Consider the following 104,858-nt stretch of genomic DNA (forward strand, 5'->3'; position numbering starts at 1 on the left):
AAGTCGACGTTTGATACTAACATACTTCCTTTGCCCAGGAATTCACTCTTTTTTTGCGCTAGTCTTCTTTCTATATTCTCCTTGCTCCGTCTGTCAAGCGATATGCTTCGTGTGTCGTGCGTTATTTTGCTTCCAAGGTAGCAGAATCCCTTCACTTGATCTATTTCATGGTGCACCCCACCCTCCTCACGATGTGGATCTCGGAATGTTGAATTCTCTGATGATTTACGAAATGGAATGTCCTATCTGTCTGGCTCGACTACCATCCGCATTCAAAGTGTGTTAATTGCCGTCGTGCGGCCATAATCATATCGGAAACCTTGTCAGGTGAACCACCTGAGTGCAATTGACAGCTCCTCCAATGCTCTACACTTTTATGCTTTGTATATACGGTTCTTCCACCATCTGCACATGGGCATATCACTATCCTAGCTGCTGTGTGGATTACTTACTCGTCCGAAGCCTTGCCGGACACAGCTGAATATCCGCGGAAAAAGATCATAGCAGCTGTGGCAACCTTCTTCTCTTTGTTCCTTTTACTATAAATTTTTCTTTCTATCCGTTCTCGCTTTTGTCATCACGCAATCTGCTGTTTCTCTTTGGCGAACTCATGTTTTGGATAGTTTTCGCATTTGAGGTCTACAGGTCAACACAGTGAGTCTGAGCTGCAACATCATGACTCAAATAACGCTCACTGTCCCAGGAAAGCAGCTCGGTATAGGCTGTCGACGTCACTCTATCGTATGGTTATAGATCTCATTTTGTTCTCTGTTATGACGGATATCCTTGAGGTTAATAAACTACTCTTTTGAAATCACCATTAAAACTAAATTGCACTTCAGCTCAAGCCGAAACTTCCAGAGGAAAATCATAACATGATAGGCAAGGCATTATTTCTGTGTTTTATTTCTCAAAGCTGACAAAGGGAGTGTTCACAAGAAATCTGCTAAAGGAACATAGCACTTTGTGGCAGTGATGATTGGAAGTCTCCGAGGGGTAAGGTCAGCCATCTCCATAGGCATCGATTTTCTTCTCTTTCCTTGTGGTACGTGAGAGCTGCATGTGTAGAAACTACAAGTTTACTGCTACCAATCACAGTTTTTTTTTCACTATGTGATTCAAAGGGATTATAATCCAGAATCAGGTGAATCTACGTTATTTGACGAGACATGAACGTGTTTTATGTACGAACTTGGAGTAACCTGTGGCACTGTCTAGTGTTAGAATGCAAAAACGGAATACTATTTTAGTATAAGACTCAAAGATGAAAGAAATACAAATGTAAATAAATCCAGTCACGGTATAGCTCAGTGGTCGTCAAATTGAATCGCTCTAGAGCCTCGACATCTCGGGTCACATATGTACCAATCTTATTATTAATTGGCAACCTATGTAAATTAGTCTCTTGCGAGCGCCCACTAGACAAGCTATAGTAAGGGCAGGATAAATTTACCACCGATTCCAAGTACCGATCACTAATATTCGGCAAAATTCGGCACTCTAACTTTCTTAAGAAATGTTGTTTTATCTGTGTGAACAGATGATTAACGTTTTGACCACCAGTCACGAAACATTTGCTGTTTTCTACAATACTCGCCAGTTTTATCATTTTCAGTATTTTTTATTAAGAACATTAGCCAACATTTAACTGTGATACTAACTTTTTATGACAGTCTGAAACTACTTCTTCGGGATTATATACATACATCGTTAAACATTTCTTTCACGTAGGATTTTTTTTTTTTTTTTTTTTTTTTTTTGAAACGAGGCTTCTTGCACTTGGCTATTTTCCAATTGGTGTACTGGTATGTGGTGCCTTTTCTTACAGCCTTTGTGTTCCCCTATAGCAAATAAAAAAAGTGTTTCATAGTGCAGAAAATGAAGAAACATCTTAAAAGAATGGAATGTTTCAACGAACGTATTACGAAATAAAACGAGAAATACTCACTTGAAGTTTGACACAGTTCTGTTCCTGTACAAAGTCAAGATCATCATCTGAATCGTCGATCTCGTCATCCCCACTGTCACTGCCAGCAAAATCTTGCTTCAGTTCGCGCAAACTTCTGTCGTTCGCAAAATCACGTAAACGCTTGCCTTTAGTTTGAACGGACTGGACTTCAAACAACAAACGGCTGTTTTAGAAACTACATGTCCTTTGCAATACCGTGGAGACGGATCTAGCACATCAATACACGCGGTTTCGTATTTAAAAACTGGAGAAATTGCGCCCGGTCACTTGTCGGGATCGGCAGTGTACCGAAATTCCCGAGTCCCGTCAGTTGGGAATTGTAAATTTGTGGTATGGTCTTTTGGGACCAAACTGCTGAGGTCATCGATCCGTAAGCTTACACACTACTTAATCTAACTGAAACTAACTTACCCTTGGGACAACACACACACCCATGACTGAGGACTCGAACCTCCGACGGGGGCAGCCGCGCGGACCGTGACAAGAAGCATGAAACCACGCGGCTAGCCTGCGCGGCCCCGTCAGTTGACAGGATTGGCAGTCAGAGTGTTAATAACAGGAATATGTAATATGAGACACCATCACAAAGATTTACTAAGTGTCAGGTCTGTTATTTTTGTTCTGCTGAATGCGATGTATTACAATAGTCTTAATTTAATTTCATATTCTTCGCTGTAAATATGTATCCCACAGTATTTGAAGATGACCGTCTCTATAACGCGCACTCACGAGTTCAAGTTACATTCGTTTGAAATTTATTCCGTAGCAGCAAATCGGTACGAGACACATACGCCAATGAGTTGTCTGCGCTGGAAGACAAACGCATCCCCTAACCCCCTAGTGGCCGCACTACTGACCTTTCTGTCCCTGAGGTAAGCAGTCAACCGACGAATCCACCAACGTCAATTAAAATAAAGCAAATCCTTAAATATTACTCTCTCTGTGAGCATTTCTGTTTGATAGTGAACGGAAAAAGTACTCTTAAGGAGTTCTTAACGTCAGTTGACATTTTTGGTGGCCTGTTTCTTGTTACCCTAAAGCAAGATAGTCCTCTGCTGAGCGGTAGGGCCGGGCCAGAAGGCAAGAAAGCGGCGTTCGCAGTTGAAAACAAGCATAATCTTTTATTTAAATAAAAGTCACCAACTTTATGACGTCGATAAAATAGCTTTTAAAAATATCTAAGAAATTAAACAACTTCTGGAATATTAACAGGAAAGGAGATTAGCTATTTGACGATAGCAAAAGATCTTTCAAATCGTTAAGAAGTTAAGCAGTTTGTCTTAATAATTAAAAACTTTAACATTTACAAATTTTTTCAATTGGCTGTTAAATATAATATCTTAAATGATTGCAGTAAATTTGGCAACCATTAACAGTTGCATCACAAGAAATGCATCACATCCGTTGGGGACATAAGTTCAGAACCAGTTGAAGTTATACAAAAACAATTCAGCTACGCGACAGGCGAGATAATTCGACTGGGAGGACAGTGTGAACTCGCCACCCACGGGTGTGCTGGTGGATGGGGCGTACAACGTAAGCTACAATATACTAAGGACTAACACTACCAAACTAGTAACAGTGCACTGCTTTACAAAGGCCGGCATATATTTCATTATATTACCACTTAAGAGGCAAACATAAATAAATAAAAAAGACTTCTTCCCAGTCAGCGAATACGGTGATAAGCAACAAAGGACTTAACTGGGTAACACTCTGATTACAGGAATGAGAAAACCAATAAGGTTTACGTGCCCCCAGAATTTATTGGCAAACAGTTACTTTTGCAGCAGGAACAGCCATTAAATATTATTCTGAAATGGAAGAAAATTGAAGCTCGCGGACTTCTGACATGTTTCGCAGTAAGACACCAGCCGTAAGTAACGTATCGGTCAGCTCTTACTATCGTAAACTTCACTATTTCAAATAGCTAAACAACCAAATCTCGGTTTTCAAATCTGGTTTACCAGGCTGCCCGTAACAACCACAGCGGAAAAGCACATTTTTATTTTAGCAGGGTTTACCATAGAAAATCTCAGGTGGGTCAACTTCAGCCCCACCAAAATGTTTTACAAATACTTAAATAAAATGATTACCGTGAAAAGGCACTCTGGTTAAATTAGACTTCACTGTATTTAAAAGTAAGAACAACATACAGTTCAAATGGCTCTGAGCACTATGGGACTTAACTGCTACGGTCATCAGTCCCCTAGAACTTAGAACTACTTAAACTTAACTAACCTAAGGACAGCACACATCACCCAGCCATCACGAGGCAGAGAAAATCCCTGACCCCGCCGGAATCGAACCCGGGAACCCGGGCGTGGGAAGCCAGAACGCTACCGCACGACCACGAGATGCGGGCAACATACAGTTCAGCCTTCAACATTGTCCACTGTAAGCCACTCGATATATGAACAATTTAAACAGGTAGTTCTGGTTAACATAACTCTACTAGCTCTGTAACAGAGCCACGAAACTTTAACACATTTCACAAACAGTTGCGACTAATGTCTGTAATGAAACGGAGTTGATTCCGTTGAGGTATACTTCAGTTCTTTCGGAGCAAACCCCCATAAACAGCGAAACATAGCAGACCTTCCGGGAAGAAAGAAAACTAGTCGCAGCACTACGACTTTAACAAAACAAGGCGCAGAAGCCACAGAAAGAGTCTCCCCAAAGATATTTGATGAATCGGTAGAGAAGTGGCACTCAGAATCTCCACGCCCTCGGCACAGCCAACCCAAAACATCGTCTTCGTGTGATGAGGCCTGTGCTCCGCTAAAGCCGTTGGAATATCACCTCCAGACAGCAGAAGTAAACGGGCTTTGCGCCCCGCAAGTGCTTATACCTACTCGGCTCACAAATTCCTGACACCCTCGTGCCAGTCAAAGCTCCTCGTGCGGAGAACCACCAAAGATCGCGCCCCGTAACCGCCATCTAGAGATCGATTGATCGATCGAGCCGGCACGGCTATTTGGATTCGGCTGTTAGATGCTATATGAATGTTATAAAATACGGCTGAGAACTGCGAACTGCACGAATACTTGATTGACGACCTCTGTTGCCAAAGCAAAAATATTTGTGTCTAAAGTTTATCTGTTGAGTGTAGGTAACTGCAGTCAATGCGTTTATAGGATGCTATTATGTTTGTGTTGCATAATGATTGTAGAAGGAAGAGTGCGAAACCCAGTGCTGGCATATAGCTCACTCGTCTAGAATAGCACGAAGGAGAACGCGGAGCTTAACGTCTCCACCCGAGGGATGGATCGCCATCAACAATGTCACATGCCCACATTCCATGAGACACTGCGAGAGTCTTTGGAATTTAATCCACGGTGTGGACGAAATATCTGGTGATCAGGAACTTTCTGCCACCCTCTCTCAACCCCTTTCTGGCCAGATAATGGCGATGAGAATTTCTTCTATCTCCTCGTCGAGAATTAACCACAAAGGCGCGTTAGCGACCTAGTCTCTGGAGACAGGGAATACGTGCGCTAGGTACATGATTTAGCAGGTACTTGCGTCTCGTGGACATTAATAGGTCGTATTGGTTGGGCGCAATATCTGATAGAGGGACATTTAGCTCCTGGAGGTTGGCGTGTGCGCTGCAGATGCAACAGGGAACATCAGAAGAGAAGACCAGATGGCTTTCGCTGCGTTCCTCGTCGTCTCTTACGCCTTATGCTTTAACTCTGTCCTGATCGCTTTCGCAGACAACGGTGAGTTAATAGATATAAATTCTTTATTACTGATTGGAAATACAATTTTCGCTGGACGTAATTAAAAACAAAGCAGTTGGGGGAAAAGAGTCCGAAAAGAGTCCGAAAAGTTACCACTAGGCTTTTTCTGTAATTTTATTTGGATTTAACAATGAACGCTCACGTGACGTCAGCCCTGTCACGCATAGCACCATTTTAGCGGATAATGGACTTCACGAAACATACAAAACGTTGATGAGGATGGCTGAGTCCAAGGTGGGCACAAATCTCTCGAAGGCGTCCCAGATGTGTTCAAGAGTGCAGAAATCAGATAACCTTGGACACCACGCGAGAACCCTTATGTTTGTAGAGTGTTCCTCAAACAATACTGACACAGTGCTATAGGAACGGTGTGGTATATTGTCCTCCTGATGGTAAAGGTCGCTTGCGGGTTGCTTTTTCATACGAAGTAAACAACCGACACTCAAGAATACCCTTACCTCACATTTGACTGTGTTCTGATGCTAAGCGGGATGTATACTCTCCCGAAGTTTTCGATGTAGCTACTAATATCTTGCCGGTCCGCCTCGGTAGCTGCGCTGTCAGCGCGACGGATTGCTAACCGAAGGGGGCCGGGTTCGATTCTCCCCTAGGGAACGGGGTGTTGTGCTGTCCTTACTTTCGTATCGTCATAAATGACATTACACTATGGAGATGGGTGTATGCGCACGCCCCGAAAATCAATAAATTTAAAAATATTGTGACGTATCTGTTTGAGAATCAGTCATGTCTGAACTTGGCGTTAAATTGTCGAAGACGGTGATGTGAATCTTGTAGTTATTAGGCAACCTTGACGTAATAAATTATTGTATAAACAGTTACTCAACAGCAGGAACAGCAGCATCTTGCAAGTCCTGTAACATTCGGTTGGGGTACGCTTGAACTCATTTCCGTGTCCGTTTAGAATCTACATCTACATCTACGTGATTACTCTGCTATTCACAATAAAGTGCCTCGCAGAGGGTTCAATGAACCACCTTCAAGCTGTCTCTCTACCGTTCCACTCTCGAACGGCACTCGGGAAAAACGAGCACTTAAATTTTTCTGTGCGACCCCTGATTTCCCTTATTTTATCGTGATGATCATTTCTCCCTATGTAGGTGGGTGCCAACAGAATGTTTTCGCAATCGGAGGAGAAAACTGAAATTTCATGAGAAGATCCCTTCGCAGCGAAATGATATACTGTGTTGGGTTTACTACGAACTTCTCAACACAATCACAAAGCTAGTCTGATAGTTCGTATGATCGTACTTTGCTCATTAGGCAATAGATCGTACTTTGCTCATTTGGCATTAGTGCGGAACCGTATCGACGTTTTTCGGAAGTCAAGAAACATGGCAGCAACCCTGGCACTGCTATCTACAGCCTTCTGAGTCCTGTGGATGAACAGAGCGAGCTGTATTTCACACGATGCCTGTTTGCGGAATCCATGTTGAACCCTAGAGAGAACATTTTTCGGTTACCGGAACGATTACAACACACGAGCATAAAATAATGTTACAAAATCTGACGACAACCTGACGTCAGCGATATAGGATCAGAGTTGCCTCCAACAGTCAAACGACTTTTTGAAAACGCGAATGACCTACGCATTTTTACAATCACTTGTAATGTTTCGATGCTCCAGCAACTTATGGTAGACTGCTGCTAGAAGAGGAAGAAGCTCTTTCTCATTCTATGCAGAATGGATCATTTAGGTCCAATTGCTTTTCCTCTGTTGAATGATTTTAATTGATTTATTATATTTCATTCACCTATTTCGATATCTGACATCTTCGCATTGTGAGGCGGTTCAAAGGAAGAACTGTAGTATAATCTTCATCAGCTAAATAATTTTTGAAAAGGGAATCCAGTGTTTCGGCTGTCTCTGACATACGTTTCGGTGCCATTGTGGTCACTGATTGTTAGGACAGATACCTTTATCGTTACATATGATTTAAAATAAGACCAAAAAACATTTTTATCCCTTAATGAATGAGTCATGATTGCACTCAAAATAGAAAATGAAATTAAGGTTCAGCTGCACACACTGCAGAAGCATCATCAGAAATAACTACATACAAGAATCTTCATTTCACGGAAACGTTCATCCACTACTATATTCTGGGTGGCAAATGTTTCTAAATTTATCTATAGAACAAAGATTATTGTGTGTAGATAATTCAAATGACGGAGACTCGTTCCTTCTAAACCTGTTAAATTAGTGCTTTTGCATTGCTTCCGGCAGACTTTTATTTTTCAAGATCAAAGTTTTGTTATGCCTATAGCGTCCATTGAACATAAAAACTACAATATCTAAAGACGATCGCGTGTGATTTAAACTAGACATACGGTAAAAAAACATGCTACTGAGATAGATACACCGAGCGAGGTGGCGCAGTGGTTAGACACTGGACTCGCATTTGGGAGGACGACGGTTCAATCCCGCGTCCGGCCATCCTGATTTAGGTTTCCCGTGATTTCCCTAAATCGCTCCAGGCAAATGCCGGGATGGTTCCTTTCAAAGGGCACGGCCGACTTCCTTCCCCGTCCTTCCCTAATCCGACGAGACCGATGACCTCGCTGTCTGGTCTCCTTCCCCGAAACAACCAACCAACCAACTGAGATAGAAAAATAGACGATATACTGTATAAAAATTTTTAATATCAGTACAGTCTTTGAATTGTCTCGCAACGAATATGTCGGCTATTAGTATAATATAATTTTGCAAAGCAATGTTGCCTCTTGCAAGTGCTTACAGTACCGTTGGCGACAAGAGACAAGGAACATGTTTTTCTTGTTATGTGCAAGCGCAATGTTCTCCGTCAACACACATCAAAAAATCAAAATAGTACTTTTGTTTTGGTAGCTGTTTATGGTAGTTTTAACTTCTCTACAGAAAGAACTTAAAAAAAAAAACACAATACGTCTTCTTCTGCTGCGTGTATGAAAGCGGCGACGAAAGGAAGTGTAGGATATATTCACGCATAGATGCTGAATGGCCAGATTTACTACATACTTGAAGGTCGTTGCATATACAGAAAACACTATGTTTATATGTCACTTGGTGGACCGCAAAAATATTGATCACCGACCAACGAGATGCTCTGATTTGTTGAGTGAAGTTGCTAATACAACAGAATTAGTAAGACGCGATCTGTGTCGATTGGTGTGTACATTAACTGCTAACAATCTGCGTTTCCTAAGATTATTGACTGGGTGTAATAGGTGCGAGCGATGCGGGTACTGAAGTCGAAATGGCAGTGGAAAATGAGTGTTTTAGCTGGTATGTCTCGAGAAGAATATAAGAAAGTTAGTGACGGAGTGGGTGCTGGGAACTGTTGGAAAATCGAGCGAGAAACGGTGGTTATTTTTTTGAATGCTAACCGCAGTGTAGAGTTTGTTGAAAATAAAATGCGCCTGGGTCTCGGAATAGCTGCTGCAAATAGATTGTGGGAGACATTAGAAGAACTATGTCCCAATGGACTGTTGTGGTGAAGCGAGTAATGCCTTCAACCATTGATGATGAGTGGAGGAAACACAGTGGGAGTATTGGTTAATTATACGTGTTTCTTTCAATGTTTGCGCCAATTTACTGTTTACGTAAGGCTACTGATATCCCCTGGCACCTGCCACTTAGTGCAGTGGCGGAAGTGTAATTCGCACAGGTAACGAAACTCATGGTTCCTGCACAAACTTTCGCACTGAGGCGACAGCAGCAACTGTTACACAGCTACTTTTTGGTGGTAATTCACTCACTTAGCCTGCTTATTTCATACTTTGGAGAACAACACTTGGGAGGAAGCAGTCTTAAACGACGTCCGTGACAAAGAACATTTACACTTTCGCGGGTTTCCGCGGACTTCGTTTAAGTACATGTGACAAAGTGCACTCTGCGAGAAACACAGAGGGGGCACAATTGCAACCAGAGGCGACTAACTAAACTTAAATGAAGGACCGGCCCGGCTAACTGCCGGCACCTGTGTGCGTTAATTAGGACGGAACACACAGCGAACGCACGGAACGGGCAGGTTGCACGAACGCGCCGCGTCAGGGAAGAAGCGGCGAATAAATCAGGCCCGCTGCGAGGCGCTTCGAATTATACGGCACCGGCAGGGGCCACAGATAAGCGGGCCAGAGCCCGATTAGCCGCATCAATAACGCGTGGATAATGACACATCCGTGGGGGGGGGGGGGGGGGGGAGGAGGGGCGGAGCGATAATACAGACGAGACTCTTCTCCCACAATTTACCAACTTGATGCGAAGCTCGAGAAAATTTTATTAATGAATCTATAGTCTCCGCAAGCCATTTTGTAAGTGAATGGTATCGGGTAATTTATCTCGTTATATGAAGCGTATGTGTGTGTCAAGTTTCGGTTTTTATATGTTTGACATTATTCTGCTCGGGGAGCGATCTAGACTGTGATGAAAATAAAAGTAAGAAAATGCAAAACGCTATGCGTCAAAATAAATGCTCTTCTAAAGCGTTCAAGTCGTTTTAAAGTTTATTACTTACATTTTTTGTTGGAATTACTTTTACCGGGAGACATAAGAATCTCACTTTTATCTTCGATAAAGATAGTAGGTGAAGTAATGAATTAAAATATGTGCAAAGGCTGGGAATTTAACCTGGGTCTCCTGAGTCCAATGCCCTCCATAACACAAACCTCATTTCACACCTTCCGTTCATTTTCCCTTTCTTAAATCGTCAGTATTGCCGAAGCTCTCCAATACTGGAATAGCAGCCCAGCTTTTTACGTACTGGGGAAATACTGCCTGTACCTCAGGAGTATGTGATGTAGTGATATGATGGCATTACATTTTTATGTAGACATATGAGTCTCAATTTCAACTTCTACCCTTATTGAAGAAAAAGTTGAGACTCATAAATTATGTCTCCGGGAAAATGTAGTTCCATCAGATCAACAGATCACCACCTACCACTGAGGCACAGACAGGGTTGCTATTCCAACATCGGAGTGCCTTAGCAATACCGACGATTTAAGAAAGAGAAAATCGGCTGAAAGGTTGAATTGAAGTTTGTGTCAGGAAGGGCATTATAGGCCGTGTAGTTGCGTGCCTGTGTGTGTGTGTGTGTGTGTGTGTGTGTGTGTGTGTGTGTGTATGCGCGTACACAATTGCTTCGTAAGTAGGAGTCCCACGTTCAAGTTCTGGCCTTGGGATGAATTTTAATTCATTACTTAAAGTCCTATTTTCATTTTTAGCAATGGGTTTAGAGAGGTGGCCTGCTCGTATAGTGCAACGCAGGGTGCGCTGACTTGCGGGAGAGGAAGGACAGCCAGACCCCGATCGAATTCGTACGGTAAGATTGACAACCGTGGCTGGTAACACGAATAAGTGTCGTTTTAGGCGGTTTGCCGCGCTTGTTTAGGCTAATGCTGGGCAGCTCCCCGATTTCCACCTCAAAAAATAGGATGAGCCAACACCATATAGACGAAAAGGCCGAGCAACTGAATTCGAAGTTGTGACGCCAGCGAGAAGCGGCGAAAAGTCAACAGCTGTCTTGTATCAACAACGTGTTGGGTACGGAAATTCGTTGTGCTGTGTGTGATTGTTACTAGACTGTTATTCCAGTACACAGAAATCATATTGTGTACTACTAAATTGTGTTTGTGTTACTTACTTATAAGAGGGGAGCGGGGGTTGTTCGGGGGGAAGAGACCAAACAGCGAGTTCATCGGTCTCATCGGATTAGGGAAGGACGGGAAAGGCAGTCGGCCGTGCCCTTTCAAAGAAACCACCCCGGCATTTGCCTGGAACGATTTAGGGAAATCGCGGAAAACGAAAATCAGGATATCCGGACGCGGGATTGAACCGTCGTCCTCCCGAATGCAAATCCAGTGTGCTAACCGCTGCGTCACCTCGCTCGGTTGTGTTCGTGTGAGTTTAACGCAACAAAATATACGTTTATGGAGTTTCATCTCCATTACGATTATTAAGTGTTGCGCGCCACAAGCTAATGGAAATTATACAGCAGGAAGAATTTCATGTGTTCAAGATTCCTAAAGACGACGTAACGAGACAAAAATGGGTCTACTCAACCTCAAAGCAGACTCTCGCAGTTACTAATTAATCAGTGGTAAGTTTTAATTTGAACGTAATTTAGTAATGCAAGTTTTAGATTATGGTATACTATTATTTGCTGGATCACTTGACTTTTACGATTTTCAGGTACGTCAAAGTTAGCTACATTATCAGTCACAAACGGAAAAACCATTACGTCTCCACTTTCTAAACCACGGCTGGGGTCAAACGCCGTGCCAGGTACTTTTCGGAACTGTACGGCCTACCTGTCTCCAGCTGCAGGGCCACGCAGAGACGGACGAGAAAAAAAAAAGCACGTTAGAGGCAGCAGCATCGCAGGAAAGCATCAAGATTAGTGTAGCCAGCCATCAACAGAATTTCATATAACAGCGTTCAGAAACTGAAACATAAAGTTTATGTAATGTCTTTACAGACGAACTGGGTGAAAGTAGTGTAAGAGGAGTCTGTTATTTTTATGTGTAGCCACCTGTCTGTGCAGTTCCATTACTTAATGAATACATGCATCTACATGATTACTCTGCAATTCACAATTAAGTGTCTGGCAGAGGGTTCATAGAAACCATCTTCAAGTTATTTCTGTACCGTTCCACTCTCGAACAGCGCGCGGGAAAAACGGATACTTAAATCTTTCTGTGAGAGCTCTAATCTCTCTGATTTTATTATGATGATCATTCCGCTCTAGCACATGCCCCTCCATATCCGCATCTAGTGACGCTTGTGGTCTGAGAATGACACGGCGGTCGGTCGATACCGTTGGGCATTCAAGGCCTGTTGGACGGAGTTCAGTTTCATTCCTCCCTGTGTAGATGGACACCAACAAAATATTTTCACCGTCTGAGGAGAAAGTTGGAGACTGAAATTTCTTGAGAAGATCCTCCGCAACAAAAACGCCTTTGTTTTGATGAGTGCCACCCCAGTTCACTTATCATACCCATGGCGCTCTCTCCAGTATTTCGCGACAGTACAAAACGAGCTGCTCTTCTTTGAACTTTTTCGATGTTCTCCATCGATCCTATATGGTACGGTTACGAGACCGTACAGCAGTACTCCGGAATAGGACTACAAGCGTAGTGTATGCAATCTTTTTACCAGATTTGTTGCATTTTCTCAGTGTTCTACCAATAAATCGAAGTCTTTGGTTTGCTTTACCCATAACGTTATCTATATGATCGTTTCTGCATAAGTTATTCGTAATCGCTAAGTATTTAGCTGAATTTACAGCCTATAAATTTGCGTGATTTATCGTGAAACAGAAATTTAGTGTATCCCTTTTTTTACTCATGTGGATGACTTCACACATTTCATTATTTAGACTCAATTGCCACTTTTCGCACCATACAGATTTGCCTAAATCGTTTTGCAATTACTTTTGTTTCTTGGCCGAGCGGTTCTAGGCGCTACAGTCTGGAACCGCGCGACCGCTACGGTCGCAGGTTCGAATCCTGCCTCGGGCATGGATGTGTGTGATGTCCTTAGGTTAGTTAGGTTTAAGTAGTTCTAAGTTCTAGAGGACTGATGACCTCAGCAGTTAAGTCCCGTAGTGCTCAGAGCCATTTGAACGATTTTTGAACCAATTTGTTTTGATCATCTGATGATTTTGTACGACAGTAAATGACAGCATTATCTGCAAACAATCTAAGAGTGCTACTCAGATTATTTTCTAAATCGTTTATGTACATCAGGAAGCAGAAGGCCTGTAACACTTATTCACATGAGTACTAAAAGAAATTAGCTAAATTTCGATTACGCGGTAAGACACACAAATCTGAGAGCTGTAAAATCAACTAAATACTTAAGGATTACAATTACAAATAACCTAAATTGGAACGATTATATAGATAATATTGTGGGTAGAGCAAACCAAAGATTGCGATTCATTGGCAGAACACTTAGAAGGTGCAACAGGTCTACCAAAGAGACTGCTTACACTAGGCTTGTCCGCCGTATTCTGGAGTATTGCTGTGCGGTGTGGGATCCGCATCAGGTGGGACTGACGGATGACATCGAAAAAGTACAAAGAAGGGCAGCTCGTTTTGTATTATCGCGAAATAGGGGGGAGAGTGCCACAGACATGATACGTGAATTGGAGTGGCAACCATTAAATCAAAGGCGTTTTTCGTTGCGACGGGAACTTCTCATGAAATTTCAATCACCTGTTTTCTCCTCCGATTGCGAAAACATTCTGTTGGCACCCACCTACATAGGGAGAAATGATCATCACGATAAAATAAGAGAAATCAGGGCTCGCACAGAAAAATTTAAGAGCTCGTTTTTCCCGCGTGCCGTTCGAGAGTGGAACGGTAGAGAGGCAGCATGAAGGTTGAAGCCCCTGCCAGGCACTTTATTGTGAATAGCGGAGTAATCACGTAGATGTACAGTTCCTTGGGGAAACAGGATATTACTTCCATTTTACTGGATGACTTTCCGTCAGTTACTAAGAACTGTGACCTTTCTGACAGGAAATCATAAATCCAGTCGCACAACTGAGATGATAGTCCATAACCATGCAATTTGATTAGAAGTCGTATGTGAGGTACGGTGTCAAAAGCCTTCTGGAAATCTAAAACTATGGAACCAGTTTGACATCCCATGTCAATAGCACTCATTCGTGAGAGTAAAGATCTAATTGTGTTTCACAAGAACGATATTTTCTGAATCCGTGTTGGCTGTTTGTCGATGAATCGCTTCTTTTGAGATAGCTCCAATGTTCGAACACAGTATATGTTCCACAATCCTACTGCAAATCGACGTTAGCACTATGGGTCTGTAATTTAACGGACTACTCGTACTTGCTTTTGCCGTACTTCCAAATAGGCAATTATATGTCTTTTCTCCGTTAACTAACCTCATTCAAGTATCAAGTCAAAAATCGCTAATTGTACGACCCATACAATTCTTTTGGTACTGGCTGCCTTATATTACGATCGCCACTTAGCAGTGACGTCACGATAGAGTAGTCTGGCCTTGTCTGTAGGTGATGTTGGACACGAAAATAGTTCAAATAAAATCAGACACAGAACAAAGGTTACACAGTTCATGGACAGGCGGCGCAACTAATGAGTGCCGCTACAGGAATAGCATCTAGCCGCAATGTTAAGAGTATATGTGGACTTTGTAAACACAAACAGCTACCCATTGGATAAAAAGTTCTTTGTAAACTTGCCGCGCCAAATTCGAATAAAATCCCAAACTCCGAACTTGGCGCGGCTAGCTTACCGAGAATTTTTTATTCGAGGTTTCCATCGCGAAGAACTTCTTATCAGGCCATTGCTCTGTCATGTTACCCAGATTTTTTTCTCTTCTGTGACTTCACTGTCCTGATGAGATATACAGCGAGGTGGCAAAAGTCATGGTACAGTGATATACACATACGTAGATGGCGGTAGTATCGCGCACACAAGGTATAAAAGGGCAGTACATTGGCGGGGGGTGTCTTTCTAGTCAGGTGATCCACATGAAAAGCTTACCGAAGTGATAATGGCCACACGACGCGCATTAACAGACTTTGAACGCGGAATAGTAGTTGGAGCTAGACGCATGGGACATTCCATTTCGTAAATCGTAAGAGAATTCAATACTCTGCGATCCACAGTGTTAAGAGTCTGCCGAAAACATCAAATTTCAGGCATTACCTTTCACCACGCACAAGGCAGTGCCCGAAGGCCTTCATTTAACGATCGAGAGCAGCGGCGTTTGCGAAGACTTATCAGTGTTAGCAGACAAGGAACACTGCGTGAAATAACCGTAGAGGTCAGTGAGAGAAGTATGGCGAACGCATCCATTACGACAGTACGGCGGAATCTGGCGTTAATGGGCTGTGGCAGCAGACGACCGACGCCAGTGCTTTTGCTACAGCACGACATTGTCTGCAGCGTTTCTCTTGGGTTCGTGACCGCATCGGTTGGACGCCAGACTACTGAAAAACCTTGTCTTGGCCAGATGGGTCCCGATTTCTGTTGGTAAGAGCTGATGGTCGTGTTCGAGTGTGGTCTGATCCCTCAAGCCAAGGACCCAGGTTTTCAGCAAGGTGCTGAGTAAGCTGGTGGTGGGTCCCTAATGCTGTGGGCTGTGTTTACATGTAATGGACTGGGTTCTCTAGTCCAACTGAACCGATCATTGACTGGAAATGGTTATGTTCGGCTAATTGGAGACCATTTGCAGCCATTCGTGGACTTCATGTTCCCAAACAAGATGGAATTTTCATGGACGACTCTGTGCCTTGTCACCTGGCCACAATTTTTCGCGATTGGTTTGAAAAACATTCTGCGCAATTGAAGACAATGATTTGGCCACCCAGGTCACCCGACATGAATCCGAGCGAAGATTTGTGGGACATAATGGAGAGATCAGTTCGTACACAATATCCTATTCCGGCAACTCTTTCCAAATTCGGGACGGCTGTAGAGGCAGCATGGCGCAGTATTTCTGCAGGGGACTTCCAACTTCGATGCCACATTGGTTTGTTCCACTACACCGGGCGAAGGGAGATCGAACACTATGTTAGGAGGTATCTCAGCCGGCTGCTATAGCCAAGTGGTTCTAGGCGCTTCAGTCTGGAACCGCGCTGCTGCTACGGTCGCAGGTTCGAATCCTGCCTCGGGCATGGATGTGTGTGATGTCCTTAGGTTAGTTAGGTTTACGTAGTTCTAAGTCTAGGGGACTGATGATCTCAGATGTTAAGTCTCATAGTCCTTAGAGCCATTTGAACCCTTTTTTTGAGGTATCCCATGACATCTGTCACCTCAGTGTAATTTTACCTGCTACCGAAAAATTTGGGGAGAGGGCTTTTTTATAGTCTGAAGTTGATATGTCGGTAATCTTTTTGTAATCCGTCTAAATTGCCTTCTGGGCTCATTTAAGTGACAGTGACTTTCTACGACGGAAGGTCTTTCCGCAACGCCTCTCGGAAAACAATTTTTGAAAAAGCTCGGCAGGAAACAGGATTTTGCCTTGGATTATTGCTAGCGAGAGCGGGAGGTGGCCAATGAAACTGCCTGCATGCTGCACCTGAGTCTGATTAGCTGAAAGACATGAACACCAACACATTTTTACGGAGCGGCCTTTGAGCTACCGAAATCAAGTGTCGGTCCCACGTGGTGTATAGGAGAAGAGTTGTGCCTGCCGGGCGCAGACTGGATTTCTAAGAGCATTTCTTTCAGAGATTTGGGGGTCCACCGCGATCCGTGAAGTATGTCTTACGATACGGAAAGCTGAAAGAGTTGATAAAGTGCGTTGTCCATGCTCATAGGTTTTCCAGTTTTTATGGGCAAGAGAGCGATTTAGTGAGCACGTGCTTGGTGGATCTATGTCACATATCATATCGTGGAGACATCAGTTAGCTGAAAGCGGTGCTTGATAAAAACGAGGCAGACTTGGCGACGTCTTATATTCCGTTTGGTCCCGTGGAAGCTTGAAGCGCAGGGTGTTTTGTGTGCGTATTTCTCCTTTTGACTTTAAACAGTTGCCGCGATTTGTTTATGGATGAGATTATCGGCGGAGGCTACGAGAAATCAGTCAGAGACGGCGTCAAGACACTTTGAGATGCTCGTTTGCCTAAGTAACGGTCAGAACTGAGAGGTTTCTTGAGAGTAGTTGGGTAGCTACGGACATTTTACGTATACATGCGGTGTGGAGAGCTTATACTACGGACCATTTTGAAGCGTAAATAAGATTTTTCTGTTCTCAAAGGTTTCCCACATACACTTATTTCAGATTGCCCGGAATGGGAATTATACAAATGATAATAAACTAAAAGAAATCTATGACTTCAAGCACTGCATTGATATCAGGATCAGAAACTCCATTTATATGTAATTTATTAAGTAATGTTTCCGTCGCATTTGCTTATAATATTCGTTATTCGCAAATCATTACCTGCATTTGTAATGTTTGACTATCCATAATTTCTATGGAATTTATACCAATTTGTTCTTAGATCAGATGAAGGTAACCAATTGTAATATAATTCCATTCGTAAATTCAAAATTCGATAGGCGCCTTCAGTCGTTAGGTGCCTGTTAAATTTAGAGTATAAACAACTGAAGACGTCTGTCATATTCCGAATGTACCTTCGGAATTATATCACAAGCAAATAACTAATAAAAGTGTTATATGCAACTGCGACAGAAACACTAATTAATAAATTATAAAAGAAATCTTATTCGTTGTGTTTTGTTGAAATGTTTGTTTTGGGACTCGTGTCAGTTAGCATTGTGACTTGTTTGGTCGTATACTCTGTTACTAATAGGTAGCTGGGGTCTATACCGTTTTTTCTGATATGCGAACTACCATTAAGGAGGCTCAGTCTGATGACGCATGGCTACTTGCCCTGGCGGGAGGACCCATTAAAGTGTGGTACTTGCGGTCAACAAATTCCAGTACGCCACATTTTAACCTAACATATTTATATTCAGACTAGAGTGCGGAGGACAGATACCAGTTGATCTGCCCTTTATTTTAGCGGCCGATAAAAACTTCTAATTTTTCTGACATTTCATAATTTTCTCTCTAAAGCACTAAGGGTAACGTTTTTAATGTATCAGAGTGCCCTTTTCCTGAGTTATTAATTTAGCCTTTATTAAATAAATTATTTATGATTTAAAAGTTTGATTTAACATGGACATATTTCACAATTTTACATTATTTCAGAGTGGATATACCGGGGCAGATAAAATATTTGTGCGAATAAGAGATACAGTTTGTGAGTTGCACTTTTTATGCATTTTTAGTTTTAGATCTGTTTCAACTACATTTGTCTCAGATTATTTTAGCAAAGTATCGAAGAACCTCTCTGTTGAGTGCCTTCAATCCTCAAACACACATCGTGATTGACAGTAGGTTTCAAAATGGCTGTTCAAACGAACTTATTTGTTGGTTATCTTGTGTACGTCTCAAATATTAAATCACAGTAAAACTGCAACTGATCATTCAATCCAAACAGGAAATTGCACCCATATTTGATCGTGCAAATGTAACAGAATGTAAACAGGTGTTGTATCCAACTCTCACAGAACCTGCGTACTGATTTATCTTCCTAACAATAAGCGTAAGATTTTGTATTCAACTTATTTAAGGCAATAACAACTTCGTAACATAATTTACATCACGAAAGATGAAATATATAAAATCTACAAAGAGGTAAATAGTATTTTTGCATGAGGATGCATAATTTAACACTATCACTTTTAGCACCATAACTATTAAAAAATAACTAATGTAACTGGTCTAATACACTAATTTAGGAACTTTTATTAACTGTGAAGTTTCAATAGATTTGAGCAATAATTACATATGTAGTTCAATTCGCGATAGCTTTACATTAATCTACAATACTAGCTTTATTGCAAATTTAATTTAATGTAGGCTGCTATCGCGATGTGACGGAAAAATTTTAAAAAAATCACTAACCAACATTCGGCACACTTTAGTTATTGAGAGAGAACATAAAACTGCATTTCTCTTTGCTCTAGTTATACGACTATCGCGGTTGTGTATACTTCTCTGCTTATCCGACGTATTCCTTTTATTCTGGTATGAAATTACAGCAAGGAAGCAATAAGTATGATCTCCAAAACAGAAAATTTTTAAATATTAAATACTGTAATTTCTTCATAGCTACTTATCGTTCTTCGGATAGTGGAATTCAGTTGAATACGCCTGTTTTAGATATACTATACTAGCAGCAGAAATTAGTTATGTTACCTTTGAAAATACAAACCTGACACCGAAATGTCAGTAATTCAATTTTCTACGAAAAAGGACAACACGTCCTTTAATGAGGAGTTTAACGAGCTTGTAACAGGTAAGTAGAGTCCATGTGAAAGTCTAAGAGAGATGCTGTAGGGACTCATCACTGGAAGAAAGGTGATAAACCTTTCTAGAAATACTATTGGATAAATTTAGACAACCAAAGCCAGCCTCCGTATCACAAGTTTCCAACCCACATCTGTGCGGTGACGCTCGACTCTGAGATAGTCAGTTCGAACCCTGATGGCGGAAGAACTTTTCACCAGCATTGTTTAGCCGCCTAGGGGAAGACAGGTGGCGGTATAAGTTTCCGGGATCTCAGGAATATTCTAGATTAAAAACAGGCCCTTCCGCGGTGTTTTATGGAATGAGGTCCTCCGGCCGTGATCCGTCCGTCGGATGGAGACGTTAACATTGACGGTTCCTTGCTGCTATTCGGCCGAAGTAGATTGGTACGGGGATCCCCCTTCTCCCTCCTCTCATCTTGGTACAATACAAACATGACACCACACTATATACGTACCCATTACAACCATCTTCACTCAACGGATACATGTGAGACGCACATCTTATACACCGAATGGAAATGGACAATACACGCGTTGGAACAAAACCTCTTCCGGTTAAACGGCTGAACCTACCATTCGGCCTTCTGGACCTCAAAGAAAACAGTGCCATACAACAACACTTCCTTTTGTTTAGAGAACCTGTTTTCGAGAAAGGCTGCAGCTACCATCTTATGCCTCTTGTAGTGGTCATGAGAAAATGATAAAAGAGATTAGGGCGCATACAGAGACACGTAGTCATTTTCCTTCGTTCAGCAGGCGAAAGAAAATAAGACAGAAAATAGCTAATACTGGTATGAAGTACCCTCCATCATATACTTTACAGTGTCTTGTGGAGTATAAACGTTGGCGTTGAATCCATCTCGGTAAGAACTGGATTAAACTGCCTGATGAAAAGTATCTGGACTCCTATTAGTGGACATCAATATGTGATGTGACCACCCTTCATTTTATGGCTCCTTGAAATCAGATGGGGACACTTGTAATGGGTTATCGGATGTCTCGGAGAAATGTATCCCACTTTTCCACGAGAGCCGAAACCTGAGAAGGCAGCGATGTTGGACGCACGGATATGGAGAGAAGAAGACGTTCTAACTCATTCCAAAGGTGTCCCAATGGGGTCACATCGGGACTGCGGGCAGGCCAGTCCATTTCAGGAATGTTACTGTCCAGAAATCATTGCCTCAAAGATGCTGCTTTACGACAGGGTTCATTATCAAGCTGGTACGAAGCGCTGTAAAATGTGTTCATATAATTCACATTTAGCGTTCTCTTAAACGCATAAGAAGACCGCACCCTAACCACGAAGGAGACGCCCATAAAATAACAACACGTCCTCCGCACTCCACTGTTTGGGACTTGTCAAGACGGTAGGTAACGTTCTCAAGGCATCTGACAAACCCAAACCATTCCACCATTCAGCACTGCAAGTCACTCATTTCCAATTATCCACTGTGCAGTTGCGTCCTTCTTTACATCACCTCAAACGTCCGTCAGGATTGATTACGGAAATGTGCGGCTTATGAGGGGTTGCTCGACTCTGGTACCCACATTCTTTTTAACTCCCCATGGGCAATCATTGTTTTAATTGGACTACTGGTTTTTCTACGATCGAAGTCACTGGGCTCTCCTAACACACTGTGCTGTTACTGTTTCTCCACTGACAACACAGTTCTTCCTGCCTCATTTTATACTGGTGGGTCCGCCTCTTGATATCTAGGGTCAATTCCGCATTACACAGGGGGTTTCGTATACTTTCGGTCTCATAGTGCGTTGTTACGTAAAAAGCTCTGTTGTATCCTTTCGAAGAACCCAGTTATCGAGGTGTTGTTCAAACGCTCACAGGTAGCTAGAATTTTAGACAGACTTGTCAGTCTCGCGTGTCTAGAGTTCTAGCTGCCTCTCAGTCTCTATTGGCGTCTCAAGCAAAAAATTTTCGGATGGACCCGTAAAGGAAAACAGCTGAGGTCAGATAAGTTAAAGGAACTGGTCGTGAAATAGTTACTTATCTTCCTATACACCTTTCAGTGAACGTACGATGCATGTATTTATGAACAATATGGACACAATGAGCTGGAATCCGCCTGATTAGAGCAACATATACGCCGCAGGATCAAGCAGGGTATTTTCCCACAGGTATATAGTGTTCACAAATGCAGTTAGCGGGATGGAATCAGTAGGCCTAAACTATCATATTAACAGGTACATAATGACATTGTTAATCAGCGATTCGTATTCCACAAGCAGAGTATCCCAAAAAATATTTGGCTTCGACATTTTCGACGTAGTAGTTTTCGGACCACGGTTCATTAACTCACGCTGATAATTTGCCCTTTTCCCGCTGTCACCCAAAAGATTTGCGTCATCGTTACGGAAACATACTATATACGGGGTGATAGCAAACACCACCGACAAAACTTCAGAGGCAGTTCAGGGATATCTTCTCAGTACTTTGACATAACACACCAGTGACATCCGGTGGCTAGTCACAGAGTAATTTCACCACGTTGAGGATTGTTTAGCACCTTATTCTGTTAACTAGTACCGCCTGTGATCGAAATTCGACCAACTGCCTCATCTGTGATACCAAATGCCATGTATCTTAAAATATCTGAAATTTTAGCCGCATAACTGATCCGTGCCAAATGCTGCATTGTAGTAGCTCGTCTTTTCTAGAAGTAGTTCTTTGATTTCTCTTTAATTGTTCGATCTTTTGAAAGGAGTCTCTGATACACTGCGTTGAAAAATAAATTTTTTGCTAACCTTTTCCCTATCAAATCACAATGTGAATGCCGTTGTATAATTAGGAACATTCTAAATTTTATGGTGCCATTGGCAAACAAACACAGAGTTAGTTACTTTTACTCTTAGACCAAAGTAAGTGAGAAAACGATGCTAATTAACAACGTTTGCTGTCCCCGACGCCTTCGTCCTACGTTTCGTTTTCCACTGTTGACAAGATCAACGACGTAGCAGCTGCGGCATTATAGCCGTCCAGTATAGGTGTGTTACTGCAAATGAACTATCAGCAACATATAAACATAAATGTCCATAGGTTGAAGCTTCACCAAACGTCGTTACTTTCTTGCATCGTTTGTATCATAGCACTTGATCGTTACACGTAGCAGAAGCTGGTAATGGCTGTGTATAGACATGACTTTTTTTTTTCTTTTGTGCACCTCCAGGGCAAACAAAGTTCCTTTCAAATTATATAGGTTTCATTGGCCTTGACATTTAATTAATTTTAAAAATCGGTATTTCAATTTTCGGTGTTCATGTATTAATACAGTATTATGATCGCTAAATAAAACAGATCGATTATCGTTATGAATGTCCACATTACTATTACTTTTTCTACGCAAAAATTGTGTCTGCCTAGCTGTGCGTCTTTCACTCTGACCCGTTAGCGTTCGCCTCCTAGGCATATCCTAAAATAAATACCGTTTCCGCATAATAAGGGAAGTCAGAAGTTGTAGTTATTCAAAATGAAGAAATTAAAAATTAGGAACTTACTTCAAATTTTCTGTTAATGGTAGCAAATGACCGCACAGTTACTCTTACAGAAAAGTTTGCGAAATAACGACGCCAATATACAACGTTATTTACAGACGTCGTTGCTTCGACATGTTGATTTTCATTGCTGACATCATCGACCTGGCCAGTGTTGTATTGTAGCTGCCTGGTATGCATGTTTGACAGCAAATGAACCACAATTTCACGAAATGTGCCATAGCACCTGATCGGTGCGAAGGGCAGCGGTTGGTGGCTGTTCAGTTTTCGATGTTTAGGTATTCGAGATTATAATGCGTCACAGAGAATGTAACAACAGTGTTATGAACGTGAAAGCTTCTACTTCCTTGTACCACGGCTTAACGGCTACAGACACACGTTATTTTTCCTTTTAGCAGATGTATGGCAAAGTACCTTTCGGATTATGTAAGGATCACTGGCCTCCTTTTACAATTAATATTAAAAATCGGTACTTCAATTTTCGTGTTCACGCATTAATACTATGAACTGTTCTGCACTGAAAATATCTGCACGGCAGTGCAAATGTCGATGGTATACGTTATGTGTCTCGTTTGGAAACAAATTTGTCCCTTAGACACTCGATGTTTCCTACTGCAAATAGCAATTGTCCCATGATTGAAATTTAAGAACACAATGCGTCACCAAAGAACACACGGAAATTTACCGAGGCAGTTAACATTTACTTTATAAGGGCAGGCGTTTACAGTGGGATAACACAAAGATAATGACACGAAGTAAGCATAAGCAATCACATCAGATCTCTCGCAAAGCATAAAAGTGTTTAAGCAACGCGGGGTATAACCATTTGCAATGCAAGCCCAGTTTGTTGCAAAGTACTCAACACATAAGCATCCTCAGAAATGAAAAGAATACCATTTGTAGTGATTACTACTATTGGTAAGTCAATTTCAGTGAGAAAATTATGGAGTTGTACCATGGGGAAGCAGTCAAGTAACACGTTTTCAGATCTAGTGATAGTGTACCAACTGTTGAATACAAAGAGGCCTAATTTATTTAAATAGCAAAATACGTGACAAAGTGAATGATTGTAAAGAATGTTCAAATGTAACTTCATATAACTGAGGTACTGTAAACCATAAGGGCACAAAGCACCTACACGTAGTTTTGAGAAAAATACATGTTTCTGAAAGTCGAATTTGTAGACCAACCACCAGTCTCAGTGGTCCGAATTTTTTTTCAGCCATGTCACAACGTCCCATATTTCCTACTAAACAATAATTTATCCACTGTACGTGATGAAGCATTAATTAATATTTAGGTTATTATTTATTATTAATGTTAATTCATAAAATTTCTATACAAAGGCTAGTGACAACAGCGTCTATGGTCAGTTAAGTTTGTAATTAATGTGGAATTAGAATCAGAATATGAAGAACAAATACCAATTCACAACACACACACACACACACATGCACAATGACGACATACTCCAACATTTATCACAATTCTCATTAAGAATTTTCTGCGGCTTGAGGATCAGGTAAAACTGCCCATGTAAGTCCGATTATGAAGTACTACTACTATGTACATGACGTAGACATTAAAGTATGCTGGCACCGCTAGATAACAAAGGGAGCAGTGCAGACCAACACATTTATGCTACTCTAGAAACCGGCGGGGCAGCTTTTCACGTATGTTCATGTAAACAAATTGGGCTTGCAGATATACATAAAACTGATACAGCATAAAATCATAAGATGTCAGGGGCACGCATACATGCTACTGCCTCCAAACAGATAAAAGTGTGGTTTAGGCCCTTACGGTTCTGATACTCCACCCCTTTTCTCTTCTGTCAGACATCAGCAGAAACGCATGTGAGTGCGTCTTATTCTAAGGCAGAGCCCATCACTGTTTAAGCTGTACACAAATTGGTTTTAATGCAGAGTTATTGTCAAGGAAATACACGAATTTACATAGGTTGTAATGTGTCAATGTTAGGACAGTTGTTAAGATAACGCATTTCGTCCTGAGTAATTGAAATAACTCTAAACACAACAATATCAAATGTCTTACCAGAAGTTTCTTTACAAAATTATTCTTACTACCACATCGTGAAGTTCGCCAATATTACGACAAATCACCCTATTCCGGTTCCAAGTTCGGTATTATTTAGGATGACAATTAAGTCTACGGAGGACGGTTCGTTTTTTGTGGCAAGCTGAGCAAAAGATTACTCAAGGTTGCTCGAGTTCACAGTGGATGCAAGCTTGTGAACCAACAAGTTTACACTTCTGCTCGCAATATTTACCTCAACTCCGATGAGCTGTCAGCTGCATGTCTGCTCTCGTCCTCTAAAATTCCTACGAAAGCTAATCTAAACCTTTGCTGATTTTATCAGCAGAAACTCTCCTATGTTTCTCGTTAGGCGAGAAAACATGCACACATCCCTAATCTTGAAATGCGGCGATATGCACGCACATGGCTGGAGCAGTGTGCATAGAACAATGCCCTCTCAGTTCTCGAAAGAACAATTAACTATGTGGCTGGTTCGTTTCTCTATGTTGGATCTCAACGATGCTACAGCTAATATCTAGCTGAATGTCAGCTGCACTGAATGCAGTGTTCACACAAAATTCCTCCTCAGTATCGTACAGAGCGTTATGCGTCCCATTTTGCACTTGACCAGCTCCGAAGATTGTCTGATACACATACGGTAGAAGCTTTGTTTACATGCAGTTGCGACTAGGCCTAATTTTTGTAAACGTCTTTTTCTTCTTTTTTTCGGTAATCTAACCTATTGTCACTAAAGTAAGTTTGTTTACGTACGATTGAGACTAGACCTAATCTTTCGTAAACGTGTTTTCTTGTTTTTCATAATTTAATTTGACTTATTCTCGCTGAAGTAAGATTTTTACCATGAGTGAAAAGTGCCTGACGTGCCTTAGAATTGTTAGCTCCGGGGTTTGGTGTGATGGCTGCAGTAGTTTTTTTTCCATTGGGGTGACTGTATCGGCGTGGGAAATGGGGAAGTGGCTCAGACTCATCAGTGGTACTGTAGGATATGCAGCAGGGATAGGAAAATAGTGGGTCAGGAGGGGAAAATTGTTCCCTTTCAGACCCAGTTACAGCAGGATAGGGAAGGTCTGAACAGGTTAAGGAGGGAGAAGGGTAGATAGAGGTGGGAAGTGGCACCAGGTAACAAGAGGAACAGACCTAGAACTTTGCCAGACAGCTTTGTGGTGAATGTGAAGATAGTTTGACCTGTTGCTTCAGTTAGAAACTGATGAGCCTCAGGGAGAGGTAGGTTTAGAGAAGGCACAACAAACTTTCATTAGAAAATTGAATAAGAATGTAGAGAAGTCAGCAAAGATAAGGTAAGTTTTGTTGTTAGGTAGTTCACATGCCAGAGGTGTAGGCCAACTTTTGCAGGACCAGTTACGATCAGAATACCAGGTCACAAATTTTTTAAATCTAGTGCTGGTCTGGGTCAGGTGACAGAGGATTTAGGTTCAGTCTGTAAAGACTTTGCCAAGGAAGACACCTTGGTTATTGTGGGTGGATCAGGCAGTAGTATTGACAGAGATCCTGGGAACAATATAGAGTGTGACCTGGCAAAGATTGCATCAGCAACGAGACATACCAGTGTTGAGCTTGTGTCTGTTCTGAGACACCATGACCGACCTCACTTAAACTCTTCTGTCAGGAGAGTTAATTTGGAGTTGGCTACTTGGGTTGGGTGCGGGGTCACAAATTGGTTTGGTTCCTGTTGATTCTCTCAGTAGGTGTGATTATACCAGACATGACCTACACCTCAACAGGAAAGGGAAGGGTAAACTGACTGGGCTAATAGCAGGAAATGTAAGGGAGGAGGCACTGCCATGAGTGGTAATACGTTAGTGGTCATAGGTGTTGGTGCAGCACCTTTTTTAGGATAGGTAGGACAGAACGAAGTCAAGTTCTGAGAGAAGTAAAGATTGAAACAAACCATCAGTTTGAGAAAGAAATCAAACAGCATAATCCTGGCACATTGGATCAGCGAACACAGCTCTTGGTTAAAAATTTACAACAATCAGCAGAAATTTTATTTCCGCCCGATTTCATCTCGTAAATGTTAAATGCCGACTTTCTTTAGTGCATCAAAATATTAGAAGGTTTTGAAGTAAAATTAATGAACTACATATGTGCATTGATGAATTAGAGTCATCGAACCCAGTTGATATTATCTGCCTCTCTGAAAATCATGTGACCATTGGTATAGCTATGTTAAACCTTAAGAATTTAAGTTAGACTCTTACTTCTGCAGACAAAATATGGAGAAAGGAGGAGCTGTCACATTTGTTAAAAACAGTCTTAAATTTAAGAATATTGACATTAATAAATTTTGCTTAGAGTAGCACTTAGAAGCATGAGCAACAGAGACAGAATTTCATAATAGGTCCTTTATAATAGTAGCCATATATAGAGCACATTCAGGAAATTTCAACCTGTTTATAAATGGTCTTGAAGATTTATTATCTCGTCTAAAATTAAAAGACAAAGAACTAGTAGTTGCTGGTGATTTTAATATAGATGTCATGAAAAACACTGTCAGTGAACAGTTACTGAAATCAGTTACATTGTCATTCAATTTAATTTCTACTGTAAATTTACAAAATAGGGTATACATGTGTTCGAAGACTGCCTGTGATAATATCATTATAGACAAATCTAGGAAACTCAAATTCTCTCTAGGTAACTCAAATTAGGCAGAAGTCTAATAAGAAACCATGGATCACAGAAGGGATAGAGATATCATGTATGACAAAAACGATACTCTATCTAATATGTAGGGACACCTTTGATACTAGCATTATAGCTTATTACAAAAATTACTGCAAAATATCGAAGAAGGTTATCCAGAAATCTAAACAACTGCATTATGAGGAGAAGATAAATACATCCAGCAATAAAATAAAAACAATATGGGATATAGTTAAGTCAGAGACAGGTAGGACCAGAAATGAGGAGGAACAAATAGCTCTAAAAATAAATGAAACCCTGGTAACAAACGGATGTTGTGTTGCAAACCATTTAAACAAGGATTTGTCTCTGTTACTGCTAGCATGGGGTTGTCAGGGTCAGTAAATAATGCAGTGGAATACCTGAGACCAGTTCACACAAGCAATCTCAGTAAAATGGAATTGACACATACTTCATCCAAAGAAATAGAATCCATCATAAAGTCCTTGAAATCAAAGTATTCTAGAGGTTATGATAACATATCATCAAAGTTAATAACAGAGTGTTAATGTGAGCTTAGTCATATCTTAAGTTATTTGTGTAATCAATCACTTATCACAGGAACATTCCCAGACTGGATTAAATATGCTGAAGTTATATCTCTCCACACGAAATGGGACAAATAAATGCCATAAAATTACCAACTGATCTCACTTTTTCCAGCTTTTTCAAAAATCTTTGAAAAGGTTATGTTCAAGCATCTACTTAAGCACCGCAGTGAAAATAACATACTGTCAAAGTCACAGTTTGGGTTTCTTAAGGGTTCTGATATTGAGAAGGCTATTTACACTTACAGTGAAAATGTTCTTAATTAATTAGACAACAAATCAGAGGCAGCTGGCATATTCTGTGACCTGTCAAAGGCTTTTGACTGTGTGCATTCTTTTAAGTAAGTAAAAATATTATGGCATCACTGGTAGTGCTGCAAAGTGGTTTCAGTCATATCTTACTAATAGAAAACAAAGGGTGTCATCATTTAACACTTCAGCAGTAGGCAATCAGACATCATCTGACAGTGAAGAAATCACATTTCGTGTTCCTAAGGCTCCATACTAGGTCCACTACTTTTTCTTGTGTACATTAATGGCCTGTCATCTGTTACATTACCAGATGCCAAGTATGTCTTATTTGCAGATGATACAAATATTGAAATAAATAGTAAATCAAGTATAAATTTAGAAAAGGCAGCTAATCAAATTTTTACTGACATTAACAAGTGTTTCATAGCCAATTCACTGTCATTAAACTTTGAAAAGACCTACTATATGCAGTTCAGAACTTCCAAGAGATTTCCTTCTAGTGTGTGTATAAAATATGATGACATGGAAATAGGAGAAGTTGAGAGTGTAAAACTCTTATGATTACAACTTGATAATAAATTCAGCTGGGAGCGACATACTAACGAACTGCTAAAGCATCTAAACAAGGCTGTGTTTGCAATGCGAGTGATGTCAGACATAGCAGATATAAATATTAAAAAAACTGGCATATTTTGCTTATTTTCATTCTATTATGTCATATGGTATCATATTTTGGGGTAACTCCACAAACCAAGAACAAATTTTTAGAGTACAGAAGCGTATGATAAGAGTAACGTGTAGTGTAAATCCAAGAACATCATGTCAAAACTTATTCAAAAAATTGGGCATACTAAGCACAGCTTCTCAGTATGTTTATTCATTAATGAAGTCCGTTGTAAATAATACATCTCTTTTGCCAACTAACTTCTTAGTACATGGTATCAATACTAGGAACAAGGACAATATACAAAAAGATTTAAAATCACTTACTCTTGCCCAGAAGGGAGTCCAGTATTTGCCAACACATATTTTCAATAAGTTACCAGGAACATTGAGAATTTGGTTTCAGACAAGGCACAATTTAAACATAATTTAAAAGAATTTTTGGTGGCCAACTCCTATTCCATCCACGAATTTCTCAACAAGTGCAGTAGACCATTTTAATGAAAATTTATTGTACTTTAATTTTTGACAATACTTGATTGTAACAGCCAAGTAACTACCTACTTTGTGAATGATGGATGTATAGAAAGCAGATGTAACTCTTAAGCCTGTAAATAGTGGAAGTTTGATTTTAAATCTTGTACATAATTTGACTGTTCTTAACTGAGGATCATTGAAATGAATAATTTACTTTAATTTTTGACAATACTTGATTGTAATAGCCAAGTAACTGGCTACTGTGTGAATGATGGATTTCATGAAAGCAGATGTGAGTATTAAACCTGTAAGTATTGTAAGTTTAATTTTAATTCATGTATGTAATGTTACTATTTATTTATTAAAATTAATGAGACTCAGTTTTTCTAATTACATTTTTGTAATGTGTTTATCTGACATGTTCCACACCCAGGAGGATCCCCTCTTTCGTGGGTCTATGGAAAGAATAATTAATCTAATCTAATCTAATCTAATACTTTCTCAACGACTGTTAGTTGTCACTTGATGATGCCTTAGTAAAAGTAAGAGTTTTTGTAATAAATATAAATATAAGTACAACATTACTGTCATATTCTTTTGTCACTCTTAAGCATAGAAAAAGAAGATTGAAAAATACATCCATGGAGGAAAAACTGAAGAAATAAAGCCCATTAATGTACTGAATGTGCCTGTTCCTTGGAAAGTTTCGCTTATTATTCTGGCTAGTACCATATTTTAGCAGCAGAGTCAACCTGATTGTATGTGTTTTGAGCAGCTCTGAAATTTTCGCTAAGGCTGCACATTGTAATATCCTGTAAATGTCACCAAATCTGTTTAGGCTTGAAAGCAGGCTAATGGACAAACAAAAATTTCTAGAGTAACTGCCACAACTACAGTCACAGCATTTGAAATGTCCACAGTGTACAGCTAAATTTAATTCAGTGATTGATGATGGAAAAATGTACAACTTGCATCATAAAATACAAAGTCATTTAATGAAATCACGTACTGCATTGGTTTAGAATTCTTTTATAATATACTAAATAATCTTTGTATTACAATTGGGTATCAACTTGTGAGCTGAACAAGGAAGTGCAACAACGATGTTTCACTACATGTCTCTAAACTAGTACGTATTTTATTTCCAATAACAAAGAACATGTTTGTTATTTGGGCAGGATATATTGTGAGCTGTCAGTTGAGCTGTTTAGCTTGCCCTTAAGATGCCGTAAGTCTGATCCCCCACGACTTACATGGAAGGGAAGCTCCACATAAGATCATGGAAATTTAAGGAAAACAATGCCATGCAATGGAAGTTTCTTATTGACGGAAAACTACTGGGGTGGCCCAATTAAGCATGAAAGTATGGGTGACACACCGCAGCACACATACATATGTCAATGAAGGGGGTTAGATAACTGCAAAAGAAAGGAACAATCACTATAACAATTGGTTGATTACCACAAAATACTGAACAAATGATTTACTCTCTGAATTAAGTATGTAAACATTTAGTAAGTGAACAAAAGTATTGTAGTTATGATATAAAGCCTTAGCACAGGTGGGTGGACACATGAAAGTGCAACTTGAAACTCTGTCATTGATGTGGCCATTGACTGTGAAAACAGTTAGTGCTTTAAAGAAAGGGCCCAGAAAAGTAAGTACAAACGCCAATGAGATCGCCAAAATGCATGATGAAAGCAGATAGCTGGCTGCAATCCGAAAACTGTGCAATTAAACCCTGATGTAAGTTAACTAGCCTCGCATGCCCTCGATTTTGTGATTGCGTCACTGGCTCATTCTTACCAGTCCTAAACTGTGTAAGTACAAAAGACAGTGGCAGTAGCGGCTGGAAGTTCTGATTTCAGCTTGTCCTCTGTACTGCTATTCAAGATGGAGACATCCTTCTGGGTGACGCCTTAGCAGTGAGTATCCAATTTTCGACGCCCCAGAAGCAAGTGTCCTGCCTTCAGTGTCTATGCAGCAAGTGTACTCTGACTTAACTCTCTGAAACTTTTCTGATTCTGCCATCTTAGGAATCTCGCCGACCAATTGCACCAGAACTTGCGATTTCTGACCAATAATAATTTTATAAATAAATTTAGCAAAGTCCTAGCTTTGCTATTTTTGTCATGGTTAACCAACGATGGTCCTATGCAGGGAGGAAGGCAGAAAATGGCAGAAAATCTCTCTCATTCGATGTCAAGTTTCTAACCCCTACCAATCAAAAAGCTTACATATAGACATGCATGGGATAGCATACCTTCCACAGAAATGATTATTATGAGTCAATCAGAGTCCCTGTTGCTGGGATTTTAAATGAACATTCTTTCGTAGCATGGCCACAGATAATTGGCCTGTCCCACACTCGCAGATTCTGAGAGTTACATCTGGTTAGATTTTATCTTTCCAAAAAGGATTTTTCCCAGTGTATCCCAAAATGCTGTTTTTATGGATCATAGGCCACCTATGAGGTCTCCTGCAGTGTGGAGACAGGACATGGTGAATTCTCCTCCTCTACCTACCTGGTGCTAGAAAGAGGTCCAAAGGCTTCAGAAAATAACGGGTCCCTCACCATAATAAAAGTGAAGAAAGGGAAGAAGTAATTAGTTGTGTATTTTTTGGGGTAGTGAATATTGTCTGCAGTTATCATGTAGCATTGCAGGATCAACCATATTAACTACTGTGAAGTGCCTATTACATTATAAAATATGCTGTGTGACATTTTGGGGAGAAACTATCATGTAATAGTACATTCACTAGACTCATTTCCCTTCATTTTGCCAGTTTTCCTTATTTACGTTTCATTTTCGATTCCACAGCAGGAGCAGTTAAAAATCTTTCTGAGGGTATTGAAACGTAATTGACATTCAGAAACAAATGTGGATTAGCCATTTGATGCATGCATTTAATTACTTCACTTGACAGAAATTTGCCCGATAAATGACCGATCCACTGTCGATGGAGATCTATTATAAAGGTCTAGATAACATTTGGGAGTATAATACATACTTTTTGGATGGTTCCGCTTTTAGCAAAACAGAATTTTGTTTTTTTTTCCCAAACATGTTTCATTGCGGTTGCAGCATCATCAGCGGGCTTTTATTTTATGGCTGTCAAATACTAAGAATTTTCTGTACTGTTTGTATACATGTAAATATTAGTTTTTGAATCGTAATTACAGATTTTTGAAGAACACATAAAATTATGTATTCATACCTTGTTACTATATTACGTCGTATGTGGTTGCAGATGACAAACTGTGAAAGAAAACAGACACTGTAAAAACATAATACAGCATGAAAACAGCACCATTAGGTAAAATGATATGAATACATAATTTTATGTGTTCTTCAAAAATCTCAAAGTACGATTTAAAAAATAATATTTATTTGTATACAAACTGTAAGGAACATCGTTTATCTTTAATAGCCATAAAATAAAAGCCCACTGATGATGCTGCAACTGCAGTGAAACATGTTTGGGATAAAAAACAAAACTGTGTTTTGCTAAGGGCAGACCCCAGCCAAAAACATATGTATTGTTAATGCAAACACGGACAAAAGAGTTTCAACCTCAAGATGATTATTTTGGAGTATTATTTCCTTAGAAGGTGTGTGATGTATTTCTTCTTGTTATACCGAATTAATGTGGAGCATTGGGAAGAAGCATAGTATACTTCAGAAACCAAGTGAACTTCAAGATGAATGAAAGAACCGCATCGAGTCGTGAAGTATAAAACTTAAAGACATTTCACGTGAAAGTTAAAGTACATTACGGCATGTTATCAGTGTCTAAGTTCAGTGTATTCGGTGTGATAGCGCAAAAAACTACGTCATATCACCCGAAGCATGCGTAAACTTCAGGAGAAGCAGTTGTTTTCATAAATTGTAGCCTCATAGCTTTTGAGTGCTGTTTGCCCTTTGCGCGGCTGGCGGAACTTAGTGACCGGAATGTTGTATGCTGGAATGAATGGAAACCATGAGGCTAGTGAAAAAAGAAAGGAAATTTAAGGTTTAACGTCCCATCATCGTCAAGGTCATTAGGGACGAGCACAAGATCGAAACTGACAAGGATAGAGCAAGAAACTTGCCACTGTCTTTTCAAAGGAGCAGTCTTGAGATCTCACCCAACCGGTTTTCAGAACCCACCGATAGCATAAACCTAGATGGCCGGAAATGTATTTGAATCTCGCTCCCCCGAATGTGAGTTTATTGGTTTAACCACTCTGCCACCTTGTTTGCTAGCAGGCAAAAAGCCTTTTCGTCCACTAGTGCAGGATAAGGACTAAGAATACTCTGGAAACGGGCTGTTTAGCTTTGGTAGTCGATATAGCCACAATAACCACAATCTCATCCATCAATAGAGTAAATCTGTGTGTTGGAACAAATAGCAGAACAAACTGGCCTTCAGATATCTTTGAAAAGCATCGAAATAACTGGAACCAGCAGCAAGTTAGATAATTAGTCCTTGGAAGCAAGGGCGGAGAAAACAGCACTTGTTTTACAAACCAGAGCCAACACTGTTTTTCCATAGAAACCAAGAAATAAAGACCACCTGGAAAAGAGAATTTCCCCTCGGAACAAATTCGCCAAATATTACAATTTAAAAATATTTATAGTTTTTACTACAAAAAACAATGAAAGAACCCAATAATTAATACAAAGAAACCAAGAAATAAAGACCACCTGGAAAAGAGAATTTCCCCTCGGAACAAATTCGCCAAATATTACAATTTTAAAATATTTATAGTTTTTACTACAAAAAACAATGAAAGAACCCAATAATTAATACAAAGATTTATTCGATTTTTAACTGTTTAAACTATGATGTAACTTGCAAATACTTCAACCTCCTGGGGCATGAGCTTACGGTCTGGGACAAAATAAGATTAAAATACTAAGTTTTTAAAAAAAATTGTTGATCACAAAAACTTTAGCGCATGTTCAAGATGAATACCATTTATGTTAGAAAGTAATTTAAAATATGTGCAGTTCTCAACAAACTCAATATTAAACAACTAAAAATTATGGAAACAATGCCACTGAAAGGTGAAATTATAAGCTGTTGCCCGAATATAATTCTAGTGCTACATTGGAAAAAATCGCTCTATTATTGTGATGAAATAAATAATCACTTATTCGATGGTTAAGTGTATTACACATTCTAGTTCAAAATTACTAAAATAAAATAAAAATTATCTTAATTTCTCGAAGACACGTTGACGCTGCGATGAACTACTTTGTTTAAGCAGATGCTACCATTTACGGGGAACATGCAAAAACGAAAACGCATGGCTTGAAGCAGGGGGTGAAATCATGTAGGAACTTCTGGTAAGACTATGTTGGTTCGCTGCCAGGACGCCTGGAGCGCTCCAAGTTCATCAGTCCATCATATCGGTGTCATTGGGTGATTTAAAGTCTTCCATATTTGTTCTCGTATTGCATATCTTCATATTGTGATCCTAGCTTCGACTTCTTGTCTCTATTGCACTCTTTGAAATGCATTGTGAATGCGTTGCTCTTTTTTTTTTTTTTTTGGTTTCGTTACATAGTGTTCTGTGATCATTGTTCCTGCCTAGTATTCCGTGTGTGAAATACTCGATTTAAATGCATTGTAAGTATATTGTTCGTATTACACTGCACTTTATTTTTCTTCTCATCTATTTTTCGTACATTCTCGCATTATTAATGGAGAACTCCGTGTAAGCAGCTTTTGAAAGAATTGATATTCAACTTTGCTACATTTTGTCGCGGAATGAGTATGTATTTGTGTTTTGAACGGTGTTACTTCTTGCTGTTGAATATGCTTTGTATTATTAGTGAGAGAGTATGAAGATAATGTGCCAGGTACTATTAAGCAGCAAAAATATTCTGCATCAAAGTGCATATTGTACACAGGATTGTGTGGTATTGTGTGACTGTACTTCCACTGGACTGAATGATATTGCTTTTAGTAAACGCTAGTTATGCAAAATTTACTAGTAGACCCAAAGATGAAAGCATGAGAGTGTGTATTATTTATTTTTTAGCTTTAATTGGAGTTGGAGGATGATTTCTTTTACAATGTATTTTTTGTAGTATCTGTTAATAAAGAGTGAATATATTTGTGTAATTACTGTTGCCTTTTTAGTATTTGCAGCGAAAAATACCTTATTGACTAATAGTAAGGGTGCGAAGCATATTCAGTGGTAAGAAGCAGTATCATTCAAAGCAGAAATACATACTCATTCCATGACGAGGTGTAATAAAGTTGAATACCAATTCTGTAAAAAGGTACACGGAGTTCTCCATCAAATGCGAGAAAGTAAGGAAAACAGGTGCGAACTAAAATAAACTAGAATACTAACAATATACTTACAACGCATTTAAATCCAGCAGGCCACACGCGCATTCGTAAGGAGGAAGAAATGCATATGAGTCCACAGAACACTATGTGGCAAGAACTGCTTCTGTTTTATATGAAACAAAAGCAAATATGGAATCATTTACTCCACGCAATATCACGAATGCATGCTAAAATAAAGAAGAATACGTGTGACATATTCACAATGCAAATTTAACAGTACAACACACAAACCTGCCGTAATCAGCAAACAATACGATGAGCCCTGCTTCTTTGTCATGTTAGGTGATTTGTGGGTTTTCAAATGTGCTGAAACGTAATTGTTTCCACTTGATAATGGCCACACAGTCGAAATCGCAGACTCGACATCGCAAATAAATAAATTTACAGTCAAACTACGACAATGGTGTCATTTACAAGACTTCAAATGACTGTGAACTCCAGCTATGAGAAGTTAATCTTCGTTTTTAAGTGAGATTTCTCTAATATGTTACTTTGCCAGGTTACAATAACCGTTTGGTTTGCAGACACGCACTTTACTACTAGACTACGACGCCATCTCTAAAGTACGAATGAAAAAATTGTCATCTAAATCTATTATTTGAAATTAAAAATACGGGCTTTCGCGCCGTATTTTCTCGTATTCGAAGTTCTCTGCCAAGCCTCGAGGAGTTCTTCCGTATCGTAATGTGAGCCTTGCTCTACTTACATTTTAGTGTTCTGTGGTGTGTTATGTATTCTACGATCAGGTACAACGAGTTTAACTTAATACCCAAGCTAGCAAAAAATAAAATTTGAATCTAGCGTAAACGGTACATAAACGCTGAGGAAGTTAATGACAAGACAAATATTTGTCAGAAGCTCGCAATAAATCGGGAACATAAACACATAGAAAGAAACAAAGCATATTATTGAAGTGCTCTGTTTGGCATAGAGTATATTGAAATGTGTCAATATCATAGATGGGTTCTCTGTCAGAGAGACAAAAGAGAATAGAGTACACTGTGCTGTTTCAGAAGTTCAAGCATTCAAGCCGTGAATTTCGTTGTAGTCGCAAGGGTCGAGATTCACTTTTGAGGACCTTATTACGAAGTGGAAAAGTCGGGGAAGCCTAACTCCAGTCATCACACTCTAGACCACCATCTTCAACCACTACTGGATCAAATTTTCATCTAATGTTTTCCATCCATTAAAGACTTCAGTTATACGCATCCGTTTTTTCTTATATGTGCTGCTAAACTTCCATTGCGTTTCCGTTTCGATTTCTTTCATCTTGGAATCCAGCAAAGAAGGTCATTGGCCATCCAGCAAAGGAGGTCATTGGTCCACCCACTATCCCTTCACCTGGCTTCACGTACGGGCTGCCTCCATTTCACTTTTATTACAGTCGTAGTTGCGTCTTTCAGTCTTCTCGTTTCTTTTCCTATCTCGTCTAGTAATTCGCACCATGCACATCTCCATTGCTCGTCGAGGAACCTTCAGTATTTGTATGGTTCTTGTGTTAAATGTCAATGTCTCTATGAAACAGGCCTAGTTAAGAACCGGTAGTAACTTTACTGCCAACTTTCCTGTTTAGACACGTTTTAGTTTAACAAACCAACTTCATGTCATATTTACTCTTCTGTTAATTTCGTTTGTTGTCCATCTATTCTTTGTTCTTCGACTGCACTTTGTATAAAAACTCATGAAATGGATTTGTGTCTCTCTTATTAATTTGTACAATTTTCTTTTTTGTGTTTTAATATTATTATAACTGATATTCAAGCCTGATTTACAAGTTGCTCTAAAACGTTCTTCCAATCGTTGCGATAGTTTATCTGCACTAGAGACAAGCAGTACAACGTCACCAGCAAAACTAAGGTACATTCGTCTTTACTTTCCCATCTGAAACGTCCCTCTGGTGAGAATAGTCATGAAACACACATGAAATCTCGTTACCTGACCATTTTTCGAATTTTGAATTTCTCTTTGTCCTGACAGAGTCAAAAGGAAACTGCAGTGTTCTAGCATTGGTGTATATATTCTGCAGTACACTTTAATACGTTCAATCAGGGCCTTGTTTCTCAAGGACTGTCGTTACCAGTGCGGTTTCTGAAGGGGATAGGGATGTCTAGATAGACCCCAGACAAGGGCACAGATGCGGAATGAGGAGCATGCAAGAGCTAACAAAGGAGAAGACTTCTCTTACACATCGTGTTCCCATCTTCTAGCTACGAGAACAAACCTTTCCCTCGACCCGCGACTGTAAAAGCTCACAGTTGTCACAGTATCATTTCGTCCAAGTAACATCTCAGACGACTACTACACAACAGACGCCTATCGCAACATGATTTGCGTGGTAACAGTGAGCTCTGTTCACATGGCTCCAGCCCACACAGCTCGCTCGTGTTCCACAGTAGTTTTCTTGCTGTTACTTCAGTACGGTAGTGTAGCACCTCAAAAGTCGCCGAGCAGGTTGCTGAATAATTATGTTATTTAACGAAACCTTCCTATTTTTGTCGATTTCTGCCGTCTGAGTACTGGAGCGTAAGGCCACGGTGGAGGAAGGAAGGAAAAATGTGTGGACTGGATATGTAATATACTTGCTCCTCCAGCAAGTATTTCTGCTGCTCCCACGTTTCGGTTGGTAGGATCTATTGGATAAATAAAAAAGAATTAAAGACAAAGTCTCCTGTCGCTGCTTAGTTAATGGTTAGTCGTTGCGCCTATGGACAACTATTCTCTGTTGATCTAAGTTGAAATCTCGGGTAAATAAAAGTTTCCTCTTTCATTGGGCATTGGCTGCATTGTTCAAGGATCTGGTATAAGATCATTCAATTGCAATTTACTTATGTGTTACGTATTTTGTTGTTATTCTATCGCGAATGAAAGAAGTCTTACGATTGTTTCTTAATCACAGTGTTATGCGTTTGACCCATGTACATATTTTTCATATAAAATTTCTCCATATAGTCTGTCTCGTTGGTCCCACCAGTCCTGCCCACATTGATTGGTCGTCGGTATACACGTGGCCGACACAATCGCGGGGAGGCGGTAATGCTTTTGTTTAGACATTAGCCTTCTGACTGGTTTGATGTCACCCGCCACCCAGTCCTCTCCTGTGTCAACCTCTTCATCTTACAGTAGCACTTGCAATCTACGTCCTTAATTATTTGCTGGATGTATTCCAATCTGTCTCTTCCACGCCGGCCGCGGTGGTCTAGCGGTTCTAGGCGCGCAGTCCGGAACCGCGCGGCTGCTACGGTCGCAGCTTCGAATCCTGCCTCGGGCATGGATGTGTGTGATGTCCTTAGGTTAGTTAGGTTTAAGTAGTTCTAAGTTCTAGGGGACTGATGACCACAGATGTTAAGTCCCATAGTGCTCAGAGCCATTTGAACCATTTGATCTCTCTTCCACTGCAGTTTCTACCCCCCCCCCCCCCCCCCCCCCCACACACACAGCTCTCTACTATATCACGATGTCGTAACCTATGTCCTATGAACCTGTCCCTTCTTCTTGACAGTGTTTTGCAAATATTTCTTTCCTCGCTGATTCTACGGATAACCTCCTCATAACCTTCCGTATCAATCCACTTAATTTTCAACATTCTTCTATAGCACCACATCTCAAATTCTTATATTCTCTTCTGTTCCTGCTTTTGCACAGCCCATGTCTCGTACATTCTCAGAAATTTCTGCCGCCAGTTAAGACCTATGTTTGATACTAGTAGACTTCTCTTGACCAGGAATGTCCTAATTGCCAGTGTTAGTGAGATTTTTATGTCATCCTTGCTCCGTCTCGTGTTATTATGCTACGTAGGTAGCAGAATTCCTTAATTTCATCTACCTCGTGATCTCCGATTCTGATGTAACGTTTATCGCTGTTCCCATTTATGCTACTTCTTATTACTTTCGTGTTTCTTCGATTTACTCTCAATCATTATTCTGTACTCATTAGACCATTCATTCCATTCATCCTGTAATTTGTCTTCACTTTCACTGAGAGTAGCAACGTCATCAGTGAATCTTAACACTGATATCCTTTCACCTTGAATTTTAATCCTACGCTTGACTCCTTCTTTTATTTCCGTCATTGCTTATTCGATGTATAGACTGAACAGTAGTGGTGAAAGGCTGCATCCATGTCTTACTTTGTTCTTGGTCTTTCACTCTTACTGTTCCTTCTTGATTCTTGCACATATTGTTTATTACCCGTCTTTTACTATCGCTTACCCATATTTTCCTATGGATTTCGAACACCTTGCACCAGTTTACTTTGTCGAACGCTTTTCCCAGGTGGACAAATCCTGTGTACGTGTCTTGATTTTTCTTCAGTCTTGTTTCCAATTTCAACTGCAATGTCAGAACTGCCTCTCTGGTGCCTTTTCCTTTTCTAAAGCCAAGTTGATAATCATCTAAAAGATCCTCAATTTTCTTTTCCATTCTTCTGAATACTATTCTGGTTAACAACTTGGATTCATGGAAATGTTAAGCTAATTATGTGACAATTCTCGCACTTGTCGGCTCTTGTTACCTTCTGAAATGTGTGAGTGATGTTTCTCCGAAAGCCTGATGGTATATCGCCAGTCTCACACACTCTATACACCATCGTAAGTAGTCGTTCTGTTGCCACTTCCCCCAGTGATTTGAGAAATTCTGATGGAATATTATCTATCCATTCTCCGTTATTTGATATCAAGTCTTCCACAGCTCAGCTAAATTCTGATTCTAATGCTGGATCCTCTATCTCTTCCCTATTGACTCCTAATTCTTCTTCTGTCACGTCATCAGATAAGTCCTCATCAGATAAATCCTCCCCCTTCCCCTCACGGAGACCCTTAATGTACCTTTTCCACCTATCTGCTCTCACCTCTGCATTTAAGAGTGCTTTTAATTTCACCGAAGGTTGTTTTGACTTTTGTATATGCTATGTCAGTCCTTCCGACAATCATTTCTTTTTGGACTTCTTCGTTTTTTCATGTAGCCGTTTAGCCTTAGCTTCCCTGCATTTCCTATTTATTTCACTCCCAAGTGACTTGTATATCTGTATTCCTGAATTTGCCGGTACATTTTTATACTTTCTTCTTTCGTCGATCAAATGAAACATTTCTTCTACTTATCCAAGGTTTATTCGCAGGTACCTTCCTTGCACCTAAGTTTTTTTCTCCAAGAAGAACTTGCAAGCGTATTTCTTCATTCCTTAGTACTTCCGTATCCCACTTCTTTTTGCATTGATTCTACGGGTTGGTCTCTTAAACATCAGACTACTCTTCATCATTACTAAATTTTGATCTGAGCGTATTTATACCCCAGGGTACGCCTTACAATCCAACATCTGTTTTCGGAATCTCTGCCTGACCGCAGTGTAATCTAACTTAAATCTTCCTGTGTCTCTCGGTCTTTTCGAGGTAGGAGTCCTCTTTGATTCTTGGGGAGAATATTGGCTACTAACAACTGAAATTTATTGCAGATCTCAATTAGTCTTTCTCCTCTCCCATTCCTACTACCAAGCCCATATTCTCCGGTAACCCTTTCTTTTTTTCGTACCCCTACAGTCGCATTCCAATGCCCCATGGCTATCAGATTATAATCTGCCTTAAAGTACTGAATTAACAGTTCAATATTCTTGTATTGTTTCTCTGTCTCTACAACTTCAACTTGCGACGTCGCATGTCTACATTAACTATCGTTGTCGGTGTTGGCTTGCTGTCGGTCCTGATAAGAACAACACTGCCATTGAACAGTTTGTGCACATTTAGTAGGCCATTAAAACAACATAATGTGCAACTAGTAATGTGCACTTCTCTGGCAGTTCCAAGAACGTCGCAAAGGATGTTTAACGCGCCTATTGTGTGGCATATGTATCCGTGCATAGGTGCCGGAGTTTAGAGTTTATGTCAGGGTGCAAGTGGTCGCCCAGATCCTCCCAATGCCGTTACCCCTTGGCCGCCGCATCCAATCAGACTTTGGATATTTCGTGTCAGCAGGGGCACTTTTCAAAGTCCGCTACAACACTCTAACACTGACACCGGCAAAAGCTGGCCTCGGACTCGTCAATGTCCGGGCACGATCTTCTGCACTTTCATATTGTGTTGCGGCACTGGCGGGGGCCGGTCCCGTCCTTAACACGCAGTCTCCTAGATATCCTCCGACCAGCTTCTCTCGATCCACCGATCGATGTGGCACCTATTTCTCCATTGTTGTACCACGTCGCCAATTGTTTCATAGAACTCAGCTACGTCTGGGCCGATCTTCCAGTCACCTGTCCTCCCCGTACAAAAGATTATTATCGTTTGTTTATGCTGTCCAACCCTTGCGACCCTATGGCGCTACAGCACCCTGACATTAACTGGCGAACTCTTTGGGGGTGTGTGCATGCACCCTTTTTACCGTCGTCTGTGTCTGCACTCTGGTCTGCTTTAGTCTAGGGCAGATTCTCGACTAATAGTCGACTTTATCGTATAGGACTGGCCGCCTCCCAACTCTGCCCTGACTGTCACCTCGAAGACACCTGGAGCACCGTCTTGCGTGCCCCCTCAAACGATACGGTTGGCTCTTCGTCCAACGAATCGTGGGCTTTTAACTCCGTACCCCGCCAACGACGGTAACCCCAGATTTCTTGTTGTTGCCCTGGACATTTCACTACCCTCTTGCTAAGCACCATAGACTCATCTGGTTTCGAGGACAGGCCTTAGACTACCTCTTCCAGAAAGGTCCGCATACAGTCCTTGACTTTTGGTACAAAGCTGTGGCCGCCCATAGCACCCTCACCCGAAAACCATCTTACCGACAAACTTTTTGCCGGTTATCTCCGCAGTGTCTTCCTTGAACCCCCTCAAACTTGGGGTGTGCCATGCCTACCCGTCACATGATGCAACACCCTTATCCACGTACCCATGCATAAAAAAAAAGGAGAAGACAGAACATGTTATATTTTGTTGTGTTTAATGTTTTCCTAATATATTTCTTTAACTCACAATCATTTGTGTATGTTTAAATGGTACCTTGAAGAACTTTTGCAATTTATATATATATATATATATATATATATATATATATATATATATATATATATATATGCTGTTAGTTTGTTCAATAAAGATTATTGCATAAAACAACAAAAAACGAAAAAAGTGATAAGCGTTCGAGCTTCGCAAGAAGAGCGTGTATGATGCGATGGTTCGACTCCCGCGCGAACTTAATTATTGATCAACTTTTTTTTCATAACTGGTCTTATTATTTAATTTCTATGACATTTGAGAGATAATATGATGAAAAAATAACCACGTGTATTTGCATGTAGTTTCAATTTAGGTTTTCCGTGCCTGTATGACAAATACTATCCCGCAACGTCTGATGCCGAGAGCACGTCTGACGAATAATTGTGCATTAGTCTTGTGGTCTGGCACTTTGTGGCTTACTACATTACTGGTTGTGGGTAACGTCATTCGCATCATTATATATGGAAGTTCGACTTGGGCTTTCCAAGCTTGTCCCTCGTACTTGAAAATTTAATTACAAATAATAATTCGCCAAATAACACATGAAATCCATTACAACTTCATGAAAATGTATGTAGGTTTTTTTAAATTAGGGGTATTACTTCTCAAATATCATATAAATTAAATAATGTGACCAGGGAAGTAAAAAACGTAGATTAAGAGAGGAAGTTTTAGCGAAATTCGAGCCGCCTCCACTTTCACATCCCTCTAGCATAGCACTAACGCTAACCAATTGACGGCAAATACTTGTTACGTCCGGTACCTTCGCACAAATACATCAGTTACATAAATGATGCGTAAAACTTCTTTTGCAATTTTCTCGGAATTGCCAGAGTAGTGCACCTTACTACTTGCACATTGTATTGTTTTGATGGCCTCTTAAAGGTGTACAAAGTTTGAAGTAAATCCGTGATCCCAAAGTCGTGGCCTCCCCTTGTCAGACATCAGCAGGTGTGGCGGGGGTGCCGTCCGCGTGTGACACGATCCAGCTGAGCAGGGGTGACATAAAGACTGCGCGAAGGTAATTGGCGAAGAAGGTGCAGTAGTGAGGTCGGTGGTCGATTTCGTTTTGGCAGTCTTTAAGTACTGCTAGAATTCAAGGCGTGATTTATCTCCATCAGGATACAGGTATGTGATAGTCCATCCCTTGACTCATACAACACCATGATTTTTGGTGGCGGGGAAATGAATGTCCTCAAGAGGTATAAAAGTCCATGGATCACGGTCGAATCCGGCGGAACGCGGAGGTAGCACGCAACGAATTGTCGACCTAGTTTCCAGATGTCACTAGCGGCAGCACAAATCGTCTGGTGGGCGTCGTTGTCCACAGGTGGCTAATTGTACAAAGTGGAGTGGACGAAAATCCGATTCCGTGAAGACGTTGGTGGCGAATTTTCCACATGCGACATGGTACCAAGTTGCCTGGTCGTGGAGGGAAGGAAAGGCTGCTGGATAAGACGCCGAGCCGGCCGGAGTGGCCGCGCGGTTCTAGGCACTACAGTCTGGAGCCGAGCGACCGCTACGGTCGCAGATTCGAATCCTGCCTCGGGCATGGATGTGTGTGACGTCCTTAGGTTAGTTAGCTTTAATTAGTTCTAAGTTCTGGGCGACTGCTGACCTCAGAAGTTAAGTCGCATAGTGCTCAGAACCATTTGAACCATTTTTAAGACGCCGAACTGTGGGCCACAGCGTCGATGGATGTTTGAGTTCGACGTTGTTGCAGGGTATGCAACAATGTAGTAGGATGTAAAAATATTTGGTTCGTGAAAGGCGCGTGCTCAGTAAGTGAACGTGAGCACAACTGAAATCACCGATGAAATTAGAAAGGTGCGCCAGATAGGCACTGGGGACTCGGTCGTGGACATAAGAATGTCCACAAAGCTGCGTGTAAGCGTGGAGTTCCCATTCCACTGCTTATGCATGGAAGCCACGTACAGAAACGCAGCTCGGGGTTACACATTGGCAATGTGCTGGGAGAGGGTGAGCGTTTCGTAACGGACTGTAAAGAGCGTACCGGCCATAAGTATCGGAACGCTGTCTGGACGCTACGTCCAGTAGTTGATGTCAATATGAATACCTGTGCGATGTGGACCATTCTGGACGCCGTATGTTGATTGAGATATTCGACATGCTGTAAAGAATGAGTCAGCGGAGGAGGTTTTGTCGCACTGCCATGTGGATAAGTTGGAGAGTACGCCGAAAATTGAAGGCAGCGGATCGGAGCACTGTGTAAACCAAAATGATATCAATGTATCATACTCTCTATACGCATTGGAGGAGCGCTAAGTCATCGTGTTAGAGGCCGCGACCAATGGGAATCACTGAGGATCTACCACATTCGTGGCACTACTAGCCTCATTTTCGTTCGTTGATATCACATCGAGTACCACCTTTGTTTTAGTCCGTGAATGGACTAAGAGGAAGCGGTCGTATGCATACACAGGACAAAGAAAACAGAAAGGTGGGTCATCAAACACATGATGATAGACTCCATGGTTATGGCACAGAGCAGTGTCGAAGTGGGCAACCTTGCCTTATGGAGCAGCGCATGGTCACTGGTCTCGCTACATGACCTTTTAACTGAATCAGGGGTTCGGCACTGCTGCCGTACAGGCGCTGGATGGGAGCAATATGAGGGGGGGGGGGGGGGGTGGAAAACCCATTCGGCCCATTATGGAGAACAGAAAGCAATGCCGCACCTTGTCGAATGAGCTGTTAAAATAAAATCCATGACAACCACCGCGGTGCGGAGTCTGCACGTCAGTACGAGTGCGATTACATCGCGATGTTCCCCTGTGGCCGTTTTATGTTAAATAGGCCTTCCGGAGTTCACTGTTCCGAGGATAGAATACAAGGGAGTATCTTGCGGCAACACGTCACCACAAGCCGTGCAAAAATTTTATAGTCTGCTTTAAACATAGTTAGGAGATGGTAATGTACTGTCATCACTGCAGATGTCGGTTTGTGAATGGGAATAATAATTGCCACGACAAAGGCTGATGGTACGGCGTGGTCCGTCTTCAACAGATCATGACACATTGTCGTCCACCGCGAAGCTGTTACCGCAAGGAAGGCATGATAAAATTCTATCGCCAATCCGTCGACTCCAGGTGACTTCTTCAGAGGACCATTGCTGATTACATTTTGGACCTCGTCGCACTTAACCAGCTCCGTCAGCTTGTCCGACTCGTCGCCGGCGAGCATGTGTGTGATGAGTGGTAATTCAACCTCCTTAGCACAGGTGTTGGTAGTCTTCTTCTAGAACACTGTGCGGCAGTGACCTACAAAGGCAGTGACGATATTTCGGACGGACAAGTGATGTGCTGGGCGTGACAGTCGTTGTCGTAGTTGTTTCCCATCGGAGGCGATGTGATGCCTGGTAGGGTGTTTCTGTTCCGACTAATCTTGACGTCTGGTCCTCACCACCGCCCCCTGCAGTCTACGGAGTATCGATGTCACGATTTGTGCCGAAATCCTTTTCGTTCCCCCTGAGTTTCAGGGGTGAGCGACTGGGAGCCTAGGTCGTGGAAAACGGCGTAGAAGTAGTCGGCAGTGTGCCGGTGTTATGCAGCTTCTTCCTTGCAGTACTGAATTATGGTATGCCTATCAAATTTGGTACATTCCAGCCACCAAGCCAGTCAGGCAAGCGACGTTCACAGGTGGCCCATGTCTCGGTAACGCGTTGAAGACATTCGGTATCATGGAGATGGGAAGTGTTTAATTCCACGGCGCACGACTGCGCCAGACCACTTGCTGTGGGAGGAGAATATTGCAGATGCAGGTACAATGGCCCGAAAAGGTCAAGGGCCAAAGTTCTTCACCTCGGAGAGCAGGTGTGAGCTCCCGAGATACGTAAATCCTGTCAAGGTGGTTTGCAGAGTAACCCGTCTGGCAAGTATGTGCAGGTGCGTCGACGTGACAAATCTACCAAGTGTCGCTGATCAACGGATCATAGATGAAACGGTGCAGTTCTTGAAGGTGTTGTAGAGGAGCATTTGACACTTAGGGTGTCAAGCAAGTAATGCTCACAACTCCCAAGAAATAAAGAGGCGATTTCTTCTGAGTATATGGATGCTCTATCGTCTTTGTGGTGTAAACATCCCCACGACGGTGATCGCCATGCCTCTGGCATATAGAAGCTATGTGACATCAGCTGCTGGGATACCCTCACGCGCACAGATGACTACGCCACGTCCGAGGTGGTCACCAGGCGAGATATAAGTGGTATAGGCCACGACGTCCGGAAGTGTGGCCTAGTGTACTTCATGTAGTAGTGCGAAATCGACGTTCAACGTCAATATCATCTCTTGCAGAAGTTGAATTTTCACTCGGGTGCTAATGTTGTCAGTGTTATCGTTGCTATCGGGTACGTTCGGAGTCGAGCCCACCATCAGCGGTGGGTGAAGAGGGGCGAGGCAGCAAACTGTTCTAGAAGCTACCTGATGGCGTTGGCGCCGGCGTGACTAGGTCTCCATCTGGGGTAGCTACGTCCCCAGCGCGTGACTCGAGTCCTCGTCGACGCCATGGAGGGCGCTGTCATAGTGGCGTTCATGTGACCCACCTCGTCCGTCTTGACGGCAGTCGAAACGATGAAGTCCATTGGTTGTGGTACACCTGGGCGAGCCGGCTAGTAGGTACCGGAGTAGTCAGATCCGACGCCGAATTGTCTTTCTTGTCGTCGAGGAGATTCTCAGAGGCATCGTCTGGCCGGGCAGCTGTGGAGCGTCAGTGGGAGGAGAGTTGTCTCGCTCCGAGACTGTACAAAGCCTCCTCTTGCGCCGTTTAGGTGAACAGTGTTTGCGTGTCCGTCTCTCCGTGTCGGAAGAGCCGCGGCAGTATGGAATGAGGGCCATCGCAGCGGCGATGAGCAATGTGACGTCAGGGGATCGACCAACAGCGCCGGAGTCGCGTCAGGTTGTGAACCTGATGCGTCGACCACTGCGTTATCCCTGGCATGTTCAAGGAACACTGGAACGTGATCTGACTGGCAACAGTCGGCGGGAGGAGAAGAGAGCGCCGATGCGTAGGTGATCGGCTCCACGGCAGCAGCCGGCAGTTGGGTGACGCGCCGTGAAGACACTCAGACCTGAGATGGCCTTTTTTGTCGCATCCGGAACAGGTCTTAGGTTGGCCGTCCTATATAACGACCGCTGATTTGTAGACTGCTCGACATCGACCGCGCCGACATCGCCGTCGGCGTGGCAAAGCTTAGTCCATATTCCGTGTCACGAAGTATTCGCGTCATTGACTACTTTGACATGCATCATACTACTTAAGATGAGCAAATGTCGGAAGCTGGGATGCGTAGCAAGTGTTCCACTTCCAAAGCCTCTGATTGAGTGGAATCACTGCAGAAGAATTTTGGAAAATGGCTAGCCATGGTTCTATTACACGTAAGTGACGGCCGCTGAAAGTAAACAACAGCGAGTGCGCGCGCTATGCAGGCGGAAAAACACAGCACGTCTGCGCTACACGGATGCAAAAGGCGGACTGTCCACTAGACTAAGAGTAGCGCTGTTGCAGGTAAAATGCGTTGGTAATCAGCGGGTTTGTGTTATCATTGCCCGCCAATAGCAGTAGGATAATGATTTGTTTTTGCTTAGAAAATTTATGTTTTCGTTCTGTTCTTCAGTCTGAAGATTGGTTTGAAGCAGCTCTACATTCTGCTCTAACCGGTGCAAGCGTCTTCATCTCCGAACAACCACTGCAGCCTACAGCCTTCTGAATCTGTTTATAGGGTTGATCTCTTGATCCCCCTCTACGACTTTTACCCCCAGACCTCCATCTATTACTAAACTGATGATCCGTTGATGTCTCAGAATATCTCCTGTCAACAGACCCCTTCTTCTACTCAAGTTGTGACACAATTTTCTTTTCTCCCCAATTCTATTCAGTACATTATCAATAGTTATGTGATCTACGCATCTAATCTTCAACATTATTCCGTAGCACCACATTTCAGAAGCTTGTATTCTCTTCTTGTCTAAACTGTTTATCGGCCATGTTTCACTTCGATACACTCCATATTAATACTTTCAGAAAAGACTTCCCAACACTTAAATCTATATTCGATGTTAACAAATTTTTCTTCTTCACAAATGCTTTTCTTGCTATTGTCGCACTACATTTAATATCGCCTGTACTTCGGCCACCGTCAGTTGGTTTTCTGTCAAAATAACAAAACTCGTGTACTACTTTAATTGTCTTTTACCAATCTAATTCCCTCAGCTTCACCTGGTTTGCGTTCCATTATCCTTATTTTGCTTTTGTTGATGTTCAAGACGCAGTCCATTCCGTTCAACTGATCTTCCAAAATCTTTGCTGTTACTGACAGAGTTACAGAGAGGTGGCGCAGTGGTTTGCACACTAGACTCGCATTCGGGAGGACGACGCTTCAAACCCGCGTCTGGCCATCCTGATTTCGGTTTTCCGTGATTTCCCTAAATTGCTTCAGGCAACTGCTAGGATGGTTTTAAAAGGGCATGGTCGACATCCTTCCCTATTCCGATAGGTCCGATGACCTCGCTGTTTTGTCCCTCCCCCAAATCAACCAAGCAACAGAATTCCAACGTCATCGGCAAACCTCATAGTTTTCCTTTCTGCTCCCCGAACTTCGATATATACTACAAATTTTTCCTTTCTTTCCTTTACTGCTTGCTCAATGTTCAACTTGAATAACATCGTGAATAGGTACAACCCTGTCTTACTCCCTTCTCAACCACGCTTCCCTTTCACGCCTCCTTCACGCCCCTCGACTGCCGTTGGTTTCTGTGGAAGCTGTAAATAGCTTTTCGCTCCTTGTATTTTACCCCTGCTATCTTCAGAGTTTCAAAGAGAGTATTCGAATCAATATTGTCAAAGATTTCTCTAAGGCTATAAGTTGTAATTCATTTTCCGCAATTATGCATTTATTTGTTGTGAGCAGTTATGCCAGAGATGCAGGATTACCTCGATACGCCTCTGATCCGTATAGATTTTGATGAGTCTTCCTGGCTTCAGGCCGTAGACACTTAGCCGAGGCGGTTCGCTAGTTCTGTATAAACCGATCTTCCCAGATTGTAGACCCTATTTCTACAATAACCGCAGGCATTATTTTCATTGCATCATGACATAACTATCTGTTCCGTCCTGCCTTCAATCCATTCGGCATCATACACATTACTACTACACAAATTAGAAAACTAATGAGAAAAAAAGATTCAGACATATCAGCCGTCACAGAACTTATCTGGAATGACTTGGAATGACGATCTCGTGACAGATGTGTATTTTCAGAGGAGCAATTTCCCAGCCTCCTTCAAATATTAAATCGTATAAAATCATGTAAAATGCAGTTCTATAAGTTTTTGGTTAAATTGCAAGGATTCTTGGACCAAAAATCAATTAATATTCAGTTACTTTTAGCCAAATAATAAGACACAGAGAACACTTCTCGGCACGATACAGAGATGGGGTTAACGTTAATGATATACACATTCTCTCTTCTGCACTTCTCACTGCAGTCCGCGCTGCAAAAGTTGCTTTTCGAGCTTTCGAAAGGTGGGGTTGGTGACAGTTTAGCATGTATCTCGTAAGCTGTGCAACTTCGTAGGAGAGGAGACAGAAAAGAAACAGAAAAATTCAGACCTGTGGGTCCAAACAGAACAATTGTGCGATGAATGATCATACACACACAACAATTATCGCCTTCACAATGTCCAGGGCCGGTCCGAGAACATTTTTCCAAGCAAGCGACTTATCATTTGGCGCCCACCCCCTTCTTCCTTTTCCCTCGTACACTTTTACATTTTCATCCATGTCAGTTTTTCGCTACCAAATGTGAAACGTACTGTACATAAATGTTCCAGGTGGGCACATGTGGCGCCCCTCTCTGCTTGTCGCTCCAACGGCGGCTTGAGTCGTTCGTGCCATGAACCGTCCCTGACTATGTCAGATCCTTATCGAAACCTGTATTCAACTATTAAATGTTATAACAGCTGCAGAATGCAGTCCCATCACTTTGAGAACGGCGTATATCACAATGTTTCATATTGTGAAGGTTTCTAAACTTACATTTGCGATTTAAAAACTACCAAATTCATACTATAGCGTGGGTAACTGTATCTTTCACTTCCAACAATCAGAATACATATACGTTTACATTGTGTGTCTCTCCTGGACTGGTCAGTTGTATTTTGACGACTGTGTAGCAAATTCATCTCCTTGTACTTGTGTACATAAATTAGTTACGTTTTACAACATAGTGTTCTAGTATTTTACTGCCCACTTTTTGGTTCTTTTTAAGAATATCATTTGATGATGATTTATTTGAGCTGAAAAATATCATAAAATAATTCCGTAGTTCACTTTTCTTTTTTTTTTACAGCTCTTGCTGTGCAGTAACATGTCAGGTGTCATTTTGATACATGTTTTGCTTACACGGCGTTGCAATGTGGTCGTGACATGTGTTTCGTACAAATGGATAATCTGAAATACCATGTATTATAATTTTATTTCGTTTCGAACGATTGACAAACGGAAATTCATCCAAAGTCTGTGGAAGTTTGTTAATAGTCTACGCCTTCGTTTTCAACAGTTATGAAAGAGCTATATGGATTCAAACATGCCGGTATTCTTCACGAAGACGACCCATGAGAATGTCTCAAAACAGCAACTGCAGATGGTAATATCAAGAAGATGTAAAACACATAATCGGACGAATAAATCTGGGTGAAGCAGCTGTGCTGTAGGCACAACGGGACGAAGAGTGCGGTACATTTTACATGAAAAGTTAACAATGAGATAGGCTGGAACAAAATGAATGCCCTGTTTGTTGACTGCTGACCGAAAACGAATTTGTAGCAACATATCAAAAACTTTTAAAAAGTCTCCAACTGCTTTTGTGTCTCGTTTATTGCTGTGATTTAGACGTATGTCCAACAATTCAATTCAGAAACGCAAGATCGAGCAAAGGTATGTGCTGAAACCTGTGGGACTACACGAAAAAAGGCGAAGTCAATTTCATTTGTAAAAAAATAATGTCACGTAAAAGAAGGTGTAATTAGATGAATGACGAACACTAACTTCACTTAACGAGGGTTTATTCAGCACTTGCACATATAAGATCGCGGAGCGAACTGCCTCCGGCCAGAACACATACAGTATATATACAGTTACAAAACATTCCAGTAAATGACTCTTGACATTTGTGGATACTTCTAGAATACACTCGAACCGAAGGTAGAAATTAAAATTTTGCTGTTGAGGTGTGTTATATACTCATGAACCTCCATACAATAGTCTAGTATCATAACGACTACACTACAGTGACTCCGCTACTCCCCTTCTTCTGAGGCATTGCTCCCTCCTTAAGAGAACAGCGTCTCGGTGTTGCGTCGTCCTAGTTCGGGAAACGAGTCATCGGTCCTGCATACTCCGACTCCCGTAGACTGATGTTCGCCCTGGCGGTGATCTTCTTAGAACTTCCCTTGCCACTACGCTCTTCATCACCTTTCCGCTTGTTGCCTGTCGCTTCGAATTTACCCTGTTTTGCAGGATCCTTATAGGGCTCCATTCGAAGGACGTGGACCGTATCTCTGATCTTTCGTCGTCTTGCGTCGGGGTCGAAATCTTCAACTTCATAAGTAACATCAGACAACGTACAACCTTATAAGGTCCAAAGTAGCGCCTGAGGAGCTTCTCAGAGAGACCAACCTTCCAAACAGGAGTGAAGATCTAGACGAGGTCACCAGGGTGGTAGACAACAGGGCGGTGGCTCGCGTCATACCTTCGGCGATCGTTTTCTTGAGCCTGCAGCGTGCGGAGTCGAGGTTACTGCCGAGCTTCCTCAGCTCTGGTTAACAGCTGACCGATGTAGTCGTCGTACACGTCATCAGGATGTAACGGAAGTACAGTGTCCATCGTCGTCGTCGCCTCACGCCCATGCACCAGGAAAAATGGCCTAAATCCTGTGGTGTCTTGTTTGGCGGTGTTGTAGGCAAACGTCACGAAAGGTAGCACCTCATCCCAGTTGCTCTGCTCAACATTGACGAACATTGATAGCATGTCAACCAAGGTCTTACTAAGGCGTCCAGTAAGCCCGTTAGTTTGCGGATGGTAGGCAGTCGTCATGTGATGAGTAATGTTTCACCGACGGTTTATCTCTGTCACAAGATTCGATTGAAAAACTTTCGCTCGATCCGTAATTAACGACCTTGGTGCACCGTGTTTTAATACAATGTCTTCTACGATGAATTTGGCTACCCCGAATGCTTCGACTGTTTTCACGGCTTTTGTAATGGCATAGCGTGTCAGATAATCAAGTCCGTCTATTGTCACTAGCAGACGTTGGAAATCGTCCGAGGAGGTCAATTCCAGCACGCTGGAAAGGCGTTTCGGCTGGTGAAATTGGTATGAGTCGGCCAGGTGGTTTCTGAGGAACTGCCTCCTCTGGCACTCTCGACAGTTCGATACATAGCGACGGACACTCCTAAATAAACCTGGCCAGAAAAATCTCTTGCGGATCCTATCCTATGTCTTAATAAATCCTAAATGTGCCACCTCATGTGTGTCATGGAATTTCTGTAGAACATCTAAGCGCATGTGTTTAGGAATCACAGGTAGCCACCTCTTTCCAAACTGATCAAAGTTTTTCTTGCAAAGTAATCCATTAACTACCTTAAATCGTCCTTTCACATCCTCCGACCGATTTAAGGCAAGCATAATTTGAGATATCTTGGCGTCCTTCCTCTGCTCAGCAGAGACATCCTGGAGTGCAGCGAGACAGTCACTATCTTCATCAAAGACTTGATGGTCTTGCACAGGGTTTCTTGAGAGCCAGTCGGGATCTTGGTGTTTTCTTCCACTTTTGTACACTATGGAAATGTCATACTCTTGAACACGTAGTGCCCACCTGGCGAGTTGTCCTGTTGGATCCTTAAGACCTGTCAACCAACAAAGTGAATGATGGTCTGTAACAACTGTGAATGGCCTTCCATAGAGATACTGTCGAAATCTGCACATGGCCCAGATCACAGCAAGACATTCTCTTTCAGTAGTTGAGTAGTTTCTCTCGGCTTTTGTAAGTGTCCTAGAAGCATAGGCTATAACTTTTTTTTCCATCCGAAATTTGTACCAGAACAGCACCGATCCCATACCCACTGGCATCTGTATGTAGTTCTGTAGGTGCTCTCTCATGATACAGACCAAGTACAGGGTCAGTTCTCAGAGCATTCCGCAGCACATCGAAAGAATCTAGTTGAGCACCGCCCCAGATAAATTTAGCATCAGCTTTTAACAGCTCTTGGAGTGGCCTGGCTTTGATATAAAAGTCTTTGATAAAACGACGGTAATAAGAACATAATCCGAGGAAGCTTCTCACATCTCTGATACTTTTAGGAATAGGAAATTCCATTATAGATCTCACCTTTTCTGGGTCTGGCCGCACATCTTCGTTTGACACAAGGTGTCCAAGTATTTTGATTTCTTTTGCTCCAAAGAGACACTTTCTTGGATTAAGTTTCAGTCTGGCTTGTCATAGAGACTTAAGAACGGCCCTCAGTCTTTTACATGTTCATCAAATGTATCTGAGAACACTAGAATGTCATCTAAATAACAAAGACACATCGTCCACTTCAGGTGACTTAGAAGATTAAGCATCATCCGTTCAAAAGTTGCTGGTGCATTACACAAACCAAACGGCATTATCTTAAACTCATACAGGCCCTCAGGGGCGATGAATGCAGTTTTCATCTACTTCGATTTGCAAGTATCCCGAGTACATGTCCATGGTTGAGAAAAACTTAGCCCCCTTCAGACAATATAGTCTATCGTCGATTCGTGGTAGGGGGTAAACGTCTTTTTTCTTTTTTTTTAACTGCTAAGGTCATCAGTCCCTAAGCGTACACACTACTTAACCTAAATTATCCTAAGGACAAACACACACACCCACACACCCATGCCCGAGGGAGGACTCGAACCTCCGCCGGGACCAGCCGCACAGTCCATGTCCTCTGTTAGTTGTCTTAGTATGCTTCCTGTAATCAACATAAAAGCGCCAACTACCATCCTTCTTCCAGACGAGAACCACTGGTGACGACCATGGGCTCTGCGAAGGCTGAATGATGTCATTCTTCATCATTTTCTCTACCCAGGCGCGAATTATTCGACGTTCCGTTACTGACATACGGTATGCTCTCTGGCGTATTGGTTGATGGTCTCCAGTGGTAATCCGGTGCTTCACCGGTGATTTGTCTAATTTGCTCTTCACCTGTGGATTGAAGCATTCAGGGAACGCTTGAAGAATGACAAGTAGCTTTTTCGGTTGTTCCCTAGTGATATCTGGTGATAGTCGAGCTAGAAGATCTTGTCTCGTAGTGATAGCGCTAATTTCGCCCACAGACTCGGCATGGGAGGTTTCCATGATGCTCAGCTGTTCTGCAATTAACGGCTCAGCGTTTGCTACGCACATGCGTTTTGGAAGGATCTGCGGTTCTCGGCGACAGTTAACTATCCATAATTCACCGAATCCGTTCTTAAAGGAGACGACAGAGGCTGGGATGACCAAGTTATTCTTCAGTGGTATGCTTCTCTTACATTTCACTACAAGATCCATGGGTTGATGCATGGCATGACACATGACAGTTATCTTTCTAGCACTGACTGCAGGAATGATCACTTCATCCAGCACACATAGCATTCACACACTCGGACGTGCATCTTCCTGTCCACAGTATCTCATCTCGTCTAGCATAATCTTCGAGCGACCACAATACATAATTGCCTGAGAAGCTTTCAAAAACTCCCATCCGAGAATGACGCCATGACTACGCTCTTGTAAGACGATGGATTCTAAGGGCTGTGTATGGCCACTTATACCCACACTAATGGTACACATTCCTGTAGGTTTTACATATTTCCCATTGGCCACCTTCAGCAGAGATGTTTTGCTATCGACGAATGCGGGCCGGTCTCGGTGGCCGTGCGGTTCTAGGCGCTGCAGTCCGGAACCGCGGGACTGCTACGGTCGCAGGTTCGAATCCTGCCTCGGGCATGTATGTGTGTGATGTCCTTAGTTAGGTTTAAGTAGTTTAAGTAGGGGACTGATGACCTAAGATGTTAAGTCTCAGTCCGCAGGTCGTGGCGGTGCGGTAGCGTTCTCGCTTCCCAAGCCCGGGTTCCCGGGTTCGATTCCCGGCGGGGTCAGGGATTTTCTCTGCCTCGTGATGACTGGGTGTTTTGTGATGTCCTTAGGTTAGTTAAGTTTAAGTAGTTCTAAGTTCTAGGGGACTGATGACCATAGCTGTTAAGTCCCATAGTGCTCAGAGCCATTTGAACCATTTGTTAAGTCCCATAGTGCTCAGAGCCATTTGCACCATTTGACGAATACGGTTTCTGCAACTGGCGACGGTACGTCTCCGAAATGACTGTATCTGATGTTCCAGAGTCCACAAGAGCTTGGGCGGGTCGGCCATCCATGAGGATATCGACGTAATTTCCTGTCATTTTTGTAGTGATCGACAGCAGCGGATATTTCTCCTCGGTAGCCTCACCTCCAAGGAAGGTCGCACCCTTTAGTTTTTCAGGTTGCGGCGGGTAGGTGATCGGCTGGAGCTTCTAAACGGCGATGGAGACCTTGATTGACGTGTTCAGGAGCGTCCTCTCCAGCGGCTGGCTTGCAGCGACGGTGACCTGCGTCGTCCTGCACCCACATCTTCTTGTTCAGCTTCGTCGTCCCAGAGTTGACCGAGCGAGGTGGCGCAGTGGTTAGCACACTGGACTCGCATTCGGGAGGACGACGGTTCAATCCCGTCTCCGGCCATCCTGATTTAGGTTTTCCGTGATTTCCCTAAATCGTTTCAGGCAAATGCCGGGATGGTTCCTTTGAAAGGGCACGGCCGATTTCCTTCCCAATCCTTCCCTAACCCGAGCTTGCGCTCCGTCTCTAATGACCTCGTTGTCGACGGGACGTTAAACACTAACCACCACCACCACCAGAGTTGACGTCGACTAAGATCGGTCTGCTGTCTTCTGGCGCGGGCGTCATCAAATATCCTCAGCCTTTCTCGACAATAGCTCACCACATGTCCCGGTCGTCCGCAGTGGAAACATGCTGGCTTGAAGCGTCTCGGTTTTTTGCTCGCCCTGCAATCCAAGTGCCTTCTGAACTTCCTGTCTCTTTATCTGACGAAAACACTTGTGAAGTCAGTTTATTCCTCCATCACAGACATCGATACGACGTTTGGAAGGAGTTCAAACTTCTTGCGTGCAATTTTTTTTTTTTTTTTTTTTTTGATGCATTGTCTCGATATACTAGCACCATTTTCTGAAGTCGTCTGCTGTCGAAACATCTTTCAGGAGTAGAGTTTGATACATCTCCTCAGCAACACCCTTCATGAGATTTGCAACCTTATCTTCCTCCTTCATTCTAGGATCCACTATTTTACACAGCTCCAAGACGTCTTGAATGTAGGATGCTGTAGTTTCTCCTGGACGCTCCGCTTTGCACTTAAATAGTTCTGCCTGGAATACTTCCCAGCTTGTGAACTTCTCCTCGTTGTTCTCATACCGTGCCCTCCAAGTAGAAAAATACGTTAGCCAAACACACGTCATCCCATTTGTTAAATTTGGCTGTACTCTCATATACCTTCAGCCACTTGTTTGGATCTTGGCCATCGTCACCAGAGAGCCCGGACGGATGTCTCATGTGGTGGCACACAGTTGCTGTCATAGTAACGTCCTCTTCTTCTGTCTCGGATAGATTGGGATCTCTTGTATATGGTTCGAACTCGGGTTTCTCGCCACATAAACGGCGGCTCAGTCGTGGCCAGTTGGGAGCCACTGTATCGTCGATAATGTGCGCTATCACAAGTTCCAACACCCAGCGTCTCCACCAGAATAATGTCAAGTAGAAGAAGGTGAAGAAGGTGTAATTAGATGAATGGCGAACACCAACTTCACTTAACGAAGGTTTATTCAGCACTTGTACAGACAAGAGCGCGGAGCGAACCACCTCCGGCCAGAAGACATACGGTATATATACAGTTACAGAACATTCCAGTACAATGATTCTTGACATTTGTGGATACTTCTAGAATTTACTCGAATCGAATAAGGAAATTAAAATTCTACATTTCAGGTGAGTTTTGAACTCACGATACTCCATACAACAGTCTAGTATCATAACCACTTCACTATAATGACTGTGCTACTCTGATTCTTCTGCAACAGTATTATTGCCACCTTCTCCTGGGATGCAAAAGGACTTATCCTCAATTATTTTGGACAGAACAATAAATACGAATATCAAGCAAACCCTTCGCACGTAACGAATGTAAAATTACTGTGTTTTCCAGTTCAGGAACCAATTCTATCCATAATTACATTTTTTGGAAAATCGGAAAACTGTGGGTTGGATTCTGAAATTTTGGATCATAACCCTCTTAGATTAGACACACTATGGCTGGCCCCTGTTTCCACATATAAACAAATTTGTGACTGAGTGCAGTGAACAGTTTAGGGCGTCTGTGGATAAGTATTTTGTAGGCCATCCAGAATTGAACTTTGGAGGCGAGTTCTAATCAGTGACTTTCGAAATATATCCTTTCAACTGAGAATTCAGAAAGTTTCCTGCTTGTCTTGTGTTGTAAGTATTCTAATTGCCGTCTATTAATCGGTGCGCATGGGACAGCATGCGCTAGTGGTATGTTCCAAATCGTCGCGCATAAAAATATGATTTTTCCGGGGCTCATACCTCTCGTTCTGCTGGTGATAAGAAGTGGTTTGGATAGCCTTGGGCTAGGAACCTCTTGTACACCGAATACAAAGATCGTCTTACTGAAACTATTCTACAGTGCAAGTCAAAGTTTGAGTATTGTATACAAAATGTTCAATTTTGTGTGAGTTCTTGAGGGACCAAACTGCAAAGATCATCGGTCCCTAGACGCTACTTGAACTAACCTATGCTAAAGACAAATCACATACCTATGCCCAAGGGAGGACTCGAACCTCCGGCGGGAGGGGCCGCGCAGTCAGTGACATGCCGCCTCTAACCGCGGGGTCACTCCGCGCGGCAGTATTATGCACTTCCTCAAGCTAAGGAAAATGGAGAAAATCGGCTGGTTCTTTTCGCATTAGATATGGTCTACAGTGCGCTTTAAGGGGCTTATTGAGGCACAATTTAGTTCATGGGAAGTCCCTGAGAAGACCCGAAAAACGCGTTTTCCACAATGTTTTCGTCGTTTGCAGCACGTATCTTAATAACCAACCGCAAAAATTGCTCAAAACAACGGTATATCCTCTAGTCATTCATCTAGAGGTACCATTTTCCTGTTTTCAAAAATATGTATCTGCAGCCAAAAAACTCCAAAAACATGGTTTTTTTGGTACCAAAACCGAGCTGCGGATTCCAGTATGGCAACGCACAACAAGTGGCTGAGATCTTTACGACATATTCCTAAGATACAGATCTCGAATAACGTTGAAAACTGTCTTCATATTTTTATCCGTTTCCGAGATTCAGAGGTTCAGAGGTACTTTACTTGTACACATAAAATATGCACATAAAATCCGGTGTGAGGCGAGAACGTAGTTTACAAAGTGACGTAGCAGGGAGAAATATGCTGTAAAGTGACTCCGTTATCGTCAGATTGTTTCGGGGAACCCCATATTGTAGTACTAAAGCACGTGCACGTAAAATCCGGTCTGAGGTGTAAAATTACTTCTGCCTTATTTCAATTTCACAAACTATCAAAATTTTATTGATGCGTATAGTTCTTTTCATCTGAGTGACATGGCCTGCTGTAGTAGAGAAAAGAAGGGAACCAGCGGAAAATTGCTCCTACTGAAGCACAAAAAATGGCGATTATGCTCCTGTTTAAAAGACTCTGACTGAAAAGGTGGGTACCAGCTGCCTCATCTTAACTTCCTGAGCACCTTCAATAATTTTACCAAAATTTTTTTATGCTGAGAGAGAAGGAGACTGTGGCAGTGGGAAAGATATGGAAAAGTAATAAATACTGGGAAAATAATCGACAGTGGTTATAGTACAGGAAGAGCGAAGGAGACAATGGCAGTGTGAGAGAAAGAGGGGATGCAGTGACAGTGGAACATACTTGACAGTTGCAGAACAGTGCCAGGAAGCGATTGAAGGAGACAGCGCCAGTGGGAGAGGAATAAAGAGAAGAAGAAAGTGGAAGTGAGTGACAGCCAGTGATAATGAGGGGTACAGTCTATGACAATGGCAACAAGGAAGAGAGAGATAATGAGAAGAAACAGCAATAGGGGAAGTAATTAATGAGATAAGAGCAGTAATAGAGAGCGAGGGGGTGACAGTGAGAGGAAGCAGTAGTGGTATGACACAACGAAGTAGACTGTGGCTGAGAGGCTGGAGGCAGTGACAGCTAGAGAGACACAAGGAGATACTGACAATGAGTTAGGTCGAATGAGTGAGTGAGAATGGGCGAGTGGGAGTGGATGGGTATGACTGACTTAAGCAGGGACTATTGAGTGTGAGCGAGTTACAGTTAAGGTAGCTTGTTGCAGCGAGTATGTTCGCATGCCAAAATTTTTGGGAATATTTTTAAAGCTGCTGAGGAAAACAGAATGATGCAGCTGGTACCCCATTCGTCAGTATGAGTGTTTTAAACAGGAGCCTAGTAGTCTCCTTTGTGCTCAGACAGGAGCATTTTTCTGCCGGTACTGTACTGTAATCTACATTACTAGTTGCGGGGTGCCGATCTAACAGCTTCCACGATACATTTTTAGTATTTCATATAATTGTTTGTGGAATTTAAAAATTGAAACTGGTTTCGTATTCGACATATATAATCTTACGTTAAAGGTTTAACGCTGTATGCCATAATTAAAGTAGGAAATTGTATACAAGTCTTGAGGCAGTGTAGCTCAAGGCGCGCCAATTGCCCAGACTCTATTCATGCAGTGTTTGAGATTGACAGCAATTAGCTACAAACTTTACACACTTCTGAAGTAACGTAATCCAGAATGTTGCCCTCAATGGCGAGTGTGCATCAGGGACAAGAGTATCGCCAGGAGTGGCACAGCGACGTGTGTGGCACAGCGACGTGTGATAGGACCATTGTTTATTTTATATATACATAAATGATCTGGCCGACCGAGTGAGCAGCAGTCTGCGGTTGTTTGGCGATGATGCTGTGGTGTACGGGAAGGTGCCGGTGTTGGGTGGCTGTAGGAAGGTACAAGATGACTTGGTACTCTGAACGGCAGCTATCTCTGAATGTAGAAAAATCTAAGTTAATACAGATGAGCAGGAGAAACAAACCTATAAAGTTCGAATAGAGCATCAATAGTTTGCTGCTCGCACAGACACGTCGATCAAATATCTGAGCGTAACGTTGCAGAGCAATGTGAAATGGAATGAGCATTTAAGTACTTTAGTAGGGAAGGCAAATAATCAACTTCGATTTAAAGAGAGAATTTTAGGAAAATGTGGTTCACCTGTAAAGAAGACCACATATAGGGCACTAGTGCGATATATTGTTGAGTACTGTTCGATTGTATGGGATCCGCACCAGACCAGATTAAAGAAAGACATGAAAGCAATACAGAGACTGGCTGCTAGAGTTGTTGCCGGCAGGTTGTAACAACAAGCAAGGGCTAACGGAGATACTTCGGGAACTCGGGTGGGAATCACTGGAGAGAAGACGACGTTCTTTTCGAGAAGCACTGTTGAGAAAATTTAGAGAACCGACATTTGAGGCTGACTGAAGAACGATTCTACTGCCGTCAACGTACTGGGTGGTTATAATTAAACTTTCCCTATTTAACAAGTTATAACACGGAAGCTAATTACCGTACGAGTAAAAACTTGGTAGCATTAATGTCCAGAGTATGGAATGCATGATTTGCATGCATCACAGCGCCACCGTCCAGTTTCAACTACGGCCACCAGCTACCGTGACCACAAATCGTGATTCATAGTCTCACACACCTTACCAGTCGCAATGCACTTGTGTGTCAACATGAGCTTCGACAATAGCAGCAAGGCAAAACAACAGTAATCCTGCAGCTGCACTTCGAGAATATCGCCGGTTGAAAGGATTACGGAAGGCACTTCCTTCTCCATCTGCTGTGCGGAGCATGATAGAGTTCGAATCAACTGCAGAACTGGGCGTCGCTCCGGGAAGAGGCCGACGAGCTGTTGCCCCACAGGTGGTTGATGAAATCTCCGTTGCTATGGCGGACAACGCTGCGAGCAATTCCCGATCGTCAGGCAGTGCGCGTGCTGTGTCACGACAGTTGAACATCCCGTGATTCACTGTACGGAAGGTTCTTCGAACCATTCTCAAATAGTATCTGTAGATGTAGTACAGCAGCTTGCATCACAGGACGCACAACGACGTGTTGACTTCGCTCCCCACTTTCTCGCAAGGACTGAAGTTGACGAGGGCTGAGCCTGGACCATCCTATGGATAGACGAATCTCATTTTCCTTGACGGGTGAGGTGAACACACAGGACTGCCTAGTGTGGGGATCTTCACCTCCAGTCACTGTGCATGAAGTTCCTCTGTATGGTGTACTTGTCACCGTATAATGTGGCCTCATGACAAGGTTCATTATTAGCCCATTCTTTTTGGCACTTAAGGAATAAAGACGTGCGGTGTGACTGGCCAGCATTACTGCGACATGCTTCGCTAGCATGTCATACCCGCCCTAAGGAGAGAGACGCACTGAACTCAATAGTTTTTATGTGAGATGGGGCCCCACCGCACGTCGTTCGTGAAGTTCATCTGCTTCTCCGAAATACATTTGGAAACAATCGAATTATCTGTCGTTAGTTTCCAGATACTTGGCCGGCACGATCACCTGATCTCCCTCCCTGTGATTTCTGGTTGTGGGACTACCTGAAGGACAGGGTTTACCAGGGGAACATTGACACATGTACTGATCTGAAGCGCAGCACATCAAGAGAGGTAGCCAGCATAGCCACGGACACGCTTCTTTATGCTGTGCAGAAAGCAATCCTGCGCTTTCAGACTTTTCTGGACGCTGATGGGCGCCATATTGAGCCCTTTTGTAGCAGTGCTGGTACCGGTATGTAATGGTATGATGTACCGTAGCAGCACATTAAAATTGTTTCAGTTGAATTGATTCTGCATTATTTCCCTTCCCCATGTCCTTGAAATTAGTACAAACAAGTTTGGTCCTCGTGAGGTAATTAGTTTCTGTGTCAGGACCTCAGAGATTAGAGAGATTAGGGTTCGTACGAGGCCATATAGATAGTCGTTTTTCTCTAGCTGCATTTCCGAGTGGAACAGAAAGGAGATGACTAGCACTGGCACAGGGTACTACTCTCTGCCAAGCACCATACGGTGTCTTGCGAAGTCTGTATGTAGATGTAGACTTAGATGAAACCTTTTCGAAACTTTTTCTTGCTAACACCTCCCACAAAATTATGAAAGAAAATTTTTTATAGCTTCTTACATTTTCACTGCTCATGCAGAAAAACTTTATTATCGGGAATGACAGTTATTTCTTTACTACCAGCTCTCCACATATACCACTGAACGTACCTGCAAAATTGTATCATTATACGGCCCATAGTTCAGGAGATATGACGTCATAAACATCAACATATTAGTTCACTTTCAGTGAGGCGTCTGAAGCTGTTTTGTACAACGGAGCTAGATTCTTTAAATAATAAGGGGTAGAGGATTACTGGTACTGTATAACATTCGCTTTACCGAAGTACGGGTCAATGGATAGTAAAAGGAATATCAGTTCTTGATTAATAAGGGAGCAGACAAGGGAAAACATCATTCAAGCGCAGAAAGCAAAAGTAAATGCACTTTGCTACAATAGGTTCAGGATGACAGCAGCGTGAGCGCATTTGGACAGCTCCGCCGTTTAGCCGATCACATCAAATAACGACTTCATGCCACGCAACGAACATTATTGCCTGTATGGCTTTTACTCACCTCCCATAAAACTCGCATGCACTTTGAGTCTGGTGTCTGCTTTTACCTTTATCGCCGCTAGCGGCGTTTTAAGGAGCCTTGCCTGAGGTGGATAAATCCCGGTAAATCGTTAATGATGTCTCAGTGTTATAATACGGTCAGCTTGAAAAAAAAATGCACATTGATACGAACGAGCCTCTGTACTGTGTACTGTAGTCTACTTAACATCTATAAATAAAGTATTATTCTTCCGATTGCATATGCCTTGATTGCCTTAGTTTAGTTATTTATGTCGTTCGTAAAAGGGAATTCTGACACCTCGCTACAACATGGATCGTGTCAGTGGGTTTAAAAAATACACCGAATGACAAGAAATGTGTAGCACCTGGAAGACATGTCAACGTAACTTCGTAAATGTATACACAATCTGCGGTTGTGTGAGTGATTAGAGTTGCAATTCCCTATGACAGGTAGAACTGCCACTAGAGTGCATTCGTGTTTGGTGTTGTTACGAGCCGGCCGGAGTGGCCGTGCGGTTCTAGGCGCTACAGTCTGGAGCCGAGCGACCGCTACGGTCGCAGGTTCGAATCCTGCCTCGGGCATGGATGTGTGTGATGTCCTTAGGTTAGTTAGGTTTAATTAGTTCTAAGTTCTAGGCGACTGATGAGCTCAGAAGTTAAGTCGCATAGTGCTCAGAGCCATTTGAACCATTTTTTTGTTGTTACGATAATGATAGTGGTGATGTTTGGTTTGTGGGGTGCTCAACTTCGCGGTCACCAGCGCTCGCACGAAGTCCCAATTTTTACATAACCTAATTTTTTTACACAGTCCAATCTAGCCACTGTCAGGAATGAGGATGATGATGAAATTATGAGGACAATAGAAACACCCAGTCCCCAGGCAAGGAAAACTCCCCAACCCGGCTGGGAATTGAACCCCGGACCCCGTGATCCAGAGGCTGCAACGCTAGCCACTAGACCACGAGCTGCAGACATGTGTTCTTACGAGGCCTGGTAGGGTATAGCAGGGGCTTGAGCGACGTGAGATGTCAAGTGATCACAGAGCACGACACGGAGATTCTGCGTAATCGTATGAGACAGCGTCAACAGCACCTGACAGAGCTCGAAAGGACCCTCACTGCTGCTCCCCATTCGACCGGCTGGTCGTATCATGGAATATCCAGATTTGTGGGGCATTCGGATGTGACAGTGGCCCGATGTTGGACAGCATGGGAACGTGAAGACACGCGCACTAGTCGTCAAGAGTCTGCTTGACGTCTGACAACAACAAGGCAAGGTTGTGAATCAAGCACATGGTGACCCTTTCACGACTTCACTTGCCATTTGATAACAAGTAATGGACTCCCTGCAACATTTCGAGTCGTGCCCGCACAAACCGGAGACTAGCAGCATCGGGATCAGGGAATTACCATTCTTGCCTAGGTTACCATTAACATCACAACTCAAACGGCTTTCGAGTGCTGTAGTAAGTGAGAAGCATGGACTGAAAATGAATGACGTCGCATTGTGTTCAGCGATGAATTCCGGTTGTGTGCGATCCCGGATGACCATTATCGGCTAGTAACGCAACAACCTGAGGAGAGGTCGCATTCTCCCAATGTTTCGGAGCAGCGTAGCTATGTTATTCTTGGCGTCATTATGCAGGGAACATCGGGTACGACTTCTAGTCACAGCTGGTAGTGATTCAGGGAACTGTAATGGCATAACTTTACGTCAGGGACGTCCTGCATCTTCATGCGTTGCCTCTCACGTGGCAAAATCGCGATGCCATTTTTCAACAGGATAACGCTCGACCACGCACAGCACACGTCCTTATGAACTGCCTGCATGATGCAGAGGTACTCCCGTGGCCCTCAAACATCCGCAGATCAGTTCCAACAGAGCGTGTGTGGAACCAGCTCAGATGTCAACTCCATCCCAGTGGGGCTATCCAGGATGTCAAGGTCCAGTTACAACAGTTGCGTCCATGTTGGCTCAGGAGAGGAAATAATGACTTTACGGCACTCTTTACAACTGAATCAGTGAATGAATCCAGGCCAGACGGGATGCAACATCACACTGATAATTGAGAACACACTGGCAGGTACTTTGGTAATTTGACTCTATCTTGTAATGACTGAAATAACATCATATGCCATCTCAACCATGAAGTTTCATTACGTTTCTCCCTCTCCTTCTATATGCATCACTTCTTTTGCAAGGCAATATAATAAAGATTTCCTCGGTAATAATATGGCTACATGCAGACCGTTTGCACAACTGGATTTTCGCTTTAATTGTAGTCTACAACAAAATTTATGAATGTATGCAGCCGAACAACACACAAATATTATAGGTTTGATGCATAAGTTCGTAGAGTTTTTCCATAAATTTAATAAATGCAATGCATAAACATAAAATAGACTTTAGTCATCAATAACATATTCTCCTTCACTATTTAGAACAGTCTGCCAACGATGAGGTAACTTTTCGATTCTCCGGCTGTAGAAGTCACGTGGATTTCCAGCGAAGAACTCGACGAGCCATGTTCGGAGTGCATTTTCACACGGAAATGAAGTTCCTTGAAGGTTTGTCGATAGTGAACGGAAAATGTGAAAATCTGAAGGCGCAACATCAGGTGAATGAAGTGGATGCGGAATGACTTCCCAACCCAACACCTGTATAGAGTGCTTTGGCAATCTGGCAGAATGCGGGCGGGCGTTATGTTGGAGCAGCATCACTTCAAGCAGTCTTCCTGATCTTTGGTCTTGGACTGCGCCTTCAAGACGTCTCAGTTGTTGACAATAAATGTCGGCAGTTATGGTTACACCCCGGGGAAGCAGTTTGTAGTCGATCTTCCACCAGATGCATAACATTATCTTTTGTGGATGCGCATAGATCTTCTTACGTGGAATTGCTGCTTCGTTTGGGATCATACATTCCTTCCTTTTCTTCGTGTTACAAGTCATTGTCAACAGTAACGCAGAAGATAGGAATAGACGGTGTTGTTCACGAGGCAATTGACGATGAGTAAGCAGAGACAGACTTATCACGACTCCCTGATTTTTGTGATTTTGGCTTAAAGCATGCGGTACCCACAGACTCGAGTTGTGGTCCCTTCCTCATCGCATGCAAATTTGCACGATCGCGGAATGATCACAGTTCATCAGATCTGCCAGCTCTCAAGACACTAATGTGGATCGTTGTGAACTAATGCGTTTAAACGATTTTCATCAAACCCGGAATATCTTCTTGGATGTGGAGACTCACTAATGTTAAAACGACCTTCTTTAAAACGAGAAAACTATTATCTTGCCGATATCCCTCCAATGGCATTATCCCCAAGGCGCAAATGTTTCTGGCTACCTCAGCCTATTGAACTTAAACAGAAGAATATGTCGAAAATGTTCCGATTTCTCCACTTAGTTCTCCTTTTTCTGGCGTATACAGTTCCACTCACTATCTCCAGACGACAAAATGGCAATATGTAAACTGAAACAGCAGCAGTGAAGTACAAATAACGAATGACAGTCGATAAATAGACCCGTAGGAACCGGAATACAAACAAGCAAAACAAAAACGCTACAAACTCATGCACCAACATAATACCTATTCAGAGTCGTTAGAAGGGGACTCGCGTTCCGGAGGACGACGGTTCAAACCCACGTCTGGTCATCTTCATTCAACGTGATTTCCCTAAATCACTTAAGCCAAATGTCGGGATCGCTCCTTCGAAGGGGCGCGGCTGCTTTCCTTCTCCATCATTTTCTAATCCGAGGTTTTGCTCCGTCTGTAATGAACCTTTTTGCCGCAACTGCTCAACAAGTATCCGTTCTACACGCCAGCATAAAACAAATGACAGGCTCCGGTAGTACCATACACAGGCAACAGACTGCCTTCGTACTTCGTTGATGAACCAAGATACCAGAAACATTAAGGCCGTTTACTCGAACGCGCCTGATCGTGGATTAGCAGTGGGAACCCCTAGCCTCTTGCTGGCCTACACGGTGCATATTGTCCTATAGGCAAGGCATACCACACCAGCCAGTGACACCAAACGGCTCTGGAATTTCCGCACCGGCCGGTGACCGACTGGGACAGAAACGAATATCCCTGTTTTCGTCGGTTCACTGGTAGAATGACTGCCACAGTATTCATTAAAGCTGTCTGGTTGAAGAAAGAATAGAATCAACAATCAAAGTGCTCTCTACAGCGTTACTAGCATGCTTGATGATTGGAGCCTCTTAACATTCTAAATTTAAAGAACTTCTTAAAAACAGGAAATCAGGCTTTATTAAGTAAGAACAAGTATTTACAGGGCTCATGGCTGAGTCTCTCGAGGTAGCGGCCCCCTGCTACTGCGGTGATTGTGGTAGCCATAAACCGGCCGTGATTGGGTCCTAGTCTGCCTAGGAAGACAAGATGTATTGCCCAGTGCGTGGTCCACATATCGGTCTTCCGTTTCACTGTCAAATACGCAAGGGACACTCATCATTCGGTAGCCGAAGGGTCCCTTGGAGGTCCATGAGGGATTTACTAATTTCAAGGAAAAGCAGAGCCAGAACCCCTCATTGAGGGAGATTAGCCGGCCGGTGTCGCCGAGCGGTTCTAGGCGCTTCAGTCTGGAACCGCGCGACCGATACGGTCGCAGGTTCGCATCCTGCCTCGGGCATGGATGTACGTGATGTCCTTAGGTTAGTTAGGTTTAATTAGTTCTAAGTTCTAGGGGACTGACGACCTCAGCTGTTAAGTCCCATAGTGCTCAGAACCATTTGAACCATTTTTTGAAGGAGATTAAACAGGAGCTTCTGGACTGTAAGCAAGTGCCGGGTTGCAGTCTGAAGAAAGGCATCTTTTCCTACCAAACCGGGAACGATAAGCACTTCTCGTTTTGATTGTCTAGTGAGATAATTCCGGCTATTTTGCATTACTTTCACGATTCTTTGTAGGCGGTCATTTGGGTGCCGCTAAAACCATTTTGAAGCTTAGAGAACACCTCACCTGGTCCAGCTTGTACAAGGATGTTCAGAAATTATGGGTGAATGCCATGGTTGTAAGATAGCCAAGCCTAATGCTATGCCCGCATCTCGTGGTCGTGCGGTAGCGTACTTGCTTCCCACGCCCGGGTTCCCGGGTTCGATTCCCGGCGGGGTCAGGGATTTTCTCTGCCTCGTGATGGCTGGGTGTTGTGTGCTGTCCTTAGGTTAGTTAGGTTTAAGTAGTTCTAAGTTCTAGGGGACTGATGACCATAGATGTTAAGTCCCATAGTGCTCAGAGCCATTTGAACCATTTGAACCTAATGCTATGTCTAAGAAAGGGTGGTTACAATCCACAGCGGAGAATGGTCCGATGGACAAGCTGTTCATCGATTACTTTGGTCCTTTACTTAGGACGTGGTATGGGAACTTTTACATCTTGAATATCGTGAATGCCTTCTCGAGTTTCCTGTGGTTTGTTTCATGGCAATTTATCTGACATACCTTTTGTCCTCCGAGATCTCTGGTTGGTGTTAATGCTCTGGCGCTCGTGTCACAGAAATTTAGGAGGTTTTATTTTGAGAATGCCGTACATCATTCTACCAAAGGACCCTACTATACTCAACCTTCGTTTGCAGCAACGATTAATCGCAATCTCAAGTCTGCTCTCACTGTGTTTCATCAGCATTCTTAGTGAAAATGGAACAGTTCCCTTGGTTACACTTTGCTTTCAATTCTCCTCACAATGAGACCAGAAAGGCTACTTCAACTTCCTTGAGGTTGAGTCTGTGCCGTGGCCGGATCGCGTTGATGCCATTTCTTCTTTGGCATTTTCTCACAATCGAGTGGCGTCTTATTGCTTCCTGAGTTACTACCAAAACGAGTTGCTGACTTGCCTCTGTCAGTGGTAGCAGCAGCGCTTAGCGATACTAGTACTGCTACACCATCTTTGGTGTGACCACTATATTTCCGTGTGGTGGTGTGTGAGGCAGTCGGTCGGTTGCAACAGAGCAGCGAGGAAGTCTCCGCAGTGCGAGGTCAGGCCGGGGCCACTGATGGCGCGCACACGCAGTCGGATTTGTGAGGCACTAGCTGTGATAGCTGCAAAGTTTGTCGCCCACCGAACATGGATACTGGAGTTGAGTAATCAGTTAACCCGTTATGAAACATCAACTGCTGTAACATCTCTTCGTTCATTGCCGGTTGTTACTTCCTGAGCCGTTCCCGCAAGCAGCAACGTATGGTCTGCTGGAGTTGGCAAAATTTTGCAGCTATCTTCCTGTATGGTATTTAACTATGGAATTGTTTGTAACTTATTAGTGAAGTGCACCAGCGGTATCTTCTGTTTTGTGGCCGGAAACATTCCGGTTACCTGCCCTGGTCGTTAGCGTAGTTTTGTGGCAGTGTGTTTTCCTCGCCGTGTTGATACTGTCCAGCACGGCGTGCAGTTCGACAGCCTTGGTGTTGTTCATTTTTTAAAGTGGTTATTGTGCCTTGACTGTACTTAGACGCCAGTTGTCAAGATGTAGTGCTGCTGGCATCTTCGTCCTCACTGATATTTTCGGTTATCGTGCTGTTGGTCGGGTGGAAGGGAATTGATTAGATTGTAGGCTGGTTCTTCAGCTGTCTTTAGGCCGTGTTGCCATCCGATTATTTAGTATTACGCTTGGCTGTTTGTCTCACCTAAACTTATGTTAGAGTGTCCTCCCCAGGCCGACCCTTGGAACACTTCTGAACACCACTGTTCTGTTGTTTTGGATTGTGATTTTCTTTTAGTCCCAAGTACTGTGCAAGGCCTTCAGTCGTGTACTAATTTAGTTTGTTCAGTGTGTGGCCATCAGCCAAACTTCTACGTGAAACATTTTAAGATAAGGCCTTCAGCCGTCTTAAATTAAAATTTGAAAAATCATTTGAAAATTTGAGAATTTTCATTTCTATCTTAATTTTGTTATCCAGGCCTTAAGACTTCAGTTGTTCCATGTTCAATATATGGTCTTCAGCCGAACCTTATTGAAATATTTTAAGATAAAGCCTTCAGCCATCTTAAGTTAAAATTTGAAAGGTCATTTGTTCAAAAGCTTTTAAAATCTTCTTACTGAAATTCTTGTTATCCACTCTGAAGCCCTCAGTTCTTCTATTTTGCAACTAAGGCCTTCAGCTGTGTCTATTCCTTAAGGCAATTTTAACAGCTTGAGTTCTGGCCTTCAGCCGTATTGTTTCTGAATTCTTTAAAGGGCATGTGTGATTAAGTGTTTTAGCAAAATAAAGTTTGTATGTTTGTGCAACTAATAGTAACTGATTTTGGGCCCCTTTCCACAACGTGATCCCCTCTGCCCTGCGATACCAGATTTCAGAGTCATCCTCTTAATTCTCCACTGGCCAATTTGTGATCGACTAATGATTTTCTTCCCAAAACGGTAACCCTGGAGGTCATTAGGCAAAACTGGTAACTTGTCCTTAAGAATACAGAGCTCACACACCAGAAAAAGCGCGCTATTACAAAGCAGGGCTTCGCCGCCTTATCACTGAAAAAAGAGATAACGTTTCTGTTTCCGTTAGTAATTTCGCTGTCGTGGGACCGGGTAAGAATGCTACCTGCAACAAATTATCCCTGCTTTTTGACGTTTTTTGTGAAATTTGAAGGGTCCTTAACAATTCAGTCCGTTGATCTGGAATATATGAACTGGGTAGACCTCTGAATTCCATGAAGAAATTAGGGGCGGGGGGGGGGGGGGGGGGGGGGGGGATGGCGAGGGGGTAGATCCCATGTTTTGCAGGGAAAATAGGGTCTCTCTGTTTTCTGCAAGGAAGAATGGACTATTTGACTCGTGTGCGATATCTCCTTGGGGCCATAGTGCTATCTTTCCACTACACGCTTAGCTTGGGCCACATCTCACACAGCTGGAAGAGTTTTTTCAGGTCGTAAGGAATGAGAAAAAAACACCAGTGAGTAGCAGACGCTTCTTTTCTACTGGATGGTGCCAGGTGTTGATTCTGCGTGGGTTGGCGACAAGGACAACTAGAGCCAGAGTAGGGCTCCTGTGTGGCTGAGTCGGTTGGATTGTGCCAACCGCAACTGCGGTGTAACCTGTCCAAGTGTTTCTTGGGTACTGGCTGGTGTATTCCGCTGGTATGGTATTTCCTTACCCCTGGATATGCTGATGGCTGGTTCTTTCAAGTGAGAATGGGTGACTGTGTTCATGTTGGTTGTTCGATGTCCATCTGATGCGCTGACTCACTTTGTAAGCATGTTTCACTGTGATTGTTAACTTGAATATTGCTGCGCGCGGCCGTTACTGACTGGGTTCCCTAACGTTAAGTGAACCCAGCATTTTAAGTACTGGTGGTGGGCTAGCTGCCATCTTTGTGTGAATTTATTCTTTCCCCGTCCACTTATAATTGGTCTGGCTTTTGATTGTCTCTTTCACGGTAATAACTTGCACATATGCAGAAGTGTACTGTAACGTTACGCTGGGCAACATGAGCGAGGTTCCCAGATTTTGTTAATGTCTTTTAGTGAAGCTAGTTTTCCTGTTCTTTAACATTGGGGGTCCGACTTTCTTTTGTAGATTTAAGAGCAGTTATTCCTGTTCATCGTTTCAAGTGCCTTCCTTACAAGGTTAAATTTCATCTGGAAAATATCAGATTAATATGTGTTATAGTGTTGTATTGAAGTATAAATTTTTCCTGGAGTGTAATGGCCTTATTCTTGCCACAAGTTACGAATTTTGTCGGGGTGGCTTATTGAGTGAGGCTCTTGCGCCATGTCGTAAGCGCTACTATTATTTTTATTTCCCTAGTTGTTCGTACGTTTCTTTGTTTCTTTGTGATACGGCTGCACACACTTGATGCTATGTCCAGCTCACTCTGGGTCTTTCCTGGTTCCGCCCAGGGCCTACAGAAAGAAAAGAAAAAAGGAAAGGCGAAGTAGTTGATGCAGTGTCTTGTATTGTACATTTACGTTTTAATAGTATCTGTTCGATTATCGGTTGCTCATGGCCAAACTTAGCGTTTTAAAGGTGTGGTTCCATTTGAGATATAAAAATTGATTTGCCTATGTTTTGGTCATTATTATTGTGTGCAGTAGAATTATTAATTATTTGAGCCCCTTCTATTCCTGGGCAGATAGACCATTATGATTGTTCTGAGATAAAAATTTCTAGCTATTTAAAATATGGTTTTGCATAAGCATTTGTCATTATTATTTGAGCTCCACTGTTAAAGTGCAGCTTTATCATTATTCTGTCCTAGATTTTTTAATTATTTAAAATCTTAAGTTATAAATAAGAACTGTCATTTATTGTTATGGGAAAAAACCACAGGTATTTTCTGCAATTTGTGGAAGAGAATTACTGAGAGGTGGGATTACCCCTCGGATTAAGGATGACTTAGCTCGTAAATATTTCCTCTGGGTTCAGAGCCCTACGAATACTCTCCAACAATATACTGGGGAGATTCGGGTTGCCATCCTAGCCCTTGACTTAGATACAATAGAGGAGGAGGCCATAGCAAATATTTTAGAGATTATTGGGTCAGAGTACTGGTCGCAGATAATGTGCACCCGTAAATTAACTTCATTATGATCGAATGGTTCCATTTTGCCTCAGTAAGCATGATGAAGTGGGAAGTTTGGGTCCGAGACCCTTCGGTGCACAATCCAATGCTACAGTCGGCGAGATAAAGAGGTTTTTGTTTGTGACTGCATTGCATAGTGGAAGCTCAGCCGAAAGGATTACACGTAAACAGAGGAAACATAGTTAGGCATAAACTGCTGACTAAGCAATGTAATTTCGTGAGGTCGGTACTTAATCAGTCCCTGCTGTTTGTCTGCGCAGGCTTGAACCATAAACCTGTCTGTACGTTGGTTGGCTCTGGGAGTCTGCTGGATTACCAGTGGTATCTTAACAACTGTTCCGTTTGATGGTGACGATGATGTTTGGTTTGTGGGGCGCTCAACTGCGTTGTTATCAGCGCCCGTACAAGTTCCCAACCTTTGCTCAGTCCAATTTCGCCACTTTTTTGAATGATGATGAAATAAGGAGGACAGTACAAACACCCAGTCATCTCGAGGCAGATGAAAATCCCTAACCCCGCCGGGAATCAAACCCGGGACCTCGTCCTCGGGAAGCGAGAACGCGACCGCGAGACCACGAGCTGCGGACAACTGTTCCGTTTGTAGGCTTTCTCCTCTGCAAGCTAAGTCACAGGGATGACATGCTGTTAATTGGAAAGTGTTGTCCCTGAGCAGTTATTGTAGTGAGAGTTCGTCTACACAAGACTTTTCGTGGCTGATTCAGATACTGGTTGCTAAAGATCTTTCGGTTAGTTGTATTCAGCAGATGGGTTTTATTTTATATTGCGCCAGTAAGGGGTTTTCCTTTAGGTTTCGACACACCTGGATCACGTTCATGTCAGACTAGAGCCGGAGTTAGTATTGTGTCTGTGGAGAGTTCTGAGTTTGGCGTGTGTCATTCATCCACTCAGGAGGCGGAGGTCCTGATGAGAATTATTTACCAGTTTCTAGATCTTTCGACTAATATACTCGTATTAGGTGGCACCTGTAGAATCCGTTATAAAATACGGTTGGCCAACGGTGTTCCAGATCGGCAACCTCCCTATCGGCTTTCACCGCCCAGGATGGAAGCGTTATGATGGGTGGTAGACGAAATACTGAAGGAAAGAGTTACTAGCCCGTCTACTTCCCACTGCGCTTCTCACACGTTTTTAGTCCCTAAATGGGAGTTTGGGTATGGATTATAGACAGTTAAACCAGAATGTCATCGTGGGATCTGTTCGGCTGCTGGACTTGTATGTTTGTATTACCTGATTTGCCAGGGCTAAAATTTTCACTGTCCTAGATCTTAACCAGGCCTATTATCTTGTGCCACTGACTGGAGATTCCAAGCCTGTGACTGCTTTTTGCATCGACTGAAATGTGTGTGAATTTAACAGATTTCCACATGGCCTGTCGTTCTTTTCCTGTTACTGGACAATATCTTGAGTGATCAGAAATATAAATCGGACATTATAGTAATACTAAACCAAGTCTGAACCGATTTTAGTTGTGTCTGTTATAGTAAATTACCAATAATTTTTCCAAATCTTTCAGAGGAGCCATCCTTCAATCTGTCAAAATAATTTTAACATTTGGAAAAATTCCAACTGCGTCACATAGTGGTACAAAGCACAACTTCATTGGTGCAATGTCGCTTGCAAAAAATCCTCGGAAAGTACGTCCAGAATCGTAATACCTGACGTAATGTTTTCCTTTAACTCACGAATTTAAAAGCAAGCAATTATATGGCGATTTTGAAATGTACTAAGAATCTTAATTACAGTGTTTCATATAAATTGAGGGATCCACAGGCTATACATACATTGCAGCGGCTGTTAAGATTCAGCATTCATCGCAATTTTTACCTTTTAAGAAGCAATAGCGGGCTGACTCAACGCAGGGTTGCCAGATTGCGGACCGCGGGTAGTGGGCGCGCTGTTTGAGGAGCCATGTCACAGATTGCGCGGCCGCTCCCGCCGGAGGTTCGAGCCCTCCCTCGGACACACACACGCACGCGCGCGTTCGTACAGGACCTACAACATGCGGTCGTGCATTATCCTGCTGAAATGTAGGGTTTCGCAGGGATCGAATGAAGGGTACAGCCACGTGTCGTAACACATCTGAAATGTAACGTCCACTGTTCAGAGTGCCGTCAATGCGAACAAGAGGTGACAGAGATGTGTAACCAGTGGCACTCCATACCATCGCGCCGGGTGATACGCCAGTATGACGATGACGAATACACGCTTCCAGTGTGCGTTCACCGCGATGTCGCCAAACACGGATGCGACCATCATGGTGCTGTAAACAGAACCTGGATTCACCCTAAAAAAAAAAAAAAAGTTTTGCCATTTGTGCATCCAGGTTCGTCGTTGAGAACACCATCGCAGGCGCTCCTGCCTGTGATGCAGCGTCAAGGGTAACCGCAGCCATGGTCTCCGAGCCGATAGTCCACGCTGCTGCACACGTCGTCGAACTGTTCGTGCAGATGGTTGTTGTCTTGCAAACTTTCCCACCTGTTGACTCAGAGATCGAGACGTGGCTGCACGATCCGTTACACCAGGCCCCCACAACCGCACGAGTGGTCGACTGTGAAGAGCGGACAAATTGAATAGCTGGCCGGCGGCCATTAGAGTGGTAAACTGACGCGCGGATTTCGAATGTTTATACATCGCTTTTGGTTATAAAATGCCTTCCCTACAGTTAGGTCACAAACATAATGCCTCATTTAAATACGTTACTACAATATAGTTTTTAATTTATGAACAAACAGCAATTAGTCACTATTTATGAATTTACGTTACGTAGTACATGGAATCTGCCGTAGCTAATAGTTATGCACTGGACCCCTAGCATTTTTTGTAGTTCATTTACGATAGATGTACGCAAAATGCATCAAAATACTCGAAGATATGCCCACTATGTTAATAGACATTTTCTGACTCTACTTTGCTTTAGATTTTATGACGAAAAGTGCGTTATATATGGCGTAGTGCTTTGGCAACTCACGACCAAATTATCGAAAAAAAATGGTTCAAATGGCTCTGAGTACTATGGGACTTAACAGCTGAGGTCATCAGTCCCCTAGAACTTAGAACTACTTAAACCTAACTAACCTAAGGACATCACACACATCCATGCCCGAGGCAGGATTCGAACCTGCGACCGTAGTAGTCGCGCGGTTCCGGACTGAAGCCCCTAGAACCGCTCGGCCACCGCCGCCGGCCAAATTATCGAGTTTCAACCTAACCTAGACCATGAAAACACTACCGATCAGCCAGCTACAACAAACAAGACTTCGGCAGGCATCCAGTATCGCATTAGTCACAATATTTACTTTCGAAGATGTACACTTCAGTTTATATGTGTGGTTTTTTCATATAATAAATAAAACTCAACAACTGTTCCATCGAGAAAATTTGTGAAATCAGATTACAATTACACACATTCAGTTGCATTTTATAACGATAAAAAGCCTGCTAACTCAAATTTCGTGTTGCTTGCAACTCAACTTTTATAGTTAAAATAAAATGTGGTTCACAAAGAAAAATTTATCTTCTGCTGTATATGGTCTGGAAAACGAAAGATGGATGGAACAGCATCATCTTTCAGCTTTCTGCGATTTACGTAATTTTCAAGGAAACAACTTTTTTCAAAATGAACGGCACATATAAAATGGTATTCTGTCGGTCGGAAATCTTGCCTCCTGACAGCGTGTAACCATTTTTGTAACAGCTGTGGTTTTGAGAAAGGAAACCTGCAAATACACTCCTGGAAATTGAAATAAGAACACCGTGAATTCATTGTCCCAGGAAAGGGAAACTTTATTGACACATTCTTGGGGTCAGATACATCACATGATCACACTGACAGAACCACAGGCACATAGACACAGGCAACAGAGCATGCACAATGTCGGCACTAGTACAGTGTATATCCACCTTTCGCAGCAATGCAGGCTGCTATTCTCCCATGGAGACGATCATAGAGATGCTGGATGTAGTCCTGTGGAACGGCTTGCCCTGCCATTTCCACCTGGCGCCTCAGTTGGACCAGCGTTCGTGCTGGACGTGCAGACCGCGTGAGACGACGCTTCATCCAGTCCCAATCATGCTCAATGGGGGACAGATCCGGAGATCTTGCTGGCCAGGGTAGTTGACTTACACCTTCTAGAGCACGTTGGGTGGCACGGGATACATGCGGACGTGCATTGTCCTGTTGGAACAGCAAGTTCCCTTGTCGGTCTAGGAATGGTAGAACGATGGGTTCGATGACGGTTTGGATGTACCGTGCACTATTCAGTGTCCCCTCGACGATCACCAGTGGTGTACGGCCAGTGTAGGAGATCGCTCCCCACACCATGATGCCGGGTGTTGGCCCTGTGTGCCTCGGTCGTATGCAGTCCTGATTGTGGCGCTCACCTGCACGGCGCCAAACACGCATACGACCATCATTGGCACCAAGGCAGAAGCGACTCTCATCGCTGAAGACGACACGTCTCCATTCGTCCCTCCATTCACGCCTGTCGCGACACCACTGGAGGCGGGCTGCACGATGTTGGGGCGTGAGCGGAAGACGGCCTAACGGTGTGCGGGACCGTAGCCCAGCTTCATGGAGACGGTTGCGAATGGTCCTCGCCGATACCCCAGGAGCAACAGTGTCCCTAATTTGCTGGGAAGTGGCGGTGCGGTCCCCTACGGCACTGCGTAGGATCCTACGGTCTTGGCGTGCATCCGTGCGTCGCTGCGGTCCGGTCCCAGGTCGACGGGCACGTGCACCTTCCGCCGACCACTGGCGACAACATCGATGTACTGTGGAGACCTCACGCCCCACGTGTTGAGCAATTCGGCCGTACGTCCACCCTGCCTCCCGCATGCCCACTATACGCCCTCGCTCAAAGTCCGTCAACTGCACATACGGTTCACGTCCACGCTGTCGCGGCATGCTACCAGTGTTAAAGACTGCGATGGAGCTCCGTATGCCACGGCAAACTGGCTGACACTGACGGCGGCGGTGCACAAATGCTGCGCTGCTAGCGCCATTCGACGGCCAACACCGCGGTTCCTGGTGTGTCCGCTGTGCCGTGCGTGTGATCATTGCTTGTACAGCCCTCTCGCAGTGTCCGGAGCAAGTATGGTGGGTCTGACACACCGGTGTCAATGTGTTCTTTTTTCCATTTCCAGGAGTGTATATGCACAGACATTATGCTAATACCGTCTTACAAAAACATTTACTAAACAAGTGCACTGACATACAAAACAACTTAAAATATCCACACACCTGTGAAATGTAATATTCGTTCCTTTCTCGAATTTATTTGTACAATTAATCGCTGCACAACTCTTCACCATTGTACTTCTTTTGATTGGATCGTACAGATAGTAGAATTACGAGTAACAAATACTGTATGCACGCCCCAACAAATATACAACGTTGAATCAGGGTCTTCATAAACAACAGCACTACACAACACATCAGACTACCACCACTATAATGGCGTCCAGCCGAAGGTTCAAATTATCGCGCGACTGCAGCGCCATCAGTGAGTCTAGTTGTTTTTTACAAGGTCTTGGGTTACAGCCATGCGGATAAGATGCCTGTCATCTCGACTGCTAGTAATACGAGGCCGTCGGGATTCAGCACGGCGTTCCGAATTACCCTTCTGAACCCACCGGTTCCATATTCTGCTGACAGTCATTGGATCTCGACCAACGCGAACAGCAATGTCGCGATACGATAAACCGCAATCGCGATAGGCTACAATCCGACCTTTATCAAAGTCGGAAACGTGATGGTACGCATTTCTCCTCTTTACACGAGGCATCACAACAACGTTTCACCAGGCACCGCCGGTCAACTGCTGTTTGCGTATGAGAAATCGGTTGTAAACTTTCCTCATGTCAGCACGTTGTAGGTGTTGCCACCAGCGCCAACCTTGTGTGAATGCTCTGAAAAGCTAATCATTTGCATATCACGGCATCTTCTTCCTGTCGGTTAAATTTCGCGTCTGTAGCACGTCATCTTTGTGGTGTAGCAATTTTAATGGCCAGTAGTGTATTTCAGTTAGTTTGGTTCAGCATGTGTCCTGCTGCCTAGTAGGCACAGGGTCCACCATGGGCCCTGATAACTTGTCCCATGTGTGATGGCCTTAACGCGTATAAGGCTTGAATGGCCTCCTGTGGCCATCCATGGTGCACTCACCTGCCTCCAAAATTCATATGGCCTTGGTCACAGCACTGCACCCATCGTTCCACCATTTCGCACATATGTCCGATTGGTGACAAGTCTTGTGATCTGGCGGGTCAGGAAAAAGGGCGACATCCTGTAACACCAAGAAGGCATGTGTTCGTGCAACAACGCGTGGTCGTGCATTGTCTTGCTGAAAAGTGGCGCAGAAAGGGTACGGCTACGCGTTGTAATGTGGTGTGTGCCTCACTGCTTTTTTTTTTCTTTAACTAATTTGTGACTGATTTTATTCTGAGAAGCTCAGTAATGTATGTAAAAACCGTAAATGTAAATGTGATTCAAAAAGTACTTGAAGTGAAGTGAAGCGCAGCAAGAAACTCTTTAGCGCGCGATCCACGCAACGCTACTATTAGAGAATATTTGAGTAAGGACTCTAAAAAAAAATTGATTTATTAAAAAAAAAGAGAACTGCTAATCTGTATCTTGTGGATAGAGGACGTGTTGCTGGGCCGTCACTCAGAACGTATTGTTACATTTAATGAAAATTGATATTTTAGTGATAAAACCGAGTAAAGTATGCGTAAGAGTTGCCAAACATTTATGTATACAAATTTTCTGGAAATGAAGAATAGAAATAACTTGTTTTTGGAAATGGAGGTGAGCTTCATTGTCGTTGCCGTCTATCAATCGACAGAATTGTAAGTGTACAAAGTTCACTAAAATACAGGGAAAGAAATGCTTTCTCTATAGTTTTCATTCAATAATTAACAACCTCTCATAATTTCTTCATTACAGTAACTGGATTATGTTCTTGTACAATAATAGTATGGTGCTGAACTCCACTGAGCAATTTTGATGTAGTAGGACGTGTAGTTTGAAGGAAGTTTGTGTGCCAAGCAATCTCCTTTTCTCACGAAATGCAGATTGCTGTTTGATCTTATTTACTTACAACAGTGGTCCCTTAGGTATGAAAAGCTACGAAAACTTGGGCTCAAAGCTATCCGCAATAAGGCCAAGTAACTAACAGAATCGTATTTTAAACCTTAAAGAGCAATAACTTCCTCCAAATTGCAATACGTCAACAACTGGTGCAGAAGCTGATCATTCAAGGAAGGCAGCAACTAAAATTCAGGTACCAGTTGCAACTTAAAGTAAAAATCTCAATCAAAAATCAATCTCTCTCTGTCTGTCTCTCTCTCTCTCTCCCCAAACACATATATAAATATTCATATTATTTTTAAAAAAGTCATTTTTATGTTGGCGCCCGAACAGGGAGTCATTCATGTAGGGCACACTGGGCTCAGTGACCTGGATAAGAACCAACTGTGATTTGTAGTTGTACCGAATACCACCCTACGCCATAACGCCAAGAGTTGACGCTGTACGACTTTTGCGAATGCAGTCATTACTATGCTTCACCCCTGTCTGCGGCGAACCAAAATACGGCCTTGATTTTATACCAAATAGAACCTGGATTCGTTCGAAAACACTATCTGATGCCATTTCTGTCCCCAGGGACGTCAATCCACACAACATTGCCGTCTAACATGTTTCTGCATATTCGTCAAAGGTAGGTGGAGATGTGGACGAAGCGCACGTAACCCATACCGTAATAAACGGCGACGGACTGTCACCCCCGATAGTGTATGATGTGTTACATTGTTCCACTGTTGCGACAGAGCCGACGAGAAAACAAATCTTCCCTGCAATGCTATTCGGATGAGTTGTCGATCTTCTCGTGGGATGGTCTGGGTGGTACGACCTGCGACCTGCCCCATCTCGTTGTATTCTATGACCTTCCGGAACCATTGTGCACACACCCGTTGCACTGCCGAAACTTTTTGTCCTCCGCTAACAGCGGTTTCCCTGACGGATGCATCACACCCTCTCATGCCAATAATGCGCACTCTTTCAAACTCACTGATTTGACGGTACTTCTGCAAGGCATCCTGCACGTCTGTTCAAGTCACACTGGTCCACTCATTACCTTCGGTTCATAGCGACAACGAGAGCCGCAAGCACATTTCACCGGTAGGTGGTGTTGCGCTGTGATGTCGATGTTGACCTTGAACGCGCGGGCCGACATGTTTCAAACGCAAATAATTTCTGTAGAACATACTAATGTGCGTGTCCTGTGAATATGAACGTCCTATCTCTAATCGTTCAAAGTGTTCTATTTTTCTGAACATTAGTGTACCTTGTTCTTTAAAAGCTGTAACTACGATCTTAAAAAGGTAGCTGCCTACAGCTCATGGAGAACCGCTCTTTCCCGTAGTACACTGTATTGCAATCTAAAACATACTGTGAGACATATTAATATAATATCTAACAACTTTTTAATGTACGTGCGTCGTGTTATTGCTTTCGTCTCACTGTCCCAAAAAACAGAAATTCTACAATTATATTGTCATGTATTGAAATAAAAGAATTTCCCATTTTTATTATTACACAGGTGCCTCACAACCAATGCAGTATCTCATACAATTTTAAATTTTTCACTCACAGATGTCATTAGCGTCGTCTGTCGCTGTTTTCTAAATAGTTCTATCTTTCACCGCAGGATGGCAGTCGCATCACCGGCTCAACGTCACTTTCTGATGATCGTTCAAAAACTATTTATTTTTTGCTGCATGAAAACGTAAAAAAAAGACGGAAATTAACTTCTAATCGCTACCTTTCAGCGTAGCTTAAAAACACATTTAAATTACATTATGATTCTGTTTGGGAGCTGAGAAATTACCTGCATTTTCTTATTGGCAATAAATACGCCTAGCTTGCGAACGAAACCCGCTAATCCTAACAGGACATTTCGCACTCACTATCGCTCAGTACTAGTTCCAACTCTGCATCAATGGATGACCCTACTTTTCTCCAGCTCTACGTTATGGTAGCGTTCCCGACTTTACGATTCAGGCTTCATGCTCGTGCAGTTTGGAAAACATCACGTACATTTATTGCTTTCACGCTTTAAGCATAGCTTAAGAAGAGTCGTTTTCACATTCTTTCAGCAAGGAGACAAGAAATGCACATCGATAATGACGTTCAATTGATTCCAAAATTCCCTGGTCCATGAGCTGAATGAGGTCTGTCACACTGGGTGGAAGAAGAGTAGATTGTATACCATCGGAATTAAGTCATATTAGCAGTTGGACCCTTGTCAGTTGTAAGGATAGATTTCAGTGGAAGCTTGTTCTTGTCCAGCTCATTTCTCACGTACAATTTTTCATGAAAAGTGTGTTTCTGTCGCTGTGTTGAAAACAAAGTGGATGTAGGGATTTCTCAATTACCGTGAGCTACAGTATGACTTCCAATTGCATTACAACACTCCATTACTGTTACGCACTGTTCCTGTTGTTTATACCAACGCGCTTGCTTCTCATTCTTGGCAGCTATTGTTTTTGAAGCATGTACAAATTTTAAAAAATGCTTAACATTGTTTTGTCTGTAATGATAAATAAAATAATATTACAGGCACAACATTGCTGTGCATTAAAAAAAGTTTTTGAAGAAAGTATCTTCTAAAATAGTTCGATTTCATCAACACTGTACAAGGCATCAGAAGTTAAATCTTCTTCCGCTGTTACTTTCCATATCTTCTTTATAAATTGTTCTGCATTTTTTTTCATTAGTGAACGACTTTCTCCGGTAACTGTCAGCTCCCGCACACCTAAACGCTTTTTTCCCACTTTGGTTGCCAGTCCTCTGATGCTAGAAACACGTTGCTGCTGCCAGGTTGTTTGTTTAAACGCGACTGCTTTTTCCTATACTGCCGGGCCACTAGCAGGAATTCCTTTACTGCGTTTTTGAGTGAATTGTCTACACTGGGCAACAGAATTAAGGATCACATTTTGGAAAACCCATAACTGTCTTCCACTACGAGGCAAAAGTTTGAAATTTAGCTTTAAGGTGTCTTCAATCTTCCTTTGTAATGTAGCAAAAGCATGGCACCCTGCAACATCAGCCTCGGGCTCGACTGCACTTCAAACAGCAATTTGTCGACACTTGTGATATGTAGGCCAGAGCTCAGAAGTTCATGTGATGTGTGAGGTAGTGATGGGGAGCTAGTGAATGAGTCGTTCAAATGAACGCTTCACTCCAGTGAAGTGTGAACTAACCACTCAATTTCAATGAACTGGTACTTCAAACTCTTCACAGGTAGCACAGTCCACATTTTTTTTCTAGTTCACTCACTCTCTTCCCCTCTCCCTCTCCCACTACATCGGCGCTACGGCACTCATTCTCTCTTCACTTCAGTCCTCCCTCTACTGCCTGTCGAGTGTCGACGAATCGCACGGTGTTTGTGGGGAATTATTGGTTTCGGAGGGGTTAGGGACGTGAGGGGCGAGGGGAAGGCAGCGTCAGCTGCTTTCTGCAGTGCTGACAACATTACTCTTGACTATTCGTGCAGTTATACTTCGCGTCTACGGGTAGCCTACCGTTGGCAACGCTTGCAGACAAATGAATATTAAAGATACAATCGAAGAGGCTGGCTGTGTGAGCACGCACAGCCAACATGAAAATAAAATGCTTACTTTGTGAGTGTGGAACTGAAGCATGCGTGGAACCCACGCTTGAAAGATAATCGTTCATGTTGGAATGTTTATCTCGTACACATTACTGAAATAATTACACTAAATGTCAATTTGAGGATTGTCCTAATTAAATTTTAAAAAATATATTTATAAATTAACACCAACGGATTTTGCGAATGTTCAGAGATTTCCGTTTAAAAACATGATTTGTTCCACTTTTTTCCCGTCAGTCGATATCTTCTGTCAGTTATAAGGTGTCCTGCCTTCGAGAACACTCTTTCACACGGCGTGGAGGTTGCAACAATACGCAGTCGTATTTTTGCAAGTTCAAAGAGCGTGGGGTATACTGACAGCCGGTCAGACCACCACTGAAGAGGATTGCCTTGTCTCTGTAGCAGGGGCTCTTGAAATATTTGTCCACTGCCACTGCTGCAGCAGCTCTCGGGTGTGGATTACTCTGCAGCCTGGAAAACACTTCATCAAATTCGAGCCAGAGACTAGAAGTAGATTCAGTGGTTGGAACTGAGATTGTTGCAGTAGCAGTGGATGTGTTCGTCACAAATTTCTCACAGTGCATGATCTGGTTTGATTTCACCTTCTCAGCAGAATTTTTATCAGAAAACCATGTAATTTGAGCCGAGGATCCAATGAAGTTGCTTCTGCGAAAATGGAATTTTCCTCTATATTTCAAAATCGTTGTTTTAGGTCTTGAGCTAACTTTTCGACCATCCGTTGCATGTCTACATGAATTTTAGTGTTATTAACGAACCTGCAACACCATTTTTTCAACGAGCGACTAAGGAGTGTAACTTTAGAAGCAGTGACAACATTTTCTCTTGACATTTCCTCGGTGCAGTCTTTGAAAACTTTCAATAGGTCACAGGCTTGTGTTACACTTGCAATGTCTCTGCAGTCAGATTTGGAAGATCCGAGCATTTCAGAATGATAACTGTCATTAGGGAATTCTTAACCTTGATTATTCTTCGCAGCATATCATAGGTTGAATTCCATCTGCTAACAGTGTCCTGCTTTAGTGTCAGAACTGGCTCTTTTAACTCTTCCTTCATCTTTTTCAGTTTCGTGCAGGCCTGCGAACTTCTTTAAAAAAAATTCAACAATTGTTTTTACTTTATTCAGAATGGGTTGAATGTGCGGAAGCCCATTCTGAACAATTAAATTGAGTGTGTGTGCAAAGCAGGGGATGTGTTTCCACAATATTAGCAGCTTCGTCGCTAACAACACACACGACTTTTTCTTGACTGCCCCATTCTCTTGTGACATGTCGCAGTTCTTCAGAGAGTTTTTCTGCCGTTGCCTTTCGTCGTATTTAAAAGCACTCTAGGAGGGAAGACGCCAGCTCCAGGTCTTTAAAGTAGTGTGCTGTCACCGACAAATAACTCTCATTCGTGGTTGAGGTCCACCCATCTACTGTCAGCACAACCGCTTCTGCAGAATTAATTTTGACTCTCACAATTTCTTTCATCATGGTGTACTGTTGTTGTAGTAGTGTATTGGTAATGGTCTTCCGAGCTGGCATTCTGTAAGCACCATTCAGTTTGCCTACAAAACTTTGGAAATGTTTGTTTTCCACTATATTGAAGGGCAAATAATCCTTTACAACAGTCTCCAGAAGTGAGAAATCTGTCTCCTGATTTCTTTTGTTCGAAAGAGATTTCGGAAAATACATAGGTAATGTTCTGTGATATTGATGTCTGCTGTCTGATAATGAAGTGATACTGTTATTTTCTGGCACCGACTTCTGTTCGCTTCTGGCAACTGCTGATGTTGGTTCCGGATTGTCCGGGTAATTTGTCCAAGAAATATCGAAAGATGCAGGAGCAGGGGGCGCTATGCGCCTGATTGACAATGACACTCGGTAGCGTTCTCGCTTCCCACGCCCGGGTTCCCGGGTTCGATTCCCGGCGGGGTCAGGGATTTTCTCTGCCTCGTGATGACTGGGTGTTGTGTGATGTCCTTAGGTTAGTTAGGTTTAAGTAGTTCTAAGTTCTAGGGGACTGATGACCATAGACGTTAAGTCCCATAGTGCTCAGAGCCATTTGAACTATTTGACAATGACACTGTTGGATGCAGCACTCGAACATGACGCACTAGATTAAATGTATTTGCTCCTTTATATGAAATACACTTAGAACAACAGTTGCACTTTGCTTTCCCATCACCTAAATCGGCGAAGAAACCCCAAATTTCACTACTTTTACAAAAAAAAAAAAAAAAAAAAAAAAACAGGAAAACTTCTGAATAATTACTTAACGTAGATATATAGAGTTTGTGACAGTGGTAAACATGCTCATTCTATTTTGGATTAAATTTTAAAAGGATCATAAAAGTGGACTGCATTTTGTTGGTAGCCCTAGTTTTCAGTCCATGAATACAACAAATAAGGTTTCACTTGTCAGATAAAGACTTTTTTGGTCGCTTCATGAGGAAATGTCGAGCAAGATTAAAAAACCTTATTTATATGTGACAGGCTTCTCTGTTTATCTTTCCTTTGTCCCATTAGACCATGTTCTGTTTAAGTTAACTCATTGTCAGACGCTGTAAGAGCGTAAAACGATGCGTGCACGTTACTGCATAGTTCGGCCATCTGTTGGTAAAATTATGATTACGAAGCTTTATTGTACGAGCGAGGCGAAGTGAGCGTAGCCGCGGCTGAGCGGCGAAATGGGCAACTTCGCCAGGCTTCGGTACTTCATGAATGAACTACTTCATTTGAACGCTTCACGGCAAAGAGTGAAATGAATGAAGTAGTTCACGGGAATGAACTAGTTCGACCCATCTCTAGTGTGAGGTGGGTTACTCCTGTCACATTGGCACCAAATACCACCACAGTTTTGGCCAACGCCATCAAGGACGTGTCACACGATGGTAAAGTCGTCAACCCCCTCTTAGACAGGTATTGCACTATCATATTTCTTTGTCAACGTCGATATGTCAAATATTTATGGGAAATTTTATTTATGTCAAGTTGGATGGTGTAATAGGGAACTTCGTCAAATTTCGCCTGTCGTCGAATGAATATGATCAAATCTAGGCCTCGCTGTAGGTTTGATCATAAAAGTCGCTTGTCTTCTGTTCACTGCAATGTGAAATGTTACCACTTGGAACGCTAGCATCGCTTCAGTGTTCTGTCACCAGTAGTGTGTTTGCAAACATGGCTGTGAAGTTTAATTCGAGTGTACCGCCAACTACAAAATTAATAGATATGTATGTAGCTGATGAGGAAAACGGATTAATAAGACTGGAGAGCTACAAAAAAATTGCGGAGGTCATTAGCAGTGAGATTCGGCCCAGGTGCACAGCTGACGACAAAAAGACAATTAATGGTCTCCGCTCAAGCTACTCTCACGAGAAAGCACAAAACTGCGTATCGACATACATATTTCATTTTATAAATTTTCTGAGCTCTCCAGTCTTCTTAATCTACTTTTGAACTCAGAATGCCTCACATTGTAAAGCGGCTCATCAGCTTCATACATTTCTATTAATTTTGTAGTTGTTGGACACAATACGTAATTATTACTTTGATCTACAATAAAAATAATACCTAATGCACATAAAGTGTATTGAACATTAATTTACTTTCAGATAGTGGCCCTTTAGTGCTTTATAAATTGCTTCACACGTTTCAGGTATTGTTTTAGCTGATGTGCACTGTGGTATTCGAGTGCTGTACTGTAAGCTAGAGTAGCTCTTTCCTGTACCAAGTAATCGGAGTGTTACTGTGAGCCTGTCCTCTGCAGATATAGCAGTTCTTAAGTGAGTTAGTATTGTGCTTTGTGATATGACGAGACACTTCACTGAGCAAATACTGAAATGTATGCTAATCCATTCTTAAGTAATTTATGTACAACTTGACGTCCTCCACTAGAAGCTCACCTAACAAATTTTTTGAATGCTTTTATCGTCTCGTCGGTCGTAAAACCCACAGTTTCAGCCAGGTGCGTTTCTTCACACCCCCCACACCCCCCCCCCCTTTCCCTTCCAAATGCACACACAGTGCAATTGTGGTACATGCAACGGTTGCGCCTAATAACAAGTTGTTGTTGTCAGTCATTTTGAACCTCGACGAAAAGTGTGATAACGTGTAATCTCCCTTTTTAGCGCCACACGATATCTCTGTCAAACAAATTTGACGAATATTTAATCATATCTTTGATATTTTTATCAAAGAAATATGATAGTGTAGTACCGGCCTTACTCACGTTTTACTCCTTCTACTTGTTTTGACGCCTCTGCGAAGGAGGCCACAACGGCGACACCCAGCGTTGAATTCTTTCAGTTTCCTTACGTGTGGCCTCTCCAAAGATTTCAGAAACTACGTCGCTCAGAATAGATGCAAAAAGGCCTCAGAGTGTGGCATGAAGCGTGTCGATGAACACTTTTTCCTTGTGGTGTTGGTTCCCACACATTCCGCGGGTCAAGATGACAGTTGTCAGTGCGATGAGCAACAAGACGACATTATTAACAACCTTCGACGCTGTTGGCATCTCCGGACGTTTCAACCCTTCTCTGAAGACGTTGTAGGGCTGCGTCCTCTTTAAACGTCATCGCACCCCTTAGGCGTCCAGCGAGACCACAATTTCTGCTCTTGTGTACATATTGTAACCGATTTTGATTCGTTGAAAATAATTCGACAAAATTTGAACATGATCTGAAACAGCAAAGAGTGCTTATGCATTTTCTGCCCTTCTGTTTCATGTCCCTCTGTGGCGTGATCAAGGAGGGTTGCGACATTGATATAGATGTAAATACAGCAGGAAAGGTCCCTCTAAGACACCGCAGTTTGGCAATACCTTCGGTGACACCAGCTCACTTTTACTGAGAATTTTAAAAGTGCGCCTTTACAGAGAAGATCTGAGAAGTAGAGCTCGCCTGCAGACAGGCAGCTGCCATTGGAGCAGGTTGTCTTCCTGCAGGCGCATAGGGCTAATTTGTAGGTTTTCTCTGTAAAGGCACATTTTAAAATTCTCAGTAAATGTGGACAGGTGTCACTGAGGGTACAGCCAAACTGCAGGGGATCGCAGAGGGACACTTTGCTGTTGTATTCGCGTATGAGTCAATGTTGTACCCCTCCATGGCCATGCCATAGGAGGCGGGGGGGGGGGGGGGGGGGGCGTGAAGCAAGTGGGCAGAAAAATGATAAGCACTCTTTGCTGCTTCAGATTACATTCGAATTTGCTTGAATGATTTTCAATGGACGCTAGTGATTCCAGTGTGGGCATGAGAGCAAAAACTAAGGTCGCACTGCGATTTCTGAATCAGTGAGAAAGCAGCCCTACAATGTCTTTAGAGAGGGTTGAAATGTCCGTGGGGGTTAGTAGAGTCAAAGGTTGTCAAGAACTGGCGTTTTGACTGCGGAATGTGCGGGAATCAACGCCCTATTTCATTGACACTCTATAAGCCACTGAGTCCCTTTTGTGGCAATTCCAAGCGGCACTTTGTCTGAAGTCTTCTGCTTGGCCACCCATGAGGAAACTGCGTGATTTCAACACTGGGTGTAGCTGTTTGGAAATTTGTGGTAAGGTCTTATGTGACTAAACTGCTGAGGTCATCGATCCCTAAGCTTACGCACTACTTCATCTAATTTAAACTAACTTATGCTAAGGACAGCACACACACCCATGCCCAAGGGAGGACTCGAACCTCTGACAGGGGTAGCCGTGCGAACCATGACACGTGTCTATCCCGCGCGGCTCAGTCTCTAGGTGTCAAACATACATTGTTTGGCTACAGACCTGTTTACATGTATCTGCACATACGTTCTCATGTTTCCTCACAGTAGTACCTTCCATATTTAAAGAACGGCTACCCTGCGCAGCTGTGTCGCCATTCTGATCTCCATCTCAGAGGTGTCAAAAGGAGTCAGATGTGAGTAATAGGGTTTGTAACGACCCTCCCATCGCGTTACACATCAACGGTGATGTTAGAGAGAACTGTTGTTAAATTCGGTGGCCCACCTCACAGGTCACATGAACCAGAGTTCTGGTCTTCGCTTCTGAAAAGTCGTCAAACGCGAGGATGACATCGCAGGGCACCATGCTTTTGCACCATTATAGAGGAAGGTTGTAGGCATCTTTTAGCCCAGCTGCAAACTTCTGTGCCGCAATGGAAGCCAATTATGGTGTTTCAGAAAACTGATCTTTTAATTGTGTTCTGAGGTGTATGAGCAGCTACGTCCAGTTCTTCCATCTCCCTCATTTGCATAACGTTCCTTTTCCCAACCCCTTCCCGATTTGGTTTGCACGCTGTCGAATAACATCTATGTTTTATGTCATAAGAAAGTAGCTATTCCAACACTGTACTCAGCAGCAATGCCTTTGTGCGAAGAACTTCGGTTCAACTTACCGTAAATGCCGATGCGCAGCGTAACGTGTTTCCTTTCAGCAGCCATGATACTGAACTGTAAACTCACAGTTTCAGACATGTGTAGCATTCTTGTACATTTTAATTAACTGACATCACTGTTGCGCATGATAATTCATTTTTTTTGTCATTTGTGTCCAAGCCGGGTTATGGAGAGGCCTGACTAGTGAGAGTCAAATTAGCGAGAGTATAATGAGTTTGTTGCACACGGAGCGCGAATATTGGCCTTTTCATGGCACAAGTGCTACGGGCTTAGAGATTGTTTAGTGAAGTCTGAAGGACTGGCAGGGAGTTCTGCAACGTCGTGGCCCGTGTACAATGGGGAGAGCCACTGAGACTTAATGAGAAGCGAAGTAGGCAGGTGGCTGTCCCTTTAACTGAATGTATGTTAGTTCACTAGTGACTACACCTGGGTTTGTGCATTTCAGCGCCAGAATAAGCAAGTAAAAAAGATTTTCGCCCAGTGTCACCTTGAATGTCGTAGGTCACAAAATCGCTGTTTCAACCATGAAACGGCTCCAGCTATACCTTGAAACTTAAAAACGGCGGATGCGGCGTCATCCTTGCCTGTGGTAGGACAGCGTCTGCGTGGGAGAACGTTTAGAAAATGAGCTCCATTTCTCACTGAATATTCTATAAGCATTGCATTAGGTTCGCTGACAGTCCAATTTCGACATTGCCATACTGAAATAAGAGAGCGATCAATGAGAAAACTCGCAAGTGGCGATGAAGTCACCAATTATCAGAAATACGAGGGCTGTTCAGTAAATAATGCAACACATTTTTTTTTTTTTTCTGAAAGAGGGTTGCTTTTATTCAGGAAACCAATGCGCCGTATTACTCCCCCTCTTTTGGCTACAAAAACTCTATTTTTCAACTTATCTCTGTTAAACGCGACCACCTTCATGGGAGATCCTGTAGCTGGCCGCTGTGACCGAACGGTTCTAGGTGCTTAAGTCCGGAACCGCGATGCTGCTACGGTCGCAGGTTCGAATCCTGCCTTGGGCATGGATGTGTGTGATGTCCTTATGTTAGTTAGGTTTAAGTAGTTCCAAGTCTAGGGGACTGATGACCTCAGATGTTACGTCCCATTTGGAGATCCTGTATTCCCGCATGGTACCACTCTACTGGTCGATGTTGGACCCAACATCTTGCTGCACTAATAACGTCCCTACCATCCACGTACTGCTTCCTGTGGAGTGCATCCTTCACTGCGCCAAACAGATGGAAGTTGGAAGGTGAGAGACCCTGGCTGTAGGGAGAATGAGGCAAAGTTGTCATCTTGTATTGAAAGGGTAGCTTGCCATGGAGCCGGAAGGAGAGCGGATTTTGATTCTCACGCTCGCACAGCTGACGCCGGCGACTGGGTCGAGCGAGCTGCTGTACTTGACTAATGCTACGTTACACATACTCTCTATGAATCTAAAGAAGTAATATTAAATATTAATAGATCTTTCACATAATTAGTGCACCAAATTCTATGGATAACAGATCCACACTGCTAAAATTTCAAATCAATAACTTCAATACTTTTGTAGATATAAATTTTTACCTAAAACGTATAATAACCGTGCTGGCATTGTGAAACCGTGTTAGGTAGTCACGTATAGTATGAAGCGAAACTACAACCAAGAGGACAGGTCCATATAAATAATTTCCTGGAATTTTCTGTCGTTTCATTGCCACAGATATCTAGCATAATTAACAGTACATTCGAAAATTATTATTTCATTGTGGTTTGATTGTGTGAGCGTTTTCGAGAGACTGACTGAGTGAATGGAGGACATATGTAGTGTGCGAGTGTAATACAGGGTGTCCCACTCAAACGTTCCTGATTTCAAAGAACCAGAAAAAAACCACAGTAGATGTGACAATGAAAAATGCACCACATTGTAAAGCATCTCAAAGCATTTATTTATTTATCAATACATCTCTACATGTGAACCATTTGTAGCCAAAGAATACCGAGTCTATATTCAATTTCTTGGCAAGTTCATACGATCATGAAGAAATCAAGCAGCGTAATGATGGGTGAACGTGGTGGCCAGGTAATGGGTCCTCCGCGTCCGATCCAACAGCTGGGAAATTTCCTATCCAGGAACTTGCAAACAGTCGTTGACCAATGCGGTGGAGCTCCATCTTGTGAAAAAAGATGTGGCCTTGCAAGTCTTGTATCTGAGGGTACACAGACTGCTCCAACATATCCAGATACACTGACCCATTCACTGTTTGTTCCACAAAGAAGAACAGTCCAACAATCCTGTTGTGCATTAGCCGGCACCAGATGTTTAGTTTAGGGCTATCACGAACATGTTCAATGACAACATGCGGATTTTGAGAACCCCAAATCCGAACATTATGCCTATTAACCCTTCAGGATAGATGAAAGGTTGCTTCATCTAAGAATAAACATCTTTAGCAGGAAGCTGGCATCCATATCAATACACTGCAGCATATCTGCAGCAAATTGTTGTTGGCGTCGTTTGTCGTTCGGCGTCAGATGTTGCAGAATTTGCACTTTGTAAGCACACATACGAAGACGCTGGTCAACTATACGATGCAATGTTGATCGAGGCACATCAAGTTGCCTAGATGCTTGACGAATTGACTTACATGTGCTTCTGAGAAACGTTTGTGTGATGTCCTCAACTGCCTCTTCTGAAACTCTGTAACATGCACTGCCAGAATGTTTCAGAACACTTCCTGTTGCCAGAAACTTCCTATACCATTCCTTAATTGTTTTCACATCAGGTGGATCACATTCATACACGTAACAATAATTTCTTTGCACAGTAATCGGCGACTTTGTTTCTGCAGACCACACTACTGCTTGTGCACGCTGCTGTGGAGTCGCCATTTTCACTTCATGCGACCACGCTGCACTCTGGCGACGATACTTGGTACTTCTGGAGCGGAGAGATGGAGGGTAAGGCGGGACACAACAGTGAAGGTATAGCAGAGGGCGGGGGTTGGAGACGAGAGGAAAACCAGGGGATGAGGGGGATCAAGGCAGCAGGAGGTGTAGAGTATGTGGATATGTTCGAGGAATAGGAGCAGTTGGGGGAAAGGAATCAGGTCGTAGAGGATCCATGCGGGGGATGGGATGCGTATACAGAAGGCAAGGAGGAGTGCATGGCGCTCGAGGTTCTGGGGGACTTATAGAATTTGGGGGGGGGGGATATCCAGGCGGCTCTGGCATAACAGAGGATGGGATGGGTTAAGGATAAGTAGGTGTGGAGGATGGTATAGAGATTCAGCCCCCATGTCTGGCCAGAGAGGAGTTTGAGGAGTCAGAGGCAGTTGTGTGCTTTGGATTGTATAGAGCGGAGATGAGGGATCCAGGTGAGGTGATGGTCAATGGTGAGGCCAAGGTAGATGAGGGTGGGGAAGAGGCAGACAGGATGGGTGCAGATGTTAAGGGAGAAATCAAGGAGCCGGAAGGAGCGAGTCGTATGACCTATGATGATTGGCTGAGTCTTTGAAGGATTGAGTTTCAGGAGCCACTGGGTACACCATGTGGCAAAAAGGTCAAGGTGATTCTGGAGAAGGCGTTGGGACCGTTGGAGGGTAGGAGTGAGGGCAAGGAATGCAGTGTCATTGGCATACTGCAGGAGGTGTACTGGAGGGGGTGGTTGGGGCATATCTGCCGTGTACAGGAGGTAGAGGAGAGGGTAGAGGACAGATCCCTGGGGCACACCTGCAGACGGGTATAAGGTGCGGGAATCGATGTTATGGATGGTGACGTAGGAGGGGCGGCGAGAGAGGAAGGAGGCAATCAGATGGGCGTAGTTGACAGGAGGGGCGTAGGTATGGAGTTTAAACAGGAGACCAGGATGCCAGACACGGTCGTAGGCGTTTTCGAGGTCGAGGGAGACAAAAATGGCGGGGCGACGGGAGTTAAGTTGGAGGGAGAGGAGATGAGTGAGGCATAGGAGTTGGTCATCGGCAGAGAAGGAAGGTCGAAAGCCACATTGGGTGTTGGGGAGGAGGTGGTTTCGGTGAAGGTGGTGATGGATGCTCCAGGTAAGGATGTGCTTGCTGAACACCGAGGTGACATACATAGGGCGATAGGAAGAGACATCAGACGGAGGCTTGGTGGGTTTGGAAAACATCACGACACAGGAAGTTTTCCAAAGGGCGGGGCAGAAGCCGGTGGCAAGGATTACGTTGTAGAGGGTGGAAAGGACTGCAAGGAAGGAGGGAGGGCAGTGTTTGAGGTTAACAATGCTGTACAGCTCTTCTTTAAATAATTAATTTCTTGCAAATACACTACTCGGGTTTGCCGCCGGATGGTAATGTGTAACTCGCACAACATTTCATAGCCGCCGCGCGATTATCTTCAGTCGCGCCTTGTAGCGATGACAGCAGCAGCTACTACCACCTGAAGATGTCGAGCAGTTGCATCGATGAAATATTGTGCAAGTTACGGCGCCAAACGCGAGAAGTGCATTTGCAACAGATCCGTCGGGAAAGCATGTAAAGTCACATATAATTTCTTTATTGACACATCATGAGGGTATAGTAAGAATATTTAGTCCTCTAAAATTATGTTTACAGAATATCTGATAAGCTCTTGCTCAAGTTTCAATAACCCCTCAATTACATGAGCTACATTCCTCATTTAACAATTCAGTATGAGAGTTGACGATTATATATGGTTGACAGGATGTACACATTTTGTGTTTCAAACATTTACCTTCTCATAAATATCAGAGTGCTTATCGTGGAGCAAATTTTATTGAATTTATTTTGACATACAGTCAATCAGAATCAGTTGACTACTGTCGCAATGTAAATAAAACGAAAGTCTTAATTGTGAAAGTAGTTCTACACTGACTTCTGTTTTATTTAAATTTTATTACTATGATTCGCCCACGAAATTAATTAACAGTAACATACAGGAATTTTCATTTCTCTACTTAATTTAGAAATCAGTCTCTAGGGACAATTGGAAATTTGTGGTAAGAACTTATGGGACCAAACTGCTCAGGTCATCAGTCCCTAAACTTACACACTACTTAATCTAACTTAAACTAACTTACGCTAAGGACAACACACACCCCAGGACTCGAACCTCCGACGAGGGGAGCCGCGCAAACCGTGACAAGACGCCCAAGACCGCGCGGCTACACCGTGTGGCTCAGTCGCTAGGTGTGAAACACACACTGTTTGGTTACAGACCTGTTTCCATGTATGTGCACGTAGGTTGTCATGTTTCCTCACTGTAGTACCTTTCATATTTAAACAAAGTCTTGATTCTAGTTACTTACTTCTGTCTTCACTTGCGTTTATCATTATCTACATACTTCGATCACTGGGGGTCATAATATTTTAACAGATAAAATTTGAGTAAATGTGCAGATGTTAATGTTTACAGATGATAGTAAGCAGGAAACTAATGACGACCAGGTCACTGATCTTTCTTTGTTGTAGTGATAAAATCTTTTTTATAAATTGTTTGATTACAGATTATATTTGATTATGACTATGTCCTAACTGAAGTGTACGTGATTTTGATCGTCTAACTGAAGAAACGGGTAATTATTAACTTCCCTTTTTTCGAAATGACAAGTGCTCATTTAAACATTTTCTTTTCCAGATCTTGTCGCTGACTGGCGCCATCTGTTTTCTGGTCTCCCGGAGTTCAGCAGCAGCGTAAATGATGACTGGACAAAAGATGTCAGTCATCTTCTCGAGACCAATTACAAGATCCTAGAGGACGCCAATCACGATGCAATTACAACACAAGACGCTACATTAGCAACTGGTGACTCGAAATTAGACAGTTCGGAGGAAAGAAAGAGAACTAAAGACAACAAAGAATTTAATAAAAAACATAATGTGTTGCACTACATTTTTCCTGTATTGGAAACGAACCCCAAAGTGATAGGACCAACTGATTTAAGCTCACAAAAGCCAGATCACACTCCTACGCTGTTACTGAAGAATAGCTCATACCACAATGGAGAGGAAAAAGTTAAATCCGAATACGGTATTCTCACAATACTGCTTCCGTTTAGGATAGAAAAATATGCTGAAAAGAATGGAAAACTCAATCACGACAAGGGTGGTACTTCTGCAGCTCTCGACGATGACCAAGGTATGGAGGACAGAGGTCTAGAGCTAAAGAAAGAAAAGTTCAGGTCATTCAGGAGAAAGAGAGATGTTTCGAACGATGAAAGTGAAACAATGGAGTCACGGCTATTATCTGCGGATAATGAGGATGAAGATGAAAAGTCCGTCTCTGACGAATCTGAAAAGTGGAGTAGTCCAGAGAAGAAAGAAAAGAGGGACACTGGAAGCCTCTCAGTCGAAATCACTACACCTAATCCTAAAGCTAACGTTTCTAATAACCTCAATTACACCAGTGGGAGGTCAGAAAACAACACCGATGACTCGAATAAGATAGCGATTTCTCGAAACCTGGACATGCAAGTGACGACTTCATTACCGCCGTGCACGACCACCAAAAATGGAAGCACAGAGTGCGGAAACAAACACGAGGAACCGAGAGAGGCAACAGAGTTGAGCGTGAAGTACTTAGGGGAAACTACTGACGGAACAGATGGACCGATGAGAGTCGAGGACGACTTTGCCTACGTTACAGATACCCCAGAAATTCATTTGAGCGGAGACAGAGACACTGTATCTGGTGAGATTGTATCAGACTCAGGAAAAATTATTACTCTACACTGGACTCTCAGATTTGAGCCAGAAGACAGCTCTTCTGAGAGTGGGGAGCACCCTCACCCTCCAGCTGATGACGGACGTGACGTGTTCGAACAAAATGTATACGTGGATCACGATGTTAGTCCTGGATACGGACATACGTCAGATTTTCCCGAGCACACGAGAATTGAAGGAGACTATTCAGAATATTTAGACCAGCTGCCCCTGCCATCTGTGGCGGCCCAAGTGTTTCCATACATGCAAAGTGCAGGGCCACCCTCAGTTGGGGAATACCCATCTACAGACCAAGTTATAGTTCCTGTTGTGGAATCGCATTACCCGCCGCCGATTTCAGAGGCGCTTGAGCACGAGTTGGAGTCACAGTCTGGAGTAGTTCTCCCAGACGATGAACTGACGGATGGCCTAGTTGACATGGAGTCAGAACATAGAATGCCCTTTGTTGATGCATCAGAAGAAGAACCACTTCATCCCGATACTACGTATATTCCGTCATCGCTGGAAGAGTCAGTTGAGATGGAGCCCGGCCTTCCAGCGTCGTTTGCGGTCACATCAGTAGAAGAACCACTTGATTCTGATACCATGTATATCCCGTCATCACTGGAAGAGCCAATTGAGATGGAGCCCGGACTTCCAGCGTCGTTTCCGGACGCATCAGTAGAAGAACCACTTGATCCTGATACCGCTTATATTCCGTCATTGCTGGAAGAGCCAGTTGAGATGGAGCCTGGAATTCCAGTGTCGTTTGCGGGCGCATCAGTAGAAGAACCACTTGATCCTGATACCGTTTATATTCCGTCATTGCTGGAAGAGCCAGTTGAGATGGAGCCTGGAATTCCAGTGTCGTTTGCGGACGCATCAGTAGAAGAACCACTTGATCCTGATACCGCGTATATTCCGTCATTGCTGGAAGAGCCAGTTGAGATGGAGCCTGGAATTCCAGTGTCGTTTGTGGACGCATCAGTAGAAGAACCACTTGATCCTGATACGTTGTACATCCCGTCATCACTAGACGGGCCAGTTGACATGGTGCCCGGACTTTCAGTGTCATTTACGGACGCGTCAGAAGAAGTACTGTTTGATCCTGATGCGTTTTATATTCCGCCATCGCTGGGTGAGCCAGTTGACATAGGGCCCGTACTTCCGCTGTCATTTACAGGCGCGTTTGTAGAAGAACCATTTGCTCCTGATACATTGAATATTCCGTCATCGCTGGGTGAGCCAGTTGACATAGGGCCCGTACTTCCAGCGTCAGGAGAAAAACTATTTGTTCCTGATACATTGTCACATATTCCATCATCGCTGGATGAACCAGTTGACATTGAGTCCGGATTACCAGTGACGCTTGTGGACCTGCTCGCTGGCTTACCATTCAGAAATCCGTCATCGCTGGAAAAACAATCAATGATTATCTATGACGACAATGGGCAGGGCGCGGAACTACAGCAAATCATCGATGAGTCAACAGGCGGACAGTTTTATCCTGCTGCAATGTCGCTTGAATATTTACCTGCCTATGATGAAACTGGTCTAAAAAGCTACGTCGAAAAAGACCATCGTGATCTTATCGACAGCGCGGCAGGAGTTCCTTGTCGATGTAACGAAGTCGTCGCTCGCAATTTCAACGATCGACCCTGAGACTGAGAAAGACAACCCTCACTGTCGTGATAACAGTCATGGATGGGTGGGCTGGAAATGGAGATACCTAGGAAAACTTATACAGGACATTCTACATAGGAGTTTCCGAGCAGGGTCCGTCTTACTCTTATACACGTGAGGCATCCTAATTCTTCGTCGAAATCTAAAATACGACCTCTAAGAATTTTCTGTTTTTAAAAGTTCTCAGATCGTCGAAGTTTATTGATAAACACGAATTTAGTAAATTTTTATTGCTCCAACTATAAAAGTTACAGCATTTATTTTTAACTTTCCCTCCCGTACCTTCCTCAAAGCATTACAAGGAAAAATATCAACGAAACTGTCGAATGTCACCCGCATCAGTACAAGGAGTATCCTCAGCGTTCAGGGGCTTCTTACAGCTGACATCAAACACTCCCATCTTATTTCATACTTTAGCACTGAATATATTGCGCTGAATAGCAAACAAATATTTTCTGTACCGATGGAATATTTAATCCAGAACCAGTTGATGTTATATCTACACTTTTAGTCACAACGAGTACACATAATACACACGATGACTCCAAGTCTACCGACAACTTTCATAGCTTGATCACGGATCTTGCTGAGTATTTTGACGCAAATTGGAGGATCAAAATTTGAATTAGGAAGAAAATAAAAAAATTTAAATAATTGACTCTATTTTACTAAGTACATAGCAGTCTCCCCGTAATTTCTTAATCTGTAGTTATTATGCCGAAGTACACCAAGTCATGGAATTTCTAGATGCATGCTAAGTATTCTTTACGAAGTGGTACATTATTTCAGTAAATTACTTTAATTTTTAGGTGGTGAGAAAAATTTCACCATTCTAACTTCCCAGAATGAGTGTTTATCTCTGCAACGGAGTGCACGCTGCAGAGCGAGAAATTCATTCTGGGAACATCCCCGGGCTGCGGCAAGACTACGTCTCTGCAATACCTATCTTCCAGGAGTGCTAGTCATGCAAGTTTCGCAGGAGAACTTTCTAAAAATTTGGAAGGTAGAAGATGAGTTGCTATCGGGAGCAAAGCTGAGAGGACTGGTTGTGAGTTGTGCTTGGGTAGTTCAGTTGTAGACCACTTACCCATGGAAGGCAAAGGTCCCGGTTAGAGTCACAGCCCGACACACAATTTTAATTTGTCAGGAAGTTTCACTCTAGCTTTAGTAATAAGCGATTTTAGTATTTCGAAAAATGCTAGGTATAGGCGTAAATAAGTTTCTCAATAGATTGTTGTTTTTTAGAAAGCCTATAATGGTCTCCCTCTCACTGCTCATAAATTTAATTTTCTGACGTTCACTAGGATCAAGCTGCCCAATACTGTACTTGCTGATTGGCCTGCTGGATCTCTGACTCAGAAGTACGGCAAGTGAGAGTGGTATAATTGCTGATTTATAAGTAGTAAGCATGGCAAGACACCTGCAAAACGATACTAAATGTCTTTTCTGAAAACTACTTAGAACTGATAATTCGGAAATATATTAGATCACATACCAGCAAATAGATCTGATCTCTTTAAGAAAGCCTACATTGAAACTGATGTCAGTGACCATGGTGCAGCAGTAACGATAATGATTATCAAAGGATAGAGGAAATTAAAAGAAGTAGAAAGATTTACATATTCAGGAGGAACTCGAAACTCTTAGCTCTGGATATAAGCATGTAGAATTGAGGGTCTAGTTTAGGAGAATAATTGTCCTAGTAGAATAGTTGATGATGGAAAGGACATTCCATAACATACGCTCCCAGTGAAGATACTACTAAAACGACATCGAAGACTGTTGAATGAAATGCGGATGATTGTCATTGACAGTTGTAGAAGTGTCTTCAGGAGTGCACTAAGAAAGTGTGTTCGTACTCTTGCCGCTCATGTTCTATAATAACGACCTGGCAGACACAGACAATATTAACCAACTTCAGAAATTTTGTAAATGATGTAGTTATTTGAAACATTTTTCTCATATAATCAGTCAATATAAGACTTCAGAGTGATGCAAGTACTGTCAATTACTTTAAATCTTCATAAATGTAAAATTTTGTGCTTCACAGAATGCAGAGTCGTAGTAATCTCTGACTAAAACGTCAATGACCTACATTTGGAACCAATAAGGTCTTAAAATTGTGTGTGGAAATGAAATAGGAATGTTCACATAGGTATCAATCATAGGTACAGTCGGTGTCAGATTTCTTCATCTACATACATGTTCCACTAACCACGGCACAGTCATGGGAGAGTATACACCGCACCAATATCTGACCAGTACTCTTGGAATTGGTCTTTAATGTTACACACGACCACCATTTATGTCATGACTTCGGCACAAATCGGCAAATTGAAGAAGTTCAAAGAAACGAAACCGACTGTAGTACAATAACTGTGTAATCATACAAGTGCAGTGGTTTTCATTAACCATTAACATTGTCAGCTGCGGGATCAAGATGATCAAGAGTTTATAATGCTTATTTTCACATTCTGACAGCGTGTTACATAGGTCATCAGTGGAAAAACACAACGACGAGTTATTATTTGGGGCGTGAAGCAACACCTCTCGATTATTCATAGTTATATGACAGTTCTAGGGCCGACTGATATGAGACAGCATTAGATGTAATCATTATCAGGGATTTTTGTAAACCTGGTGCACATGGGGAGAGATAGCACCTAAAATGCAATATAATATAATTTTCGCAGTACAGCACCACTCACATAGCACAAGTTTATGATGCTCCATTTTTGCATTCTGACAGCCTGTCACGTATGTTATCATTGGAAAACGTAACTCTGGAAATAGCATCATCTGAGACATGTCTAAAATCATTACTAGCTTAGCGGAGTGTACAATTTGGCTCTTTCTGATATGCTTTAATTGGATTTTGAATGGTGTGCTATTCTCACGTTGCTGAACACTTGTTGACTAATAATATGGAACTGTGTAGCAGAGGTCTGAGTGTTTTAACAACAGTATTCCGCAAGGAATAAAAGTGGAGGTTTTCTTTACAATACGGAAAACTGTCTCCATCGAGTAAGGATGGTGTTGTGGAGAACTCCGTCTGACAACTCTACATTTTTGACGCTAAAATGTTGGTTTCTTCTGTGTTTTTTATCCCCTAGAGCCTCCCTCTTTCTGGTGCTCACTCTTGTCTATTTCTTTCTGTCCTCTTCAATTCTGGACGAATCTACGTTTTTCATCTACATCTACAAGGATACTCTGCAAATCACTCTTAAGAGCCTAGTTCTTTAATGTTGGTCAGTTTTTTTAAGTAAGTGTTAAGATAACGATGTAATCATAGCTATCGTATTAAAAGTTGACTGATCTGTGTGGGACAGGCTTAAATGTCTTAACAATAATGCTCTGTGAGGAACATAAGACCCTTTAGGTCAGCAAACGATGCTGTTGAACGTAGACTTGTCTGACAATTCTACGTTTTGGTACTAAAATCATAGTTCTTTAATGCAGGTAATTTTTTCGAAGGATGTGTTAAGATCACGATGTAATCATAACTTACAAGTTAAGCAGCACTTGTAGATGAGAATGATTCGACCTTTGTACAAGAGTAAGCAATATTATTTACACAGCTAAATTGGTTATATTGTTGTTGTTGTTGTTGTTGTGGTCTTCAATCCAGAGACTGGTTTTATACAGCTCTCCATGGTAGTGTATCTTGTGCAAGCCGAGTATCTGCTGCAACCTACATCCTTCTGAATCTGCCTAGTGCATTCATCTCTTGGTCTCCCTCTGCGATTTTTACTCTCCACGCTTCCATCCAGTACTAAATTGGTGATCCCTTGAAACCTCAGAACGTTTCCTACCAACCGATCCCTTCTTCTAGTCAAGTTGTGCCACAAATTCCCCTTCTCCTCAATTCTGTTGAGTACCTCCTCATTAGTTATGTGAACTACCCATCTAATCTTCAGCATTCTTCTGTAGCACCACATTTAGAAAGGGAGGAATGTGCTGGTGTAAGGTGTCGCCAGCACACCAGGTGGCAAAAAGTTTGCGGGAAGATCGATAGTAGGTGCAAGCTCAGAGTCATTCAGTACCTAGCGACCAGAGTAGTGTACATAGCGGACTTGTGTTTCCGTGGTCTGTGCAATTTTTCTGTAGTGCAAAGGAAAAGATTCCAGCAATTCAGAGTCCTCCGCATCGATTTCGGAACAAGATGCAGCAGATGCACCAAAATCAGAGTCTGGGTCAGTGGGGGGCGAGATAGGGCGTCTGCATTGCTATGCTTTGACGTAGGTCTGTACACAATTTCATACTGATACTGCGGAGGCAACAAAGACCAACGTTGAAATTTTTGGGCAGTGTGTGTAAGAAACCGGTTTTGACGAATGAAAAAAGGTCTGCAAAGGCTTGTGATCTGTCACTAAATGGAACTTGCAACCATACAAATACTGATGAAATTTGGACACACCATACACTATAGCGAGAGTATCTTTTTTCAGTTTGAGAGTAATTCCACTGTGTTTGGCTTAACAAATTTGAAGCATAAGCAATAGGTCTGCCTTGTGCACCGATTCTGTGCGAAAGCACAGAGCCGATTCTGTAGGAAAAAGTGCCGACTTGCAGAACTACCGGTTTGACAAGGTCAAAATGTACTAAACATCTGTCATTAAGCAAAGCATTTTTGAGTTTCTGAAATGCGTCTTGACAGTCCTTAGTCCACGTAAAAGGTACTTTTTTGCGACGCAAGCGATGCAATGGAGCCGTGACCTGAGCGGCATTCGGCTATGAACCGAATGTAGTATGTCATCTTGCCTAGTACTGATGGTATGTCACCTTGCCTAGTACTGATGGTAGTCACCTTGCCTAGTACTGATGGTATGTCACCTTGCCTAGTACTGATGGTATGTCACCTTGCCTAGTACTGATGGTATGTCACCTCGCCTAGTATTGATAGTATGTCATCTTGCCTAGTACTGATAGTATGTCATCTTGTCTAGTACTGATGGTATGTCATCTTGCCTAGTACTGATGGTATGTCATCTTGCCTAGTACTGGTGGTATGTCACCTTGCCTAGTATCGATAGTATGTCATCTTGTCTAGTACTGACTCCAGTTCAGACACATTGCGAGGTAAAGGCAGGTCACGGATTGTAAACAAATGAGATTGGAGGGGGTGCACACACTGATTGTTTATCACTTGACCTAAGTACTGTAGTTCAGTCTGAAAAAAGTCACACTTTTCAAGACGACACTTGAGTCCTGTTTCTGACAGCAAAAAGAGTACGCATATTGGCAGTGTGTTCCTCTGGTGTACGACCTGAGGCGACAATATCGTCAAGGTAGTTTGAACAAAATGGCACTTTTGCAGTCAGCTGTTCCAAGTAACGTTGAAAAAGGCGGGTGCGGAAGCACTGCCGAAGGGCAAACGCAAGTACCTGAACAGTCCTAAATGTGTATTTACAACAAACACTTTGTGCGATCCTTCATCCATTGGAAATTGCAAATAGGCATCATGCAAATCTATCATAGAAAAGTAACGTCCTGCATCAAGCCTGTCCATAAGTTCCTCAGGGCGAGGTAACAGATTAGTGTCAACTACTGTCTGCGGGTTGACTGTAGACTTGAAGTCAACACAGATGCTTAGGCAATGAAACGAGAGGACCTGCCCACTGATTAGCTTGAATGGGAGCAATTACACCACTATCTTGCAATTCTTTAAATTCACCGGCTACTTTGTCTCTTAAAGTAATTGGGACGGGGCGAGCGCGAAAAAATGTGTATTTTGCGTTGTCCTTCAATGTAACATTCGTTACAAAGTTATTAGCTTTTCCCATTCCTTCTGAAAATAGATCAGGAAATTCTTTAAGCAAACTAGCGACACTGTCTTTTGGTGCAAA

The 104,858-nt window shown here is 42.8% G+C and overlaps 1 protein-coding gene across 1 annotated transcript; it reads left to right on the forward strand.

Moving 5' to 3' along the window:
- The first annotated feature begins 5,597 nt into the window (after positions 1-5,597).
- Positions 5,598-99,391, forward strand: LOC124596058. Its single transcript, XM_047135034.1, has 2 exons — positions 5,598-5,691; positions 96,266-99,391. Exons 1-2 carry the CDS (start codon positions 5,616-5,618, stop codon positions 98,989-98,991), a joined length of 2,802 nt encoding a protein of 933 aa, XP_046990990.1. The 5' UTR covers positions 5,598-5,615; the 3' UTR covers positions 98,992-99,391.
- The last annotated feature ends 5,467 nt before the right edge of the window (positions 99,392-104,858 follow it).

Source organism: Schistocerca americana, chromosome 2, assembly GCF_021461395.2.
Source record: "Schistocerca americana isolate TAMUIC-IGC-003095 chromosome 2, iqSchAmer2.1, whole genome shotgun sequence".
NCBI lineage: Eukaryota > Metazoa > Arthropoda > Insecta > Orthoptera > Acrididae > Schistocerca > Schistocerca americana.

What these genes read in the sequence shown, in the direction of transcription:
- LOC124596058 (XM_047135034.1), top strand. Translation starts at nt 5,616, where the DNA reads ATGGCTTTCGCTGCGTTCCTCGTCGTCTCTTACGCCTTATGCTTTAAC. An exon ending in GATCGCTTTCGCAGACAACG is followed by an intron (nt 5,692 to 96,265) that starts GTGAGTTAATAG and finishes TTTCTTTTCCAG; the next exon opens with ATCTTGTCGCTGACTGGCGC.